Source organism: Pseudophryne corroboree, chromosome 6, assembly GCF_028390025.1.
Source record: "Pseudophryne corroboree isolate aPseCor3 chromosome 6, aPseCor3.hap2, whole genome shotgun sequence".
In the NCBI taxonomy this organism is placed as follows: domain Eukaryota; kingdom Metazoa; phylum Chordata; class Amphibia; order Anura; family Myobatrachidae; genus Pseudophryne; species Pseudophryne corroboree.
The window spans coordinates 579,498,019-579,642,197 of record NC_086449.1 but is presented as its reverse complement, the minus strand read 5'-3'; the positions used below and the strand labels follow the sequence as shown (position 1 = coordinate 579,642,197).

Below are 144,179 nucleotides of genomic sequence, written 5' to 3'. Positions count from 1 at the left end.
TGTGTGTGTGTGTGTGTATATATATATATATATATATATATATATATATATATATATATATATATATATATAAGATTTTAAACCTACCGGTAAATCTTTTTCTCGTAGGCCGTAGAGGATGCTGGGACTCCGTAAGGACCATGGGGATAGACGGGCTCCGCAGGAGACATGGGCACTTTAAGAAAGACTTTGGATCTGGGTGTGCACTGGCTCCTCCCTCTATGCCCCTCCTCCAGCCCTCAGTTAGAGAAACTGTGCCCAGAGGAGACGGACAGTACGAGGAAAGGATTTTTGTTAATCCAAGGGCAAGATTCATACCAGCCACACCAATCACACCGTATAAAACTTGTGATATACTATCCAGTTAACAGTATGAAAACAACATAGCATCAGTCCAAGACCGATGAAAACTATAACATAACCCTTATGTAAGCAAAACTATATACAAGTCTTGCAGAAGAAGTTCGCACTTGGGACGGGCGCCCAGCATCATCTACGGACTACGAGAAAAAGATTTACCGGTAGGTTTAAAATCTTATTTTCTCTAACGTCCTAGAGGATGCTGGGACTCCGTAAGGACCATGGGGATTATACCAAAGCTCCCAAACGGGCGGGAGAGTGCGGATGACTCTGCAGCACCGATTGAGCAAACAGGAGGTCCTCCTCAGCCAGGGTATCAAACTTATAGAACTTTGCAAAGGTGTTTGACTCCGACCAAGTAGCAGCTCGGCACAGCCGTAGTGCCGAGACCCCTCGGGCAGCCGCCCAAGATGAGTCAACCTTCCTAGTGGAATGGGCCTTAACCGATTTTGGTAACGGCAATCCTGCCGTAGAATGCGCCTGCTGAATCGTGTTACAGATCCAGCGAGCAATAGTCTGCTTTGAAGCAGGGCCGCCAACCTTGTTGGCTGCATACAGGACAAACAGTGCTTCTGTTTTTCTGATCCTAGCCGTTCTGGCCATGTCAATTTTCAAAGTCCTGACCACATCAAGGGACTCGGAATCCTCCAAGTCACGTGTAGCCACAGGCACGACAATAGGTTGGTTCATACGAAAGGATGAGACCACCTTAGGCAGGAATTGAGGACGGGTCCGCAATTCCGCTCTATCCATATGGAAAACCAGATAGGGGCTTTTATGTGATAAAGCCGCTAATTCCGAAACTCGCCTAGCCGAAGCCAAGGTTAACAACATGACCACCATCCAAGTGAGATATTTTAACTCCACTGTTCTAAGTGGTTCAAACCAATGTGACTTAAGGAAACTTAACACCACGTTAAGGTCTACAGAGGGAAAAGGTAGCAGGTGCACTATCTCACACTAGCTCAACCTGTAGTAATCAGAGGCACTTAGCATATTCCTGGCCAGGGCTATGAGCTTACCCACCGCATCAAGGTAGCCTCTCATTGGGTAAGTCCCTAACACTAACTATAGGGGTTCAGGTCCGGGGGACCTGTTAGTGTTAGGGACTTTATGGAACAAAAAGTGAGTGAAATCAATATGTGGCACTCCTTAAGGTATCTATGCCAGTGCAACAAACTATAGCATGTATCAAATAATAACAGGATTGTTATCAGCAGTATACATTCCTGAATTCCACTTGTGTTTTCAGCATATCTGAGATAGATTCCTCTGTATTTTCAAGCAGACTCCTTCTCCTAATCGATTTCCTCTCCAAACGACTATAGAATAGAGGAAATGAAGGCAGGATAGTGCAAAAACGTTTTTGTTTTTTTTAATGCAACAAGACAACACATAAAAACTCCATAAAATCCAATCCCATAGAAAATGACACACGGGCAACAAAGAGAACCCCAGCAGGTATGGGTGATGTAATTACCAGACGTTATGGGAACCTTGCGAGTCCCCAAAATCGCATAGATGTCACAATAGTCCAGGAAGTCTCCCGGGTTTAAGGCTCCCTGGATGCGGCAATTCCTTCCTCCAAATACCGTTTGGATGATCTCCCGTGTCCAACCAACGCGTTTCAGGTCTGTTCCAGACCCTTTTTCAAGGTGTTTTAGCTTTACCTGGATGTTCCCAAGGATATTCACTTCTGTTGGATAGGCGACGAGTAGAGGTAATCCTAATTTCAGGCCTTTGGCTCCCTTGAAGGTAGTATCTCTGCCAGGCTCCAGTGAGGCCACTTCTGATAGTGGGCTTAGGACAGGTGAACGGTGTCCGCCGGCAGAACTCCCGTACAAGCCACTACAAGCGCTATGCGGCACTGTACAGGATCAGTGAGATCTGTGATCTACGTGTTCACCTGGGATAGACTTAGTCAGGAATACAGTGTTAGGGACTCCCAATGATAGGCTACCTTGATGCGGTGGGTAAGCTCATAGCCCTAGCCAGGAATATGCTAAGTGCCTCTGGTTACTACAGGTTGAGCTAGTGTGAGATAGTAAAGTGTAGAGGGAAAAGGTAGCAGGTGCACTAAGTCTCAAGCAGAGTTGCACCTCACTACCTAATTAAGGTGTGCAAATTAGGGCCCTTTTCCCACCACGTTAAGGTCCCAATGCACCACCGGAGGTACAAAAGGAGGCTGAATATGCAGTACTCCCTTCACAAAAGTCTGTACTTCAGGTAGAGAGGCCAATTCCTTTTGAAAGAAAATGGATAAGGCCGAAATCTGAACTTTAATGGAGCCTAATTTTAGGCCCAAATTCACTCCAGTTTGTAGGAAATGAAGAAAACGGCCTAGATGGAATTCTTCCGTAGGAGCATTCCTGGCCTCACACCAAGAAACATATTTTCGCCATATCCGGTGATAATGTTTAGATGTCGCGTCCTTCCTAGCCATTATTAGCGTAGAAATGACCTCATCCGGAATACCTTTTTCTGCTAGGATCCGGCGTTCAACCGCCATGCCGTCAAACGCAGCCGCGGTAAGTCTTGGAACAGACAGGGACCCTGTTGCAACAGGTCCTGTCTTAGAGGAAGAGGCCACGGATCTTCTGTGAGCATTTCCTGCAGATCCGGATACCAGGCCCTTCATAGCCAATCCGGAACAATAATTATTGTTCTCACTCCTCTTTTTCTTATTATTCTCAACACCTTGGGTATGAGAGGAAGAGGAGGGAATACATAGAGCGACTGGAACACCCACGGTGTCACTAGGGCATCCACAGCTACCACCTGAGGATCTCTTGACCTGGCGCAATACCTTTGTAGCTTTTTGTTGAGACGGGACGCCATCATGTCTATTTGGGGCAGTCCCCACCGACTTGCAATCTGTGCGAAGACTTCCTGATGAAGTCCCCACTCTCCTGGATGCAGGTTGTGTCTGCTGAGGAAGTCTGCTTCCCAGTTGTCCACTCCCGGAATGAACACTGCTGACAGTGCGCTTACATGATTCTCCGCCCAGCGAAGAATTCTGGTGGCTTCCGCCATCGCCACTCAGCTCCTTGTGCCGCCCTGGCAGTTTACATGAGCTACTGCGGTGACGTTGTCTGACTGGATCAGAACTGGTCGGTCGCGAAGTAAGGTCTCCGCTTGACGTAGGGCGTTATATATGGCCCTTAGTTCCAGGATGTTGATGTGAAGACAAGTCTCTTGACTTGACCACAGACCTTGGAAATTTCTTCCCTGTGTGACTGCTCCCCAACCTCGGAGGCTCGCGTCCGTGGTCACCAGGATCCGATCCCGAATGCCGAACCTGCGGCCCTCTAGAAGGTGAGCACTCTGCAGCCACCACAGGAGAGATACCCTGGCCCTGGGGGACAGGGTGATACACTGATGCATTTGCAGATGTGACACGGACCATTTGTCCATTAGGTCCCATTGGAAAGTCCTTGCATGGAACCTGCCGAAGGGAATGGCTTCGTACGTCGCCACCATATTTCCCAGGACTTGAATGAAATGATGCACTGACACTTGTTTTGGCTTCAACAGGTTCTTGACTAGAGTCATGAGTTCCTGAGCTTTTTCTATCGGAAGAAAAACCCTTTTCTGGTCTGTATCCAGAATCATGCCCAAGAAGGTCAGACGAGTCGTAGGAACCAACTGTGACTTCGGGATATTGAGAATCCAGCCGTGTTTCTGTAACACCTTCAGTGAAAGTGACACGTTGTTCAACAACTGCTCTTTTGATCTCGCCCTTATTAGGAGATCGTCCAAGTATGGGATAATTGTGACTCTTTGCTTGCGTAGGAGCACCATCATTTCCGCCAATTACCCTGAAATTGGTAATGACAATACTGTACCGTAATTCTCAGGTACGCCTGATGGGGTGGATAAATGGGAACATGAAGGTATGCAGCCTTTATGTCTAGATACACCATAAAATCCTCCCCTTCCAGGCTGGCGATGATCGCTCTGAGCGATTCCACCTTGAATTTGAACCTTTTCAAGTATAGGTTCAGAGATTTTAATTTTAAAATAGGTCTGACCGAACCGTCCGGTTTCGAGATTACAGCCAAGGTTGAGTAATATCCCCTTCCTTGTTGAAGGAGGGGAACCTTGAGCACCACCTGTTGGAGATACAATGTGTGAATTGTATTTAATATTATCTTACTTTCTGGGGGAGAAGCCGGTAGGGCCGATAAGGAAAACCGGCGAGGAGGCACCTCTTCGAATTCCAGCTTGTAACCCTGAGAAACAATTTCTATTTCCCAGGGATCCACCTGTGAGTGAACTCAGATGTGGCTGAAGAGTCGAAGACGTGCTCCCACTGGGGCGGACTCCCTTAGCGGAGCCCCAGCGTCATGCGGTGGATTTAGTAGAGGCCGGGGAAGACTTCTGTTCCTGGGAACTAGCTGTGCCCTGCGCCTTTACCTCTGGTAAGAAAGGACGCACCTCGTACTTTCTTGTTTTTCTGCGACCGAAAGGACTGCATTTGATAATGTCGTGCTTTCTTAGGCTGTGAGGGAATATAAGGCAAAAGATCAGATTTACCAGCTATAGCTGTGGAGACCAGGTCCGAGAGCCCTTCTCCACCCAATTCCTCACCCTTGTAAGGTAAAACCGCCATATGCCTCTTTTAGTCGGCATCACCTGTCCATTGCATGTTCCAAAGGACACGTCTAGCAGAAATCGACATAGCGTTGACTCTAGAACCCAGTAGACCAATGTCTCTTTGAGCATGTCTTATATATAAGACAGCATCTTTTATATATCCTAGGGTCAATATCATGGTATCCTTATCTAGGGTTTCAATCTCCGCTGATAAGGTATCTGTCCACGCTGCTACAGCGCTATAAACCCCTGCCGACACAATCGCCGGTCTGAGTAGTGTACCAGAATGTGTGTAAATGGACTTCAAAGTACTTTTCTGCATGCTATCTGCAGGATCCCCGAGCAGTGGCGTGCGGTGAGGTCAGTGGCTGGTGAGGCACTGCAGCCATAATGTCCGCCGATGCCCGCTACCGCCGCTGTCCCTGCATGCGCTGAAGGTACGCATGCTCCCGGAAAAGTGGATATGGTCTTGCAATGAGGGTGTGGCCTCACAACAAGGGACATGGTCGTATGAGGAGGAGAGGGTGATGCCTTGGAAAGGCAGAGGGTGACAGGAGAGAGATGGTGAAGAGGAGATTGTGATGCAAGGGAGATGCAGTGGGTGACAGGGAGAGGGTGACACCAGGGAGAGGATGACAGCAGTGGGTGAGAGGAAGAGGGTAACACCAGGGAGAGGGTGATAGCAGTGGGTGATATCAGTGAGAAGGTGGTACTAGGGGAGAGGGTGACGGAGAGAGGCAGTGGAGTGATAGGTAAAGGGTGACGAAGAGGGGTAGGGGTAGTGGGTGGAGAGCCACAGGTTGGCCAGGCCAGCTACAGGGGCTTATCGTGTGCCTATCTATATAAACAATAATGCAACTTCCTGGCTGCACGGTGCCCGCCTCACCTTGTAGGTATTCTCTGTGATCTTGGCCACGGCTTCAGGGTCCCAGGACATGGCTCTGGCTGTCTCCTGGTCACCACACGCAGTCACACGGGCAGATTACAGGGGCAAACGCAGGATTTCTGGAGGGGGGTTTCCAAATATTTGATTTTAGTGCAATTGTTGCCAGCCCAAACACATTGCCGTGAGTCCCACCCCCTTCCAGACAGGTCAGGCACCAAGAACACACACACACACACACACACACACACACCAACAGCACCCCCAACCCTCCATGGAAAGCAAAGATACCAAGAACACCCCCACCCCCTCCAGAAATTTCAAACACTAAGATCACCAGCAGCACCCCCCCCCCTTCCCTTCCAGACAGTGCTGGCACCAACATCATACCCCCCCATAGGCTGAGAGCACAGCTCCACCACGGTCGTCCCTCACCTTCCCATCCCTCCTCCTCCACTCGGTCCCTGCACTCATGTGGCATGCTTTACTAAATACCGGTGCCGCATCCACCAGCAGCCTGTCCCCCTGGCCGGGAGCGACTGAGCACATCAGTGACAGCGCCGCTGAAATGTGCCTCGCTCTCACCTCTCAGCCTGAGAGGAGCTGCAGCTCTCCCTACTTGCCCCACACACACGCTCCCCGCGTGCGCTAGGACTCACCAGGGCTAGAAGCCAGGATCCCGGCAGCAGCTCTCCCTCTTCTCAGCACTCCTGGCTCTGCCGTGCGCCCTGCCTCAACTGTCACAAGGTGCGGGGACCGGCGGCAGCAAAGAGGATGCAAGGTAGGGAAAGCGAGGTCAGCGGCATCAACCGAGGAGGAGCTTAGCTGCGTGGGGAGAGGGGTGCAGACACGGAGAGGAGGAGAGGGTGAGCTGGCTCCTGACTTCTGGAGCTTGTAGGCAGGGAGCAGTGTCTTAGTGACAGGGGTGTGCTTTCATATGAGCACGCCCCTGTCAGTCAAAGCGGCACTTCTAGTAAGTGCCGCTTTTGCTGTATTTTTTAATGGGCTTTCACTGCCCAGAGCTTGGCCCCGCCCGCCCGCCCCGCCCCCCCCGCTTCCGGACCTTTAACATAGACAGCGGGAGGCACCGAGAACGGTGCCTCCAAAGCACATTTACAACTGTTTTTATAAAGGTAAAAATGATTAAAATAATATCAGTGCTAAAGGAGATACTTATGACACAGAATGTGTGTCATAAGTATCTTCTTTGTATTATTTTAATCGTTAATGGCACTGCCTCCCCTGACTGCACGTCCCTGTCCCCGAGGGTAGCTGTATCTTGGTATGTCAGCGCTACCTTTTGGGGAAACGTGTCAACGCCTTGTCCACCCTAGGGGAGGATTCCCATCGTATCCTGGCCCTAGCAGGGAAAGGATACGCCATGAGAATTCTTTTGGGAAACTGCAGTTTCTTGTCTGGAGATTCCTGCTCTTTTCCACACAATTAATTTGGTTCATGAGAGGGGGGATATGTTATCTCAGCTTTCTTCTCCTTAAACATCTGTACCCTCGTGTCAGGGACAGATGGGTCATCAGTGATATGCAAAACATCTTTTATTACAATAATCATATATTGAATACTTTTCTGCCAGTTTTGGCTGTAACTTTGCATCATCGTAGTCGACACTGGAGTCAGACTCCGTGTCGGTATCAGTGTCTATTATTTTGGATAGTGGGCGTTTTGAGACTCTGAAGGTCCCTGCGACATAGGGACAGACATGGGTAGATTCCCTGTCTGTTCTCTAATCTTTTGTGCAATAAATTTACCTCAGCACTTAATTCCACATATCCAGTCAGGTGTCGGCGTTGTCGACGGAGACACCACACACACATTTGCTCCATCTCCTCCTTAGAAGAGCACATGTCGACACACACGTACCGACACCACACACTCAGAGAATCCTCTTATCTGAAGACCGTTCCCCCACAAGGCCCTTTGGAGAGACAGAGAGAGAGTATGCCAGCACACACCCAGCGCTAATACCCCAGGAAAAACACACAATGTACACCTGTACTACGACTCCTGTATCCAGGAGGGTCTGTACCACCGAATGCAGAGTGTTTGCCTTTGTCTGGTCCAACGGGACGTCTGTCTGGCAAAATCGATGAGGTGGTCGGTTTTTGAAGGCTATGGCGTAACCTCGAGTGACGACTTCCCGTACCCAGGCATCTGAAGTGGTCTTCAACCATTCCTGGGTATACCCCAGAAGCCGATCCCCCAGGGGTAGGCCCACCCAGTCATGCGGCAGGCTTATCAGCCTTGGAAGCTGGCTGACGGGTCGCCCAGGCTCTTTTGGGCTTTGGCTTACCAGGTAGTGCGGGCCTGCTTGTTGTACGCCTGACCTTTTGCTTTACCTGAAGGACGAAAGGGGCGAAAGGAAGTACCTGTAGCCTTCGACACAGAAGGAGCTGTACTTGGCAGACAGGCAGTTTAGGCAGTAGCCAAGTCAGCCACTATTTTATTTAAGTCTTCCCCAAACAGAATATCTCCCTTGAAAGGGAGTACCTCCAGGGTTTTTTTAGAGTCCAGATCCACAGACCAGGATCTCAGCCACAATATCCAGCGAGCCAGGACTGATGTAGTAGAGGCCCTGGCTGCTAGGATACCGGCATCAGAAGCCGCCTCTTTAATATAGCGAGAAGCTGTGACAATATATGACAAGCATTGTCTAGCATGGTCAGAAGAGATTTCAGCTTCTAACTGCAAGGCCCATGCTTCAATAGCCTCTGCAGCCCATGTTGCTGCAATAGTGGGCCTTGTGCAGCACCCGTGAGGATGTAAATCGCTTTCAGACAACCCTCCACACGTTTATCCGTAGGCTCCTTTAGAGACGTGACGGTAGTGACAGGTAGAGCTGAGGAAACCACCATACTAGCCACATGTGAGTCTACTGGAGGAGGGGTTTCCCAATTCTTAGACAGCTCTGGTGCGAGGGGATAGCAAGCCAGCATCTTCTTTTGATGCATGAACTTCGTACCCGGGTTTTCCCAGGGTTCCTGACGTATATCCACTAGGTGGTCAGAGTGAGGTAAAACTTGTTTAACCACCTTCTGACGCTTGAACCTATCTCGTTTCTTAGGAGGAACGGATGGCTCGGGATCATCTGTAATCTGTAGAATCAACTTAATAGCCTCCAAAAGATCAGGAACATCCACATGTGAACTACCCTCCCCATCAGCTGTATCTGAGTCAGAACCTGTGGGGTCAGTGTAAGTGCCGTCTTCATCAGACGAGGTGTCAGTGACAGCAGTGGATTGTGAGGAGACAAGCGCTCGCTTAGAGGACCCCTTGGACTTAGGCAAGCGATGGTCAGACTTTTTAGTAGTCAGAGACTGGTTCAACTTCTTCAAATTGGGCAGATAAATCGTCCGCCCACGGCGGGTTAGCTGCAGGGACCACATACGGTTGTACCGGCATAGGGGGTCCCATAGGGGGTGTTACTTTATTAACTAGCGTATGTAGAAGCGTGGAAAAAGCGGCCCACGGTGGGTCATTATGTACCTCCGTTGCCACAGTCCCACTGGGGGGCAAGGAGCCCCCAGAACCAGAGCCCACAGCTGGCATATTCTCCTCATAGGGATCTGTGGCTTCAGCAACACTGGCAGTGTGTTCAGCCCCAGAACCGTTACTGCAAGTTATATCATGTCTGCTTCTGAGGGTATCAGGTAACACAGTACAATTGGCAGCAGCACAATACCTCTTACCCAAACCCCTGTGCAGTGTAGTCAGCACTAGCAGAAATAAAGGAGAGATATGGTGACTAAAATCACAGAGAAAAATACGTATTAAAGTATATCTTTGTGAAAATCCTATATCAATATAAAACCTGACGCACCAAGCCCCCTCAGGTTATAGAATCTAGGGATAGCAGGTTGAGTGAAAGACACGAAATGGACACCACTCAGCTATCTAATGCACACACAAATAGTCACAGTTTGTACAATGCAGAGGTTATTACAGACAATAATACTGCACTGGACTAGCTTATATATATAGCTATATAGTCAATAGATATAACACTACACAGTAAGAACTGGATGTATATCACAGGGTAATTGTACTAGAAAACCCTGACTAAATGCACTCTTTCTTAACTAGCACTGTCTAAAAAGGCAGGTAGAATACTTAAGTGTCATGTAAAGTCACAGCACTGACAACCAGGCGGCTTTACACAGGATGATTTGCCCAAGCAGTCCCAGGAACAGTGAAGCTGAGAGATAATGGTGCCCAGACACTGACAGGGAGTGAGGGAGAGACAGATATGCAGCTCCAGGGAGGGAACATTTGCAGGAAATGGCGCCCTGGGGCTGGGGGAGGGGCTTCAGGTCTAAGCCTTATCCCCCTGCTGGCAAAACCACTGGGTACTGTGGGCTACTGAAAATGGTTTAGAGAGAAAACCTGACCTGCACCCATGCCCTGGTGATCTAGTGGGATCACCTGTACTGCCACAGTGTCCACCGCCAGCGCGCGCGGCCAGCCTCCCACTGACCGCGCCGGATCGCGATAAAGACCGGGTCCCGCAAGCGGGACCCACTTACCACCTCCCGAAGCGCAGCCACGCGATCCCGGAGAGCCCCCGTCGTGTGCCTGACGTGAAGAAAACCGGAGCCTCCTGCTGTAGTTACCCGGCAACCAGGGCTCGGGAGTGTACAGCGCCGCTGGGGAGAGCTGGAGCTGCAGCAGTGAATGTCTCTGACATTTACCACCGCTGCTGCCCTTGAAGTCTTCACTTTTTTCTTCAAAAAAAGCTCTTCTTAGGGCTGCCTGGAGTAGCCCCTCTGTTATGTGCCTGCTTACTGCAGCACCAACTACAAAACTGAGCTCCCGTGCAGGGAGGCGGGGTTATAGAGGAGTCGGCGCTGTGCATTCTGGGAACAGTCAAAGCTTTGAGCCTGTTGGTGCCTCGGATCAAGATCCTACTCTATACCCCAATGTCTATCCTTGTGGAGTCTGTAGAGGATGCTGGGGTCCATATTAGTACCATGGGGTATAGACGGGTCCACCAGGAGCCATTGGCACTTTAAGAGTTTAACAGTGTGGACTGGCTCCTCCCTCTATGCCCCTCTTAGCAGACTCAGTCTAGAAACTGTGCCCGAGGAGACGACATACTTCGAGAGAAGGAATTAACAGATAGTGGCGAGATTCATACCAGCTCACACAAACAAGGCAAACTCGGCAAACAAGCCGGAAAACTCAGCAACAGCTGAAACAGTAAAGAAACGCAGAACTTACCTAGGAACAAGGCAGTACTGAGCGAAAGAACCACTGCAGGATAACAAAGCGCTGGGCGGGCGCCCAGCATCCTCTACGGACTACAAGAAAAGTATTTACCGGTAGGTAATTAAAATCCTATTTTCTCTTACGTCCTAGCGGATGCTGGGGTCCATATTAGTACCATGGGGATGTACCAAAGCTGCCAGAACAGGAGGGAGAGCGCAGAGGCTCCTGCAGAACTGCTTGACCAAACTTGAGGTCCTCAGAGGCCAAAGTATCGAACTTGTAAAACTTAGCAAACGTGTTCGACCCAGACCAAGTAGCCGCTCTGCAAAGCTGAAAGCCGAGACACCCCGGGCAGCCGCCCAGGAACAACCCACCTTATGAGTAGAGTGGGCCTTAACAAATTTCGGACACAGCAATCCTGCCGGAGAATAAGCATGCTGGATAGTGAACCTGATTCAGCAAGAAATAGTCTGCTTAGAAGCAGGACACCCAATTTTCTTGGGATCATACAGGACAAACAGAGTCCGATTTCCTGTGATGAGCAGTCCTCCTCACATAGATCTTCAAAGCCCTCACAACAGCCAAGGCCTTTGAAGCAATTTAGTCAGTAGCCACTGGCACCACAATAGGTTGGTTGATATGATAAACCGACAACCTTTGGAAAAAACGGTTGACGTGTCCTGAGTTCCGCCCTATCTTCATGGAAGACCAAATAGGGACTTTTACAGGACAAAGCCCCCAATTCCGACACACGTCGCGCAGAAGCTAAGGCCAACAAAGTGACAGCCTTCCACGTGAGAAACTTGACCTCGGACTCCTGTAAAGGCTCAAACCAATCCGACTGCAGGAAATGCAACACCCCATCAAGATCCCAGGGAGCCATCGGCGCCACAAAGGGAGGCTGGATGTGCAGAACACCTTTCAAAAAGGTCTGCACCTCAGGGAGGGCAGCCAATTGTTTCTGGGGAAAAAATGGATAAAGCCAAAATTTGGACCTTTAGTGACCCCAATCTCAGGCCCATATCCACACTTGCTTGCAGTAACAGGAGAAACCATCCAAGTTGAAACTCCACCGCAGGAAACTTCTTGGATTCACACCAAGACACATTTTTTCCAAATTCGATGGTAATGTTTAGACCTTACTCCCTTCCTAGCATGTATCAGGGTAGGAATAACCGCGCTCGGAATACCCTTACGAGCTAAGATCTGGCACTCAACCGCCATGCCGTCATACGTAGCCGTGATAAGTCTTGATAAGCGAACGGCCCAGTTGTAGAAGATCCTCCCGAAGAGGTAGAGGCCGTGGATCTTCCAGTAGTAGATCCGCATACCAAGCCCTCCTTGGCTAGTCCGGAGCAATGAGGATTGTCTGAACCCTTGTTCTTTTTACAAGCTGTAGAACTCTTGAAATGAGAGGAAGTGGAGGGAACACATACACTGACTTGAACACCCACGGTGTCACCAATGTGTCCACCGCCACTGCTTGTGGGTCTCTCGACCTGGAACAGTACCTCCGCAGCTTCTTGTTGAGGAGGGAGGCCATCATGTCTGTCTATGTGAGGTACACTCAACCAACCGGTTACCTCCTCGAACACCTCCGGGTGGAGGCCCCACTCTCCTGGATGGAGATCATGTCTGCTGAGAAAGTCCGCTTCCCAATTGTCTGCTCCCGGAATGAAGATTGCAGACATCGCCACTGCGTGCCTTTCTGCCCAGAGGAGGATTCTTGCCACCTCTGGCATTGCAACTCTGCTCTTCGTTCTGCCTTGTCTGTTTATGTAGGCCACCGTGGTCACATTGTCCGACTGCACGGTGTGTTGCTTGAAGAAGACCGTTGTACACGGCTCTTAGCTCCAGGATGTTTATAGGAAGAAGAGATTCCTGACTTGACTCTCCCCAACCTCTGAGACTTGCATCCGTGGTTATAAGGATCCAGTCATGAACCCCGAACCTGCGGCCCTCCAGAAGGTGTGGCAGTTGTAGCCACCAGAGGATTGAAATCCTTGCTTTCGGCGACAGATGTATCCTCTGGTGCATGTGTGAGATCCCGACCACTGGTCCAGGAGATCCAGCTGAAAGGACAGTGCATGGAACCTTCTGTACTGCAGAGCCTCCATCGCAACCATCTTCCCCAAAAGGCGGATGCACTGATGAACAGATACCCGGGCAGGCTTCAAGACATCCCGGACCACTGACTGTATCACCAACGCTTTCTCCACCGGGAGAAACACCCTCTGCACCTCCATGTCGAGGATCATCCCCAGGAAAGACAGCCTCCTTGTCGGCTCGAGATGAGTCTTTGGAAGGTTCAGGATCCAACCGTGCTCCCTGAGCAGATGCGTCGTAAGAGCAATTGATCTTACCAACTTCTCCATGGACGATGCCTTGATCAGCAGGTCATCCAGATATGGAATTATGTTCACCCGCTGCTTGCGGAGTAGAAGCATCATCCCTGCCATCACCTTGGTGAAGATCCTTGGTGCCGTGGAGAGACCGAATGGCAGTGCTTGAAACGTGATAGTGATCGTCTACCAGTGCAAACCTGAGATAACACTATAAATTGGAGGGTTCTGCGCACTGAGTGTCTTTATTCTATAGCTAGCCGGGGTGTGCTGCTCGTTCTGATGGGTGTTCCAACCCACCTATATGTAAATGGAGAAGCTTAGTGGATATACCACAATAGAACTGCGCTCAACCCCTAAGGTGTGTGTGTTTAGCTAACGAATGCACATCAGATGTAATAAAGGATAATGTATGAACAGACCCAAATTTGAGTTTGCACTTGGATATAGAAATCACAAAAATAACAATATGATGCAAATTAATTGTTGTGAGCCACTGTATTTATTGTATCTAAAGGTATCTAAAGCCAATCTAAAGGTGTGCGGTTAATGCCCAGGGTAGGCGATATTGTCTCTTATAAAGTTCATGCAGGTGGGCGATATTGTCTCTTATAAAGTTCATGCAGGTTATAATACAGACTGCGGCGTCCCACACATCTGCTGTTGAAAAGTCTTTAGGAAAAAATAATAATAATAATAATAATAACAAATGCTGGTGTTGGTAAAAAATCTTTAAAACCTTTACGATGCCCTGAGCTAAGCCTGATGCGGCGACCAAATGGGAATATGGAGGTACGCGTCCTTGATGTTCAGGGACACCAGAAACTCCCCCTCCTCCAGACCTGAGATCACCGCCCTCAGAGACTACATTTTGAATCTGAACTCCCTTAGATAAGGGATTAACGATTTCAAGTTCAAAATTGGCCTGACCAAACCATCCGGCTTCGGTACCACAAAAAGGTTCGAATAATAACCCTTGTTTTGCGGATAAGGTGGAACTGGAACAATGACTTCTGACAGTTACAATTTTCGGACAGCTTCCTGTAGGATAGCTATGTCTGTCTGCAAAGCTGGCAAGCCTGATTTGAAGAATGGTGAGGTGGAAGAGTTTGAAACTCCAACCTGTACCCCCGGGACACAATATCCTGCACCCAGGGATACAGGCCGGACAACACCCAGACATGGCTGAAATGCCGGAGTCTTGCTCCCACCTGACCGACCTCCAGGTTGTGCAGTCCACCGTCATGCTGAGGATTTTGAGGCACCACAAGCAGGCTTCTGGTCCTAGGAACCTGCAGGTGCAGGTTTTTGGATGTAGCATGACCTCCTCTAAAGAAGGTGTTAAAGGGCTTGTTCTTTCTAGTCCTAGTGGGCCGAAAGGACTGTGACGCATTGGGAGAAAAAAAGTTTCTTCATAGCCAGTGCAGATGAGGGAAGAAAAGGAGACTTACACGTGGTTGCCGTGGAAATCCACGAATCCAGCGCCTCCCCAAAAAGAACTTGACCTGTGTAGGGTAGGGTTCTCCACACTTCTCCTGGATTCCGCGTCCGCAGACCATTGGCGCAGATAGAGAACCCTGCGAGCAGAAACGGACATGGAGGAGATCCCCACAGCCATGGAACCCAGGTCCTTCATGGATTCTACCATAAATCCCGCAGAATCCTGTATGTTACGTAAAAACAATTCAACGTCACCCTTATTCATCGTAGCCAAGTCTTCCAGTAGTGTGCCTGACCACTTTGCTATAGCTTTAGAAATCCATGCACAGGCAATAGTAGGCTGCAGTTTCGCCCCTGAAGCCGTGTGTATGGACTTGAGCGTAGTGTCAACCTTGCGATCTGCCGGTTCTATCAACGCAATAGATCCTGGGACAGGTAAGACCACCTTCGACAGGCTGGAGACAGATGCGTCAACTATAGGTGGGGTTTCCAATTTTTTTCCTATCTTCCTCAGGGAAGGGAAAAGCAACCAGAACCCTTTTTCGGATCTGGAATTTTTTCTCCGGGTTCTTCCAGGATTTTTCAAAAATAGCATTTAATTCTTTAGATGCAGGGAAGGTTAGCGAGGCTCTCTTATTATCAGTGAAGTAAGCCTCCTCAACCTGCTCAGGAGTTGCATCAGCAATATTCAACACATCTCTCATGGCCTCAATCAACTGCACCCCCTTAGCAAGTGATTCCACCCCCCTCAATACATCCCCATCACCGTCTGCTGTGTCAGAATCGGTATCCGTGTCATCCTGCGTAATTCGGGCAAGAGCACGTTTTTGAGGGTGTACCGCAGGGGGGTCCGAGGGAACAGAACCGGACCATACTGCCATAGTGGACTGTAAAGCCTGAGTAACATTCTCAGTCTGTGCAAACCTCTCAGAAATCTAAGAAATAACCCCCTTAAGAGAGGAGAACCACTCCGGTTCCCTAGCCGGGATATGCGCTACAACAGTGCAATCCTGATTACATGGAATGGGATCTTCCTGAGAAGATATATCCTCTGCAGCATATGATAGAGTCTCTAGACATGGCTGCTTGCAATCTCCACCCACCCCACATACACACAGGGTAATGGCAGACAGAGTTACCCCCCAAGAATGGCAGAGAGACAGAGATTGGAGCAAACCCACACACAGCGCTTCTGAGGAACAGTGAATACCCCACCCCACGCTGACTGTGCTCCTTAATAGGAAGACACCGTATACACACTGCCTCCACCCCCTTCTACAACCCCCTGGTACCGTGCAGATAGCTGGAGTTGATGTGGAGGGACAGCGCTGAAGAGAAAATGGCGCTGAACGCTGCTGGGTCCCCCTCTGAGAAGCTACGCCCCCTGAAGATGGCGTCTTCCTGCTCTTCACAAGGATTATACTGGCCCGAGGTATATGCTGGCTTAGATCCGGGGACCCCGACAGGCTTGCTGACCAGTGCAGGGTGTAGGCGCTGTCTCAGGGCGCCCCTTACAGCGCCACACAGTGTGCCTCTGAGGTACGGAGCACGGTTAATACTGCGCTCCCTACCCTGTTGCCTCATCTTCACACCGGCTCCCCGCTTGTCAGGGGGGCTGGTGACTAACTCGCCACGATCTTCTGGCTCTGTAAGGGGCATGCTGCTGTGGTGAGCGATCCCCTGTGGCGGCAATCGTTCTATCCCCTCAGGAGCTCAGTGTCCTGTCAGCGGAGTAAGTGGCTCAGACCCCCTTCCCTTAGTCCCACGAAGCAGGGAGGCTGAGCAGCCTCCCTGTGCCTAAACTCTATAAAAAAAATGAAACTAAAAACTCCTATGGGGCTCCCTGAGCTGTGACCGGCTCCTTCGGCACATTTTTTTAAACAGAGTCTGGTAGGAGAGGCATAAAGGGAGGAGCTAGCCCACACTGTTAAACTCTTAAAGTGCCAATGGCTCCTGGTGGACCCATCTATACCCCATGGTACTAATATGGACCACAGCATCCTCTAGGACGTAAGAGAAACTGAGAAAGGACTTTGCATGACAGTACCCCCAACTCTAAGACCCTCCTTGCTGATGCTAAGGCGAGGAGCAGGACCGCCTTCCAACTCATATTTTACGGCGGGAAGATGTACACCAGATAGAATGTCCAGGGAATCGCCAGCACGTCCACTGCCTCTGCTGCTGAATCCCGCGTCCTGGCCACATATCGTAGCAGCTGATGGTTGTTCCGAGAGGCCATTAGGTCTATCTATGGCAGACCCCACCTTCTTACCACTGTATCGAATACCCTTGGATGTACACACCACTCTCCTGGATGCATATCCTGACAACTGAGGTAGTCTGCTTCCCAACTGTCCACTCCTGGAATTAAGACTGGCGACAGGATTATATTGCGCTTTTCTGTACAAGACAGAATCTTTGTGGCCTCTTTTAGGGGTACATTTACTAAAGCAGTGATAAGAGCAGAGAAGTGAGCCAGTGGAGAAGTGCCCATGGCAACCAATCAGCACTGAAGTAACATATAAAATTTGCATGCTATAAAATTATACAGAGCTGCTGATTGGTTGATGGGGAAACTTCTCCACTGGCTCACTTCTCACTTGTGAAGACTCTCGGGGCTGATGATAGGCCGAACGGGTAGAGCTCTGAACTGGTAATGAGTGTTGTCCACTGTGAACCGTAAACAGGCTTGGTGAGGAGTCCAGATTGGGATATGGAAATACGCATCCTTTATGTCCATCGGCACCATGAACTCACTTTGCTCCAGTCCCCCAATGACTGAATGTATTGATTCCATCTTGAATCTGTAAACCATCAGGAATTGGTTCAACACCTTTAAATTGAGGATTGGCCTGACAGACCCATCCAGTTTTGGCACTACAAAAAGATTTGAATAGTTACTTCCATCTGAAGTAACTTTTGAATAGCAGTGTCTAATGCCCTTGCTATTTGAGGGCTCCGAGGAAGGCCTGTAGTAAAAAAAACTGACTGTAGTCGGTTTTGAAAATCTATCTTGTAACCCCGAGAGATGATATTGTTGATCATGACTTCTGGTGAGGTTTCGGCCCGGGTGTCCTGAAACCTTTTCCAACCGTGCGCGCCCATCATAGCAAACCCAAGGTTTGCTGGGAGACAGTCATGCCACGGTTTAGAAAGCAGGTTTGGGGTCCTGTTTTCGGGTTGTGGACTGGGAACGGTCTCTGCCCGTTTCCACGAGCTTGAACGCCAAAATCTCTTCCTCTACCTCGAAAGGATTGAGACCTAAATGAATTGAACACCAGAATAATTTCTACTGACCGGTGGCGTGGTTCTAGGCTATGTGGTAAGCAAAAAAGTAGAATTTCCCGCTGTTTGTGAAATCCACTTGTCTAATTCCGGTCCAAATAAAGATTCCCCTACAAAAGGGGATCGCCTCCACTGCCTTCTTGGAATCTGAGTCCACTTGCCATTCTCTGAGCCACAGAATCCTTCTGGCCGATATAGCCGAAGCGCGTGATGCTATCCTGCTAGTATCCTTTGTAGCTTGGCAAATGTATGTGGCCGACTCCCGGATATGCTCAGTTAGTCACACTCCAATCCTGACAATTATCTTCAGTCACTGCCTGAACTATTTGACCAGCCCATGCTATAATAGCCTTATTTACCTAAGCACTGATAATCGTAGGTCTTCGTGATGCTCCTGCAGCCACAAAAATAGATTTTAGTGCCGTATCCAACTTACAATCTGACAAATCCTTTAGCGTAGTCACGTTTGGTATTGGCAAGATCGTCGTCTTGGACAGTCTAGCCAGGGAGGCGTCCACAATCGGAGGAACCTCCCATTTAGACATGACCCCCTTGGGCAGTGGGTAATTAGCCGTGAACTTTCTGGGGATTTTACAGGGTCTATCTGGCTGCTTCCATGCTTCTCCCATTCTGGAAAGTGTGAGAAATCGGGAAAACTGTTTGTGGTTTCTGAGACTCAAATAGATCAAAGACTTCAGGTTCCTTAACCTCTTCTTCCTTGAAGTTAAGGACCTGTTTTACGGCTTCAATAAGGGCTTCTAATCCCTTAACCTCAGCATCCTCCTCCTGAAGACTGACATCAATTATAGCCTCTACAGACTCTCCCTCCTCTTCATCTTCTATGAGACCCTCCTCCACCGACTCTTCCTGTAGGGGTCTCTTTACCGCTTTAAGCACATTCTTTTCTACCTGTGTGGGCGGAGTAATTCTAATTAGGAACTCCTCCATAGTTTTGGAAAATCCTACAGCCCAATCTAAATGTTGCTTGCAGGATTCCGCCATTTCCTTAGAAATATCTGCCAGGGCATTTTCCCATGACCCGGACAGACCACTGCTCCCAGGTTGAGCATCCATTCCCAAATATGCATCGCACACCCCAGAGCTGCCAACATTAGTGTACTTTTTACCTCATTTTGAACATACATAGCAAGTTTTTGTGGTCTTGGTTGGTGCTTTAGACATGTTGAAACACACACTAATCAGCAGCACTTTCACCCTATCAGAGTAGGAGGAGAAAGACCGTAGGGATATAGGAAGCAATGAAAATTGGGGACCACACAGCTGGAATATATTAAAAATCAAATTAACCAGCCTGACGTTTACAATCCCCACACCACCAACTGTTGAAACAGCTTGAGTTGTCCAGGTTGTGAAATTCTTTTGCTCCTCCTCCGCAGGACCTGTCAGCAGTGTCCTTTGGAAGAAAAAACAACCCATATAAATCTTCATGTCAGACAGATCCTGAAGTAGAGCACTTATAAATCTCTCTAAACCTAGTATTCTAGCTACTACACATGAGCTTTCACTTCTGTCTTGGCTGCAATCCTCCTTGTGGCCTCAGTCAGAAAGTAATGAGTCCTCCCCCTTCAGAGAGGACTGCCCGCTCTAAATGCGAGCCTGCCTGGAAAAACACTATGGCTGCTACTGAAAAATGTTATTCACATCGTAGCCCTTGCAGTGCAGGGATTAACTGACCCCCACTGTGTCCTCAGCCCCTACCTCAGCGCACCTGCGGCGAGTCCTCCTCCTCTGCCTGCGGTACAATATAATTAATTATATATATATATATATATATATATATATATATATATATATATATATATATATATACACATACACACACACATATACATATATATATATACATATATATATATATATATATATATATATATATATAAGAATTTACTCACCGGTAATTCTATTTCTCGTAGTCCGTAGTGGATGCTGGGGACTCCGTAAGGACCATGGGGAATAGACGGGCTCCGCAGGAGACTGGGCACACTATAAGAAAGATTTGGTACTACCTGGTGTGCACTGGCTCCTCCCTCTATGCCCCTCCTCCAGACCTCAGTTAAGGAAACTGTGCCCGGAAGAGCTGACATTACAAGGAAAGGATTTTGGAATCCAGGGTAAGACTCATACCAGCCACACCAATCACCCTGTACAACTTGTGATAAACTTACCCAGTTAACAGTATGAACAACAACTGAGCATCACTCAACCGATGCTACATAACCATAACCCTTTGTTAAGCAATAACTATATACACGTATTGCAGAAAGTCCGCACTTGGGACGGGCGCCCAGCATGCACTACGGACTACGAGAAATAGAATTACCGGTGAGTAAATTCTTATTTTCTCTAACGTCCTAGTGGATGCTGGGGACTCCGTAAGGACCATGGGGATTACACCAAAGCTCCCAAACGGGCGGGAGAGTGCGGATGACTCTGCAGCACCGAATGGGCAAACACCAGGTCCTCCTCAGCCAGGGTATCAAACTTGTAGAACTTTGCAAATGTGTTTGAACCCAACCAAGTAGCAGCTCGGCAAAGCTGTAATGCCGAGATCCCTCGGGCAGCCGCCCAAGAAGAGCCCACCTTCCTTGCGGAATGGGCTTTCACTGATTTTGGATACGGCAATCCAGCCGCAGAATGAGCTTGCTGAATCGTGTTACAGATCCAGCGAGCAGTGGTTTGCTTTGAAGCAGGAGCACCCAGCTTGTTGGATGCATACAGGATAAACAGCGAGTCAGTCTTCCTGACTCCAGCCGTCCTGGCAACATAGATCTTCAAAGCCCTGACTACATCAAGCAACTTGGAATCCTCCAAGTCACGAGTAGCCGCAGGCACCACAATGGGTTGGTTCAGATGAAAAGATGACACCACCTTTGGCAGAAACTGCGGACGAGTTCGCAATTCTGCCCTGTCCATATGGAAAACCAACTAGAGGCTTTTACATGACAAAGCCGCCAATTCTGACACACGCCTAGCTGAGGCTAGGGCCAACAGCATGACCACTTTCCACGTGAGATACTTTAGCTCCACCGTCTTAAGTGGCTCAAACCAGTGGGATTTCAGGAAAGCCAAGACCACGTTAAGATCCCAAGGTGCCACTGGTGGCACAAAAGGAGGCTGAATATGCAGCACTCCCTTAACAAACGTCTGAACCTCAGGCAGTGAAGCCAGTTCCTTTTGAAAGAAAATGGATAGGGCCGAAATCTGGACCTTTATGGACCCTAATTTTAGGCCCATAGTCACACCTGACTGTAGGAAGTGCAGGAATCGACCCAGCTGGAATTCCTCTGTAGGGGCCTTCCTGGCCTCACACCAAGCAACATATTTTCGCCATATACGGTGATAATGTTTTGCTGTCACGTCCTTCCTAGCCTTTATCAGCGTAGGAATAACTGCTTCCGGAATGCCCTTTTCTGCTAGGATCCGGTGTTCAACCGCCATGCCGTCAAACGCAACCGCGGTAAGTCTTGGAACACACAGGGCCCTTGTTGTAACAGGTCCTGTCTGAGAGGCAAAGGCCATGGGTCCTCTGTGAGCATTTCTTGCAATTCCGGGTATAAAGTCCTTCTTGGCCAATCCGGAACAATGAGTATTGTTCTCACTCCTCTTTTTCTTACAATTCTCAGCACCTTTGGTATGAGAGGAAGAGGAGGAAACTAGTAGACCAACTGGAACACCCACGGTGTTACTAGTGCGTCCACAGCTATCGCCTGAGGGTCCCTTGACCTGCCGCAATATCTTTTTAGCTTTTTGTTGAGACGGGACGCCATCATGTCCACCTGTGGCAGTTCCCATCGATTTGCAATCTGCGTGAAGACTTCTTGATGAAGTCCCCACTCCCCCGGGTGGAGGTCGTGTCTGCTGAGGAAGTCTGCTTCCCAGTTGCCCACCCCCGGAATGAACACTGCTGACAGTGCTAGTACGTGATTCTCCGCCCACCGAAGAATCCTGGTGGCTTCTGCCATTGCCACCCTGCTTCTTGTGCCGCCCTGGCGGTTTACATGGGCCACTGCCGTGATGTTGTCTGACTGAATCAGCACTGGTTGGTTTCGAAGCAGAGGCTCCGCTTGACTCAGGGCGTTGTATATGGCCCTAAGTTCCAGGATATTGATGTGCAGACAAGTCTCCTGACTTGACCACAACCCTTGGAAGTTCCTTCCTTGTGTAGCCACCACAGAAGAGACACCCTGGCCCTGGGGGACAGGGTGATCATCCGATGCATCTGAAGATGCAATCCGGACCACTTGTCCAGCAGATCCCACTGAAAGATCCTCGCATGGAACCTGCCGAAGGGAATGGCTTCGTATGACGCCACCATCTTTCCCAGGACTCGCGTGCAGTGATGCACCGACACCTGTTTTGGCTTTAGGAGGTCTCTGACCAGAGTCACGAGCTCCTGAGCCTTCTCCTCCGGGAGAAACACCTTCTTCTGGTCTGTGTCCAGAATCCAGCCGTGCTGACGCAACACTTCCTGAGAGTGTGCTACGCTGATCAGCAACTGCTCCCTGGACCTCGCCTTTATGAGGAGATCGTCCAAGTATGGGATAATTGTAACCCCTTGCTTCCGAAGGAGCACCATCATTTCCGCCATCACTTTGGTAAAAACTCTCGGTGCCGTGGACAGGCCAAACGGCAACGTCTGGAATTGGTAATGACAGTCCCGTACCACAAACCTGAGATACTCCTGATGAGGCGGATAAATGGGGACATGCAAGTAAGCATCCTTGATGTCCAGAGACACCATAAAATCCCGTTCCTCCAGGCTTGCAGTGACCGCTCTGAACGATTCCATTTTGAACTTGAATTTCTTCAGATAAATGTTCAGGGATTTTAAATTTAAAATGGGTCTGACCGAACCGTCCGGTTTCGGTACCACAAACATAGTGGAATAGTAGCCCCTTCCCCGTTGAAGGGGGGGGGGGGGGACCTCAACCACCACCCGCTGGAGAAAAAGTTTGTGAATTGCCTCCAACACTATCTCCCTTTCCATGGGGGAAGTTGGTAAGGCCGAGGGGGCATCACCTCGAATTCCAGCTTGTATCCCTGAGACACAATTTGTATAGCCCAAGGATTCACCTGTGAGCGAACCCACTGGTGGCTGAAAAGTCGGACACGCGCCCCCACGGCTCCTGGCTCCGCCTGTGGAGCCCCAGCGTCATGCGGTGGATTTAGTGGAAGCCGGGGAAGACTTTTGTTCCTGGGAACTAAGTGCATGGTGCAGTTTTTTCCCTCTACCCCTGCCTCTGGCAAGAAAGGACACACCTCTGACCTTCTTGCTCCTCTGAGAACGAAAGGACTGCATTTGGTAATACGGTGCTTTCTCAGGTTGTGGAGGGACATAAGGCAAGAAATTTGACTTCCCAGCCGTAGCTGTGGAAACTAGGTCCGAGAGACCGTCCCCAAACAATTCCTCACCCGTATAAGGTAAAACCTCCATGTGTTTTTTAGAGTCGGTATCCCCTGTCTATTGCAGAGTCCATAAGACCCTTCTGGCAGAAATGGACATTGCGTTAACTCTAGAGCCCAGCAGGCAAATGTCCCTCTGGGCATCCCGCATATATAGGACCGCGTCCTTGATATGTGCCAGGGTCAGTAGAACAGTGTCCCTGTCCAGGGTATCTAACTCCTCAGACAGAGAATCCGTCCATGCAGCTACCGCACTACACATCCAGGCCGAAGCAATCGCTGGCCTCAGCAGTGTGCCAGAATGTGTATAAACAGACTTCAGGATAGCTTCCTGCTTTCTATCCGCAGGATCCTTTAGGGCGGCCGTATCCGGAGACGGCAGGGCCACCTTCTTGGACAAGCGTGTCAACGCCTTGTCTACCCTAGGGAAGGATTCCCAGCGTAACCTGTCCGTTGGCGGGAAAGGATACGCCATAAGTAATCTCTTGGAAACGATCACCTTCCTGTCAGGGGAATCCCACACTTTTTCACATAATTCATTTAATTCATGTGAACGGGGAAAAGTCACTTCATGCTTTTTCTCCCCATACATATAAATCCTCTTGTCAGGGATAGGATTTTCCTCAGAAATGTGTAATACATCCTTCATTGCTACAATCATGTAGCGGATGATTTTAGGCTGCAACTTTGCCTCATCGTTATCGACACTGGAGTCAGGCTCCGTGTCGACATCTGTGTCAACTATCTGGGATAGTGTGCGCTTTTGGGACCCTGACGGCCTCTGCGCTGTAGGATCAAGCACGGGTTGAGACCCTGACTGTCCCCCGGTTACAGTTTTATCCAATCTGTTATGCAAGGAGTTTACATTATCATTTAACACCTTCCACATATCCATCCAATCAGGTGTCGGCACCGTCGGCGGCGACACCACACTCAGCTGCACTTGTTCTGCCTCCACGTATCCTTCCTCATCAAACATGTCGACACAGGCGTACCGACACACAGCACACACACAGGGAATGCTCTGACTGAGGACAGGACCCCACAAAGGCTTTTGGGGAGACAGAGAGAGAGTATGCCAGCACACACCCCAGCGCTATATAACCCAGGGATTACACTGTACCTTAGTGTTTACCCTGTAGCTGCTGTTAATATATATACTGTGCCAAAATTTGTGCCCCCCCTCTCTTTTTTACCCTTTAATGCACCTGTATACTGCAGGGGAGAGCCTGGGGAGCGTCCTTCCAGCGGAGCTGTGAAGAGAAAATGGCGCTGGTGTGCTGAGGAAGAAGGCCCCGCCCCCTCAGCGGCGGGCTTCTGTCCCGCTTTAATGTGTAAAAAATGGCGGGGGCTCGGGCATATATACAGTCCCAGACTGTATATATGCCTCTTTTTGCCAAAAAGGTACTTAATTGCTGCCCAGGGCGCCCCCCCCTGCGCCCTGCACCCTACAGTGACCGGAATGTGCGGTGTGCTGTGGGAGCAATGACGCACAGCTGCAGTGCTGTGCGCTACCATAAGTGAAGACAGGAGTCTTCAGCCACCGATTTCGATGTCTTCTTGCTTCTGCTGCTGCTGTTCTTCTGGCTCTGCGAGGGGGACGGCGGCGCGGCTCCGGGAACGGACGATCAAGGTTAGGTACCTGTGTTCAATCCCTCTGGAGCTAATGGTGTCCAGTAGCCTAAGAAGCGCTACCTAGCTGCCGTGAGTAGGTTTGCTTCTCTCCCCTCAGTCCCTCGTAGCAGAGAGTCTGTTGCCAGCAGAAGCTCTCTGAAAATAAAAAACCTAACAAAATACTTTCTTTTCTAGCAAGCTCAGGAGAGCCCACTAGGAGCACCCAGCTCGGCCGGGCACAGATTCTAACTGGAGGAGGGGCATAGAGGGAGGAGCCAGTGCACACCAGATAGTACTAAATCTTTCTTTAGAGTGCCCAGTCTCCTGCGGAGCCCGCTATTCCCCATGGTCCTTACGGAGTCCCCAGCATCCACTAGGACGTTAGAGAAAAATAAAAAAAATTAGCCTTTTCAATGATGAATATTTCTTTTGAGTGTAAAAAAAAATTTCTGCATGATCAGATTCTTTCGTTTAGCTCTGATTGTTTCACACATTGCTCACTGTCATCACAATAAAAAAAGGGGGCAAAACTGAATGTGCTTCCAGACGTGTAGTAAAAAATTAGACCATAGTTTATTTGAAGAGATTATTGTACCTTCATAACATTAACAAAAAGCAATGCAACTTTGTACTTTGAGAACTAATTCCCAGTGAAGACACTCACTTAATATTTTCTAGGTAGCACTGCAGACGCTTTGAGAAGTGTCAGGAGTAGCAGACTGAGGGGTGCATGTTTCAAGCGATGAAAAAAAAAAGTTGCCCATAGCAACCAACCAACCTTCTTTTACTTATTTTACAGACTGTACTTGATAAATGCTACCTCAAAGCTGATTGGTTACCATGGGCAACTTCTCTACTCTTTCACTGCTTGATAACATCAACCCCACAGCTCCTTATTGGCTTCATCTCCATGTATGAAATATGGGAATACTGTGACAAAACGGAAGGGAAAAAAAATTAAATAAAAAAATAAATAAAAATCTATAAATTTACACTTAAAGTATTAAAGAAAAGAAATGCAAATCACAGTAGAGATGGTACATGCTTAGAAATGATGTAACCTCACAAGCTGGATGTCATCCCCCAATAATCTTCAATGTACACATTTAACACACAGGAAAACTCTAAAATGTTTTTAATATCTGGAATAAATTATAATCTGGAATATAGTCCAGTCGGGACATACAGTATACTAGTGACATGAAGGCATCTAAGCAGGGAGACCAGTCACTATATATTGCCTTTATTACACTACAGGGGGGAAGGGTCGGCAATTACCATGACCCCTTCAATCCTGAAGTGACATCCTTCACACACACTCTTCAAAACTGGATCCGCTGAAAATCCATTAATGATGGAGACAGCTGCCGATCTTTCTCCTTTGGTCTATTTAGAAAGTAACAAGGAAAAAATGGTAAATTTAAAAACAAAAAATGCTTTATACAGAGTCAGGAAAGGTGTTTCATTTTGTCTCTCAAACAAAAATGACAACAGTTCTACCCCCTCACAAAACCTGTTTGAGGGGTAGATGTGGGTGTAAACTCCGTAGAGGTGGTTCTTCCTTTGCCAAGGTGGAGAGGCATGCAAGGCAATGCTCTGCAAATGCCTCCTGAAAGTGGACAGATTATTTGTCACTCTGAAAATACCAAATGGGACCCTGCACATCTCTCTGCATTCTAATGTTCGTGGTCATCTGGCCTTCATCCCCTTCCAATAGGGAGAGACGATTCACTGCTACATGCTTGCCTGGATACAGTCAGTAGCAGCAGTCATTAAGGAAAAAAAAATGTGTTTCAATGAGAATTGGTATCTCTCATTCCTCCCTACCTGGCTTATTATCTCTCTTCCTTCCCCAAATTTCCTTGGGGAAATAAAAATAGATATTTGTCATTCGTCTGTGAGATCCTGTACAAAGAGAAGCTGTGAACGGCTGAGTCCAGCTTCCTGGAGGGTGGGAGGCACAGGGACTTCCTCAGTAGGAAAGCATGGCAGCACCCTTCTAGGAAAATTTGCCACTATCTGGAACTGCTCAGGTGTCTCTTTCAAAGAAAAAAGAAAATCATGAATCACCTGAAGGGAAAAAAAAAAAAAAAAAAAGAGAGAGAATTAGGTAATTTGCTTTTTCTATAATAGTAAATTGCATTGTAATCTATATATTAAAAGCAGGATGACCCTTTTAGTTGTGACATTTCTAGGATGCCACATCATATACCAAATAAAGATCTCAGTTCATTGATTCATTGTAATTAGTTGCTTCACTTCAGAGTTATGGCAAAAGTCCGCCTGCCATTTACAATGCATCATTGTGCTCTGGAAAATGTGACAGTTGGTGAACTCTCCCTGTGCCCCTGCCAGGTGACCTGGAACATGTGACAGTTATTTGCAGCCACCCACTAAGCAGGGATTTTTCTAAATTTGACTACTAATAGGACGAAAAGGGGTAAAATGTCCCGCCAAACAAACCTTTACCAAGTTAAAACTGGGAATATCAGCTAGTTACATTTGATTACACAAATTAAAGATTATTAAATCTAAAATTGTGCACATTTCTATGATATTACACTTGGGGGCAGATGTATTAAGCCTGGAGAAGGGATAAAGAAGTGATAAAACAGTGAAAAGTGCAAGGTGACAGCGCATCAGCCGGTCAGCTCCTGTCAATTTACATATTGGAGCTGACTGGCTGGTGCGTTATCACCTTGCACTTATCCCTTCTTTATCCCTTCTCCATGCTTAATACAACTGCCCCTTTGTCTCTATGGTTCGCTGTGTCCATTAAAAAAGGGTAGAAGTGTGGCAGATAAGAGCACAGCCTATGGGGAACTTACCGATAGCGATTGTGTGAAGAGGAATCTTCGCTCCACTCTGGTGTCATTTGGCATCTTGAAAATTATTTTCACACTATTAGGATGGTCCAGTAGCGGTTCTGCTGGGAGACCCTCTGACCTGCGCTCCTTCTCTTCCTGCAAGTTCTGTTGAGGAATATATAGTGTAACTAGACAGTAACAACACACATTTATAGTAGCGTCACACTGCATCGACTGAACGCTGCACTTTTTAGACAGACAACAAAAGAGTTTATAAGAGCTGATATTGTAATACCTCCCAACCAAACACTTCAAATCAGAAGACACTGCATGTAGCATTTTTACAGCAAAATCACTTGTTAGCACCTGGGCAAACTGGCCTTTATCAATGTTAAACAAGAGTCACTTCCTACCATGTTTCACTGCTATAAAATGCAGACACAAGCACATGATGAATGTGTGTTATAATGGGAATCTCTTACAAATTGAAGTAAAATAGAAAGCAGTGACAGTGTGAGCTTGCTGAAAGAAGGCCTGTATCCAACCATTGAAAATGTGGTAGCATCATGAAATGTAGCGAGTAAAGTGCATCTGCACCCTGGTACAGCTCTGAAGTTATAGCCAATATCCACAATGCTTATAGAAGACTCAATTTTGTTCACAGACCGTAGAATAAGCTTTTCTGGATGGGATGATGAATGGGATCTGAATGTATATATTACACTACTGTATATTGCTGATGTTATAGGTAGTGGACATTAAATTTCCCTTAAACTTCTCCCTGCTTAGCCTGTAGCTTTTATTACTACTGTTAGGTTTGTTCTGTTCCCTTCAATAAAATAAACTGCCACTTGAAATACACATTAGAATTAGTTCCACATTATACACAACACCTTCTTTCCACAAGTACCGCCAAAGACAATGTGTATTACATTACCCTTTTCTTCCTTTCTTCTGCCTGCTGTCTAAGCTGTGCCTCCTCCTCCTCTCTTCTTTTCTGTTCTTGCTTCTCTCTCTTCTTACGTTCCTTCTCCTGGTCCGCACGCAGGGATGCCAAATACGCCTCATCCTGCTGTTGTCTCAGTACTTGAGTTTGGTTCCGTTCCTCCCTGAAAATGCCACAGATCTTAGTCTGGTACGTGGAACTTGCCTCCCAACACAAGATGTGCTAAAACACAGTTATGGTTTAACGTTTTTGCTTGATACAGTTGGAAAATTTGTGGTGCGCTTGGGACCATGTGTTTTTGTTTTTTAAACACATAAAATGTAGCTTTTTGAAACCTTTCCAAAGGTATAATAAAATAACCTAAACAAAAAAAAATTATCACCAGCATTAACAGACTGGTATACATTAACAAACAGGTGTTGTGGCTAACCAATCAAGTGTCCCGTTCACTGCATACCTCCCTACACAACAAACCTTTCAGCTGTACTTTTCAAGTTTGTAAAGGATACAACCTGGAGCACAAATCTAAAGAGCTCAGAGTTTGTATTTCCGATTCTCACCATTAAAATTTTAATGAGCAAAAGCGAATTATCTTTCCATTGTTCACTTACAAATTATAATAAATTAACAGTAACTAAATATCTGTCGTGAAGTAGAACTTATTATTTATTTATTATCAGTTTCTTATATAGCGCAGCAAATTCCGTTGCGCTTTACAATTTGAAATAACAAAATGGGTGATAAACAGTCAGAGGTAGGAAGGCCCTGCTCGCAAGCTTACAATCTATAGAGAAATAGGCATGTATGCACAAGGAAAGGTGCTATCTATTGCATAGAATGAGAAGACATGTGAGGATATGTGTGGACTGTACAGAGTGGATGCAATTTGATAAACTTATGTTTGTTCTCAGACAGCTTCACCTTTTATAATCTCCCATACCTTACGAGCATAAAGACGCTTTAAGAGAAAGCTAGCATTGCCCCTTGAACCAAATCTGTCCCAAAGATATTGCTTAAAAGACGTGTTACTTATTTCTAGCTTTATTTGCATAATCTAAAGCTAGTGATTTGCTTTCAGTGACCTATGCAACTACATATATATTTGGACCGAAAATAAAAGGCTTTTTGCATCTTTAAACGAGTCTGCTGAGTGCCGCCATTATCAAGCATTGTTACAGGAGTGTTTATTCCCTGGATGGCACCGCAGCAAGTAACTGCTTCCCACAAATGAGTGCCGAGCCTCTCCAAGTGTTATATATATATATATATATATATATATATATATATTTTTTCAATTTTCTAACAACGCTTCATCTCTCTATGTGCAAATGCATTCTTTTATGAATGTTACTGGTGAGACACATATGTAAACATACCTATATAGAATCTATGCACAATATTAGTCTTCATTTCATGGGTGTTCTTGAGAAAACCAGCTGCAAAAATTCCCTGTTAATACTAATGTACAAAATAATGTCCTGAAGTAGGAGTATGGACTCTCTAGTAGAGATGAGCGCCGGAAATTTTTCGGGTTTTGTGTTTTGGTTTTGGGTTCGGTTCCGCGGCCGTGTTTTGGGTTCGACCGCGTTTTGGCAAAACCTAACCGAATTTTTTTTGTCGGATTCGGGTGTGTTTTGGATTCGGGTGTTTTTTTCCAAAAAACCTAAAAAACAGCTTAAATCAGTGGTTCCCAAACTTTTTTGAATCATGGCGCCCTAGAGTATCAGAATTTTTTTCACGGCACCCCATGGCCAATAATTTCTTATTGAGAAATTTAGAAAGAAATATTAAATTAAGTAGATTGTGTTTGTGTCCTCCTTAGGGTCAGTTGTGTGGTGAGGGACAAGATTTGCTTCTGTTTGGCCACATATTTTATTACTGGCAGCCACCAGCACTGGTTTTGCCTATTATATTGACCATAAATAATTTGAATTGGTCCTGGACCACCAACCCAGGGCACCCCTGCAAGTGTCCCGAGGCACCCCAGGGAGCCACGGCACACAGTTTGGGAACCACTGGCTTAAATCATAGAATTTGGGGGTCATTTTGATCCCAAAGTATTATTAACCTCAAAAACCATCATTTCCACTCATTTTCAGTCTATTCTGAATACCTCACACCTCACAATATTATTTTTAGTCCTAAAATTTGCACCGAGGTCGCTGGATGACTAAGCTAAGCGACCCTAGTGGCCGACACAAACACCTGGCCCATCTAGGAGTGGCACTGCAGTGTCACGCAGGATGTCCCTTCCAAAAAACCCTCCCCAAACAGCACATGACGCAAAGAAAAAAAGAGGCGCAATGAGGTAGCTGTGTGAGTAAGATAAGCGACCCTAGTGGCCGACACAAACACCGGGCCCATCTAGGAGTGGCACTGCAGTGTCACGCAGGATGTCCCTTCCAAAAAACCCTCCCCAAACAGCACATGACGCAAAGAAAAAAAGAGGCGCAATGAGGTAGCTGTGTGAGTAAGATAAGCGAACCTAGTGGCCGACACAAACACCGGGCCCATCTAGGAGTGGCACTGCAGTGTCACGCAGGATGTCCCTTCCAAAAAACCCTCCCCAAACAGCACATGACGCAAAGAAAAAAAGAGGCGCAATGAGGTAGCTGTGTGAGTAAGATAAGCGACCCTAGTGGCCGACACAAACACCGGGCCCATCTAGGAGTGGCACTGCAGTGTCACGCAGGATGGCCCTTCCAAAAAACCCTCCCCAAACAGCACGACGCAAAGAAAAAAAGAGGCGCAATGAGGTAGCTGTGTGAGTAAGATAAGCGACCCTAGTGGCCGACACAAACACCGGGCCCATCTAGGAGTGGCACTGCAGTGTCACGCAGGATGTCCCTTCCAAAAAACCCTCCCCAAACAGCACATGACGCAAAGAAAAAAAAGAGGCGCAATGAGGTAGCTGTGTGAGTAAGATAAGCGACCCTAGTGGCCGACACAAACACCGGGCCCATCTAGGAGTGTCACTGCAGTGTCACGCAGGATGTCCCTTCCAAAAAACCCTCCCCAAACAGCACATGACGCAAAGAAAAAAAGAGGCGCAATGAGGTAGCTGTGTGAGTAAGATAAGCGACCCTAGTGGCCGACACAAACACCGGGCCCATCTAGGAGTGGCACTGCAGTGTCACGCAGGATGGCCCTTCCAAAAAACCCTCCCCAAACAGCACATGACGCAAAGAAAAATTAAAGAAAAAAAGAGGTGCAAGATGGAATTGTCCTTGGGCCCTCCCACCCACCCTTATGTTGTATAAACAGGACATGCACACTTTAACCAAACCCATCATTTCAGTGACAGGGTCTGCCACACGACTGTGACTGATATGACGGGTTGGTTTGGACCCCCACCAAAAAAGAAGCAATTAATCTCTCATTGCACAAACTGGCTCTACAGAGGCAAGATGTCCACCTCATCATCATCCTCCGATATATCACCGTGTACATCCCCCTCCTCACAGATTATCAATTCGTCCCCACTGGAATCCACCATCTCAGCTCCCTGTGTACTTTGTGGAGGCAATTGCTGCTGGTCAATGTCTCCGCGGAGGAATTGATTATAATTCATTTTAATGAACATCATCTTCTCCACATTTTCTGGATGTAACCTCGTACGCCGATTGCCGACAAGGTGAGCGGCGGCACTAAACACTCTTTCGGAGTACACACTTGTGGGAGGGCAACTTAGGTAGAATAAAGCCAGTTTGTGCAAGGGCCTCCAAATTGCCTCTTTTTCCTGCCAGTATAAGTACGGACTGTGTGACGTGCCTACTTGGATGCGGTCACTCATATAATCCTCCACCATTCTTTCAATGTTGAGAGAATCATATGCAGTGACAGTAGACGACATGTCCGTAATCGTTGTCAGGTCCTTCAGTCCGGACCAGATGTCAGCATCAGCAGTCGCTCCAGACTGCCCTGCATCACCGCCAGCGGGTGGGCTCGGAATTCTGAGCCTTTTCCTCGCACCCCCAGTTGCGGGAGAATGTGAAGGAGGAGATGTTGACAGGTCGCGTTCCGCTTGACTTGACAATTTTCTCACCAGCAGGTCTTTCAACCCCAGCAGACTTGTGTCTGCCGGAAAGAGAGATCCAAGGTAGGCTTTAAATCTAGGATCGAGCACGGTGGCCAAAATGTAGTGCTCTGATTTCAACAGATTGACCACCCGTGAATCCTTGTTAAGCGAATTAAGGGCTCCATCCACAAGTCCCACATGCCTAGCGGAATCGCTCCGTGTTAGCTCCTCCTTCAATGTCTCCAGCTTCTTCTGCAAAAGCCTGATGAGGGGAATGACCTGACTCAGGCTGGGAGTGTCTGAACTGACTTCACGTGTGGCAAGTTCAAAGGGCATCAGAACCTTGCACAACGTTGAAATCATTCTCCACTGCGCTTGAGACAGGTGCATTCCACCTCCTATATCGTGCTCAATTGTATAGGCTTGAATGGCCTTTTGCTGCTCCTCCAACCTCTGAAGCATATAGAGGGTTGAATTCCACCTCGTTACCACTTCTTGCTTCAGATGATGGCAGGGCAGGTTCAGTAGTTTTTGGTGGTGCTCCAGTCTTCTGTACGTGGTGCCTGTACGCCGAAAGTGTTCCGCAATTCTTCTGGCCACCGACAGCATCTCTTGCACGCCCCTGTCGTTTTTTAAAAAATTCTGCACCACCAAATTCAAGGTATGTGCAAAACATGGGACGTGCTGGAATTTGCCCATATTTAATGCACACACAATATTGCTGGCGTTGTCCGATGCCACAAATCCACAGGAGAGTCCAATTGGGGTAAGCCATTCCGCGATGATCTTCCTCAGTTGCCGTAAGAGGTTTTCAGCTGTGTGCGTATTCTGGAAACCGGTGATACAAAGCGTAGCCTGCCTAGTAAAGAGTTGGCGTTTGCGAGATGCTGCTACTGGTGCCGCCGCTGCTGTTCTTGCGGCGGGAGTCCATACATCTACCCAGTGGGCTGTCACAGTCATATAGTCCTGACCCTGCCCTGCTCCACTTGTCCACATGTCCGTGGTTAAGTGGACATTGGGTACAACTGCATTTTTTAGGACACTGGTGAGTCTTTTTCTGACGTCCGTGTACATTCTCGGTATCGCCTGCCTAGAGAAGTGGAACCTAGATGGTATTTGGTAACGGGGGCACACTGCCTCAATAAATTGTCTAGTTCCCTGTGAACTAACGGCGGATACCGGACGCACGTCTAACACCAACATAGTTGTCAAGGCCTCAGTTATCCGCTTTGCAGCAGGATGACTGCTGTGATATTTCATCTTCCTCGCAAAGGACTGTTGGACAGTCAATTGCTTACTGGAAGTAGTACAAGTGGGCTTACGACTTCCCCTCTGGGATGACGATCAACTCCCAGCAGCAACAACAGCAGCGCCAGCAGCAGTAGGCATTACACTCAAGGATGCATCGGAGGAATCCCAGGCAGGAGAGGACTCGTCAGAATTGCCAGTGACATGGCCTGCAGGACTATTGGCATTCCTGGGGAAGGAGGAAATTGACACTGAGGGAGTTGGTGGGGTGGTTTGCGTGAGCTTGGTTACAAGAGGAAGGGATTTACTGGTCAGTGGACTGCTTCCGCTGTCACCCAAAGTTTTTGAACTTGTCACTGACTTATTATGAATGCGCTGCAGGTGACGTATAAGGGAGGATGTTCCGAGGTGGTTAACGTCCTTACCCCTACTTATTACAGCTTGACAAAGGCAACACACGGCTTGACAAATGTTGTCCGCATTTCTGGTGAAATACTTCCACACCGAAGAGCTGATTTTTTTTGTATTTTGACCAGGCATGTCAATGGCCCTATTCCTCCCACGGACAACAGGTGTCTCCCCGGGTGCCTGACTTAAACAAACCACCTCACCATCAGAATCCTCCTGGTCAATTTCCTCCCCAGCGCCAGCAACACCCATATCCTCCTCATCCTGGTGTACTTCAACACTGACATCTTCAATCTATCAGGAACTGGACTGCGGGTGCTCCTTCCAGCACTTGCAGGGGGCGTGCAAATGGTGGAAGGCGCATGCTCTTCACGTCCAGTGTTGGGAAGGTCAGGCATCGCAACCGACACAATTGGACTCTCCTTGTGGATTTGGGATTTCGAAGAACGCACAGTTCTTTGCGGTGCTTTTGCCAGCTTGAGTCTTTTCAGTTTTCTAGCGAGAGGCTGAGTGCTTCCATCCTCATGTGAAGCTGAACCACTAGCCATGAACATAGGCCAGGGCCTCAGCCGTTCCTTGCCACTCCGTGTGGTAAATGGCATATTGGCAAGTTTACGCTTCTCCTCCGACAATTTTATTTTAGGTTTTGGAGTCCTTTTTTTACTGATATTTGGTGTTTTGGATTTGACATGCTCTGTACTATGACATTGGGCATCGGCCTTGGCAGACGACGTTGCTGGCATTTCATCGTCTCGGCCATGACTAGTGGCAGCAGCTTCAGCACGAGGTGGAAGTGGATCTTGATCTTTCCCTAATTTTGGAACCTCAACATTTTTGTTCTCCATATTTTAATAGGCACAACTAAAAGGCACCTCAGGTAAACAATGGAGATGGATGAATACTAGTATACTTATGGATGGACTGCCGAGTGCCGACACAGAGGTAGCTACAGCCGTGGACTACCGTACTGTACTGTGTCTGCTGCTAATATAGACTGGATGATAATGAGATGTAGTATGTAATGTATAAAGAAGAAAGAAAAAAAAAACCACGGGTAGGTGGTATACAATTATGGATGGACTGCCGAGTGCCGACACAGAGGTAGCTACAGCCGTGGACTACCGTACTGTACTGTGTCTGCTGCTAATATAGACTGGATGATAATGAGATGTAGTATGTAATGTATAAAGAAGAAAGAAAAAAAAAAACCACGGGTAGGTGGTATACAATTATGGATGGACTGCCGAGTGCCGACACAGAGGTAGCTACAGCCGTGGACTACCGTACTGTACTGTGTCTGCTGCTAATATAGACTGGATGATAATGAGATGTAGTATGTATAAAGAAGAAAAAAAAAAACCACGGGTAGGTGGTATACAATTATGGATGGACTGCCGAGTGCCGACACAGAGGTAGCTACAGCCGTGGACTACCGTACTGTACTGTGTCTGCTGCTAATATAGACTGGATGATAATGAGATGTAGTATGTATGAAGAAGAAAAAAAAAACCACGGGTAGGTGGTATACAATTATGGATGGACTGCCGAGTGCCGACACAGAGGTAGCTACAGCCGTGGACTACCGTACTGTACTGTGTCTGCTGCTAATATAGACTGGATGATAATGAGATGTAGTATGTATAAAGAAGAAAGAAAAAAACCACGGGTAGGTGGTATACAATTATGGATGGACTGCCGAGTGCCGACACAGAGGTAGCTACAGCCGTGAACTACCGTACTGTGTCTGCTGCTAGTATAGACTGGATGATAAATAATGATATAAAAAATATATATATATCACTACTGCAGCCGGACAGGTATATATTATATAATGACGGACCTGCTGGACACTGTCTGTCAGCAGAATGAGTTTTTTAATTTTTATAGAATAAAAAAACACCACACAAGTCACACGACGAGTGTACTTTTTCAGGCAGACAATCACAATATACTATACTGGTGGTCAGTGTGGTCAGGTCACTGGTCACAGTGGTCAGTGGTCAGTCACACTGGCAGTGGCACTCTGGCAGCAAAAGTGTGCACTGTTTAATATGTACTCCTGGCTCCTGCTATAACCTATAACTGCTCCCCAGTCTCCCCCACAATTAAGCTGTGTGAGCACAGTCAGATATTATACATAGATGATGCAGCACACTGGGCTGAGCACAGATATGGTATGTGAGTGTGACTGAGTCACTGTGTATCGTTTTTTTCAGGCAGAGAACAAGAACAGAACGGATTATTAAATAATAATAAATTATAAAACTGCACTGGTGGTCAGGTCACTGGGTCATCAGTCACTAGTATAACTCCTCCTAAGCTCCAGTAAGTAAATGAAGTGTCTCACTCTCACATTTATTTTAATTTCTAAACGGAGAGGACGCCAGCCACGTCCTCTCCCTATCAATCTCAATGCACGTGTGAAAATGGCCGCGACGCGCGGCTCCTTATATAGAATCCGAGTCTCGCGATAGAATCCGAGCCTCGCGAGAATCCGACAGCGTGATGATGACGTTCGGGCGCGCTCGGGTTAACCGAGCAAGGCGGGAAGATCCGAGTCGCTCGGACCCGTGTAAAAAAACATGAAGTTCGGGCGGGTTCGGATTCAGAGAAACCGAACCCGCTCATCTCTACTCTCTAGGTTGCATAATTTAAAAAAAAATGTGTATTTTGTGGTTTTGGGGCAGCTGTGAACTGTAACGAGCTCATATTTTCTTCTGTGCTTATTTTTTTTTTTTTTAAGAAGGATTCACATAATCCTTACTGTTTTCTGAGGGCTGCGCATGCTATATCAGGCTATTGTCTATGGGGGGGAACTAGCGGTACTGGTTTTGTTTCAATAGCAGGACCACATGAAATGTTACTGTTTGATATAGAACCAGTGTTGTCAACAGAATTAAACACCACCTGCTCCTGTGTTTAGGCTTTTTTCAGCCATGGCTTCTGATGGACACGAGTTCCGTTCACTGTACCTAAATATTATACCTTTTTAAAAAAAAAAGCAAACAACTTTCGTCTGTTACCTATTTAATGATCTTTAGGTTGGGAGACTAGCAGCAAGCTTACATATATAGGAAATTAATGGTTATTGATATGTTAAACCAAAGTAAGTATTTCCTAATATTAGAAACCATTATAAACTGCTTCATACCTATTAAGCTCTTTAGCTTCGGTTAATCACTGTGGCAGTCTGATTAATTTGGTCGAACAGTAAGGTTTGTGAGCCCAAACTATACTATGAAAATCAGTTTGACTGAGAACCACAGTGAAATGCATGACCTTTGGAGAGCAGGTCAGGAAGTGCTAAGGACAAGTCACCCATTTCTGTTAAGATCTGATTGGATAACCTTTTGCCTAAAAATCTGCTTTTTATTTAGCTCGCCAGGTGGGTAGCCAAATTGCACAGAGCTGACCATTTCCCAATCGCACCTTATAATGTGCATCTTAAATGCTGAGGCATAGCATGTCCATATTTGCAGTACCACATTGTGCATTTGTACAGAAATATATGAGAGAGAGAGAGAGAGAGAGAGAGAGAGAGAGAGAGTCTGTTTTATTGATTTACCGTTCCAGTCGCTCTGACACTAAGTATGTCTGGTTAGCCTCCATGATAAATGTCAGCTGGTTAATTAAGTCCTGCGGCTGAATTAAACCTTCCAGCCTACCAACAACAGTCATCCTACGGTCCTTCAGCATGATCATGGCAAGGAAGGGGTAGGTATTCTCACGCAGGGCCTGGGAAACTGTTTTATATGAAATTCAAGATTTTAGTTATTCCTACATTAAACAATTTCCTAACATCCACATATACATAGAAAAATGGTACGGTAATAAACTCACCTCTGAATCCCTCTGGCTTGTTGGTGGAACATGCCCAAAATAACATTCTGCTATTGACAAAATGAGTGACCTCTGACGTGCAAAGGGTGTTCCTGTAAGAAGAGTCAGTAGTTGACCACACTAGCCCCAAGTAAGTTAACATTTAAAATACTAAAAAATAAAAAAAACACCCAAGAGACAGACCCACCTGCAAAATTCATCAGAATCTTGATGATCTTCCCCATGTAGATATACTAACAAGAAGCGCAGCTCCTGTTTGGCATCATTTAGGCCCTAAATGAAGACACAATGCATTAAAGTGCCAATAAAAGACAACAAACTGTCTACTAATTGAATAAAAGTATGTGTATGCTTAAAATAAATCTCATGGGCTATAGATGTGCAGTACAGGATCTAGTGTACATTAAAGCATACACCAATGTATATGTAATAGGGTCCGATTTCTGGAAACCGTTGTGATTTTCAAAACTTCAGATTTAAAGAGGCAGCCTTTTACATTAATGCAGACTGGCATAATGGCCAAAATCACACCCTATTACATATATATCTAAAAGCTCATGTTCCTCTCCCTCTATTCCTCAGTGAACACCTGGGGTTCAGTATTTTTCTTATAATGCCCCAAAAGACAAAACCAATGGTACAAAGAAAAGGGAGAGATGAGAGCAACATTCTCTAAACAAAAGCACCAAAACACTAACAAATATAGCAGAGAAAAAAAAAAAAAAGTGCGTAATAGTAGGATGTAAAGCGCAACAGAACACGCTGGAGTTATATGTAAGTAACTGATAATAAAAGGATAGGGTATCCAGAGTCCCCCAATGGTCTGAGGAAAAAAAAATAAGAATTTACTTACCGATAATTCTATTTCTCATAGTCCGTAGTGGATGCTGGGGACTCCGTAAGGACAATGGGGAATAGCGGCTCCGCAGGAGACTGGGCACATCTAAAGAAAGCTTTAGGACTATCTGGTGTGCACTGGCTCCTCCCCCTATGACCCTCCTCCAAGCCTCAGTTAGGATACTGTGCCCGGACGAGCGTACACAATAAGGAAGGATTTTGAATCCCGGGTAAGACTCATACCAGCCACACCAATCACACCGTACAACTTGTGATCTGAACCCAGTTAACAGCATGATAACAGAGGAGCCTCTGAAAGATGGCTCACAACAATAATAACCCGATTTTTGTAACAATAACTATGTACAAGTATTGCAGACAATCCGCACTTGGGATGGGCGCCCAGCATCCACTACGGACTATGAGAAATAGAATTATCGGTAAGTAAATTCTTATTTTCTCTAACGTCCTAAGTGGATGCTGGGGACTCCGTAAGGACCATGGGGATTATACCAAAGCTCCCAAACGGGAGGGAGAGTGCGGATGACTCTGCAGCACCAATGAGAGAACTCCAGGTCCTCCTCAGCCAGGATATCAATTTTGTAGAATTTTACAAACGTATTTGCTCCTGACCAAGTAGCTGCTCGGCAAAGTTGTAAAGCCGAGACTCCTCGGGCAGCCGCCCAAGATGAGCCCACCTTCCTTGTGGAGTGGGCATTTACAGATTTTTGGCTGTGGCAGGCCTGCCACAGAATGTGCAAGCTGAATTGTACTACAAATCCAACGAGCAATAGTCTGCTTAGAAGCAGGAGCACCCAGCTTGTTGGGTGCATACAGGATAAACAGCGAGTCAGATTTTCTGACTCCAGCCATCCTGGAACATATATTTTCAGGGCCCTGGCTACGTCCAGCAACTTGGAATCCTCCAAGTCCCTAGTAGCCGCAGGCACCACAAATAGGTTGGTTCAGGTGAAACGCTGAAACCACCTTGGGGAGAAACTGAGGACGAGTCCTCAATTCCGCCCTGTCCGAATGGAAAATCAGATAAGGGCTTTTTCAGGATAAAGCCGCCAATACTGACACGCGCCTGGCCCAGGCCAGGGCCAACAGCATGACCACTTTTCATGTGAGATATTTTAACTCCACAGATTTAAGTGGTTCCAACCAATGTGACTTTTGGAACCCAAAACTACATTGAGATCCCAAAGTGCCACTGGAGGCACAAAAGGAGGCTGTATATGCAGTACCCCTTTTACAACGTCTGAACTTCAGGGACTGAAGCTAGTTCTTTTTGGAAGAAAATTGACAGGGCCGAAATTTGAACCTTAATGGACCCCAATTTCAGGCCCATAGACACTCCTGTTTGCAGGAAATGTAGGAATCGACCCAGTTGAATTTCCTCCGTCGGGCCTTACTGGCCTCGCACCACGCAACATATTTTCGCCAATTGCGGTGATAATGTTTTTGCGGTTACATCCTTCCTGGCTTTGATCAGGATAGGGATGACTTCATCCGGAATGCCTTTTTTCCTTCAGGATCCGGCGTTCAACCGCCATGCCGTCAAACGCAGCCGCGGTAAGTCTTGGAACAGACAGGGTCCTTGCTGGAGCAGGTCCCTTCTTAGAGGTAGAGGCCACGGATCCTCCGTGAGCATCTCTTGGAGTTCCGGTTACCAAGTCCTTCTTGGCCAATTCGGAACCACGAATATAGTGCTTACTCCTCTCCATTTTATCAATCTCAGTACCTTGGGTATGAGAGGCAGAGGAGGGAACACATACCCTGACTGGTACACCCACGGTGTTACCAGAGCGTCTACAGCTTATTGCCTGAGGGTCCCTGGACCTGGCGCAATACCTGTCGAGTTTTTAATCATGTGGAAGACTTCTGGGTGAAGTCCCCACTCTCCCGGGTGGAGGTCGTGCTGAGGAAGTCTGCTTCCCAGTTGTCCACTCCCGGAATGAATACTGCTGACAGTGCTATCACCTGATTTTCCGCCCAGCGAAGAATCCTTGCAGCTTCTGCCATTGCCCTCCTGCTTCTTGTGCCACCCTGTCTGTTTACGTGGGTGACTGCCGTGATGTTGTCCGACTGGATCAACACCGGCTGACCTTGAAGCAGAGGTCTTGCTAAGCTTAGAGCATTGTAAATGTCCCTTAGCTTCAGGATATTTATGTGAAGTGATGTCTCCAGGCTTGACCATAAGCCCTGGATATTCCTTCCTTGTGTGACTGCTCCCCAGCCTCGCAGGCTGGCATTCGTGGTCACCAGGACCCAGTCCTGAATGCCTAATCTGCGGCCCTCTAGAAGATGAGCACTCTGCAACCACCACAGGAGGGACACCCTTGTCCTTGGTGACAGGGTTATCCGCTGATGCATCTGAAGATGCTACCCGGACCATTTGTCCAGCAGGTCCCACTGGAAAGTTCTTGCGTGGAATCTGCCGAATGGGATTGCTTCGTAGGAAGCCACCATTTTACCCAGAACCCTTGTGCATTGATGCACTGAGATTTGGCTCGGTTTTAGGAGGTTCCTGACTAGCTCGGATAACTCCCTGGCTTTCTCCTCCGGGAGAAACACCTTTTTCTGGACTGTGTCCAGGATCATCCCTAGGAACAGAAGACACGTCGTCGGAACCAGGTGCGATTTTGGAATATTGAGAATCCAATCGTGCTGCCGCAACACTACCTGAGATAGTGCTACACCGACCTCCAACTGTTCCCTGGATCTTACCCTTATCAGGGAATTGTCCAAGTAAGGGATAACTAAAATTCCCTTCCTTCGAAGGAATATCATCATTTCGGCCATTACCTTGGTAAAGACCCGGGGTGCCGTGGACCATCCATACGGCAGCGTCTGAACTGATAGTGACCGTTCTGTACCATAAACCTGAGGTACCCTTGGTGAGAAGGGTAAATTTTTACATTAAGGTAAGCATCCTTGATGTCCCGAGACATCATGTAGTCCCCTTCTTCCAGGTTCGCAATCACTGCTCTGAGTGACTCAATCTTGAATTTGAACCTCTGTATGTAAGTGTTCAAAGAATTTAGATTTAGAATCGGTCTCACCGAGCCGTCCGGCTTCGGTACCACAACAGTGTGGAATAATACCCCGTTTCCTGTTGCAGGAGGGGTATCTTGATTATCACCTGCTGGGAATACAGCTTGTGAATGGCTTCCAAAACTGTCTCCCTGTCAGAAGGAGACATCGGTAAAGCCGACTTTAGGAAACGGCGAGGGGGAGACGTCTCGAATTCTAATTTGTACCCCTGAGATATCACCTGAAGGATCCAGGGGTCTACTTGCGAGTGAGCCCACTGCGCACTGAAATTCATTGAGACGGGCCCCCTACCGTGCCTGATTCTGCTTGTAAAGCCCCAGCGTATACTGAGGGCTTGGCAGAGGCGGGAGAGGGTTTCTGTTCCTGGGAACTGGCCGATTTCTGCAGCCTTTTTCCTCTCCCTCTGTCACGGGGCAGAAATGAGGAACCTTTTGCCCGCTTGTCCACGAAAAGACTGCGCCTGATAATACGGCGTCTTCTCATGTTGAGAGGCGACCTGGGGTACAAACGTGGAATTCCCAGCTGTTGCCGTGGCCACCAGGTCTGAAAGACCGACCCCAAATAACTCCTTAATAAAGCAATACTTCCAAATGCCGTTTGGAATACGCATCACCTGACCACTGACTTGTCCATAACCCTCTACTGGTAGAAATGGACAACGCACTTAGACTTGATGCCAGTCGGCAAATATTCCGCTGTGCATCACGCATATATAGAAATGCATCTTTCAAATGCTCTATAGGCAAAAATATACTGTCCCTATCTAGGGTATCAATATTTTCAGTCAGGGAATCCGACCACGCCAACCCAGCACTGCACATCCAGGCTGAGGCGATTGCTGGTCGCAGTATAACACCAGTATGTGTGTAAATACCTTTTAGGATACCCTCCTGCTTTCTATCAGCAGGATCCTTAAGGGCGGCCATCTCAGGCGAAGGTAGAGCCCTTACAAGCGTGTGAGCGCTTTATCCACCCTAGGGGGTGTTTCCCAACGCACTCTAACCTCTGGCGGGAAAGGATATACTGCCAATAACATTTTAGAAATTATCAGTTGTTATCGGGGGAAACCCACGCATCATCACACACCTCATTTAATTTCTCAGATTCAGGAAAACTACAGGTAGTTTTTCCTCACCGAACATAATACCCCCTTTTGGTGGTACTCGTATTATCAGAAATGTGTAAAACATTTTTCATTGCCTCAATCATGTAACGTGTGGCCCTACTGGAAGTCACATTTGTCTCTTCACCGTCGACACTGGAGTCAGTATCCGTGTCGGCGTCTATCTCTGCCATCTGAGGTAACGGGCGCTTTAGAGCCCCTGACGGCCTATGAGACGTCTGGACAGGCACAAGCTGAGTAGCCGGCTGTCTCATGTCAACCACTGTCTTTTATACAGAGCTGACACGGTCACGTAATTCCTTCCAACAGTTCATCCACCCAGGTGTCAACCCCCTATGGGGTGACATCACTATTACAGGCAATCTGCTCCGTCTCCACATCATTTTTCTCCTCATACATGTCGACACAAAAGTACCGACATACAGCACACACACAGGGAATGCTCTGATAGAGGACAGGACCCCACTAGCCCTTTGGGGAGACAGAGGGAGAGTTTGCCAGCACACACCAGAGCGCTATATATATATAGGGATAACCTTATATAAGTGTTTTTCCCCTTATAGCTGCTGTATAGTTAATACTGCGCCTAATTAGTGCCCCCCTCTCTTTTTTAACCCTTTCTGTAGTGTAGTGACTGCAGGGGAGAGCCAGGGAGCTTCCCTCCAACGGAGCTGTGAGGGAAAATGGCGCTTGTGTGCTGAGGAGATAGGCTCCGCCCCCTTCACGGCGGCCTTTTCTCCCGCTTTTTTTAGGAAAACTGGCAGGGGTTAAATGCATCCATATAGCCCAGGAGCTATATGTGATGCATTTCTTTAGCCATATAAGGTTTAAAACGTGTTTTATTGCGTCTCAGGGCGCTCCCCCCCAGCGCCCTGCACCCTCAGTGACCGGAATGTGAAGTGTGCTGAGAGCAATGGCGCACAGCTGCGGTGCTGTGCGCTACCTTATTTGAAGACAGGAACGTCTTCTGCCGCCGATTTTTCCGGACCTCTTCGCTCTTCTGGCTCTGTAAGGGGGCCGGCGGCGCGGCTCCGGGACCCATCCAGGCTGAACCTGTGATCGTCCCTCTGGAGCTAATGTCCAGTAGCCTAAGAAGCCCAATCCACTCTGCACGCAGGTGAGTTCGCTTCTTCTCCCCTTAGTCCCTCGATGCAGTGAGCCTGTTGCCAGCAGGTCTCACTGAAAATAAAAAAACCTATTTAAACTTTTACTCTAAGCAGCTCAGGAGAGCCACCTAGATTGCACCCTTCTCGTTCGGGCACAAAATCTTAACTGAGGCTTGGAGGAGGGTCATAGGGGGAGGAGCCAGTGCACACCAGCTAGTCCTAAAGCTTTTACTTTGTGCCCAGTCTAATGCGGAGCCGCTATTCCCCATGGTCCTTACGGAGTCCCCAGCATCCACTTAGGACGTTAGAGAAATTACACTTAAATACAAAAATCATACTTCCCTGTCATCCAATTGGAGGACATTGGAATACCATGGGGATGTCCCAGATCTATCCCTAAGAGAGTTGCATAATACTGTGGACGCTAAAGCATGAGATCCGGAGAAGACTGAAGATGTGCATCAAAAACCACCGAGCAGAGCTGCATGCCCACTACTTATCTCGGTATGGTAAAAGAACAACATATAACTTGGGCATGACTAAAGTACCAGCCAATCAGCTACAAAATGCCATGTTACAGGATGTGTTTGAGAAGTTAAGGGCCCCAATCACTACAGCGACATGTCGGACCCTCATGTCGCATAACATTTCCCTTGAACCGCCCAGCAGCCTCCCGGGTGGCAGGATCGCATAGGATACATCGTATGCGGCCTTTTGCTTATGATGTATCTTATACGATCCCAGCCATGCCTGCGGGATCCGAGAAATCATGAGTGCAGCACTAAAAACCTAGGGGCTCCGATCCGATGCTCACAGGACCGCACATCGGATCGGATGTAAAAACACATCTGATTTGCCACTTTCCATCCGGTTTATCGAAATCGGATGAAATCGGGCACTATCGTTGTAGCTTATGGGGCACTTTACAGTAAGAGCTGGTTGGTTGGTACACTCTCTACAAAGCTTACATAGACCCCTTTAACTCGGTCCACTTTATCACTTTACAAGGCTTAGTACATCTGCTCCTCAATACCTTACAAGGAGGTGTGGAAAAGCTGGGATTGATTGTCTCAAGTTTTGGGACTTGCTACATGCCCCATTTTCATTCAAACTCCAGTATGAGTACAATTAGGAAATATGAGTGTGAGAACTGTTATATACAATTTTTAATTTTAAAGTAGTGAAAGGTGTGAAGTGAGCCATGGAGAAGATGCTCATGGCAAACAACCTGCATTGAAGTAACATTTATAATTTGAATACTATACAATTGTACAGAGCAGCTGATTGGTTGTAATGGGCAACTTCTCCACAGGCTCACTTCTCCACTCTTTTCACTGCTTCATGAATAGAACCCTTAGAGTGTGAGTAGACCGATTTAATATTTATCCTGTTTTTGAATATAATGGCAATTATATTTTATTACATCTTCGGAACAGTGATTACTACCTCCTGTAGAAAAAAAGTAATGGATTAAAAGGCTTGTGTTAAATGGCTTCTTACCCATATCACATCAAGTAACGGTAGATTAACCAACTGGTGGTTGGATACTTGTTATTTAATTTCCCTTGTAAAAATAAGATTTTACTAACCGCTAAATCTATGTCTCGTAATCCGTAGTGGATGCTGGGGACTCCGTAAGGATCATGGGTATAGACGGGCTCCGCAGGAGAAATGGGCACTTTAAGAAAGAATTTAGGTTCTGGTGTGCACTGGCTCCTCCCTCTATGCCCCTCCTCCAGACCTCAGTTAGAGAAACTGTGCCCAGAAGAGCTGACAGTACAAGGAAAGGATTTTGGTAATCCAGGGCAAGATTCATACCAGCCACACCAATCACACCGTATAACATGTGAAAACAACCAGTTAACAGCATGACAAACGACAGAGCATCAGGTCAAACCCTGATGCAACCATAACATAACCCTTATTGAAGCAATAACTATATACAAGTATTGCAGAAGAAGTCCGCACTTGGGACGGGCACCCAGCATCCACTACGGACTACGAGAAATAGATTTACCGGTAAGTAAAATCTTATTTTCTCTAACGTCCTAGTGGATGCTGGGGACTCTGTAAGGACCATGGAGATTATACCAAAGCTCCCAAACGGGCGGTAGAGTGCGGATGACTCTGCAGCACCGATTGAGCAAACAAGAGGTCCTCCTCAGCCACGGTATCAAACTTGTAGAACTTTGCAAAAGTGTTTGAACCTGACCAAGTAGCCGCTCGGCCAAGTTGTAATGCCGAGACCCCTCGGGCAGCCGCCCAAGAGCCGTCCACCTTCCTAGTGGAATGGGCCTTAACTGATTTTGGCAGCAGCAATCCAGCCGCAGAATGAGCCTGCTGAATCGTGTTACAGATCCAGTGAGCAATAGTTTACTTTGAAGCAGGAGAACCAAGCTTGTTGGATGCATACAGGATAAACAACGACTCTGTTTTCCTGACCCTAGCCGTTCTGGCTACATAAACCTTCAAAGCCCTGACCACATCAAGCAACTCGGAATCCTCCAAGTCAAGGTTTATATGAAAAGATGAAACCACTTTCGGCAGAAATTGTGGACGGGTCCGCAATTCTGCTCTATCCACATGGAAAACCAGATAGGGGCTTTTATGTGACAAAGCCGCCAACTCTGACACACGCCTAGCCGAAGCCAAGGCTAATAGCATGACCACCTTCCACGTGAGATATTTCAACTCCATCGTTTTAAGTGGTTCAAACCAGTGGGAGTTCAGGAAACTTAACACCACGTTAAGATCCCAAGGTGCCACTGGAGGCACAAAAGGAGGCTGAATATGCAGCACTCCCTTTACAAACGTCTGAACTTCAGGTAGAGAAGCCAACTCCTTTTGAAAGAAAATGGATAGGGCCGAAATCTGGACCTTAATGGAACCAAATTTTAGGCCCAAATTCACTCCGGACTGTAGGAAGTGAAGGAAACGGCCCAGCTGGAATTCCACCAAGCAACATATTTTCGCCATATACGGTGATAATGTTGAGCTGTAACATCCTTAATAGCCTTTATCAGCGTAGGAATGACCTCATCCGGAATGCCTTTCTCTGCTAGGATCCGGCGTTCAACCGACATGCCGTCAAACGCAGCAAGTCTTGGAACAGACAGGGCCCCTGTTGCAACAAGTCCTGTCTTACAGGAAGAGGCCACGGGTCCTCTGTGAGCATTTCTTGCAGATCTGGATACCAAGTCCTTCGTGGCCAATCTGGAACAATGAGGATTGTTCTCACTCCTCTTTTTCTTATTATCCTCGGCACCTTGGGTATGAGAGGAAGAGGAGGAAATACATAGACCGACTGGAACACCCACGGTGTGACCAGGGCGTCCACAGCTATCGCCTGAGGGTCTCTTGACCTGGCGCAATACCTCTGTAGCTTTTTGTTGAGGCGGGATGTCATCATGTCCACCTGTGGCAGTTCCCACCGACTTGTAATCTGTGCGAAGACTTCCTGATGAAGTCCCCACTCTCCCGGGTGGAGGTCGTGTCTGCTGAGGAAGTCTGCTTCCCAGTTGTCCACTCCCGGGATGAACACTGCTGACAGTGCGCTTACGTGATTCTCCGCCCAGCGAAGAATTCTGGTGGCTTCCGCCATCGCCACCCTGCTCCTTGTGCCGCCTTGTCGGTTTACATGAGCCACTGCGGTGATGTTGTCTGACTGAATCAGAACCGGTTGGTCGTGAAGCAGATTCTCCGCTTGACGTAGGGCGTTGTATATGGCCCTTAGTTCCAGAATGTTGATGTGAAGGCAAGTCTCTTGACTTGACCACAGACCTTGGAAATTTCTTCCCTGTGTGACTGCTCCCCAACCTCGGAGGCTTGCGTCCGTGGTCACCAGGACCCAGTCCTGAATGCCGAATCTGCGGCCCTCGAGAAGGTGAGCGCTCTGCAGCCACCACAGGAGTGACACCCTGGCCCTGGGGGATAGGGTGATTAACTGATGCATCTGAAGATGTGATCCGGTCCACTTGTCCAGTAAGTCCCATTGAAAGGTCCTCGCATGGAACCTGCCGAAGGGAATGGCCTCGTATGATGCGACCATCTTTCCCAGGACTCGAGTGCAGTGATGTACTGACACCTGTTTTGGTTTTAATAGGTTCCTGACCAGTGTCATGAGTTCCTGAGCTTTCTCTATCGGGAGATAAACCCTTTTCTGGTCTGTGTCTAGAATCATGCCCAGGAAAGGCAGACGAGTCGTAGGAACCAACTGCGACTTTGGAATATTCAGAATCCAGCCGTGTTGCCGTAACACTTGCAGAGAAAGTGCGACGCTGTTCAGCAACTGCTCTCTTGATCTCGCTTTTATGAGGAGATCGTCCAAGTACAGGATAATGGTGACCCCTTGCTTCCACAGGAGTACCATCATTTCCGCCATTACCTTGGTAAATATTCTCGGTGCCGTGGAGAGACCAAACGGCAACGTCTGAAATTGGTAATGACAATCCTGTAGCACAAATCTGAGGTACGCCTGATGAGGTGGATAAATGGGGACATGAAGGTATGCATCCTTTATGTCCATTGACACCATAAAATCCCCCCCCCCCCCTCCAGGCTTGTGATGACCGCTCTCAGCGATTCCATCTTGAACTTGAACCTTTTCAGGTATATGTTCAGGGATTTTAAATTCAATATGGGTCTGACCGAACCGTCCGGTTTCGGGACTACAAACATGGTCGAATAATAACCCCTTCCCTGTTGAAGGAGGGGAACCTTGACCACCACCTGTTGAAGATACAATTTGTGAATTGCAGTTAACACTATTTCCCTCTCGTGGGAGGAAGCTGGTAGGGCCGATTTGAGGTATCGGTGAGGGGGCATCTCTTCGAATTCCAGCTTGTATCCCTGAGACACAATTTCTATCGCCCAGGGATCCACCTGGGAGTGAACCCACTTGTGGCAGAAATTTCGAAGACGTGCCCACACCGGGCCTAACTCCGCCTGTGGAGCCCCAGCGTCATGCGGTGGATTTTGTAGAGGCCGGGGAGGACTTCTGTTCCTGGGAACTAGCTGTGTTGTGCAGCTTCTTACCTCTGCCCCTGCCTCTGGCAAGAAAGAAGGCACCTCGGACTTTCTTGTTTCTTTGTGATCGAAAGGACTGCATTTGATAATACGGTGCTCTCTTAGGCTGTGAGGGAATAAAAGGCAAAAAAATTGACTTTCCAGCTGTAGCTGTGGAGACCAGGTCCGAGAGACCCTCCCCAAACAATTCCTCACCCTTGTAAGGTAAAACCTCCATATGCCTTTTTGAGTCAGCATCACCTGTCCATTGCCGAGTCCACAGGACCCTTCTGGCAGAAATCGACATAGCATTTATTCTAGAACCCAGTAGACTAATGTCTCTTTGAGCATCTCTCATACATAGGACAGCGTCTTTAATATGCCCCAGGGTCAACAATACATTATCCTTGTCTAAGGTATCAATTTCCTCAGCTAAAGTATCCATCCATGCTGCTACAGCACTACACACCCAGGCCGACGCGATTGCCGGCCTCAGTAAGGTACCTGAATGTGTATAAATTGACTTCAGGGTAACCTCCTGTTTGCGATCCGCAGCATCTTTGAGGGTAGCCGTATCCTGTGACGGCAGGGCTACCTTCTTGGATAAGCGTGTTAAAGCTGTCCACCCTAGGGGAGGATTCCCAGCGTAACCTGTCCGTTGGCGGGAAAGGATACGCCATAAGAATCCTTTTGGAAATCTGCAGTTTTTTATCTGGAGATTCCCAAGCCTTTTCACATAACTCATTTAGCTCGTGTGAGGGGGGAAAGGTTACCTCCGGCTTCTTTTCCCCATACATATGCACCCTCTTGTCAGGGACTGGGGTTTCCTCTGTGATGTGCAACACATCCTTAATTGCTATAATTATATAACGGATGGATTTAGCCAAATTTGGCTGTAACTTTGCATCATCGTAATCGACAGTGGAGTCAGAATCCATGTCGGTATCTGTGTCAACAGTTTGGGATAGTGGGCGCTTCTGAGACCCTGACAGCCTCTGCGACATAGGATCAGGCACGGGTTGGGACCCTGACTGTCCCGAGGCTTCAGCTTTTTCTAACTTTTTATGCAAGGAATTAACATTATCATTTAAAAACCTTCCACATATCCATCCAATCAGGTGTCAGCGCCGTCGGCAGAGACACCACATTCATTTGCTCCCGCTCTGCTTCCACATAGCCTTCCTCATCAGACATGTCGACACAAGCGTACCGACACACCACACACACAGGGAATGCCCTCTCTGAAGACAGTTCCCCCACAAGGCCCTTTGGAGAGACAGAGAGAGAGTATGCCAGCACACACCCCAGCGCTATAAACCCAGGAATAACACAGTAACTTAATGTTAACCCAGTAGCTGCTGTGTATATTGCTTTTTGCGCCTAATTATGTGCCCCCCCCCCCCCCCCCCCTCTCTTTTTACCCTCTTCTACCGTGCATCTGCAGGGGAGAGCCTGGGGAGCTTCCTCTCAGCGGAGCTGTGGAGAAAAAATGGCGCTGGTGAATGCTGAGGAAGAAGCCCCACCCCCTCGGCGGCGGGCTTCTGTCCCGCTTAAATGTGCAATTTTTTGGTGGGGCTCATACATACATACAGTGCCCAGCTGTATATATGCTTAACTTTGCCAAAAGAGGTCCCAAATGCTGCCCAGGGCACCCCGCCCCCCCCCCCCCGCGCCCTGCACCCTTACAGTGACCGGAGTATGTGTAGGTGTGTGGAGCAATGGCGCACAGCTGCAGTGCTGTGCGTTACCTCAGTGAAGAACACGGAGTCTTCTGCCGCCTGTGAAGTCTTCTTTGCTTCTCATACTCACCCGGCTTCTGTCTTCCGGCTCTGCGAGGGGGACGGCGGCGCGGCATTAGGACCGGACGGCGAAGGTGAAATCCTGCGTACCGATCCCTCTGGAGCTAATGGTGTCCAGTAGCCTAAGAAGCAGGACCTAGCTTCAGAGAGTAGGGCTGCTTCTCTCCCCTCAGTCCCACGATGCAGGGAGTCTGTTGCCAGCAGTGCTCTCTGAAAATAAAAAACCTAACAAAATACTTTCTCTCAGCAAACTCAGGAGAGCTCACTGAAAAGCACCCAGCTCGTCTGGGCACAGTATCAAACTGAGGTCTGGAGGAGGGGCATAGAGGGAGGAGCCAGTGCACATCAGAACCTAAATTCTTTCTTAAAGTGCCCATGTCTCCTGCGGAGACCGTCTATCCCCATGGTCCTTATGGAGTCCCAAGCATCCACTAGGACAGGGGTGGCCAGACTTTTGGAGTCGGCGATCTACTTTGAAAGCTAAAAATCTTTTGTGATCTACCTAGGAGGAATAATAGCGCGCGCCGCAGGCGTGCGTGCAAAAATAGGGGCGTGGCATAACAAAAAGTGGGTGTGGTATAACAAGTGGGCGTGGTATAACAAAAAAAGGGACGTGGCCTTGCTGCACAGAGTGTAATGACTGCCTCACACGAAATAACACATTGGCCCCCACAGGTAAAAACCTCACACACATATGCCCCCACAGTGCCAGATACACATATGCCCCCACAGTGCCATGTGCCCACAGTGCCAGATATGCCCCCACAGTGCCAGATTACAGATATGCCCCCACAGTGCCATGTGCCCCCAATGCCAGATATGCCCCCACAGTGCCAGATACAGATATGCCCCCACAGTGCCAGATATGCCCCCACAGTGCCAGATATGCCCCCACAGTGCCAGATATGCCCCCACAGTGCCAGATATGCCCCCACAGTGCCAGATACAGATATGCCCCCACAGTGCCATGTGCCCACAGTGCTAGATATGCCCCCATAGTGCCAGATTACAGATATGCCCGCCCCCCCAGTGCCATGTGCCCACAGTGCCAGATATGCCCCCACAGTGCCAGATACAGATATGCCCCCACAGTGCCATGTGCCCACAGTGCCAGATATGCCCCCAGAGTGCCAGATATGCCCCCACAGTCCCATGTGCCCACAGTGCCAGATATGCCCCCACAGTGCCATGTGCCCACAGTGCCAGATATGCCCCCACAGTGCCATGTGCCCACAGTGCCAGATATGACCCCACAGTGCCAGATATGACCCCACAGTGCCAGATATAGATATGCCCCACATTGCCAGATATGCCCCCATAGTAGAGCTCACCGGAGTGGAGAGCGCAGCGCGCGCTTCTCCTGTCTGCCGCCCTGTTTCTCAGTGTGATCTCCGGTGGTGACTGCAGCGTGTATATCTCAAATCAGGCGCCGGTCCGCGAGCTCTCATTGGCTAACGAACCGGCACCTGATTTGAGATATACACTCCGCCGTCACTGCCGCAGACCAGACTGAGGAGGCAGGGCGGCAGGCAGGAGAGGCACGGCTTCGGGTGGCTGGACGGCGGATCGCGATCGACTGTTTGGCCACCCCTACACTAGGACGTTAGAAAAAGGAAATTGTAACATCTCTTTCTATTTGATTCACAGAAGGATGGACTTATTTAACATTGTATATATATTTTATGTTTCTGTATATTGTATGTTCAACACTGTATACAAATCTAACCTGTACTTAATCACAAGGTATGGCGTATCACCTGCTAGTTTTTACCTGAGCTGCAGTAATCAGGTGAGCTGTTTTTTTCCAGCCATTTCAGTTTTGAAACCTGAACCTTTAAAAGATCAGTCAACCTACTGCCCCCTCTATACTTTCCTACTGGAATAGCAGAAATGGGATCAACAGAAATAATTAAAACTGCTTTGTCATGATTCGACCAAGTGGATGTTAACTACACATGGGGGGTAATTCCAAGTTGATCGCAGCAGGAAATTTTTTAGCAGTTGGGCAAAACCATGTGCACTGCAGGGGGGGCAGATATAACATTTGCAGAGAGAGTTAGATTTGGGTGGGTTATTTTGTTTCTGTGCAGGGTAAATACTGGCTGCTTTATTTTTACACTGCAATTTAGATTGCAGATTGAACTCACCACACCCAAATCTATATCTCTCTGCACATGTTATATCTGCCCCCCCTGTAGTGCACATGGTTTTGCCCAACTGCTAAAAAATGTCCTGCTGCGATCAACTTAGAATTACCCCCATCCTCCCCACAATGGCATTCTGAGACGAAAGCAATGAGACACATTGAAAAACACCTTCTTCAGCTCAAGAGCCATGCGGAAACACAAATGATGTGATGAGACAACCAATGTGAAAAAACAACGGTGTCTTCCACATAATGGAACCTACAAAAGAGCAACCTCCGGCCTCAAAGGGATGAATCCTGTTCCTAGATAAGAACAATAACAACGGCTGGTGAATGACAAACAAAACCCCAGGATGATCATCTGTTGGGAAAGAGTCAGGTGGAGATGATGAGCCAGCCATGAGACTCCAAAGATTTGACTCCTGACCCAGAGACTGCAGCATGGCTTGGAGCTCAATTTAATTGCAGTAAACAACCTCGGCACTGAAACCACACGGAAATGGTGTGGCAACAACTATTTAGAGACATTGATGTAATTCACATAGTGAAACACTCCATAACACATCCACAGGCATCTTGAACTAGTCTAGCTCCAAGGAGATGATCAGAAAGACACAATCCAGAACCTGACCCACATTTAAGGGTTTTAGGTCCAGCATTGGTCAACAAAATATGGATTTAAGATAGGAACACATCTGAGTAACAATGTAATCTCTACTAAACTTCCAAGCCTTGAATTACCACTCCTGTGAGAACAAAATATGGAATGGCTTTTGTAAGGCAAAGATTGTCAATCCAGGAAGACCAGATGAATAGTCTGGCCAAGGACTTTACAACCCATACATGTGCTCTTACCTAAGCCTCACTGGTAGAAATTAATTACCAGTCTAAGAGGAGATAAACACGGAAACTCATGTGGGCAGTCCTATCAACATGCCCAATGCGGTTCTGAAAGCATAAGAGATTGACATAACTGCCAAATCCTTTCAGACACCCATAAGGAATATAAAACTAATATGGAATTTGTGAAAACTAAGGCCCTTTGACTTATGTGTATTGACTGGGAGAAACAATATCCTTGCTTAGGTCCAGCGCCAAAGCTTATTACTGCCAGATATAATAAAGGACTGCATGTATTATTTGGCCCTACATAACAAAACCTTCTGCTAGTGCCCTTACCATCTCATCACTGACTCCTTGACCGAAACCAAGATGAAGCACAAAAGCGGTCTCAAGCTTCCTATCCATGCCATCCCTCAGGACTACAGCATGCAGAATAAGAATGTAAATGGTCTGAGACAGCACTACATAAGCCTCCACCTTACACAGTGATTCCTACCGCAGTAGCTACACACCTTCCTTCCTGCTGCAGGCCGATGAGTCACCTACAGTACATCAGGGTCCAAAGCTCCATGGAAGGAGTCCCCTAGATCACTGGGACTCCTTCCAACACCACCCCTGCTGCTAGCTGCATTACCCGTTATGCTATATTTTAATTACTGTATGCCTGACAACTACTCTCTCTTTGTCTACCATTATTTTATGTCCTAGCTACTGCTGTACATCTGCCCCACGGTATGCTATGCCTGTACACTATATCCCCACAGTCTGTACACCCTGCCAGCAACAAACTATGCAGTGCCCCCAGATACTGCCTCGGATGGTTTCTGTGTGGGCGGGATATACTACACGTGGATCTATTCATACACAGTATATAATACTACTACACACGTCAGTTTTCCCATATATACCTTGAACCTTGCTTGGATCACCTCCCACAGTGTAACTTTTGTAGTGCGCCCAACATGGCTGCCTTATCTGGTACGCTCGTGGACGAGTTGAAAAATACAGGGACCTGATAGTTATGGTGGGTGCCCACTCCTAGCGTTATAACTCTCCAACCACTGATTTTGTGTAATTCCTTCTAGGGATAACCTATCCCACCCAGGGTAATCCTATGTGGTGCGCACAAGATGGATGCCTTGTCTGGTACCTTTTGTGGGTGGAATATGAAACCCCTGGAAGTTATTACCCAAAATATCTGCAACTACCCAGTAGTTTGCTGATTTATGTGCTCTTTAGGTTCCGTTGTTTTTAATTATTTTTGTGTGATTCTTTTAAATGCTGTAATAGTAAATCCTTATGTACTATTTTTGATGTCTGTAAAGTCCTATGGGAGAAAAGCGCTATATAAATAAAATTATTATTATTAATCATACAAGCTCATGGAGGAAAGGATAAAGAGCAAGCTATTTTATTAACAATTGAGTTATTTTCACCACTCATTTACCTGGCACTCACCTTCATTTTATTCTGAACACACACTGTCTCCTTTGCCTGGTAGGTAATTAGGATGATCCCACATCAAGAAAGCTTATGCAATATTTTCTTAGCTTATGGCTCATCCAGCACTTTTTACACAGCCGTATTTCATATATCATGGTTATATAATGTTTGCTTGCGTTTTGATAGTAATTTGACAAATTTAACTTTATTCTATACCTAATTATGAGAATGTTTCATTGTATATATTAATGCTTGTGTCAATCTATTATGACAGATCTATGGTATGAACAACTCAGCTCAGTCATATGGTTTTAGGAGTCCTAATGATATTTATGGCATAAACTGGGAAGCAATTTATAAGTAAATATTTGATATGTTGATTCACAAGGGAAACAGCTTTAAATAACTCCATACGGCAATATTACCTGGCTATAGGTCCCCTGGTAAAACACAGGATGTGTCCTGCCATACTTCTCTTCAAACATCTGTATAAAGGAGACTATGTCCCCAACTGGGTCAGTGACTCTGCTTCGTGGATCTGGTCGAATAAAGCGAAGTGCAACCCTAAAAATGAGAAAACAGAGGTTGCGCAAACATTCACAGATCAACTGGAAACAAACCAATGCAAGCAACTTACCTAAAAATATCAAGCAGAGTGTAATACGTGATACGGAATGGAAGCATTATTAGGTAGTAACCCCACCCTAGGAGCCCCTAAAACAAGAAAGAGGCATGTTACATGGCTGTACATACAAGGGGCACACTTGTCAAGCAGCAGCCAGACGAAAGTCTCAGAAACTCACCCTTGGTTGTGGCCTGGATACCACATAACTATATACTCTGTGGTCCGCGGTATTCACCTGCAGCGGCCGGTTAGGTGTGGTGTTAAACACACTGGGAACTCCCTCCTGTTCATTCAATCTGTCCTGGACAGCTGCCTAAATGTTAAGAAAAATGAGATTTATGGTAAAAACTTACCGTTGTTAAATCTCTTTCTGCGAGGTACACTGGGCTCCACAGGGAATGACATTGGGGTGTAGAGTAGAATCTTGATCCGTGGCACCAACAGGCTCAAAGCTTTGACCTTCTTCCCAGAATGCATAGCGCCGCTGCCTCTATAACCCCCTTCTTCTCAGGGCTGCTGGAGTAGCCCCCCTGTTGTATGCCTGCTTACTGCATGGCACCAACTACAAAACTGAGTTCCTTTGCACGGAGGCGGGGTTATAGAGGCAGCGGCGCTATGCATTCTGGGAAGATGGTCAAAGCTTTGAGCCTGTTGGTGCCACGGATCAAGATCCTACTCTACACCCCAATGTCATTCCCTGTAGAGCCCAGTGTACCTCGCAGCAGGGTAAGATGATAGATGGGGTATGACAAGCCTTTGTACAAGATGTGACCACATAAATCGAAGAACTTGTGCATACAGCATAGCACTATCTTTCAGATACATTGGTAAATACCTCTATATTCCAGTTGTGTTGTTGCAGAGTTTGGCGACATTGGTCCATTGACTCTATTCCTGTCAAATCCTGCAAGTGGAGATATGAGAAATATTGAGCTACTAAGGTTTTACAGACAGTCTGCATAACAAATATTACAGAAACAAAGTGATGCATAGAAGTATATAGGATATAAGTTGTCAGAGGTGCATCAACATATACCAGATCCATTTGCTAATGAATATAGAATGATCTATATGCATTCCTGAGCTTGGTAATATACATGCACTAACTGAAGTGTTTATATGTAATTTTCCATCCTGGATGCTTTCATTCACCCATCTGTTACTAAACAGGTAAATCAGTAGGTGGCTGTTAGACTTCCTTGCAAGAAAATGCACAGTATGGACTGTAGATTCATACACATGGGCCAGGATCAGTGATGTCTCAGCAACTGTAATGTCAGGTTACAATGTGTTTTTATATTACTCATATGTGAAACTTTCAATTTTGAGATTTAGTGATCATTAATTTCCTTTGTGTTCTCCTATACAGAAGGACACCTTGTCGCTCATTTAATAAAAGTGGTAAACAGCATATAAGTTTAAAAGGGTCCTTAACCCTAAAACAAGATTTATGGTAAGTACTTAACGTTGTTGAATCTCTTTCTGCGAGGTACACTGGGCTCCACAAGGAATAACATTGGGGTGTAGAGTAGGATCTTGAGCCGAAGCACCAACAGGCTCAAAGCTTTGACCTTCTTCCCAAGATGCATAGCGTCGCCCCCTATATCACCCCGCCTCCGTGCACAGGAGCTCAGTTTTGTTAACCAGCCCAATGCAGTAGCAGGTACAAGAGAAAACAACCGTTAGTAGCCACATACACCACACTCTCCCGACAGGAGAGGGTGTCAGCGGCTAATGCCATACCAACCCAAAGAAGCTAAGTGCGTCAGGGTGGGCGCCTTGTGGAGCCCAGTGTACCTTGCAGAAAGATTCAACAACGGTAAGTTCTTACCATAAATCTTGTTTTCTGCTGCGGGGTACACTGGGCTCCACAAGGAATAACATCGGGGATGTCCTAAAGCAGTTACTTATGGGAGGGGACACACTGTAGCGGGCACAAGTACCCGGCGTCCACAGGAAGCATCCTGGGAGGCGGAAGCATCGAAGGCATAGAACCTAATGAACGTGTTCACTGAGGACCAGGTGGTCGCCTTGCACAATTGTTCAAGGGTCGCACCACGGCGGGCGGCCCAAGAAGGTCCAACAGACCAATTAGAATGAGCTTTGATGGCAGCAGGAGCTGGAAGACCAACCTGTACATAAGCATGTGCAATCACCATTCTAATCCATCTGGACAAGGTCTGCTTGTTAGCAGGCCAGCCACGTTTGTGAAAACCAAACAGTACAAAGAGAGAATCAGACTTCCTAATGGAGGCAGTTCTCTTCACATAGATACGGAGAGCCCGTACCACATCCAAAGACCGCTCTTTGGAGGACAACTCAGGAGTACTAAAGGCCGGAACCACAATCTCCTGGGTAAGGTGGAAGGAAGACACCACCTTAAGCAAATAACCAGGGCGCATTGTAAGAACTGCCCAGTCACGGTGGAAAAAAAAAAGGATAGGAGGACCAACAGGATAAGGGCACCTAAGTCCGGGACCCTTCTAGCAGAGGCAATAGCCAGCAAAAACAAAACTTTAAGGGAAAGCCACTTAAGGTCTGCAGACGCAAGAGGTTCAAACGGATACTCTTGCAAGGCCTCCAGAACCACTGACAAATCCCAAGGGGCCACTGGTGGTACAGGAGGTTGAATCCGTAACACACCCTGAGTGAAAGTATGATCATCAGGCAGGGTAGTAATCTTTCTCTGAAACCATACCGACAAGGCAGAAATGTGAACCTTGAGGGATGTCAGACGAAGGCCTAAATCCAGGCCCTGTTGTAGGAAGGCCAAAAGTTTGGCCGTACTAAACTTGTAAACGTCATGGTTATTAGACGCGCACCAAGCAAAGTAAGAATTCCAGACCCTATGGCAAATCCGATCAGAAGCTGGCTTACAGGCCTTCAACATAGTATGAATGACCGCCTCAGAAAAACCCTTGGCCCTCAAGATGGAAGCTTCAAGAGCCACACCGTCAAAGCCAGTTGGGCCAAATCCTGGTAAACACAAGGGCCCTGAACGAGGAGGTCTGGTCGTTGTGGAAGCAGAAGGGGACGCTCTATCGAGAGACCCTCTAGATCTGAGAACCAGTGCCGTCTGGGCCACGCTGGAGCGATCAGAAGCAGGGTTCCTCCTTCTTGTTTGAACTTATTACTCTGGAAAGGAGTGACACTGGAGGGAACACATATGTCAGCTGAAAGCTCCATGGGATTGCCAGTGCGTCTACGAACGCCGCTTGAGGATCTCTTGCCCTTGCTCCGAAGACCGGAACCTTGTGATTGTGTCGAGACGCCATCAAGTCCACATCTGGAAGGACCCACTTGTCCACGAGGAGTTTAAATACTTCTGGATGGAGGCTCCACTCTCCGGCGTGTACGTCCTGACAACTGAGAAAGCCCGCTTCCCAGTTGAGGCCCCCCGGAATGAACACTGCCAATATGGCTGGCAGATGGCGTTCCGCCCATTGAAGAATCCTTGATACTTCCCTCATCGCCATGCGGCTTCGAGTGCCGCACTGATGATTTATGTACGCCACCGTGGTGGCATTGTCCAATTGTACATGAACAGGTCTGTTCTGTATCAAATTCTGGGCCAAGTTCAGTGCATTGAACACCGCCCTCCCGCAGTTCCAGAATGTTCCTTGGTCCACCGGCCCTGAAGGGAGTGTTGCTCCAACACCGCGCACCATCCCCTCAGACTGGCATCCGTCGTCAGAAGGACCCAGTTGGAGATTTAGAAGGGTCGACTGCCGCTTAAATCGGTGGTCCTGAAGCAACCTGCTCAATGACAGACGGACTTCCGGAGACATGGAGATCATTTGAGACCTGATCCAGTGAGGCAGGGCGTCCCACTTGGCAAGAATTAGCTTCTGCAGAGGGCGGGAATGGAATTGAGCGTACACCATGTCGAAAGCAGACACCATGAGACCTAGCACTTGCATTGCCGAATATATCGACACATGCGGAAGAGGTAGGAAGCATCAAATCCTGTCCTGAAGTTTCAGGACCTTCTCCTGAGATAAGAACAACTGCTGGTTGTGAGTGTCCAACGACGCCCCCAGGTGCACCATGCTCTGAGCAGGGACCAGGGAAGATTTCTTCCAGTTGATGAGCCACCCGTGGGCTTGCAGAAACTGGATAGTCAGACCCAGATGGCGTAGGAATTTCTGGGGAATTTGCCAGGATCAACTAGTCGTCCAGGTACGGTAGGATCCTGACCCCTTGACGGCGGAGTACAGCCGTCATTACCGCCATGACCTTGGTGAAAACTTGTGGAGCCGTGGTCAAACCAAAAGTAACGCCCGAAATTGGTAATGGAGGTTGCCAACCGCAAACCTCAGATATTGCTGATGCGACACTGCAATGGGAATATGCAGGCAAGCGTCCTGTATGTCCAGGGAGACCATATAAATCCCCAGGTACCAATGCCAGAACAATAGAGCGAAGAGTTACCATACGAAACTTGGAGACCCTCACAAATTTTTTCAAGGACTTGAGATTGAGAATGGGCCGGGAGGACCCATTCGGTTTCGGTTCCAGGAACAGCGGTGAATAGTACCCCTTGCCTCTCTGAGCCAGAGGCACCTGTACTACCACTCCTGTGTTCAGGAGGAACTGTACCACCGAATTAAGAGTTTTTGCCTTCACCTGATCCAAAGGGACATCCGTCAGGCAAAATCAATGAGGGGGACGATTCTTGAAGGATAGGGCGTAAACTCAAGTGACGACTTCCCGTACCCAGGCATCGGAAGTGGTCTTCAACCATTCCCGGGTAAACCCTAGAAGTCGTCCCCCCACCCTGGGATCCCCCAGAGGGAGGCCCGCTCCGTCATGCTGCAGGCTTGTCCGTTTTGGAAGCAAGCTGACGGGCAGCCGAGGCCCGTTTGGTTTGGGCTTATTGGGTTTGGAAGTGCGAACCTGTGTGTTGGGTACGCCTGACCTTTTGCTTTCCCTGAAGGACGAAAGGGAGTACTTTTAGCCTTCAGCACCGAAGGAGCAGTACTAGGTGGACCTGCTGTTTTGTTTTAGCAGAAGCTAAGTCCGCCACTATCTTGTTGAGTTCTTCTCCGAAAGAATGTCTCCCTTAAAAGGGAGTACCTCCAGAGTTTTCTTAGAGTCCAGATCCACAGACCAGGACCATAACCAGAGAATCCGGCGAGCCAAAATGGACGTAATAGAAGCCTTGGCCGCAAGAACACCGGCATCAGAAGCCGCCTCATTAATGTAATGAGACGCTGTGACAATATAGGACATTGTCTAGCATGAACAGAAGCGTTGGAAGGCAACTCCGCCTCCAGCTCCTGAGCCCATGATTCCCCAGCCTCTGCAGCCCATGTCGCTGCAATGGTGGGCCCATGCGCAGCACCGGATAGGGTGTAAAATGCCTTTAAACAACCCTCCACATGCTTATCCATCAGTACTTTCAGAGACGCGACTGTAGTTACAGGCAGAGCTCAGGATACTACCAGCCACGCCACCTGTGAATCCACTGGCGGGGGTGTTTCCCAATTTTTACTTTGCTCAGCTGCGAGGGGGTAGCGAGCCAGCATCTTCTTATTAGGCGTGAATTCTTTCCTGGAGTTTTCCAGGACTCCCGACGTATGTCAACTAAATGGTCAGTGAGGTAAAAATAAGAATTTACTTACCGATAATTCTATTTCTCGTAGTCCGTAGTGGATGCTGGGAACTCCGTAAGGACCATGGGGAATAGTGGCTCCGCAGGAGACTGGGCACAAAAGAAAAGCTTTAGGACTACCTGGTGTGCACTGGCTCCTCCCCCTATGACCCTCCTCCAAGCCTTAGTTAGGATACTGTGCCCGGACGAGCGTACACAATAAGGAAGGATTTATGAATCCCGGGTAAGACTCATACCAGCCACACCAATCACACCGTACAACTTGTGATCTGAACCCAGTTAACAGCATGATAACAGAGGAGCCTCTGGATAGATGGCTTACAACAACAATAACCCGATTAGTTAACAATAACTACATACAAGTATTGCAGATAATCCGCACTTGGGATGGGCGCCCAGCATCCACTACGGACTACGAGAAATAGAATTATCGGTAAGTAAATTCTTAAATTCTCTGACGTCCTAGTGGATGCTGGGAACTCCGTAAGGACCATGGGGATTATACCAAAGCTCCCAAACGGGCGGGAGAGTGCGGATGACTCTGCAGCACCGAGTGAGAAAACTCCAGGTCCTCCTCAGCCAGAGTGTCAAATTTGTAAAATTTCACAAAAGTATTTGACCCTGACCAAGTAGCAGCTCGGCAAAGTTGTAAAGCCGAGACCCCTCGGGCAGCCGCCCAAGATGAGCCCACCTTCCTTGTGGAGTGGGCTTTTACAGATTTTGGCTGTGGCAGGCCTGCCACAGAATGTGCAAGCTGAATTGTACTACAAATCCAGCGAGCAATAGTCTGCTTAGAAGCAGGAGCACCCAGCTTGTTGGGTGCGTACAGGATAAATAGCGAGTCAGATTTTCTGACTCCAGCCGCCCTGGAAACATATTTTCAGGGCCCTGACAACGTCCAGCAACTTGGAGTCCTCCAAGTCCCTAGTAGCCGCAGGTACCACAATAGGCTGGTTCAGGTGAAACGCTGAAACCACCTTAGGGAGAAATTGAGGACGAGTCCTCAATTCTGCCCTGTCCGTATGAAAAATCAGGTAAGGGCTTTTACAGGATAAAGCCGCCAATTCTGACACACGCCTGGCCGAAGCCAGGGCCAACAGCATGACCACTTTCCATGTGAGATATTTTAAGTCCACAGTGTTGAGTGGTTCAAACCAATGTGATTTTAGGAAACCCAAAACAACATTCAGATCCCAGGGTGCCACTGGAGGCACAAAAGGAGGCTGTATATGTAGCACTCCCTTAACAAACGTCTGGACTTCAGGCACTGAAGCCAGTTCCCTTTGAAAGAAAATCGACAGAGCCGAAATCTGGACCTTAATGGATCCTAATTTTAGGCCCATAGACACTCCTGCTTGCAGGAAATGCAGGAATCGACCCAGTTGAAATTCCTCCATCGGGGCCTTTTTGGCCTCGCACCACGCAACATATTTCCGCCAGATGCAGTGATAATGCTTTGCGGTTACATCCTTTCTGGCTTTTATCAAAGTAGGGATGACTTCGTCTGGAATGCCTTTTTCCTTTAGGATCCGGCGTTCAACCGCCATGCCGTCAAACGCAGCCGCGGTAAGTCTTGGAACAGACAGGGTCCCTGCTGTAGCAGGTCCCTTCTCAGAGGTAGAGGCCACGGGTCCTCTGTGAGCATTTCTTGAAGTTCCGGGTACCAAGTCCTTCTTGGCCAATCCGGAGCCACGAGAATGGTTCTTACTCCTCCCCGCCGTATAATTCTCAGCACCTTGGGTATGAGAGGCAGAGGAGGGAACACATACACTGACTGGTACACCCACGGTGTTACCAGAGCGTCCACAGCTATTGCTTGAGGGTCCCTTGACCTGGCGCAATACCTGTCCAGTTTTTTGTTGAGGCGGGACGCCATCATGTCCACCTTTGGTTTTTCCCAACGGTTCACAATCATGTGGAAGACTTCTGGGTGAAGTCCCCACTCTCCCGGGTGGAGGTCATGCCTGCTGAGGAAGTCTGCTTCCCAGTTGTCCACTCCCGGAATGAACACTGCTGACAGTGCTATCACATTATTTTCCGCCCAGCGAAGAATCCTTGCAGCTTCTGCCATTGCCCTCCTGCTTCTTGTGCCGCCCTGTCTGTTTACGTGGGCGACTGCCGTGATGTTATCCGACTGGATCAGCACCGGCTGACCTTGAAGCAGAGGTCTTGCTTGGCTTAGAGCATTGTAAATGGCCCTTAGCTCCAGGATATTTATGTGAAGTGATGTCTCCAGGCTTGACCACAAGCCCTGGAAATTTCTTCCCTGTGTGACTGCTCCCCAGCCTCGCAGGCTGGCATCTGTGGTCACCAGGACCCAGTCCTGAATGCCGAATCTGCGGCCCTCTAAAAGATGAGCACTCTGCAACCACCACAGGAGAGACACCCTTGTCCTTGGGGACAGGGTTATCCGCTGATGCATCTGAAGATGCGATCCGGACCATTTGTCCAGCAGGTCCCACTGGAATGTTCTTGCGTGGAATCTGCCGAATGGGATTGCTTCGTAGGAATCCATCATTTTTCCCAGGACCCTTGTGCATTGATGCACTGATACTTGGCCTGGTTTTAGGAGGTTCCTGACTAGCTCGGATAACTCCCTGGCTTTCTCTTCCGGGAGAAACACCTTTTTCTGGACTGTGTCCAGGATCATCCCTAGGAATAGTAGACGTGTCGTCGGGATCAGCTGCGATTTTGGGATATTGAGAATCCAACCGTGCTGCCGCAGCACTACTTGAGATAGTGCTACTCCGACTACCAACTGTTCCCTGGATCTCGCCCTTATCAGGAGATCGTCCAAGTAAGGGATAACTAAAACTCCTTTCCTTCGAAGGAGTATCATCATTTCGGCCATTACTTTGGTAAAGACCCGGGGTGCCGTGGACAATCCAAACGGCAGCGTCTGAAACTGATAGTGGCAGTTCTGTACCACAAACCTGAGGTACCCTTGGTGAGAAGGGTAAATTGGGACATGGAGGTAAGCATCCTTGATGTCCAGAGACACCATATAATCCCCTTCTTCCAGGTTCGCGATCACCGCTCTGAGTGACTCCATCTTGAATTTGAACCTCTGTATGTAAGTGTTCAAAGATTTTAGATTTAAAATGGGTCTCACCGAGCCGTCCGGCTTCGGTACCACAAACAGCGTGGAATAATACCCCTTTCCCTGTTGCAGGAGGGGTACCTTGATTATCACCTGCTGGGAATACAGCTTGTGAATGGCTTCCAATACCGCCTCCCTGTCGGAGGGAGACGTCGGCAAGGCAGACTTTAGGAAACGGCGAGGGGGGAGACGTCTCGAATTCCAATTTGTACCCCTGAGATACTATCTGAAGGATCCAGGGGTCCACTTGTGAGTGAGCCTACTGTGCGCTGAAATTCTTGAGACGGGCCCCCACCGTGCCTGAGTCCGCTTGTATAGCCCCCGCGTCATGCTGAGGACTTGGCAGAAGCGGGAGAGGACTTCTGTTCCTGGGAACTGGCTGTTTGCTGCAGCCTTTTTCCTCTCCCTCTGCCACGGGGCAGAAATGAGGAGCCTTTTGTCCTCTTGCCCTTATGGGGCCGAAAGGACTGCGCCTGATAATACGGCGTCTTCTTATGTTGAGAGGCTACCTGGGGTAAAAATGTGGATTTCCCAGCAGTTGCCGTGGACACCAGGTCTGATAGACCTACCCCAAATAACTCCTCCCCTTTATAAGGCAATACTTCCATATGCCTTTTGGAATCAGCATCACCAGACCACTGCCGCGTCCATAACCCTCTTCTGGCGGATATGGACAGCACACTCACTCTTGATGCCAGTCGGCAAATATCCCTCTGTGCATCACGCATATATAAAAATGCATCTTTTAAATGCTCTATAGTCAGCAATATACTGTCCCTATCCAGGGTATCAATATTTTCAGTCAGGGAATCCGACCACGCCACCCCAGCACTGCACATCCAGGCTGAGGCGATTGCTGGTCGCAGTAGAACACCCGTGTGAGTGTATATACATTTTAGGATATTCTCCTGCTTTCTGTCAGCAGGTTCCTTAAGGGCGGCCGTATCAGGAGACGGCAGTGCCACCTGTTTAGACAAGCGTGTGAGCGCTTTATCCACCCTAGGGGGTGTTTCCCAACGTGCCCTATCCTCTGGCGGGAAAGGGTATGTTGCCAATAACCTTTTAGGAATTATCAGTTTTTTATCGGGAGAAACCCACGCTTCATCACACACTTCATTTAATTCCTCAGATGCAGGAAAAACTACGGGTAGTTTTTTCTCACCAAACATAATACCCTTTTTTTTTTTTTTTAATATTAAATTTTTATTGAGTTTTCAAACAGATTACATGTACCTTATACAATGAAATCGGTAAATAAAAAAACAGGAGGAGGGAGGGGAGATACATACAAAACAGAACTAATAAAGACATGGGGGGGGGGAAAGGTACGTATCAGGAATATCGTAATACATCAATGGAATGTTAGTATAGTGAAAAGTAGGAGGTCTGCATCACTTAGTAAATCGGTGTCAGGTGTGTACTGGGGAACAAAGTACAGAGAGGTCTGGAATGTCTGCTGGAGCTCTGTCTGCACCCTTCTGGCCTAAACTCTCTTTATATAGGGACCATTTAATCCATTTCTTACTAATAGAGGAACTTCCTGGAGCATAGTTGCCCTCCGCTGTCTCAAACACATAATGTTGATGGACGCTATTTTCTATCATTAAAATATTAGGGATGACCGCAGACTTCCATTTGGAGGCAATGGCGGCTTTAGAAGCTATAAGGATATGTCCTAGAATATATCTGTCACTGCTGGACATCTCCTTCCCACAATAGTGAAAGAGTGCCAAGAGGGGGTCAGGGACAAGGACCATTCCCAATATATGGGAAATGAAAAGGAACACTTCACTCCACAGTGCCCGGATTACCGGGCATAACCAAAAAATGTGTAAAATATCGCCCACCATCCCACAGTTTCTCCAACAACTAGCGGAGACATCAGGCCAGATTTTGTGTAAACGGTCCGGTGTTAAATATACCCTATGGATCAGTTTATAATACATTTCACAGTGATTTACACATTGAGAAATTCTAAAACAAGATTTAAAGATATATTTCCAGATATCCTCCGTAAAGACTGCTTTCCCATTTAGTCTGTGCAGGGAAGACCCCATGATGAAACTCGGTTACAAGATGCTGATACCATCTGGAAATGCCTCCCCTGTTGCCTCTGGGCATTAGGAGTGACATCAGTATTTTAGGGGGATCAGTATGTGGGGCCCGACTTGGAGAGCAACTTTGAAGCCAATGCCTTAATTGTAGATATTTATGAAAGTCTTGTTTGGGTACCTGAAATTGATCTTGGAGTAGGGAGAAGGGGACTAAGGCACCATCTCGGAGGACATCCTTCAGAGTGTTGAGACCCAAGGTTCGCCAGTGGTGTAATTGCAAATCTGGGATCAATAGGGCTATAGTGTGGAGGGATAGCTTGGGGGAGGGCAAAGCATCAGGAGGGAGAGACTTTAATACTTCCTTCCATGCCAGTAAAGTTGCGTGAACTGCTGGGCACTCGGCAACTCTGGCTGGGATTGATTTAAAGGGCAGCCATAACAGATCCGATAGTGTGTAGGGGGATATTGCGTCTTGTTCCAGGGATACCCACGGTTTAACATTGCCCTGGGTGAACCAATCTTTAATTTGGGTGAGCAGACAGGCGATGTGGTATCTTTCCAAGTCTGGATATGCTACTCCCCCGGAACCTTTTGACGCAGTCAACGTGGATTTCGCTACTTTCGGCTTTAAGCCCCCCCATATATATTTAGTCAATAGACGATTGAATCTATTACAAACGTCTTTAGGGAAAACCCTAGGGATGGTACGAAAGAGGTACATCAATTTTGGTAAAAGGACCATCTTTGCTGCCGCCACCCGTCCGACCCAGGAGACCTCCTGCATCATCCAATCTTTAATTAACAATTCAAATGCGCGAAAAAGCGGGTCATAGTTGCACCCCATTAAGTCTCGCCCTCTAGAAAGATGAACACCCAGATATTTAAGCGATCTAAGTTGCCACGCATATTTATAGTCATTCTTTAGACGGCTGAGAGCGCTGTCAGAAATATTTAAGGGTAGGGCCTCAGTCTTAGTAGCGTTCAGTTTGTAGTAAGAGACCGCTGCATAAGAGTTTAAAAGGGAATGTAAGTGGGGTAGGGACGTTTCGGGCTCTCTAAGACACACCAGAATATCATCTGCAAAAAGACATATTTTATGTGGTGTCCCTCCCACCTCTGGACCTACAATTGAGTCTGACACCCTGATTCGTTCTGCCAGCGGTTCCACAGCTAGTACAAAGATAAGGGGTGATAGTGGGCATCCCTGTCGGGTCCCATTAGTAATATTAAATATAGAGGAGCTGCACCCATTGGTGAAAACCGAAGCCGACGGGGAGGAGTACAAGGCAAAGATAGAGTCTAGCATCCTACCCGCAAATCCAAAATGACCTAGGGTAACCCTCAAATAATCCCAATGGAGCCTATCGAATGCTTTTTCTGCATCCAGGGAAAGAAGCAAGAGAGGTTCGCTCCGGGCCTGGCAGCGGTCAATCAGGTTAATAACCCTACGTGTGTTATCTGACGCTTGCCTGCCCAGAACAAAGCCCACCTGGTCCGGGTTAATTAAACTAGGCAAGAGAGGGGAAATCCTATTTGCAACCATTTTGGCGAACAGTTTAAGGTCGGTGTTCAGCAATGCTATTGGGCGGTAATTCTGAACCACCGTAGGAGGTTTTCCTGGCTTAGGGATGGTAACTATTCGAGCCTCTAACATCTCTTTCGGGAAACATGTGGAGTCAGTGGCTTCATTATAGACTGACTGTAAGAGTGGGGCAAGGGTAGATTTAAATGTTTTGTAGAAGCTGGAGGGGTACCCATCCGGGCCGGGGGCTTTATTTACTGGGCAGGAGTCAATGGCTGCTTCGACTTCGTCAAGTGACCAAGGAATATTAAGGGATTCGCGGGTCTGGGAGTCTATGTTGGGGAGCGACAACCCATCCAAGAATCCGGTAATGTCTGCCAGGGTGGGTTGAGGGGTACCAGAGTCATCTCTTAGGTTATACAGCTGCGAGTAATATTCAGCAAACGCATTTGCTATCTCAACCGGATCAGTTACTTTGACTCCAGAAGATGTATGAATCGCATGTATGCGTTCCTTGGCTCTACGCCCTCTCAATTTACGCGCCAGTAACCGTCCCGCCCTATTACCCAGCCTATAATATTTTGGTTTAGCCGCTGCAGGTTGCGGTGAACTTCGGTTAGGGCAAAGGAGTTTACTTTGTCACGGGCACTGAGAAGTTGTTTATAAAGAGATTTATTTTCGGGGCTAATTTTATGTGCAGCTTCTAACCGGGCGGCCTCTCTTTCGGCCGAGGCTTGTCTCTTCCTATAATCGCGTTTAAGTCTAGCCGCACTTTGAATTGCAGAACCTCTAATCACGGCTTTCAGAGAACACCAATGGGTGAAGACAGATGTGTCCTTGGGGCGGTTAGTGGACAGATACAAATTCAGAGATTGCTGGATGGCCTGAAGAGCCTCAGGGTGGGTCAGCAAGTATTGGCCCATTCGCCAGGGGGCATGAGGGACCACCCTTTTACTGGTATCCCAAACAACCATAAGCGGTGAGTGATCCGACCAGGACATGGGTAGTATGTCTATTTTGCTAACAGCCGCTAGCGTCCATTTATCAGCTAGCGCTAAGTCTATTCGTGAGTACGAACTGTGTACGTGAGAATAGAAAGTGTAATCCCGTTCTGTCGGGTGTTTAGCCCTCCAAACGTCATACAGTGCGTACTCAGCTAGCAGTTGACTAAATTTGCCTGTGGGTTCTTGGGGTGGACTGCTACGGAGGGTCCGGGTCGGACGGGAGCGGTCAACAGTAGGGTCCAGTACCATATTAAAGTCACCTAAAATCAAAAGGGCTCCCTTAATATGTTCCTTAAGAGTTCTACAGAAGGTTCTAAGAAACGGAATTTGTTTGGCATTAGGTGCATAGCACGAGACCAAGGTGGTTTCTACATTATCCAGTTTGCCCACTAAGATTAAATATCTCCCGTCTGGGTCCTCATATTTATCGGACAGAACAAACGAGCAGTGTTGTGCTATAAGAAGAGCCACGCCAGCTTTCTTGGCGGGTCCGTTTGCCATATAACAGTGGGGATAGCGTGAATTAGTGAAGGAGGGGGGGTTTTGACTCTGAAAGTGGGTCTCTTGTACTGCTACCACCTGTGCCTTGAGTTTATGAAAAAAGTTCAGGGCTACTCTTCGTTTATGGGGAGAATTGAGCCCTTTGGCATTAATAGAGATTATATTAACCATAATCTATTGCCACTAAGACTGATAATTCCTTTGAGCAATTTCTGTGTTTAAACTGATGTACCTGAAAGGGGGGGGGAAACATATCTGGGAACAGGAAGGAAGACAGAAAAAAAATTAGAAAAACAAAACTGAATTGATCTCTCGTGAGATCATAACCAGTCGCCATAATAAGGCGGCTGTGTAGTCTAGAGGGGGGGTTAGTGGCATAGCACCTACCCATTGCCATACTTTTATACTGTAAACTATGCAGAACACATGAACATCTCGATACTATTAGGGCATGTAAATACCCATGTTAGTAAATAGAACATAAAGAACATAAAATGCATAACAAAAACAGTCCAACCTGGAATTAGGGCATAGAAACCAAGAATGAAATCAATAGAATCATTAGGGTCTCTCCAGTGGCTCGCCCTTCATATCGAGTACCTGGGTTATATCAACAGATTAATTTTGGTAGGGGTCCGCCCTGTCCAGGGAAGCTCCATGCACCTTGCTTATAAGTAAAAGAAAAGAACAAACTAGGCAGCCAGTAAAATACAGTATACAAATCTATGAATACTTCTGAAACACGGACTGATCGCCCGCTACATTCAATGCCTCTCCCGGCACATAACGTTCTCCCGGATAAGGGTAGAGGTACAGCAGTCAATATCATCATCATAACCGGAGAGCCATCAGAGAAAAGTAGAGAGGTAGCGTATTTGGGAGCTTTCCGATCCCGCGCAGGCCGCCTCACTTCACCGAAGACCAGTCCTGCTGTAGTCGACGGGGTGAGGAGTCCGCAGAGGGTTCTACAATGTTCCAGGATTTGAGCAGCTTTGCTCCTTCATCTGAGGTAGAAATAGAGACAGTGGAGCCATCTCGGTGAATCAGCAGCTTGGTGGGGAAACCCCAGCGATAAGGGATATCCGCCTTCCTGAGAGCTGTCGTGATAGAGTGAAAGGACCGCCGTTTATAGAGGGTGGCTGCTGACAAGTCTCCGAAAAGTTGAAGGCCTTTAAGGGCTGAAGATGTGTCTGACGTTGGTCTTGATGCTTTTAGCAAGGCCTCCTTCACGTGGAAGTAGTGCATTTTCATCAGGACATCTCTAGGCGCATCTCCAGGTGCTGCTCTAGCCTTTGGTAGTCGATGTATTCGGTCGATGAGGAGATCTGTCGAAGGGGACTGGGGTAATAGAGCTTTAAATAGGGCCACGGCATAGTCGTGTAAACTGCTATGTGACACAGACTCGGGGACTCCTCGCAATTTAAGATTGCTTCGACGCGATCTGTCCTCCAGATCTGTGACTTTGTCCCGCAAAAGCTTTACCTCTGCTTCCAAAGCGTCATGGGCGTCTAGCAGGTTGTTATGGGATCCCACGACCTCCTCCATTTTAATTTCCAGATGGTCAGTGCGGCCACCTAGGTCATCTATGGATTGTTGACACGCCGTTAGTGTGGTGCGAAATTCCGCTGCCACGTCTTCCTTGAAGCGAGACAGAAGTAGTTTCATCGTGCCCACTGTTAGAGCATCTCCATCTTTGACATTGTCCAGGCTTGTGGCAGCTTTGGGTGTGGAAGGGGGCACCTCCAGGGAGGGGGGAGTTTGCGGGATCGTATCTGTCGTGGAGGGTCCGGTGGTTTTAGAGCCCGACATCCTTGTAGATGATTTGAAAAATGAAAGCTGCTGTGCGGGCTTTGATGGCTTGTTGCGTCTGGCAGGCATACTAATGCCTAAGAGAAATAGGTCGACGGTTCCGGTCACTTAAATAAGAAAATTCAGAGGCTCCGCTGTCTCCTAGATCATCGAGATGTTACGTAGATATTGGCATGGGTAGAAGAAACTGCTTGTTTTACATTGGCATGGGCAGGGCCAGCATGGCTAAGCGACTAGACATCCTCTTCTGTGTGCTCACGAAGCATTGGGGGGGATCTCCAGTCCCGCACTTCAGGCCCCTTAGGTACCATCGGGGTCGGGCCACCAGTTGTAGAGGGTTTAGATCCAGCCCAGGGAACTCCGGAGGAAAATTATAACTTGGAGATAGAAGGTACTGGGTGTTTCAATGTGCAGTTGAATGGCCCTGTCAATCGTGTTCGCCTCCACCGCTGCGCCTGTCTGGGCCTCTTTCCCACGGCTTCCAGGTCTAACGTGGGGCACCCGCAGATCGTAGGACTCCCCCGGCGACCACCCGTACTATCCAATGAGCCACCTACAGCCGTACGTGAACTCGCAGAGGGGCCAGGGCGCTCAGGTCTCTCAGATATCTGCAGAGAAGCTGGTGTGGTAGGGTGAATCAGGGGGGTCTGTATCTCCTGGAGCCGCCCAGCTAATCCCAGACCTCAGAGGGGCAGGGGGGGACGTCTGGTATGTTTGCTTCTTACTACCTCTCTAGCCAGCGGGGGGGGGGGGGGGGGGCGGGGAGGGAGCCCCGGCCAGGCCCGCAGTCCTCCGCAGCAGTGCGCCGCTGGTGGCAGACAGAGGCACACGAGGGGGAGAGATATATTCACCTCCTTGAGGCCAATGCTGCAGTCTCTTACCCCCTAGGGCCGCCCGACGTCTCCTTCAGGTCACCGCCGCCTCGCCTCCGCCCGCTCGTCCTCCGCAAGATGGCCGCCGCCCGCGCTCCGATGTGCGCTGCACGGCTTCGATCCGGTCCCGGATTTCCCCCGCCAGCCAGCAAGGACTGCCGGACCGATGCAGAGGTGTCAGTGGTGATGTCCCAGCTAGGGGCAGGGTGCAGGCAGGTCCGGCTGCGGGCGCCCGGTGAGGGTCTACGGGGAGGGGAGAGAGGAGTGCTGTTGGCTCGTCCGAGCCGTGCCCGCAAGTCTCACTCACCCGGGGGCCGCCGATGTCTCCTCCTCGCTGCGGCTGTACTTTCTCTCCGTGTGCGGCTCTCAAGATGGCCGCCGCTCGTGTCACGGAGCGCGCGGCTTGTCCCCGATCCGGGCCCGGAGCACCCCCGCAGTTCGGCAAGGGGCACTGGGCAGGCTGCAGTGGGGGCTCCAGCAGGAGCGGGGTCCAGGCGGGCCTCTCGAACGTCCCGGGAGGGCAACCGCACGGCCCGTGGGTATATGTTGAAATTGAGGCCCCGGCTTCTGAGCAAGGAGTAGGCCGCAATCCGCAGGAGCCCGAATAACGGCTCCCCGACTCCGCAGCTCTACTTCCCTGCTTTTATGCTAGTCCAGTGTAGTAGCCAGAGGGTCTAGGATATGAAATATTATATGGGAAGGCTCTTTTTATATAGTTAAACTCTCAGATCCCTGAGAGCTCATGTAAAGTGCTGCCTTCTCCTTCAGCCTCCAGGCCACGCCCCCCCCATAATACCCTTTTTAACGGTACTTGTACTATCAGAAATGTGTAAAACATTTTTCATTGCCTCAATCATGTAACGTGTGGCCCTACTGGAAGTCACATTCGTCTCTTCATCGTCGACACTGGAGTCAGTATCCGTGTCGGCGTCTGTATCTGCCATCTGTGATAGCGGGCGTTTAAGAGCCCCCGATGGTCTTTGAGACGCCTGGACAGGCACAAGCTGAGTAGCCGGCTGTCCCATGTCATCAAACTTCTTTTGTAAAGAGCTGACACTTTCACGTAATTCCTTCCATAAGCCCATCCACTCAGGTGTCGACCCCCTAGGGCAGGCATGTCAAACTCATGGCCCTCCAGCTGTTGTGAAACTACAAGTCCCATCAGGCTTTGTCAGCATATCTTCCACTGATCAGCTGGTAAAGCATGCTGGGACTTGTAGTTTCACAACAGCTGGATGACCATGAGTTTGACATGCCTGCCCTAGGGGGTGACATCTCCACTACAGGCAATTGTCGACACAGCCGTACCGACACACAGCACACACACAGGAAATGTTCTGATAGAGGACAGGACCCCACTAGCCCTTTGGGGAGACAGAGGGAGAGTATGCCAGCACACACCAGAGCGCTATATATATACCGGGATAACACTATACAGAGTGTTTTTCCCTTTATAGCTGCTGTTTATATTATACTGCGCCTAATTAGTGCCCCCCCCCCCCCCCCCCCCTCTTGTTTTACCCTTTTCTGTAGTGCAGGACTGCAGGGGAGAGTCAGGGAGACGTCCTTCCAGCGGAGCTGTGAGGGAAAATGGCGCCAGTGTGCTGAGGAGATAGGCTCCGCCCCCTTCTCGGCTGACTTTTCTCCCACTTTTTTCTGGAATCTGGCAGGGGTTAATATACATCCATATAGACCTGGGGGTTATATGTGATGTATTTTTGCCAGCCAAGGTGTTTATATTGCTGCTCAGGGCGCCCCCCCCCCCCAGCGCCCTGCACCCTCAGTGACCGGAGTGTGTGGTGTGCATGAGGAGCAATGGCGCACAGCTGCAGTGCTGTGCGCTACCTTGGTGAAGACTGATGTCTTCTGCCGCCGATTTTCCGGACCTCTTCTTGCTTCTGGCTCTGTAATGGGGCCGGCGGCGCAGCTCTGGGACCGGACTCCGAGGCTGGGCCTGTGTTCAGTCCCTCTGGAGCTAATGGTGTCCAGTAGCCTAAGAAGCCCAAGCTGGCTGCAAGCAGGCAGGTTCGCTTCTTCTCCCCTTAGTCCCTCGATGCAGTGAGCCTGTTGCCAGCAGGTCTCACTGAAAATAAAAAACCTAAAACTAACTTTTTCTAAGAAGCTCAGGAGAGCCTCCTAGATTGCACCCTGCTCGGTCGGGCACAAAAATCTAACCGAGGCTTGGAGGAGGGTCATAGGGGGAGGAGCCAGTGCACACCAGGTAGTCCTAAAGCTTTTCTTTTGTGCCCAGTCTCCTGCGGAGCCGCTATTCCCCATGGTCCTTACGGAGTTCCCAGCATCCACTAGGACGTCAGAGAAACTTGTTTATCCACTCTCTGATGTTTAAACCTGTCCAGTTTCTTAGGGACAGCATCAGGCTCCGGTCATCATCAACTTGGAGAACAAGCCTGATAGCTTCCAACAAGTCAGGAACATCCACCTGTGAAACAGTATCCCCACCAGAAGCGTTGGGATCGAAATCTGTGGGGTCAGTATAAACGCCATCCTCATCAGACAAGGTGTCTGGGACGTTGGTGGATTGTGAGGAAGTAATTGCCCGCTTAGGGGACCCCTTGGTCTTTGGCGGGCGAGAGTTAGACTTCTGAGTAGTCAGTGATTGGTTCAATTGCTGTAACTAATAGGACAGTTGATCTGCCCATGGTGGGTTAACCGCAGGGACCATAAGCGGTTGTACCGGCACAAAAGGTCCCATAGGGGTCTAATTACCAGCGTATTCAATAGCGTGGAGAAGGTAGCTCAAGGTGGGTCATTTTGAACCCCCGTTGCTACAGTCCCACTGAGGGGTAAGGAACCCCCAGAATCTGAACCCTCAGCTGCTATGTTATCCTCAAATGTGTCTGCAGCGTCATCACCACGCAATGTGGGTTCAGCCCCAGCACCGTTGCCCTCCGTAGCAGACAATCAAAAGCTCAATGAAAGGCAACACAGTACTCACCAGCTGCACAATACCGCAAGAACCCCCTGTGCAGTGTATTTCAGTACAAACAGGGAATGCCAGAGGCATATGGTGACTTGAAATCAGAGAAAAATACACAGTAGGTATACTTTGTGAAACACCTATATAGTCTAATAAACCTGACGCACTGAGCCCACTCAGGTTACAGAATATAGGGGTAGCAAGCTGAGTGAAATACATGACATGGCAGCAACGCCGCAGCTACATGCACACGCATACATATAGTCACAATGTAGAAATTATTTCATACGACAAGACTGCACTGGACTAGCAATACTCAGTATGGAGATATAGATATATATATATATATATATATATATATATATATAGATAGATATATATATATATATATATATATATATATATATATATTTTTTTTTTTTTTTTTTTTTCTATATATACATATACACACATTAGATATATCAAAACACAGTAAATACAGGATGTATATCACAGGGTGTTTGTATTATCAAAACCCTGACTGGATGCACTTTTTCTTAACTAACACTGTCCACTGACAGGTAGAATACTTCAATGTCTTGTAAAATGCACAGCGCTGACGTGCAGGCGGCTTTACAGAGGAGGATTTTGCCCAAACAGTCCCAGGAACAGCGCAGCTCCATGTAATGGCGGCTGACAGGGAGTGAGGGAGAGAGATGCAGCTCCTGTGCAGAAACATTTTACGCCTAAATAGCACCCTGGGGCAGGGGCTACAGGTCAGGCCTTATCCCCCATGCTGGCTTCCCCACCAGGCGCTGTGGGCTGTTAAACCGTTTTATGAAGAAAACCGACCTGTGCCCAGTGCCCTGGTGGCTAGTGGAGCCCCTTCCCCTTAAAGTGTCCACGCCAGTGCGCCTGGCCCACCTCCCACGCCGGATCGCGGTTACAACGGGCCAAAGAGACCCCATACCTCCCCCTGTATGCGGCCACGCGATCCGGGAGAACAGCAGCGAGTGTGAGACTAACCAGAAGAACACCAAAGCCTCCGCTGTAATTACCCGGCAACCAGAGCGCGGGAGGATACAGCGCTGCTGGGGGAGTGATGGAGCTGCAGCAGGGGATGTCTGACTGACATCCAGACACTGCTGCAGCCCTTGAAGTCTTCCGAATCACCTTTCTTCTGAAATAGCTTTTTCTTAGGGCTGCGGGAGCAGCCCCCCTGTTGACTGCCTGCTTACTGCAAGGCACCAACTACAAAACTGAGCTCCTGTGCACGGAGGCGGGGTGATATAGGAGGCGGTGCTATGCATCTTGGGAAGAAGATCAAAGCTTGAGCCTGTTGGTGTCTCGGATCAAGATCCTACTCTACACCCCAATGTTATTCCTTGTGGAGCCCAGTGTACCACGCAGCAGAAAAATAAATAAAAATGTCCTGAAGTCTAAGGATCCAGCTATGCTTCGCCACAGTAAGTGTGTGTCAAAGTCGAAAAATATCATAATGCATATGTCTTGTACTAACCCCATGCACATGCCCGCTGCTCGTGCACTCAGTCCGCCGTACGTGCACATATCCGCAAGTTGCGTAAGATCGCTCCGGCGATTGTGCGCATGATATGGGTATTTACGGCGGAGCTTGTGAGCGTGTAGCGTGTTATTAGCACATAGCATATTTAACCCAAATAGTGCATTTTGTAGATATAGTTCCCCTACACCATGACAGCGAGTATTATTAGTTTAAACAGTTCCTGGACAGAGAGATTCGCCTTTGTATGATAGGAAGGGTCAGATAAAGGTTGGAAGGTGATGTATAGTATCCAGCTGTAGGGTATTTTGAGGGTAACATTCCGGTGTTAGAGTAAAGATCGCTTGCTCCTGCGTATAGTTATGTACAAAAGTAGATTATGAACATTAACTGTATTTACTGTAAATTACATATGCGGCGGGAATCCAAAGGATACCACCCACAAGAGCAGTTGAGAATGACATCGCCCACCTTTTCAAATCCACCTATGACCTTTGCTGTAATGTGGAGACATATCTCTGTGTCCAATGAACAATGAGATTACAGTGACCATTGTATTGTGTATGCATGTTGTGTATATAAGGACCATAGTTGCCTGGCCGGTCAGATGACTCTAAACGCTATCTGCATGACGAGCGGAGGACCGAGTTCGGGTTGCGCTTGCGAATATTCTCACGTACGTACATTCTCTGTAGCCATTGTTTCTGTTTAGATTTACTTGTTAGCCTGTAGTGTATAAACTGTACTGTTTTACCCTTTTTGGAATCAATCCACGGTGGCCTTAGAACCCTGTGGTTTAAACTGCAAACAGTGTTGTGTTTTCACTTTCCTGCCAGGGCTTTAAAGTAGATTTATCTGTTTAAAGTGTATAAGCATTGTTAAGGTGTACGCACTGCGGATACTTTGTATCGCCAGCGCTACTTAAGGTTTAAAGGTATTAACATCGTTACAGTACATTGTTGCCAAAGGTTTAAAGTATAAGCATATCATTACATTGAATCATTAACAAGGTTTAAAGGTTATTAACTGTGTGCGCCCGCTGTGTGTACTCCATACACTCAGCGCAGCGTGTGTACGCCAAGTGCGTACCACGTGCAGGACTCTGTACGCAAATAGCGTACAAAGTGCGTAGCACGTGGTCTAGCAGCCATAGCGGCTCAACAGTAATAGTGTACAAAGGGGTATAGCTTTGCGGTCTAAGATAATATCGACATTATCAATTGAGTGCTCGTCCGGTTCTCTCTCATACCCGCAGCCTAGCAGAGTTTACGCAGACTGTATCTATTAGCAAAGGGCGGAGTATCCCCTGTAGCCTTTTCATGGTCGGGGATATAATAAGTGCTGATTAGATAAGCGTCTGCCCTGCATGGTTTGAAGGGATGCTGGAGGGATCCCTAAGGTAAGAACGCAAAAGCTATTTTTCTATTTAAAATCTGTAAATTTCTGTTTTGGCGCCAAATGCGCACGCATCACACGCACACACCTGTATTTTGTACTTTGCATATCTGCTCACACTGTTGCCGTAATTAGTGATTACTAGGTTTATTTTGACCTGTACTGGAAAATTTGTTGCTATTTAGTTAACATATAGATTTAATATTTAAGGGAGTAAGTGTAAAACGCACACGCAGCCTGGCCTAGTTGTAAAGGTTGATACAGTGGAAACTGTGTAGCGTTAAGTAAGTGATTATAGTTAAATATCGCTTACATTTATAGAAGTGTGGGATTTGTAGTACTGCGGACGTACGAACTGTGTACACGTGTCTCGGACAGCGTTCGGGACTGCGTACGCAACGTAAAGGCCTACACACGTGGCGTGTTTACGCAACGTGCGTACAGATACGCCCACTTAATACAAATCACACAATAGCATTGTTTCAGTTTAGGAGAGACGGTAGCCACGCGATAATAGCACAAATTTGTTCAGTTTCCAATATTTAGTTTAAAAGAACCTTCTCTTATTGTGTCACCTCTGGGACTAGTGCTGTTTTACCTGAATGAAAGTTAATTTTCTGTACAGAAAAACCAAAGTGTATATAAGTGAACGAGCGTGTGTATGCAAATAAAGGTTTTGTGAACCCAGAATTCGGGATCCCGTAGGAGACCACATCAGGTGAGTGGACACTTGGTGGCGTGGGAGTGGCTTTCTCACGTTAACATTGTTTAAGGTATAAAGGAGCAATTAGTATAACAGCAGACCAAGAGGTCAGCGAAGTCAGAAATCCGCTGACTAAGTCAAGCGAAGCTCTGAAAACCGTGGCCTGAGAAAGGTCAGCGGTGAGAGCGCAGCCCCGGGGGTTTGCGTAGTACCCATATAGGCCCGTTCAGATACGCTCTGGCTGAGGTTTCGCAGCCTGAAAAACGATTCCATTGGTCGTATAGCGGATAAGTAACAGTTACTTATACGCCGTGCGATTGTACCGCGCGTTAGTGTGTGCATTAGTTAGTTCAACTTGATACCCATTACGCCATTTGCGTAAAATCGCGGGATCATAGACGCTAATTGTACACACAACGTGATTTGTGTAACAGTTTTTTTATTTTAAGGGAGTTTCGCTGGTCACTCAGGAAATCTCCAACGACTGATATTTACTGGGAAGGGTAAGTCACTCCCACACACTCTCAGTAAATAGAGGTTACGCAGGGCCCTAGGTTGGGTACGACCAGCGCTGAGGACAGTGTGTAGGTGTATTGGCCAACGTGGGCGTGAGTGGGTGAGAGCGCTCGGAGAACTTTCACCGTCGCCTTAACCTCTGAGTAATTTGGTTTTTGTAGGAATTAGCTGAGAAGGCAATACCTGCAAAGAATGGGGGCCAGTTGCTCAAGTAAGGGATGATCAACCAGGGTTCAGGTTGATATTCCGCGGCCCAAAGGGGCGAGGTACATAATGTGTGAGAAATATGGATCACACACAGAGGTCTTATGCAATGAATGGGAACGTATGACTGTGGAAGATAGGGAACCGTTCCCTAAGGTAGGCAGTTTTAGTCTTGAGGTGTTGCAAAATTTAAGGAGAAGGATAGGTCTGATAAAATCCGGAAAACAAAGGATTAGACATTATGATTGTTTACAGTTATGGCAACAGGAGGGTGATATACAACGGGGATTAGCTCAAGCAGCTCGTTCCAACCCTAGCAGGAAACTGATAGCAACTGCACCACCACCACCGTACATTACAGGAGAGAAAGTGGCTACAGAGAATGGCATACTAATATATGATAAGAGTGAACTTAATAAATGTATTAATACTAACCCGTGCAAGTTGTATCCCATCTTAAACTTCCCTCAGGACTGCGACCAAGAAGATGAGCCCACCACGATATCGGCACTCTCTCTAGCAGCCACCATACAAGACACACAAGTGGGCACGGCCCAACCAGTAAGAGCAGTAGCAAAGGCCTATAGCGGAGGGACAGGTGAGGTCGTGTCCACAGGTAAGTACGGTACAGTACATTATGCAGAGTCAATTGCACCTCACATTGTAGAAGCAACCCAGAATGATGTAATTGAACTGAATCCCGTCAGGGTGATCGCAGTCCCCAATGGGAAGTATGACGCTCTGGGAATCACTCCCGTCAGGAACATTGCTATGCATTGCCCCTGGTCCCGGACAGAATTGAGGACAATTATGTCTGAATTTCCCGATCCCAGGAAAGATCTAGCCGCATGTCAGAGGTTTATTAGAGAACTAGGTAACGCCACCGAACCCAATAACAAAGATTGGCGGACAGTGCTACGGGCATGTTTGACCTCTAATATTGACCCTGTGAAATTCATTGCCGACTGTAAATTAGATGCAGAGGTACCTCTCACTGATAAATACAATCAGGAGAACGTAAAACAGATCAATCTGCAATTAGGAGTATATTTCCCAACTGTTGTCAAGTGGAATAAAATCTTCTCCATTAGACAAAAAGAAAGTGAAACTGCTTCTGACTATTTCCATCGAGCACTGCAGGAAATGGCTAGATATACTGGGGTTGCGGACATTAAGGAAAATGTGCATTATAGGGAGGTAGCGGTGTCCGTATTAATGGACGGTTTAAAGGAAACGTTGAGAACAAGGGTACAAACCACTCAACCAAGTTGGAGAGGTATCTCGGTGGCTGAATTAAGAGAGTCCGCTATTGAGCATGATCGGAACATCATTAGGCACAGGGAGTCACAGGGGGATAAGCTGATGACAGTAAGTATAAAAGCCCTGACAACGAAGCCACATCAGCCTAAACACCAGACCCCTGAGGGTAAGTCGTATGTGGTAAAATGTTTTAAATGTCAGAGGGAAGGACATTACGCACCCACATAAGGTATATCGACCCCCTAGACCAGAACATGACTCACAATATGACACACGTAATTGGGATCAGGGACCGCAGAGGAGGAATTATGAGCCACATGCAGGGGAAACAAGGAGGTATCCACCTAGGAAGGACTGGCAGACCTCTGGAAATTTTCAGCTACCCCCCCTCACATATTGTAGCTGCCACTGCGCTGCAGGAGGGTCACAACTTACAATAGAGGTCAGGCCACACCTGTAGTTTGCAGCCAGTGAAGTTGATTGCTAGCCTTGGAAATGAACCCGAGGTTACAGTTGATGTAGCTGGTAGATCACTACCTTTCCTTGTAGATACAGGGGCGGCCAGGTCAGTGTTAAATTCAACGGTAGGTATGAAGATCACGGGTAAAACAATTTCAGCAATGGGGGTAACAGGAGTAGTGCAGCACTATCCTTTAAGTAAACCAGCAGAGATTACGATAGGGCCTTTGCAGACTAAGCACTCCTTTTTGCTGGCTGCATTGGCTCCAACTAATCTACTTGGGAGAGATTTATTGTGCAAGATGGGGTGTGTCATATATTGTACTCCTGAGGGTGTCTTCTTAGATATACCCGAGAATCACGTTCAGGAAGTGCAGGATATGTTAGACACTCCACAAAGGTTAATGTCACACTCTGCTGTTATAGACAAGTGTCCATCCAAGGTAGACGCAATGATCTCCCAGATACCGGAATCCCTCTGGAACAAAGATGGACAAGATACTGGATTGATGGCAAATGTAGCTCCTGTAATGGTGCAAGTAAAAGATGGTAGGATAGCTCCAAAAATCCCACAGTATCCTTTGAAGCCAGAGGTGGAATTAGGAGTGTACCCAGTCATAGAGCGCTTGCTACAACAGGGCATCCTAGTTAGGACGTCAAGCACTGCCAATAGTCCCATCTTCCCTGTGAAAAAGAGTGGGGGGAGGGGTTACAGGCTAGTGCAGGATCTAAGGGGGATAAACAAGATAGTTGAGAGCCAATTCCCCGTAGTGCCAAATCCAGCTGTCATCCTCATGCAAATTCCTCCTACTGCAAAGTTTTTCACTGTCATTGACCTCTGCTCCGCTTTCTTTTCGGTCCCTCTGCACCCTGACAGCCAATACTTGTTTGCATTTACATACAGAGGAGTACAGTACACCTGGACTCGCTTACCCCAAGGTTTCATTGACAGCCCAAGTATTTTCTCCCAGGCTTTGCATGACTGTTTACAATCCTTTCAACCTGAGAGCGGATCAGTATTAATACAGTATGTAGATGACTTACTGCTGTGTTCTGATTCACTCGAATCGTCCTTGAAAGACACGAAACAGCTTCTGTTTCACCTTTCTAATACGGGACACAAGGTTTCAAGGGATAAGTTGCAGTTGTGCCAGACCAAAGTGAAATATTTGGGACATTGCTTAACACAAGGACTGAGACACCTCACCGCTGATAGAATACAGGCGATTCGCGACATGACTGCCACAAACCCAGCAACAGATCCGCACCTTCCTAGGAATGTGTGGGTACTGCCGAAACTGGATCCCAGGGTTCGCCATACTAGCCTTACCTTTGCAAGAGATGGTCTCGTCAAACAAACCAGATCGGATTTCGCACACAGATGAGTCCGAACTGGCATTTGAGAGACTCAAACAGTGCCTATCACAGGCACCTGCATTAGGTATGCCAGATTATGGGAAACCCTTTGAATTATACGGTACGGAGAGTGCTGGGTGTGCGGCAGGTGTTCTAACCCAGAGACATGGTGATGCCAGCAGGCCGGTAGCTTACTACAGTGCACAATTGGACACCGTAGCACGGTCTCTCCCCACATGCTTGCGAAGTGTTGCAGCGATAGCATTGCTAGTGAGTAAAAGCGAAGATGTAGTGTTAGGACACAACCTGACCATCCATACACCTCATGCAGTGTCAGCCTTACTGAATTCTGCCCAAACCAGACACGTCTCATCAGCACGGTTTACAAGGTGGGAATTAGCACTAATGGCCCCTGTAAACATCACCATAAGGAGATGCAGCGCACTAAATCCTGCAACGTATCTCCCAGGTGTGCCTGGACAGGCACAAAGGGTGGGGGATGAGAGTGATGGTGAGTGAGGATTTAGTACAGACACTGACACACATGATTGTATGGAATATTTGAACCAAACTTTCACTGCAAGGCCCGACATTAGTGACAACCCACTGGAAGGCGTAGATTTTACTTTTTACACTGACGGTAGTTGCCACAGACAGACTGACTCAGGAGACTTGTGTACTGGATACACAGTCGTAGATGACGAAGGTACCATAGAAGCGGAACCCCTGGGCCCACCTCACTCAGCACAAGTTGCTGAGCTGGTCGCCCTAACCAGAGCGTGTGAATTGGCTAAGGGTAAGTCAGCCAATATCTACACGGATTCTAGGTATGCCTTTGGAGTAGTGCATGATTTCGGGGCCCTATGGCGCCTCAGAAATTTCATGACGGCAGCTGGCACACCCGTGGCGCATGCGACCCACATCAAAAGACTTCTAGCAGCGATACAGGAACCTGACAGAGTGGCTGTTATCAAGTGCAAAGCCCACACTTACAGCCAAGACCCAGTGTCACTTGGTAACAGCCGGGCAGACGAAGCTGCTAAATCAGCAGCCAGCACCCCCATACAGACAGACATCACACAACTGATGGTATTCAATACCGTCAACACACAAAAATTGAGTGAAATGCAAAATCTGTGTTCTCCACAGGAAAAGGCAGTCTGGAGGTCAAAAGGGTATGGCCAGGAGTCCTCAGGACTCTGGACAGATGGACAGGGTAAGCCAGTAGCTCCCAGATCATACCTTCCAAGTTTAGCTGAGGCGGCACATGGTCTGACTCATCTAGGCAAAGAAGGTATGTGTAAGTTGGTAAGAGCCTACTGGTGTGCGCCAGGATTCTCTTCTCATGCGGGTAAAAGAGCAATGACATGCCTTACCTGCTTGAGGAAGAATATTGGAAAGTCAATACCAACAGAACCATCCCATATCCCGCCAACAGACGGCCCTTTTCAGGTAATACAAATTGATTTCATACAATTGCCACCCTGTAGAAATTTAAAGTATGTGTTGGTTTGTATTGATGTGTTTTCAAATTGGGTAGAAGCATTCCCCGCTGCCACAAATACTGCTACAATTACTGCAAAGAAAATTGTGCAAGAATTTGTGTGCAGATATGGTATCCCTAGGATAACTGAAAGTGATAGGGGTACCCACTTTACAGGTGAAGTATTTCAGGTTATGTGCAAATTAACGGGAATTAATAGTATGCTGCATACTCCGTACCGCCCACAGGCGAGTGCGAAAGTGGAAAGAGTAAACAGCACTATTAAGAACAAGTTGAGCAAAGTGATGGCTGAAACTGGATTGTTGTGGCCAGAAGCTTTGCCACTTGTACTGTACAGCATCAGAACCACTCCCAGGTCCCCTCTTAACCTATCACCCTTTGAGATTCTTTTTGGTCGACAACACCATGTAATGATTGACCCCCAGGATGATTTGAAATGCAATAATGAAGTGACTGTGAAATATCTGGTTAAGATGAGCAAGCAGTTGAGGAATCAAAACAGCAATCTAAAGCTGGTGATTCCTGACCTGCCAGACAGTAATTGTCATGACATTGAACCTGGGGATTATGTAATGATTCGAATTTTCTACGCTCAGGTTGCCTTATTGACCGGTGGGAAGGACCGTACCAAGTCTTACTGACCAGCACGACAGCATTGAAGGTTGCCGAAAGAGAGACTTGGGTCCACTCGTCCCACTGAAAGAAGGTCGCTGACCCAGAGAAAGCCCGTGACAAAGAGCAGAGTGTGGAGGAAAACGTATCACTAGAGTGCCTGTTCCAGGAAGGTTGAGAGGCAGGACTGTTATCACGGCACCTGAGCACAGAGAACTACAAGACCAGAGGCGGTTGTCGCACCAAATTTCTTTTTCCTTTTTATTATTTTCTCCATCTCCCATAACCCTCCTTTCCCCCTTCCTTGCTCCTTTTTCTCCCCCCTTAGCAAGATGGACTTACCCCAAGAGACTGCATTCCGGGTTTTCCTGTTGACCCTGTTATTGACCAGAGCAGTCTGTTTCGGTGAGAGTACCAGAGAGGTCGAGAAAGGATCTGGAATGGGTTCTGATGGCAAGGACGGATTGATACAATTCCAAGAGCAACACATTCACAGAGCAAAGGCGAGTATCAGAAAACGATCTGATAATCATGAAACTAGGAGACACTGTGAAGGGTTATTGGCTGAAGAGAATTGTATTTTTAGAAACTGTGAAAACATAGTTGAGGACGGGTGCATCCAGAGATGTCAGTCCAGCCTTAATATCAACATGGACCGTCATCCATTGAGTGACTATCACTCATTAGTGGGTAAGGTTTTAAACCAAACAGAATGCTGGGTGTGCTGACAAGTACCTCAAGGTCAGAGCAAGTCAGGACTAGTACCGTATCCCTTAACAATAGATGAGGTACTTGAATTAAGGGGTGGGAGACCGGTGGACAAGAAATTTAATATTTCTAGGCCCCCTAGTTTGAAGCTCCACCAATATCATGTGGATAGGTCCTTCGTATGTTCCAACATTTCCAATCCCCGAAAGCCGGGAAATTGGGAAGTGACATGGAATAACCAAACCATGGCATTTTCACACAGAGCCGATAGAATGCCCGTAAACCCAGAACTTATACGCCAAATAGCAGACGGTGGGAGGTATTTTCGGTACAGGTATACGCTAGGAAGTAGGACCATGCGGGTTGGAGAAGTATCTCCAGGGTACTGTGCGCATATCATACAGCCTGATAAGTGTACTGAACAGATGAGAGAGTTAGGGATAGGATTTTTCACCTGGAAGGTTTGCAATATGGTAATGTCATATTCTGTCCCATATGTTCTCCCCGATGATGCATATTTCATATGCGGGAGGAAGGCGTATAAGTGGCTTGCCCCAAACTCAGAGGGATTGTGTTACATTGGAAGAGTGTTGCCAGAAGTAATGACCATAACCCATAATAAGATGAGACGTTCACCGCAATGCTCAAGCTCCTTACACTCACACTCATTATGAACACATCGTTAATAGACACCTTATAGATAGGACAGAGCACGCAGCCTCTGATTTGATCCACGAATCCACCGGGATTCAATTCCTACTCGCGTTAGATATCACCCATACCGCCAGAGGAATTATAATTTTTAGGTATATTCATGCGCTAGCGAACCTGATAGACAATATCACCGAGATGTATGATGACACCTTCAGGTATACTGGGAGGGAATTGCAAGCTTACAAAACGGAACTGATCCAGCACAGGATGGTTCTCAATTACATCACAGCGGTGACAGGCGGGTATTGTGTCACCCTAGCAACTCAGTATGGTGTGAAGTGCTGCACGTATATTACAAACAGCACTGATGACCCCACCGAGGTCATAGCCGAGGTCATAGATCAAAAGATGGACGATATCTTGCAGTTGAAATGGGAGTTCCGAAGGAGACACAACCTTACCCTTACTGCTGTGAGTAATGAACTGACCGGCTGGGTCTCATGGTTGAACCCACGCAATTGGTTCTCAGGTTTAGGAGAATGGGCTCAAAATGTTATCGTGAATGTAGGAAAGTTTCTCCTTTGTATCCTGGGAGTTGTCATAATGATTGGTTTGATATTTAGATGTGTTCGGATTTTATTGCAGTGCAAGCACAGTACCAAAGTGATGAGTTTGAGGAGCGGGGGCATTGTTACACAAACTGGTTTAATTTATGACCCGTCAATTGAGACAATGTTGTGATAAAACGTGATTCCACGGTCCGTTTCTTACACCCGTTTCTCCTTTGTTTTTCTCCCAAGCAAAAATACATCCATTCGGAAGAAGACTACAGACTTTGATGGACATTTCTAAAGACTTTGATCGACACTTTAAAGACTTTTTATGGACACTTGAAAGACTTTGATTACCACCCACAGCAAGGATACACCCATCCGGACAAGACTACAACCAACACCCAAGGATGATTGCACACATTATTATGTTAATGTATTTGTGATATGTTTCTTATCTTCATCTCTACAACCTTCAGGTAGTGACACACAGTCGACAGGTGATATAGATACATATATTAGCACTCACATGTTTTTCCCCCCGCATGTATCATCAACTAAATGTGCACCCCATTTGTTGGAACAAGAAGCCGAAAAAAAGCTCGGTAGTGTTTGTTGGCCCACTTATAGACCCTTAATACGGGATAAGAAGGATTTAATGTATACTTCGCAATACCTCGAAGCTTATCTAGAACATGTACGGCACGATGATACATGCCCCTCAGACATGAATTTCATACATACATGCTTTTACTATCCCACTAGGTCATACATTTCCCGCCTACTCCTCTCCTCCTACCACCCAATCATTTATAGATATTGTAGTGTATATTTTTCTGTTTAAATGTTCAGATAGTGGCAGTTATTGTTGACTGCCAAAGGGTGGACTGTCAAAGTCGAAAAATATCATAATGCATATGTCTTGTACTAACCCCATGCACATGCCCGCTGCTCGTGCACTCAGTCCGCCGTACGTGCACATATCCGCAAGTTGCGTAAGATCGCTCCGGCAATCGTGCGCATATGGGTATTTACGGCGCAGTTTGTGAGCGTGTAGCGTGTTATTAGCACATAGCATATTTAACCCAAATAGTGCATTTTGTAGATATCGTTCCCCTAGACCATGACAGCGAGTATTATTAGTTTAAACAGTTCCTGGACAGAGGGATTCGCCTTTGCATGATAGGAAGGGTCAGATAAAGGTTGGAAGGTGATGTCTAGTATCCAGCTGTAGGGTATTTTGAGGGTAACATTCCGGTGTTAGAGAAAGATCGCTTGCTCCTGCGTATAGTTATGTACAAAAGTAGATTATGAACATTAACTGTATTTACTGTAAATTACATATGCGGCGGGAATCCAAAGGATACCACCCACAAGAGCAGTTGAGAATGACATCGCCCACCTTTTCAAATCCACCTATGACCTTTGCTGTAATGTGGAGACATATCTCTGTGTCCAATGAACAATGAGATTACAGTGACCATTGTATTGTGTATGCATGTTGTGTATATAAGGACCATTGTTGCCTGGCCGGTCAGATGACTCTAAACGCTATCTGCATGACGAGCGGAGGACAGAGTTCGGGTTGCGCTTGCGAATATTCTCACGTACGTACATTCAACAGTGTTGTGTTTTCACTTTCCTGCCAGGGCTTTAAAGTAGATTTATCTGTTTAAGGTGTATAAGCATTGTTAAGGTGTACGCACTGCGGATACTTTGTATCGCCAGCGCTACTTAAGGTTTAAAGGTATTAACATCGTTACAGTACATTGTTGCCAAAGGTTTAAAGTATAAGCATATCATTACATTGAATCATTAACAAGGTTTAAAGCTTATCAACTGTGTGTGCGCCCGCTGTGTGTACTCCGTACACTCAGCGCAGCGTGTGTACGCCAAGTGCGTACCACGTGCAGGACTCTGTACGCAAATAGCGTACAAAGTGCGTAGCACGTGGTCTAGCAGCCATAGCGGCTCAACAGTAATAGTGTACAAAGGGGTATATAGCTTTGCGGTCTAAGATAATATCCACCTTATCATGTGTCATAGATCACAGATGTTGCTGGAGGAAAACTGCTTGAATGATATCCAGACGTCAGGTTCGCCTGCACCAAGTGCAGCATTCTGCAAGGGTAATTCAATTCTAAGCAATGGACACAAAAGGGGGTGGGGGGTGGGGGGGGGGGGGGGGGGGGGGGGGAGTTCAATTTTCGGGGGCATTTAAAAATCCCACATAAAACGGGCAAACCCGTCTAAAGTCCTGCCTCGGGCATCCAAACTCCCGCTGACACCTAAAGTGCCCACTTTGCACACATTTTTCCGCACACCTCAGGAAGCTGCGAGAAGAAAGGTCATCCCTGCAGCTACCCAGAGTCTAAACAAAGCAACAACTGAATTGCTCAGTTTTACACCTACAAGTGCTAGCCTTGTGCTAAAAACCATTGAATTCCCCCCAAAGTACCTGTGGGAGTAGTCAGATGAATGCCCTTCATTACCAGTAACATTGCTGATTTACCCCTGCACCCTGCAGATGTGCGAACATAAAATACCAATGTTGGGCTACTGAATTCTACTGTGTCACGCCCAACTGAACAATGCATTGGCACATCCTGGTGAATTAAATCACCCACTATATACAACTGGTGATTTCGATTTTCTGTCATCCTACAGCATCTGTGAACCATGACGGACTCAACAAAGTGAAAAAGAAACATGATGCTGTAGGATGTAGGGGACTGGCTGGAGTTTTATTTACAAAGCTGTTCCCCACACCCTATATCAGACATTCCCAACCTCGGTTCTCAAGGCACACTAACAGTCCAGGTTTTAGCGATATCCTTGTTTGAGCACAGGTGACCAAGGGGGTAATTCAGTAGCAAATTTGTTAGCAGTCGGGCAAAACCATGTGCACTGCAGGTATGGCAGAAATAACATGTGCAGAGAGATTTAGATTTGGGTGGGTTATTTTATTTCTGTGCAGGGTAAATACTGGCTGCTTTATTTTTACACTGCAATTTAGATTTCAGATTGAACACACCCCACCCAAATCTAACTCTCTCTACACGTTATATCTGCACCACCTACAGTGCACATGGTTTTGCCCAACTGCTAACAAATTTGCTGCTGCAATCAGATCTGAATTAGGCCCTTAGTTAGTGCCCCAGTTATACTGATTTAACCATTTATGCTGAACCCTGAACCTGCACATTATTAGTGTGCCTTGAGGACGGAAGTTGGGAATGCTTGCCCTAGATTGTAAAATATACGTTGTGGATATAGATGCACTTAGGATCATCACAAAGCTAAAGGCCCACAAAACAAATAAAATGTACATTTTCATGTAAGAACCATGAAGATAAAATGCATTGTTCATATTTAAACTGACTTTTTACTGCATCTGTTAGTAAGTCACACTTAAGAAACAGAAAGAAACCGTAGCTATATATCAAGGAAAATAAGTTACTCAAACTGCTAATAAATATTTGTAACATTTATATTTGCTAAGAAAATATTTATAACAAAACTTGTTAAAGTCCCGTTGCAACTATAAGCAAAATGTTTCTAAAAAGAGTAGGTCCCTGGTAATTGCCTAGAATGGATCCAGCGTATATTATGGGGTAAGTGTCTTTTTGAAACAAATCAGATTATATTAAATTTCAGATAACCATTTAACAGACTACACTTAAGGGAAATGGGAATTGGCAAATGAGTAAATTACTAGTAGGAGCATAATTCCAGTGGTTGATATGTCATACTTGCAAGTGGCAAATTAAGGGGAATGATGACTTGAATTTCCATCAACATGTCCTGCTGCTGCACAATGGTGAGATTCAGTACAGTGTGATTGTGTTGTGTTACTGCACAGCAGAGAGAGGATGGGGGGGGCGGGGGGAGACTATGATGCTATTAGTCAGAATCGCCTTAACAGGACACTGTCCACTTCTTAACAAAGAGGTGGGAGAGACTACGGTCTGGGAGACAAATATGAGCAAATTCCATATATTCCAGGAGCACAAGCAGGTTCAAAGTCTCCCCAATCCAATACAGAGAGCTGAAACTCCTCCTACATCTTCATTGCAACACCTTAATGAGATCCGATTCGGGTCAAGAAGCTTAAGCTGGGTACACACTAGACGGCATGCACTGTGAACGATATCGGCTGACGACTTCCCTTCAACTTCCCAAACAAACGATATTGTGCATACACACTAAGCGATTTTTGCAAACAACCAACGATATACAGGATGGAGGAGGACATCCAATATTACCAAATTATCGTGTTTCAATACTAGTTTTTAGTTATGCGTAGCGTACACACTGAACGATATGCAGCTAATTATCAGCGACCGTCAAAATGAAGCTGCATGTACAGACGACTGAAAATCTCAACGACCCGCGGGAGCGCACATCGTTGATCAAATAGTGAGTACACACTGGACGATATTACAAACGATATCGCCCAGTAGAGTAAAAGTTAGCAATAGCGTTAAAAATATCTCCTAGTGTGTATGGGGCTTTAGACATTAATATTTTCAGCTGTAATTATAGCCCAGGCTCTGTGGGGAAAATTCAATTGTTTATAACTCCCGATCTCCCATCCTAAAGTGACGGGAGATTGTGGCGCAGATATTCAATTGTGCTTATATATCGCGACTGTTGCACCCAGGGAGGTTGGGTTTAGCCGTGTAAAGTAGCTAAACGCAACCAATGTGCTGGGCTCCGTTGGGCGCTACCTAGTGGCAGCCGGCACGCATAACAATTGAATTTCCCCTAGTGAAGGGTGAGAAGATTCCTGAAAAATTGTGTGCTTTGTGAGATCCACTTGAAGTAAACTAGCCCAGATGAGCATATACAATGTATTTGCGGTGTGTAGCCTAAAACGGAGAGGGATTGTGACTTTGGGCAATACGGGCGAGAGGATAGCTTGTGTTTGAGTGACGTGTCTATGGGGAGAAAACACACTGATCTTTGCTATACAATTTTTCATTGCTTTATTGTATTGATGCATTTACTGGTTCCAGTAGTTGGTAAATTCTAACGTTTTGTAAGATTCAACCAAGCTCATGAAACGTTAAATAGCTGGACTTGTTACAGTTCTAAGTTTTAATCAAACTGGACGTTACTATAAAAAAATATATATATATTAATGTTCTCAGCTGTCAGTATTAAGTTAGTATAGGATTATAGCTGCATTGTGAGATTCCCTACACAAACAGTGACGTTTGCTTCCTGAAAACCATAGCATTCATGAGATTATATTGAAAGCTTTTGGCAATTGGTATTGCTAGTTTGATAGCATTTTGTATTTGCATATCTTGCTAGACCATACTCTGGAAAAGGAGCAGGCAATGCCCAGCACGCTAGCTGCTGTGGAACCATATATCCCAGCATGGCCTGACACAGTTTTGCTGTTTGGTTATGTCAAAACTGTGGCAGGGCATGCTGGAATATTGTAGTTCCACAGGACCTGGAGAGCCAGACGTTGCCCAACCCTGATATGGAGTTAGATTTAGTCCTGGAGGCGCTACCGCTGTGAAGATTATATAAGAAATGCAGGCTGCAAAAGGATTGAAATAACAGCTTCTGAAATGTACATGGTCTGAAGAACAAATTTTGGCAAAGTAAATGAAATGTACACAGCAACTTGGGCACTTGTTATATGGATGGAGCACAGGTAAGTGATATTTGATACTTTTTAATCTCACTTAAAGGGAATGTTCACTTTTGAAAAACCCTACTTACACACTTAACTAGCTAAAATTTCCCCCAAAAAAGTAATATTTTTGTAACATTTTTAATTACATTAAGAAAACCTTTTTTAATGTATTTAAATATTTTATTGAATATATCTAGAGACTCCTACTGTAACAATACCTCCCACCCCACCAGTGGCAATATATTCCCAAGCAACAACAGAACCCCAGTGCCTTACAAACCATTAAGGGGCTTTTCAATATTTTTTTTGCATCTCCTATCTAAAGTGATGGGAGCTTGTAGGGCAATATTTACATGTTTTTTTTCACTCATGTCATGCGCATTAGACCGGGTCTCAACCCATCTAAACTAATGGGTGCAATATGAAAAGTGCTGTTTGGGTGACGAAACAGCCGATATTTGCACATTTCAGCTCGCTACCTCAGGTGGCTGCGAGCTGAAATGTGTGCGCCCGCGGCTGTTCATGTATGAATGGAGCCACAACTGAATTGTTCTGTTTAGTACCCCTTAATTATCATGACCAAATAATAGCACATCCCTTATAGATAAACTGAGGGGTTCAATACCCTGTGTAGGAAGGAGTGGAATCCCCACCGTAATGGCGCCAGAGTTACATAGTTCTATTTATACTGGCCCTGTCTCCTAACTATGCTGTAGCCTTACATGAATGTTGGGTACAGCCATCGCTAGCCAGTCTCACGCAGGGGCTATAGCGGGTCCCCCCCAGGAGGGATCCGTATGCCTCACCCACGCTTCTGCCGCACCAAGAACCGGGGGAACCCCCTAGCGGTTCTTTAACCTACAGGTAATTAATAGCCACTGTCATAGCCGCCCCCCTCCCCAACCAGTGTCCATTGGTCGCCACTATGGCACTACCCTTATCTCCCACCCACACGTGACAAAAGGAAGGGGGGGAATTTCACTGTGGGCAAAGATGTCCCCCCACCTGAATCAGCGCAGCAACAGCCACACTTTATGGCAGCCCAAACTCTCAAAAAAAAAAAACTGCTCATAGGGTAGCGAGCACTTTTGCGCAAATTCGGGAATTGAAATCTCCTCTATACATGTATAATACCACCATTCAACCCTCCCCACGGCTAATAAACCTTTTATAGGGCCGCCTATACTTTAAGTATTAACTTAATCATGGTTCAAATGCTTGCCATTAGATATCAAATATGTGAAAAAAAAATATAATATATATATATATATATATATATATATATATATATATATATATATATATACATACATACACACATACATACACACATACATACACACACAGGCTGAGTATCCCATATCAAAAATGCTTGGGACCAGAGGTATTTTGGATATCGGATTTTTCCGTATTTTGGAATAATTGCACACCATAATGAGATGATATGGCGATGGAACCAAGTCGAAGCACAGAATGCATGTTTTATATACACCTTATACACACGGGTGTGGTATGGAAGGTAGACAGTAACTAGGTCGACCACTATTGGTCGACAGTAACTAGGTTGACGGGGTCTTTAGGGCGACAGGTCAAAAGGTCGACATGAGTTATTTAAAAAAAAAAATATCTAAGATTTAAATCTAGTTCTCGTAGTCCGTAGTGGATGCTGGGGACTCCGTAAGGACCATGAGGACCATGAGGAATAGACGGGCTCCGCAGGAAACTGTGCCCGGAAGAGCTGACATTACAAGGAAAGGATTTTGGAATCCAGGGTAAGACTCATACCAGCCACACCGTATAACTTGTGATATACTTACCCAGTTAACAGTATGAACAACAACAAAGCATCATCACCCACGGATGCCAACATAACATAACCCTTTATTAAGCAATAACTATATACACGTATTGCAGAAAGTCCGCACTTGGGACGGGCGCCCAGCATCCACTACGGACTACGAGAAATAGATTTACCGGTGAGTAAAATCTTATTTTCTCTAACGTCCTAGTGGATGCTGGGGACTCCGTAAGGACCATGGGGATTATACCAAAGCTCCCAAACGGGCGGGAGAGTGCGGATGACTCTGCAGCACCGAATGGGCAAACACAAGGTCCTTCTCAGCCAGGGTATCAAACTTGTAGAATTTTGCAAAAGTGTTTGAACCCGACCAAGTAGCTGCTCGGCAAAGCTGTAATGCCGAGACCCCTCGGGCAGCCGCCCAAGAAGAGCCCACCGTCCTCGTGGAATGGGCTTTTATCGATTTTGGATGCGGAAATCCAGCCGCAGAATAAGCCTGCTGAATCGTGTTACAGATCCAGCGAGCAATAGTTTGCTTTGAAGCAGGAGCACCCAGCTTGTTGGATGCATGCAGGATAAACAGCGAGTCAGTTTTCCTGACTCCAGCGGTTCTGGCCACATAAATCTTCAAAGCCCAGACTACATCAAGCAACTTGGAATCCTCCAAGTCACGAGTAGCCGTAGGCACCACAATAGGTTGGTTCAAATGAAAAGATGACACCACCTTCGGCAGAAATTGTGGACAAGTCCGCAATTCTGCCCTGTCAACATGGAAAACCAGATAGGGGCTTTTACATGACAAAGCCGCCAATTCTGACACACGCCTAGCCGAAGCTAAGGCCAATAGCATGACCACCTTCCATGTGAGATACTTTAGCTCCACGGTCTTAAGTGGCTCAAACCAGTGGGATTTCAGGAAACCCAACACCACGTTGAGATCCCAAGGTGCCACTGGTGGCACAAAAGGGGCCTGAATATGCAGCATTCCCTTAACAAACGTCTGAACCTCAGGAAGAGAATCCAGTTCTTTTTGAAAGAAAATGGATAGGGCCGAAATCTGGACCTTTATGAACCCCAACTTCAAGCCCATAGTCACTCCAGACTGTAGGAAGTGCAGGAACCGGCCCAGCTGGAATTCCTCTGTAGGGGCCTTCCTGGCCTCACACCAGGCAACATATTTTCGCCATATACGGTGATAGTGTTTAGCTGTCACGTCCTTCCTAGCCTTTATCAGCGTAGGAATAACTTCATCCGGAATGCCTTTCTCCGCTGGGATCCGGCGTTCAACCGCCATGCCATCAAACGCAGCCGCGGTAAGTCTTGGAACAGACAGGGCCCCTGTTGCAACAGGTCCTGTCTGAGAGGCAGAGGCCATGGGTCCTCTGTGAGCATTTCTTGCAGTTCCGGGTACCAAGTCCTTCTTGGCCAATCCAGAACAATGAGTATTGTTCTCACTCCTCTTTTTCTTACGATTCTCAGCACCTTGGGTATGAGAGGAAGAGGAGAAAATACATAGACCGACTGGAACACCCATGGTGTCACTAGTGCGTCCACAGCTATCGCCTGAGGGTCCCTTGACCTGGCGCAATATCTTTTTAGCTTTTTGTTGAGGCGGGATGCCATCATGTCCACCTGTGGCAGTTCCCATCGATTTGTAATCTGCGTGAAGACTTCTGGATGAAGTCCCCACTCTCCCGGGTGGAGGTCGTGCCTGATGAGGAAGTCTGCTTCCCAGTTGTCCACTTCCGGAATGAACACTGCTGATAGTGCTTGCACATGATTCTCCGCCCAACGAAGAATCCTGGTGGCTTCTGCCATCGCCACCCTGCTTCTTGTGCCGCCCTGGCGGTTTACATGAGCCACTGCGGTGATGTTGTCTGACTGAATCAGCACCGGTTGGTTGCGAAGCAGAGGCTCCGCTTGACTCAGGGCGTTGTATATGGCCCTTAGTTCCAGGATATTTATGTGCAGACAAGCCTCCTGACTTGACCACAACCCTTGGAAGTTTCTTCCCTGAGTGACTGCCCCCCATCCTCGGAGGCTCGCATCCGTGGTCACCAGGACCCAGTCCTGTATGCCGAACCTGCGGCCCTCGAGAAGGTGAGCACTCTGCAGCCACCACAGAAGAGACACCCTGGCCCTGGGGGATAGGGTGATCAGCCAATGCATCTGAAGATGCGATCCGGACCACTTGTCCAACAGATCCCACTGAAAGATCCTTACATGGAACCTGCCGAAGGGAATGGCTTCGTATGATGCCACCATCTTTCCCAGGACTCGCGTGCAGTGATGCACCGACACCTGTTTTGGTTTTAAGAGTCACGAGTTCCTGAGCCTTCTCCGCCAGGAGAAACACCTTCTTCTGGTCTGTGTCCAGAATCATGCCCAGAAAGGGCAGAAGCGTCGTAGGAATCAGCTGCGACTTTGGGATATTCAGAATCCAGCCGTGCTGTTGCAACACTTCCTGAGTGTGCTACGCTGATCAGCAACTGCTCTCTGGACCTCGCCTTTATGAGGAGATCGTCCAAGTATGGGATAATTGTGACTCCTTGCTTTCTCAGGAGCACCATCATTTCCGCCATTACCTTGGTAAATATTCTCGGTGCAGTGGAGAGCCCAAACGGCAACGTCTGGAATTAGTAATGACAGTCCTGTACCACAAATCTGAGGTACTCCTGATGAGGAGGATAAATGGGGACATGCAAGTAAGCATCCTTGATGTCCAGAGACACCATAAAATCCCCCTCTTCCAGGCTTGCAATGACCGCTCTGAGCGATTCCATTTTGAACTTGAATCTTTTCAGATAAATGTTCAGGGACTTTAAATTCAATATGGGCCTGACCGAACCGTCCGGTTTCGGTACCACAAACATTGTGGAATAGTATCCCCTTCCCTGTTGACGGAGGGGAACCTTTACCACCACCTGCTGGAGATATAACTTGTGAATTGCCGCTAACACTACTTCCCTTTCCATCGGGGAAGCTGGCAGGGACGATTTGAGGTAACGGTGAGGGGGCATCACTTCGAATTCCAGCTTGTATCCCTGAGACACAACCTGTATAGCCCAGGGATCCACCCGTGAGCGAACCCACTGGTGGCTGAAATTTCAGAGACGCGCCCCCACCGCTCCTGGCTCCACCTGTGGAGCCCCAGCGTCATGTGGTGGATTTAGTGGAAGCCGGGGAGTACTTCTGTTCCTGGGAACTAGCTGTATGGTGCAGCTTCTTTCCTCTACCCCTGCCTCTGGCGAGAAAGGATGCACCTCTGACTTTCTTGCTTCTTTGTGATCGAAAGGACTGCATTTGGTAATACGGTGCTTTCTTAGGCTGTGAGGGAATATATGGCAAAACATTTGACTTCCCAGCCGTAGCTGTGGAAACTAGGTCCGAGAGACCGTCCCCAAACAATTCCTCACCCTTGTAAGGTAACACCTCCATGTGCTTTTTGGAGTCGGCATCACCTGTCCATTGCCGAGTCCACAGGACCCTTCTGCAGAAAATAAGAATTTACTCACCGGTAATTCTATTTCTCGTAGTCCGTAGTGGATGCTGGGAACTCCGAAAAGGACCATGGGGAATAGCGGCTCTGCAGGAGTCTGGGCACAACTAAAAGAAAGCTTTTAGACTACCTGGTGTGCGCTGGCTCCTCCCACTATGACCCTCCTCCAAGCCTCAGTTAGGATACTGTGCCCGGAAGAGCTGACACAATAAGGAAGGATTTTGAATCCCGGGTAAGACTCATACCAGCCACACCAATCACACCGTATAACTCGTGATATCATATCCAGTTAACAGTATGAAATTTAACTGAGCCTCTCAACAGATGGCTCATAACAATAACCCTTTGTGAACAACAACTATGTACAAGTATTGCAGACAATCCGCACTTGGGACGGGCGCCCAGCATCCACTACGGACTACGAGAAATAGAATTACCAGTGAGTAAATTCTTATTTTCTCTGACGTCCTAGTGGATGCTGGGAACTCCGAAAGGACCATGGGGATTATACCAAAGCTCCCAAACGGGCGGGAGAGTGCGGATGACTCTGCAGCACCGAATGAGAGAACTCAAGGTCCTCCTCAGCCAGGGAATCAAATTTGTAGAATTTTGCAAACGTGTTTGCCCCTGACCAAGTAGCAGCTCAGCAAAGTTGTAAAGCCGATACCCCTCGGGCAGCCGCCCAAGATGAGCCCACCTTCCTTGTAGAATGGGCTTTTACTGATTTAGGATGCGGCAGTCCAGCCGCAGAATGCGCCAGCTGAATTGTGCTACAAATCCAGCGAGCAATAGTCTGCTTAGAAGCAGGAGCACCCAGTTTGTTGGGTGCATACAGGATAAATAGCGAGTCAGTTTTCCTGACTCCAGCCGTCCTGGAAACATAAATTTTCAAGGCCCTGACTACGTCCAGTAACTTGGAATCCTCCAAGTCGCTAGTAGCCGCAGGCACTATAATAGGTCGGTTCAAGTGAAAAGCAGATACACCTTAGGGAGAAACTGGGGACGAGTCCTCAATTCTGCCCTATCCATATGGAAAATCAGATAAGGACTTTTAAATGACAAAGCCGCCAATTCTGATACACGCCTGGCCGAAGCCAAGGCCAATAACATGACCACTTTCCACGTGAGATATTTTAGATCCACGGTCTTTAGTGGCTCAAACCAATGTGATTTTAGGAAATTCAACACCACGTTGAGATCCCAGGGTGCCACTGGAGGCACAAAGGGGGGCTGAATATGCAGCACTCCTTTTACAAAATGTCTGAACTTCAGGTAGTGAAGCTAGTTCTTTTTGGAAAAAAAATCGACAGAGCCGATATCTGTACCTTAATGGAGCCTAATTTTAGGCCCATAGTCACTCCTGCCTGTAGGAAGTGCAGAAATCGACCCAGCTGAAATTCCTCTGTTGGGGCCTTATTGGCCTCACACCAAGCAACATATTTCCGCCATATGCGGTGATAATGTTTTACCGTTACATCTTTCCTGGCTTTAATCAGCGTAGGAATGACATCCTCCGGAATGCCCTTTTCCTTTAGGATCCGGCGTTCAACCGCCATGCCGTCAAACGCAGCCGCGGTAAGTCTTGGAACAGACAGGGCCCCTGCTGCAACAGGTCCTGTCTGAGCGGCAGAGGCCATGGGTCCTCTGAGATCATCTCTTGAAGTTCCGGGTACCAAGCTCTTCTTGGCCAATCCGGAACCACGAGTATTGTCCTTACTCCTCGTTTTCTTATTATTCTCAGTACCTTTGGTATGAGAGGCAGAGGAGGGAACACATAAACTGACTGGTACACCCACGGTGTCACTAGAGCGTCCACCGCTATCGCCTGAGGGTCCCTTGACCTGGCGCAATATCTCTCCAGTTTTTTGTTTAGGCGGGACGCCATCATGTCCACCTGTGGCCGTTCCCAACGATTTACAATCAGTGTGAAGACTTCTGGATGAAGTCCCCACTCTACCGGGTGGAGGTCGTGCCTGCTGAGGAAGTCTGCTTCCCAGTTGTCCACTCCCGGAATGAACACTGCTGACAGTGCTAGCACGTGATTTTCCGCCCATCGGAGAATCCTTGTGGCTTCTGCCATTGCCGTCCTGCTTCTTGTGCCGCCCTGTCGGTTTACATGGGCGACCGCCGTGATGTTGTCTGACTGGATCAGTACCGGCTGGTGTAGAAGCAGGGGTTTTGCCTGACTTAGGGCATTGTAAATGGCCCTTAGTTCTAGAATATTTATGTGCAAGGAAGTCTCCTGACTCGACCATAGTCCTTGGAAGTTTCTTCCCTGTGTGACTGCCCCCCAGCCTCGAAGGCTGGCATCCGTGGTCACCAGGACCCAGTCCTGTATGCCGAATCTGCGGCCCTCTAGGAGATGAGCACTCTGCAGCCACCACAGCAGAGACACCCTGGTTCTTGGAGACAGGGTTATTAGCCGATGCATCTGAAGATGCGATCCGGACCATTGGTCCAACAGGTCCCACTGAAAGATTCTGGCATGGAACCTGCCGAAAGGAATTGCTTCGTAAGAAGCCACCATCTTTCCCAGGACTCGCGTGCAGTGATGCACCGACACCTGTTTTGGTTTTAGGAGGTCTCTGACTAGAGATGACAGCTCCTGGGCTTTCTCCTCCGGGAGAAACACTTTTTTCTGGACTGTGTCCAAAATCATTCCCAGGAACAGTAGACGTGTCGTCGGAACCAGCTGTGACTTTGGAATATTCAGAATCCAACCGTGCTGGTGTAGCACCTCCTGAGATAGTGCTACTCCTACCAACAACTGCTCCCTGGATCTTGCCTTTATTAGGAGATCGTCCAAGTACGGGATAATCAAAACTCCCTTTTTTCGAAGGAGTATCATCATTTCCGCCATTACCTTGGTAAACACCCTCGGTGCCGTGGACAGTCCAAACGGCAGCGTCTGGAATTGGTAATGGCAATTTTGTACCGCAAATCTGAGGTACTCCTGGTGAGGATGATAAATGGGGACATGCAGGTAAGCATCCTTGATGTCCAGGGATACCATGTAATCCCCCTCGTCCAGGCTTGCAATAACCGCCCTGAGCGATTCCATCTTGAACTTGAACTTTTTTATGTATGTGTTCAAGGATTTCAAATTTAAAATGGGTCTCACCGAACCGTCCGGTTTCGGTACCACAAACAGTGTGGAATAGTAACCCCGTCCTTGTTGAAGTAGGGGCACCTTGACTATCACCTGCTGGTAATACAGCTTGTGAATTGCCTCTAGCACAGCCTCCCTGCTTGAGGGAGTCGTTGGCAAGGCAGATTTGAGGAAACGGCGGGGGGGAGACGCCTCGAATTCCAGTTTGTACCCCTGAGATACTACTTGCAAGATCCAGGGATCCACCTGTGAGCGAGCCCACTGATCGCTGACATTTGAGGCGGCCCCCCACCGTACCTGGCTCCGCCTGTGGAGCCCCACCGTCATGCGGCGGACTTGGAAGAAGCGGGGGAGGACTTTTGCTCCTGGGAACCTGCTGTTTGTTGCAGCCTTTTTCCCCTACCTCTGCCTATGGACAGAAAGGACCCGCCTTTTCCTCGCCTGTTTCTCTGGGTCCGAAAGGACTGTACTTGATAAAACAGCGCTTTTTTAGGCTGTGAGGGAACCTGGGGTAAAAATGCTGATTTCCCAGCTGTCGCTGTGGAAACTAGGTCTGAGAGACCATCCCCGAATAACTCCTCACCCTTATAAGGCAAAACTTCCATGTGCCTTTTGGAATCTGCATCCCCTGTCCACTGCCGAGTCCATAAGCCTCTCCTAGCAGAAATGGACAATGCACTTATTTTAGATGCCAGCCGGCAGATCTCCCTCTGTGCATCTCTCATGTATAAGACTGAGTCTTTTATATGCTCTATGGTTAGGAGAATAGTGTCCCTGTCTAGGGTGTCAATATTTTCTGACAGGGAATCTGACCATGCAGCGGCAGCACTGCACATCCATGCTGACGCAATAGCTGGTCTAAGTATAATGCCTGAGTGTGTATATACAGACTTCAGGATCGCCTCCTGCTTTCTATCCGCAGGCTCCTTTAGGGCGGCCGTATCCGGAGACGGAAGTGCCACCGTTTTAGACAAACGTGTGAGCGCTTTATCCACCCTAGGAGGTGTTTCCCAACGTGCCCTATCCTCTGGCATAATTTTTTAGGGATTACCAATCTTTTATCGGGGAAAGCCCACGCTTCTTCACACACTTTATTTAATTCTTCAGATGGGGGAAAAACTACGGGTAGTTTTTTCTCCCCAACATAATACCCTTTTTAGTGGTACCTGGGATTATATCCGAAATGTGTAATACCTCCTTCATTGCCTCAATCATGCAACGAATGGCCCTAGTAGACATTAGATTTGACTCGTCGTTGTCGACACTGGTATCAGTATCCGTGTCGACATCTGCGTCTGCCATCTGAGGTAGCGGGCGTTTTAGAGCCCCTGATGGCCTTTGAGACACCTGGGCAGGCACGAGCTGAGAAGCCGGCTGTCCCGCATTTGGCATGTCGTCAAATTTTTTGTGTAAGGAGTCGACACTTGCACGTAATTCCTTCCATAAAACCATCCACCCAGGTGTCTGCCCCGCAGGGGGTGACATCACTTCTATGGGCATCTGCTCCGCCTCCACATAATTTTCCTCATCAAACATGTCGACACAGCCGTACCGACCCACCGCACACACACTGGGAATGCTCTAATAGAGGACAGGACACCACAGAAGCCCTTTGGGGAGACAGAGAGAGAGTATGCCAGCACACACCAGAGCGCTATATAATGCAGGGACTAACTGAATTATGTCCCCTATAGCTGCTATAATATTTACTGCGCCTAAATTTAGTGCCCCCCCCTCTCTTTTTTACCCTTTTCTGTAGTGTAGACTGCAGGGGAGAGCCAGGGAGCTTCCTTCCAGCGGAACTGTGAGGGAGAAATGGCGCCAGTGTGCTGAGAGAGATAGCTCCGCCCCTTTTTCGCGGACTTTTCTCCCGCTTTTTTAAGGATTCTGGCAGGGGTAATTATCACATATGTAGCCTCTGGGGCTATATATTGTGATTGTTTTGCCAGCCAAGGTGTTTTTATTGCTGCTCAGGGCGCCCCCCCCCCCTCCCCCAGCGCCCTGCACCCTCAGTGACCGGAGTGTGAAGTGTGTATGAGGAGCAATGGCGCACAGCTGCAGTGCTGTGCGCTACCTTGGTGAAGACAGAAGTCTTCATGCCGCCGATTTTCCGGAGTTCTTCTTGCTTCTGGCTCTGTAAAGGGGACGGCGGCGCGGCTCCGGGACCGAACACCAAGGCCAGTTCCATGCGGTCGATCCCTCTGGAGCTAATGGTGTCCAGTAGCCTAAGATGCCCAAGCTAGCTGCAAGCAGGTAGGTTCGCTTCTTCTCCCCTTAGTCCCTCGTTGCAGTGAGCCTGTTGCCAGCAGGTCTCACTGTAAAATAAAAAACCTAAATTATACTTTCTTTCTAAGAGCTCAGGAGAGCCCCTAGTGTGCATCCAGCTCGGCCGGGCACAAAAATCTAACTGAGGCTTGGAGGAGGGTCATAGTGGGAGGAGCCAGTGCACACCAGGTAGTCAAAGCTTTCTTTTAGTTGTGCCCAGACTCCTGCGGAGCCGCTATTCCCCATGGTCCTTTCGGAGTTCCCAGCATCCACTAGGACGTCAGAGAAATTGACATTGCATTTATTCTAGAGCCCAGTAGGCAAATGTCCCTCTGGGCATCCCTCATATATAGGACAGCGTCTTTTATATGCCCCAGGGTCAGCAAAATAGTATCCTTGTCTAAGGTATCCAGTTCCTCAGACAGATTATCTGTCCATGCTGCTACAGCACTACACATCCAGGACAACGCAATTGCCGGCCTCAGTAGAGTACCTGAATGTGTATAGACAGACTTCAGGATACTTTCCTGCTTCCTATCCGCAGGATCCTTTAGGGAGGCCGTATCCTGTGACGGCAGGGCCACCTTCTTAGAGAGCTTTATCTACCCTAGGGGAGGATTCCCAGCGCATCCTGTCCGTTGGCGGGAAAGGGTACACCATAAGTAACCTTTTGGAAATCAGTACTTTCCTATCGGGGGAATCCCACGCTTTTTCACATAACTCATTTAACTCATGTGAAGGGGGAAAAGTCACCTCTTGCTTTTTCTCCCCATACATATAAACCCTCTGGTCAGGGACAGGGTTTACCTCTGATATGTGCAATACATCCTTCATTGCTATAATCATGTAGCGGACGGCTTTAGCCATTTTAGGCTGCAATTTTGCATCATCGTCATCGACACTGGAGTCAGAATCCGTGTCGATATATGTGTCAACAATTTTGGATAGTGGGCGCTTCTGAGACCCTGACGGCCTCTGCGCTGTAGGATCAGGCATGGGCTGAGACCCCGACTGTCCCAAGGTGTCAGCTTTATCCAACCTTTTATGCAAGGAGTTTACATTATCATTTAACACCTTCCACATATCCATCCAATCAGGTGTCGGCGGAGACACGTCATTCATCTGCACCTGCTCTGCCTCCACATAGCCTTCCTCGTCAAACATGTCGACACAAGCGTACCGACACACCACACACACAGGGGATGCTCTATATGAGGACAGGACCCCCACAAGGCCTTTTGGAGAGACAGAGAGAGAGTATGCCAGCACACACCCCAGCGCTATATGACCCAGGAATCACACAGTAACTTAGTGTTTACCCAGTAGCTGCTGTATATATGATTAATGTGCTAAATTTATGTGCCCCCCCTCTCTTTTTACCCTCTTTCTACCGTGAGTCTGCAGGGGAGAGCCTGGGGAGCTTCCTCTCAGCGGAGCTGTGGAGAGAAAATGGCGCTGGTGAGTGCCGAGGAAGAAGGCCCCGCCCCCTCAGCGGTGGGCTTCTGTCCCGCGATTTTGTGTAAAATTAATGGCGGGGGCTCATGCATATAACAGTGCCCAGCTGTATATATGCTGCTTTTTTGCCAGGAGGTACTCAATTGCTGCCCAGGGCGCCCCCCCCTGCGCCCTGCACCCTACAGTGACCGGAGTGTGTGGGTTAGTGTGGGCGCAATGGCGCACAGCTGCAGTGCTGTGCGCTACCTCATATGAAGACAGGAGTCTTCTGCCACCGATTTTGACGTCTTCTTGCTTCAACCCGCCGGCTTCGGTCTTCTGGCTCTGCGGCGCGGCTCCGGGAACGGACGACCAAGGTTAAGTTCCTGTGTTCGATCCCTCTGGAGCTAATGGTGTCCAGTAGCCTAAGAAGCGCAACCTAGCCGCAGTTAGTAGGTTTGCTTCTCTCCCCTCAGTCCCACGTAGCAGAGAGTCTGTTGCCAGCAGAAGCTCTCTGAAAATAAAAAAACCTAACTAAAATACTTTCTTAATAGCAAGCTCAGGAGAGCTCACTAAAATGCACCCAGCTCCTTCCGGGCACAGATTCTAACTGAGGTCTGGAGGAGGGGCATAGAGGGAGGAGCCAGTGCACACCAGTAGTACTAATTCTTTCTTAGAGTGCCCAGTCTCCTGCGGAGCCCGTCTATTCCCCATGGTCCTTACGGAGTCCCCAGCATCCACTAGGACGTTAGAGAAATTGTGTCGTTCTCTTCGTACAGTGACCAGGAACCCCAATTAGTGCACCGTGTCCCCTCGCATGGCTCGCTTCGCTCGACATGCTTCGGGCAAGGTGCCTCACTCCGCTACCGCTTTGCCCGGCACAGATTACCAATCCAATCGTAGTCCATGTGGATCGTTAAGTATGAAAAGGTTAAAAAAAGAAAGAAAAAAAAATCGTGAAAAATTTGTCGACCTTTTGACCTAGAACATGTCGACCTAGAGACCCTGCCGACCAATAGTGGTCAACCTAGACACTGCTGACCTAGAGACTGGATCCCATACACAGCCTGAAGGTCATTTTAGCCAATATTTTTAATAACTTTGTGCATTAAACAAAGTGCGTGTTCATACACACAATTCATTTGTTTCATATACACCTTATACACACAGCCTGAAGGTCATTTAATACAATAATTTTAATTCTTTTGCGTATTAAACAAAGTTTGTGTACATTGAGCCATCAGAAAACAAAGGTTTCACTATCTCAGTCTCACTCGAAAAATTCCGTATTTCAGATTTGGAGATATAGATATATATATATATATATATTGTGATGGGGGAAGGCTTGTCGGCGCTTAACCGCGATACCAAACTGTACTAGAGTGCAGACCAGGGTATTGTGAATAAAAAGTGGTCTCCTTATTTCAGACACTCCCTTAAATATATTTGGGCGTCAGCTCCACCTTAAAGAGAGAAGCATTGGTAAGGTGCTTCATGTAAAGTGTAAAAGAAAAGGAGAATAAGGTGATTTTAAGCGACCAATGGTGTCTTAAGATTTAAAGGAGACTCGGATAAAAATTATAAAAATTTAATAAAATGTAATTAACACCAATACAAAAGCGAATAAAAATATGGCCCTAAAAAAGGAGCCAAAAATTAGTAAGAAATCACTAGGACTACAAAAAATATATATATATATATACACATACAAAAATTCATATAAAAATCCAAGTTAATATAAAATTAGTATAGCAAATTAATAAAAGACAAGGGAGAAAAAAATTCCTAACAGTAAAAAGTTGGAAATAAGATCAACATAAAATTGTATAAATAAGGTTTCTTAGCTTTTTTGAGAAGGTATTCGCTTTTGTATTGGTGTTAATTACATTTTATTAAATTTTTATAATTTTTATCCGAGTCTCCTTTAAATCTTAAGACACCATTGGTCGCTTAAAATCACCTTATTCTCCTTTTCTTTTACTATATATATATATATATATATATATATATATATATACATACACACACACATATACATACACACATATACATACACACACATATACACAGTGCACCCGGAAAGAGTTGACAGTGCATCATTTTTTCCACATTTTGTTATGAAAATGGAATAAGGTAAATTCATTTTTTCCCTCAAAATTCTACACACAAAACCCCATAATGACAATATAAAAAAAGTTTTTTTTTTTAGATTTGTGCAAACTAAAAATAAAAAAACTAAGAAATCACATGTACAGAAGTATTCACAGCCTTTGCCATGAAGCTCAAAATTGAGCTCAGGTGCATCCTGTTTCCACTGATCATCCTTGAGATGTTCCTACAGCTTAATTGGAGTCCATCTGTGGTAAATTCAGTTGACTGGACATGATTTGGAAAGGCACACACCTGTCTATGGGGGTAATTCTGAGTTGATCGCAGCAGGAAGTTTGTTAGCAATTGGGCAAAACATGTGCACTGCAGGGGGGGGGGGGGGGGCGCAGATATAACATTATAATAGGCCCTACACACTGGCCGATTTTTGGAAAGATATGAACGATCTCGTTCATAAATGAACGAGAACTCGTTCATATCTTTCAGTGTGGAGGCTCCAGCGATGAACGATGCGCGTCCCCGCGCTCGTTCATCGCTGGTCTCCCGTCGGCTGTGCATGCAGGCCAATATGGACGATCTCGTCCATATTTGCCTGCACTTCAATGCAGCCGCATGACGGGGGGAGTGAAGAAACTTCACTCCCCCCGTCACTGCCCCCCCGCCGCCGGGTCGCTCGTCGGCCGTATCCGCCGTCGGGCAGCTCGGCGGCGGATCGGCTAGTGTATAGGGCCCCTAAGAGTTAGGGTGTGTACACACGGTGAGATTTTTTCTTAAGATTTTGACTATATAGTCAAAATCGTAAGAAAAGTTAGTGCAGATCGCAAGGTGAAAGTCACCTTGCGATCCCGATGCGCGGTCCCGCCAGGTCGGCATCGCAAGAAAAGATAGGCTGTGCAGGCAAGTCAATCCTTGCTAGATCGGTGTCCTATCTAGTTCATCTCACATGTCAATGACATCTCACATAAGCCAAAATCTCACATAAGCCAAAATCGTAAGCACACAGTCCAGATCTCAAGAAAAGTTAGTCAAAATCTGTGCTATCTGGGCTCCGGGGAGTTCAAGGGAAATCGCAAGTAAAAATAGGACATAGCAAGGATCTCACCGTGTGTACACACCCTTAGATTTGGGTGGGTTATTTTGTTTCTGTGCAGGGTAAATACTGGCTGCTTTGTTTTTACACTGCAATTTAAATTTCAGTTTGAACACAACCCACCCAAATCTAACTCTCTCTGCACATGTTATATTTGTCCCCCCTGCAATGCACATGACTTTGCCCAACTGCTAACAAATTTGCTGCTGCGATCAACTCAGAATTAGGCCCTATACAAGGTCCCACACTTGACAATGCATGTCTGAGCACAAACGAAGCATAAAGTCAAAGGAATTGTCTGTAGACCTCAGAGACAGGATTGTCTCGAGGCACAAATCTGGGGGAGGGTACAGAAAAAATAAGAATTCACTTACCGATAATTCTATTTCTCGTAGTCCGTAGTGGATGCTGGGGACTCCGTCAGGACCATGGGGATTAGCGGCTCCGCAGGAGACAGGGCACAAAAGTAAAAGCTTTAGGATCAGGTGGTGTGCACTGGCTCCTCCCCCTATGACCCTCCTCCAAGCCTCAGTTAGGATACTGTGCCCGGACGAGCGTACACAATAAGGAAGGATTTTGAATCCCAGGTAAGACTCATACCAGCCACACCAATCACACTGTACAACCTGTGATCTGAACCCAGTTAACAGCATGATAACAGCGGAGCCTCTGAAAAGATGGCTCACAACAATAATAACCCGATTTTTGTAACAATAACTATGTACAAGTATTGCAGACAATCCGCACTTGGGATGGGCGCCCAGCATCCACTACGGACTACGAGAAATAGAATTATCGGTAAGTAAATTCTTATTTTCTCTGACGTCCTAAGTGGATGCTGGGGACTCCGTCAGGACCATGGGGATTATACCAAAGCTCCCAAACGGGCGGGAGAGTGCGGATGACTCTGCAGCACCGAATGAGAGAACTCCAGGTCCTCCTCAGTCAGGGTGTGCCCCTGACCAAGTATCAGCTCGGCAAAGTTGTAAAGCCGAGACCCCTCGGGCAGCCGCCCAAGATGAGCCCACCTTCCTTGTGGAATGGGCATTTACATATTTTGGCTGTGGCAGGCCTGCCACAGAATGTGCAAGCTGAATTGTACTACACATCCAACTAGCAATCGTCTGCTTAGAAGCAAGAGCACCCAGTTTGTTGGGTGCATACAGGATAACAGCAAGTCAGTTTTCCTGACTCCAGCCGTCCTGGAAACTATATTTTCAGGGCCCTGACAACATCTAGCAACTTGGAGTCCTCCAAGTCCCTAGTAGCTGCAGGTACCACAAGAAGCTGGTTCGGGTGAAACATTGACACCACCTTAGGGAGAAACTGGGGATGAGTCCGCAGCTCTGCCCCGTCCGAATGGACAATCAGATATGGGCTTTTTTGAGACAAACGCCGCCAATTCTGACACTCGCCTGGCCGAGGCCAGGGCCAACAGCATGGTCACTTTCCCTGTGAGATATTTCAAATCCACAGATTTGAGCGGTTTAAACCAATGTGATTTTAGGAATCCCAGAACTACGTTGAGATCCCACAGTGCCACTGGAGGCACAAAAGGGGGTTGTATATGCAGTACTCCCTTGACAAACTTCTGGACTTCAGGAACTGAAGCCAATTCTTTCTGGAAGAAAATCGACAGGGCCGAAATTTGAACCTTAATGGACCCCAATTTGAGGCCCATAGACACTCCTGTTTGCAGGAAATGCAGGAAACGACCGAGTTGAAATTTCTTCATGGGGCCTTCCTGGCCTCACACCACGCAACATATTTTCGCCACATGTGGTGATAATGTTGTGCGGTCACCTCCTTCCTGGCTTTGACCAGGGTAGGAATGACCTCTTCCGGAATGCCTTTTTCCCTTAGGATCCGGCGTTCAACCGCCATGCCGTCAAACGCAGCCGCGGTAAGTCTTGGAACAGACATGGTACTTGCTGAAGCAAGTCCCTTCTTAGCGGCAGAGGCCATGAGTCCTCTGTGAGCATCTCTTGAAGTTCCGGGTACCAAGTCCTTCTTGGCCAATCCGGAGCCACGAGTATAGTTCTTACTCCTCTACGTCTTATAATTCTCAATACCTTGGGTATGAGAAGCAGAGGAGGGAAGACATACACCGACTGGTACACCCACGGTGTTACCAGAACGTCCACAGCTATTGCCTGAGGGTCTTTTGACCTGGCGCAATACTTGTCCAGTTTTTTGTTCAGGCGGGACGCCATCATGTCCACCTTTGGTCTTTTCCAACGGTTCACAATCATGTGGAAGACTTCCCGATGAAGTCCCCACTCTCCCGGGTGGAGGTTGTGCCTGCTGAGGAAGTCTGCTTCCCAGTTGTCCACTTCCGGAATGAACACTGCTGACAGTGCTATCACATGATTTTCCGCCCAGCGAAAAATCCTTGCAGTTTCTGCCATTGCCCTCCTGCTTCTTGTGCCGCCCTGTCTGTTTACGTGGGCGACTGCCGTGATGTTGTCCCACTGGATCAATACCGGCTGACCTTGAAGCAGAGGTCTTGCTAAGCTTAGAGCATTGTAAATTGCCCTTAGCTCCAGTATATTTATGTGGAGAAAAATCTCCAGACTTGATCACACTCCCTGGAAATTTTTTCCCTGTGTGACTGCTCCCCAGCCTCTCAGGCTGGCCTCCGTGGTCACCAGCATCCAATCCTGAATGCCGAATCTGCGGCCCTCTAGAAGATGAGCACTCTGTAACCACCACAGGAGAGACACCCTTGTCCTTGGAGATAGGGTTATCCGCTGATGCATCTGAAAATGCGATCCGGACCATTTGTCCAGCAGATCCCACTGAAAAGTTCTTGCGTGGAATCTGCCGAATGGAATCGCTTCGTAATAAGCCACCATTTTTCCCAGGACTCTTGTGCAATGATGCACTGACACTTTTCCTGGTTTTAGGAGGTTCCTGACTAGCTCGGATAACTCCCTGGCTTTCTCCTCCGGGAGAAACACCTTTTTCTGGACTGTGTCCAGAACCATCCCTAGGAACAGCAGACGTGTCGTCGGAAACGGCTGCGATTTTGGATATTTAGAATCCACCCGTGCTGTCGTAGAACTACTTGAGATAGTGCTACTCCGACTTCCAACTGTTCTCTGGACCTTGCCCTTATCAGGAGATCGTCCAAGTAAGGGATAATTAAGACGCCTTTTCTTTGAAGAAGAATCATCATTTCGGCCATTACTTTGGTAAAGACCCGGGGTGCCGTGGACAATCCAAACGGCAGCGTCTGAAACTGATAGTGACAGTTCCGTACCACGAACCTGAGGTACCCTTGGTGAGAAGGGCAATTTGGGACATGGAGGTAAGCATCCTTGATGTCCAGGGACACCATATAGTCCCCTTCTTCCTGGTTCGCTATCACTGCTCTGAGTGACTCCATCTTGATTTGAACCTTTGTATGTAAGTGTTCAAAGATTTCCCATTTAGAATAGGTCTCACCGAGCCGTCTGGCTTCAGTACCACAATATAGTGTGGAATAATACCCCTTTCCTTGTTGTAGGAGGGGTACTTTGATTATCACCTGCTGGGAATACAGCTTGTGAATTGTTTCCAATACTGCCTCCCTGTCGGAGGAAGACGTTGGTAAAGCAGACATCAGGAGCCTGCGAGGGGGAGACGTCTCGAATTTCCAGTCTGTACCCCTGGGATACTACTTGTAGGATCCAGGGGTCCACTTGCGAGTGAGCCCACTACGCGCTGAAACTCTTGAGACGACCCCCCACCGCACTTGAGTCCGCTTGTACGGCCCCAGCGTCATGCTGAGGACTTGGCAGAAGCTGTGGAGGGCTTCTGTTCCTGGGAATGGGCTGCCTGCTGCAGTCTTCTTCCCTTTTCTCTGTCCCTGGGCAGATATGACTGGCCTTTTGCCCGCTTGCCCTTATGGGGACGAAAGGACTGAGGCTGAAAAGACGGTGTCTTTTTCTGCTGAGATGTGATTTGGGGTAAAAAAGGTGGATTTTCCAGCTGTTGCCGAGGCCACCAGGTCCGATGGACCGACCCCAAATAACTCCTCCCCTTGATACGGCAATACTTCCATGTGCCGTTTGGAATCTGCATCACCTGACCACTGTCGTGTCCATAAACATCTTCTGGCAGATATGGACATCGCACTTACTCTTGATGCCAGAGTGCAAATATCCCTCTGTGCATCTCGCATATATAGAAATGCATCCTTTATAGTCAATAAAATACTGTCCCTGTCAAGGGTATCAATATTTTCAGTCAGGGAATCCGACCAAGCCACCCCAGCGCTGCACATCCAGGCTGAGGCGATCGCTGGTCGCAGTATAACACCAGTATGTGTGTATATACCTTTTTAGGATATTTTCCAGCCTCTCAGCTGGCTCCTTAAGGGCGGCCCTATCTATAGACGGTACCGCCACTTGTTTTGATAAGCGTGTGAGCGCCTTATCCACCCTAAAGGGTGTTTCCCAATGCGCCCTAACTTCTGGCAAGAAAGGGTATACCGCCAATAATTTTCTATCGGGGGAAACCCACGCATCATCACACACTTCATTTAATTTATCTGATTCAGGAAAAAATAAGAATTTACTTACCGATAATTCTATTTCTCGGAGTCCGTAGTGGATGCTGGAGTTCCTGAAAGGACCATGGGGAATAGCGGCTCCGCAGGAGACAGGGCACAAAAAAGTAAAGCTTTTACCAGATCAGGTGGTGTGCACTGGCTCCTCCCCCTATGACCCTCCTCCAGACTCCAGTTAGGTACTGTGCCCGGACGAGCGTACACAATAAGGGAGGCAATTTGAATCCCGGGTAAGACTCATACCAGCCACACCAATCACACCGTACAACTTGTGATCTAAACCCAGTTAACAGTATGATAACAGAAAGAGCCTCTTAAAGATGGCTCCTTAACAATATAACCCGAATTTGTTAACAATAACTATGTACAGTATTGCAGATAATCCGCACTTGGGTTGGGCGCCCAGCATCCACTACGGACTCCGAGAAATAGAATTATCGGTAAGTAAATTCTTATTTTCTCTATCGTCCTAAGTGGATGCTGGGGTTCCTGAAAGGACCATGGGGATTATACCAAAGCTCCCAAACGGGCGGGAGAGTGCGGATGACTCTGCAGCACCGAATGAGAGAATTCCAAGTCCTCTTTTGCCAGGGTATCAAATTTGTAGAATTTTACAAACGTGTTTTCCCCCGACCACGTAGCTGCTCGACAGAATTGTAATGCCGAGACCCCTCGGGCAGCCGCCCAAGATGAGCCCACCTTCCTTGTGGAATGGGCCTTAACAGATTTAGGCTGTGGCAGGCCTGCCACAGAATGAGCAAGTTGAATTGTGTTACAAATCCAACGAGCAATCGTCTGCTTAGAAGCAAGGGCACCCAACTTGTTGGGTGCATATAGTATCAACAGCGAGTCAGATTTTCTGACTTCAGCCGTCCTTGAAATGTATATTTTTAAGGCTCTGACAACGTCCAACAACTTGGAGTCCTCCAAGTCGCCAGTGGCCGCAGGCACCACAATAGGTTGGTTCAGGTGAAACGCTGATACCACCTTAGGGAGAAAATGCGGACGAGTCCTCAGTTCTGCCCTATCCGAATGGAAGATTAGATAAGGGCTTTTATAAGATAAAGCCGCCAATTTAGATACTCTCCTGGCGGAAGCCAGGGCCAGTAACATAGTCACTTTCCATGTGAGATATTTAAAATCCACCTTTTTCAATGGTTCAAACCAATGGGATTTGAGGAAATCTAAAACTACATTTAGATCCCACGGTGCCACCGGAGGCACCACAGGAGGCTGTATATGCAGTACTCCTTTAACAAAAGTCTGTACCTCAGGAACTGAGGCCAATTCTTTTTGGAAGAATATTGACAGGGCCGAAATTTGAACCTTAATAGATCTCAATTTGAGACCCATAGACAATCCTGATTGTAGGAAATGTAGGAAACGACCCAGTTGAAATTCCTCCGTCGGAACACTCCGATCCTCGCACCACGCGACATATTTTCGCCAAATGCGGTGATAATGTTTCGCGGTGACTTCCTTCCTTGCCTTAATCAAGGTAGGAATGACTTCTTCTGGAATGCCTTTCCCTTTTAGGATCTGGCGTTCAACCGCCATGCCGTCAAACGCAGCCGCGGTAAGTCTTGAAAGAGACAGGGACCCTGTTGTAGCAGGTCCCTTCTCAGAAGTAGAGGGCACGGGTCGTCCGTGACCAACTCTTGAAGTTCCGGGTACCAAGTCCTTCTTGGCCAATCCGGAGCCACTAGTATTGTTCTTACTCCTCCTCACCGTATAATCTTCAATACCTTTGGTATGAGAGGCAGAGGAGGAAACACATATACTGATTTGTACACCCAAGGTGTTACCAGTGCGTCCACAGCTATTGCCTGTGGATCTCTTGACCTGGCGCAATACTTGTCCAGTTTCTTGTTGAGGCGAGACGCCATCATGTCTACCATTGGTCTTTCCCAACAGTTTATTAGCATGTGGAAGACTTCTGGATGAAGACCCCCCTCTCCCGGGTGAATATCGTGTCTGCTGAGGAAGTCTGCTTCCCAGTTGTCCACGCCCGGGAAGAACACTGCTGACAGTGCTATTACGTGATTCTCCGCCCAGCGAAGAATCTTGGCAGCTTCTGCCATTGCACTCCTGCTTCTTGTGCCGCCCTGTCTGTTTACATGGGCGACCGCCGTGATGTTGTCCGACTGAATCAACACCGGTTTTCCTTGCAGGAGTGGTTCCGCCTGGCTTAGAGCATTTTAGATTGCTCTTAGTACCAGAATGTTTATGTGAAGAGACTTTTCCAGGTTCGTCCATACCCCCTGGAAGTTTCTTCCTTGTGTGACTGCTCCCCAACCTCTCAGGCTGGCGTCCGTGGTCACCAGGATCAAATCCTGTATGCCGAATCTGCGGCCCTCCAATAGATGAGCCTTTTGCAACCACCACAGAAGATATACCCTTGTCCTTGGCGACAGGGTTATTCGCAGGTGCATCTGAGGATGCGACCCTGACCATTTGTCCAACAGATCCCTTTGGAAAATTCTTGCATGGAATCTGCCGAATGGAATTGCTTCGTAAAAAGCCACCATTTTTCCCAGGACTCTTGTGCATTGATGTATAGACACCTTTCCTGGTTTTAGGAGGTTCCTGACAGGTCGGATAACTCCTTGGCTTTTTCCTCGGGAAGAAAAACCTTTTTCTGAACCGTGTCCAGAATCATCCCTAGGAACAGCAGACGTATCGTCGGAAAACAGCTGCGATTCTTGGAATATTTAGAATCCAGTCGTGCCGTCGAAGAACTACTTTAGATAGTGCTCTTCCGACCTCCAACTGTTCTCTGGAACTTGCCCTTTTTAGGTCGTGCAAGTAAGGGATAATTTAGATGCCTTTTTTCTTTGAAGAAACATCTTTTCGGCCATTACCTTGGTAAAAAGGCCCGGGGTGCCGTGGATAATTCAAACGGCATCGTCTGAAACTGATATTGACAGTTCTGTACCACGAACCAGAGGTACCCTTGATGAGAAGGACAAAATTTGGACATGGAGGTAATCCTTGATGTCCAGGGACACCATATAGTCCCCTTTTTTCCGGTTCGCTATCACTGCTCTGAGTGACTTTATCTCGATTTGAACCTTTTATGTAAGTGTTCAAAACATTTTAGATTTAGACTATGTGTCACCAAGCCGTCTGGCTTCAGTACCACAATATAGTGTGGAAAAATAATACCCTTTTCCTTGTCGTAGGAGGGGTACTTTGATTATCACCTGCTGGATATACCGCTTGTGAATTGTTTCCAATGCTGCCTCCCTGTCGGAGGGAGCCGTTGGTAAAGCAGACTTCAGGAACCTGCGAGGAGAAGATGTCTCGACTCTCCAATCTTTACCCCTGGGATAATACTCGTACGATCTAGGGGTCAACTTGCGAGTGATCCCACTGCGCCCTGAGACTCTTGAGACTACCCCCCCACCTTGAGTCCGCTTGCACGGCCCCAGCGTCATGCTGAGGACTTGGCAGACGCGGTGGAGGGCTTCTTTTCCTGGGAAAGGGCTGCCTGCTGCAGTCTACTTCCCTTACCTCTATGTCTGGGCAGATATGACTGGCCTTTTGCCTGCATGCCCTCATGGGAAAGGAAAGATTGAGGCTGAAAAGACGGTGTCTTTTTTAGCTGAGATGTAACTTGGGGTAAAAAAGGTTGGATTTCCCAGCTGTTGCTGTGGTCCCCAGGTCCGATGGACCGACCCCCAAATAACTCCTTCCCTTTATACAGCAATACTTCCATCTGCCGTATGGGATCTGTATCACCTGACCACTGTCGTGTCCCTGACATCTTCTGGGAGATATGGACAACGCACTTATCTTGATGCCAGAGAGCAAATATCCCTCTGTGCATCTCACATACATATATATAGAATGCATCCTATTAAATGCTCTACATGAATAAAATATTTTCAGTCAGGGAATCCGACCAAGCCAACCCAGCACTGCATCTCCAGGCTGATGGCGATCGCTGGTCGCAGTATAACCACCGTATGTGTGTATATACTTTTTAGGATATTTTTCCAGCTTCCTATCAGCTGGCTCCTTGAGGGCGGCCGTATCTGGAGACGGTAACGCCACTTGATAAGCGTGTGAGCGCCTTATCACCCTAAGGGGTGTTTCCCAACGTACCCTAATTTCTGGCGGGAAAGGGTATAACGCCAATATTTGCTATCGGGGTAACCCTACGCATCATCACACACTTCATTTTATTTTATCTGATTCAGGAAAAACTACAGGTAGTTTTTTCCACTCCCACATAATACCCTTTCTTGTGGTACTTGTAGTATCAGAAACACGTAACACCTCCTTCATTGCCCTTAACGTGTGGCCCTAATGAGAAATACGTTTGTTTATTCACCGTCGACACTGTATTCAGTGTCCGTGTCTGTGTCTGTGTCGACCGACTGAGGTAAATGGGCGTTTTTAAAACCCCTGACGGTGTTTCTGAGCCGCCTGGACCGGTCCTAATAGATTGTCGGCCGTCTCATGTCGTCAACCGACCTTGCAGCGTGTTGACATTCTCACGTAATTCTCTAAATAAGCCATCCATTCCGGTGTCGACTCCCTAGAGAGTGACATCACCATTACAGGCAATTTCTCCGCCTCCTCACCAACATCGTCCTCATACATGTCGACACACACGTGCCGACACACAGCACACACACCGGGAATGCTCTGACAGAGGACAGGACCCACTAGCCCTTTGGGGAGACAGAGGGAGAGTCTGCCAGCACACACCAAAAACGCTATAATTATATAGGGACAACCTTATATAAGTGTTTCTCCCTTATAGCATCTTTTATATATATACAATATCGCCAAAATCAGTGCCCCCCCTCTCTGTTTTAACCCTGTTTCTGTAGTGCAGTGCAGGGGAGAGCCTGGGAGCCTTCTCTCCAGCTTTTCTGTGAGAGAAAATGGCGCTGTGTGCTGAGGAGATAGGCCCCGCCCCTTTTACGGCGGGCTCGTCTCCCGCTATTTTTGAAGTTAGGCAGGGGTTAAATATCTCCATATAGCCTCTGTGGGCTATATGTGAGGTATTTTTTGCCTCTAATAAGGTTTTTATTTGCCTCTCAGAGCGCCCCCCCCAGCGCTCTGCACCCTCAGTGACTGTTGTGTGAAGTGTGCTGAGAGGAAAATGGCGCACAGCTGCAGTGCTGTGCGCTACCTTTATGAAGACTCAGGAGTCTTCAGCCGCCGATTTTGGACCTCTTCTCTCTTCAGCGTCTGCAAGGGGGCCGGCGGCGCGGCTCCGGTGACCATCCAGGCTGTACCTGTGATCGTCCCTCTGGAGCTAGTGTCCAGTAGCCAAGCAGCAAATCCACTCTGCACGCAGGTGAGTTCACTACTTCTCCCCTAAGTCCCTCGTTGCAGTGATCCTGTTGCCAGCAGGACTCACTGTAAAGTAAAAAACCTAAGCTAAACTTTCTCTAAGCAGCTCTTTAGGAGAGCCACCTAGATTGCACCCTTCTCGTTCGGGCACAAAATCTAACTGGAGTCTGGAGGAGGGTCATAGGGGGAGGAGCCAGTGCACACCACCTGATCTGGTAAAAGCTTTACTTTTTTGTGCCCTGTCTCCTGCGGAGCCGCTATTCCCCATGGTCCTTTCAGGAACCCCAGCATCCACTTAGGACGATAGAGAAACTACAGGTAGTTTTTTCACACCCCACATAATACCCTTCTTGTGGTACTTGTAGTATCAGAAATATGTAACACCTCCTTCATTGCCCTTAACATGTAACGTGTGGCCCTAAAGGAAAATACGTTTGTTTCTTCACCGTCGACACTGGAGTCAGTGTCCGTGTCTGTGTCGACCGACTGAGGTAAATGAGCGTTTTACAGCCCCTGACGGTGTTTGAGACGCCTGGACAGGTACTAATTTGTTTGCCGGCCGTCTCATGTCGTCAACCGACCTTGCAGCGTGTTGACATTATCACGTAATTCCTTAAATAAGCCATCCATTCCGGTGTCGACTCCCTAGAGAGTGACATCACCATTTCAGGCAATTGCTCCGCCTCCTCACCAACATCGTCCTCATACATGTCGACACACACGTACCGACACACAGCACACACACAGGGAATGCTCTGATAGAGGACAGGACCCCACTAGCCCTTTGGGGAGACAGAGGGAGAGTTTGCCAGCACACACCAAAAACGCTATAATTATACAGGGACAACCTTTATATAAGTGTTTTTCCCTTATAGCATTTTAATATATATATATACATATCGCCAAATAAGTGCCCCCCCCTCTCTGTTTTAACCCTGTTTCTGTAGTGCAGTGCAGGGGAGAGCCTGGGAGCCTTCCCACCAGCATTTCTGTGAGGGAAAATGGCGCTGTGTGCTGAGGAGAATAGGCCCCGCCCCCTTTTCGGCGGGCTTCTTCTCCCGTTTTTCTGAGACCTGGCAGGGGTTAAATACATCCATATAGCCCCCAGGGGCTATATGTGATGTATTTCTAGCCAGAATAAGGTACTATCATTGCTGCCCAGGGCGCCCCCCCCCAGCGCCCTGCACCCTCAGTGACCGCTGCTATGAAGTGTGCTGACAACAATGGCGCACAGCTGCAGTGCTGTGCGCTACCTTATGAAGACTGAAGAGTCTTCTGCCGCCGTTTCTGGACCTCTTCACTTTTCGGCATCTGCAAGGGGGGTCGGCGGCGCGGCTCCGGGACGAACCCCAGGGTGAGACCTGTGTTCCGACTCCCTCTGGAGCTAATGGTGTCCAGTAGCCTAAGAAGCCAATCCATCCTGCACGCAGGTGAGTTCACTTCTCTCCCCTAAGTCCCTCGTAGCAGTGAGCCTGTTGCCAGCAGGACTCACTGAAAATAAAAAACCTAACAAACTTTTACTCTAAGCAGCTCTTTAGGAGAGCCACCTAGATTGCACCCTTCTCGGCGGGGCACAAAAATCTAACTGGGGCTTGGAGGAGGGTCATAGGGGGAGGAGCCAGTGCACACCACCTGATCCTAAAGCTTTTACTTTTGTGCCCTGTCTCCTGCGGAGCCGCTAATCCCCATGGTCCTGACGGAGTCCCCAGCATCCACTTAGGACGTCAGAGAAATATCTGCTACTTTGACGGTCCCAATGAGCACAGTGGCCTCCATTATCCATAAATGGAAGAAGTTCGGAACCACTAACTCTTCCTAGAGCTGGCCGGCCGTCTAAACTGAGCGATCGGGGAAGAAGGGCCCTAGTCAGGGAGGTGACCAAGAACCTGATGGTCAACCTGTCAGAGCTACAGCATTTCTCTGTGGAGAGAGGTGGAGAGGAGAACCTTCCAGAAGGACAACCATCTCTGCAGCAAGCCTGTATTGTAAATCCTTTTCTCGTAGTCCGTAGAGGATGCTGGGGTCCCAATTAGTACCATGGGGTAAAGAGGGGTCAGCTAGGAGCCATTTGCACTTTAAAAGTTTGAGTGTATGGGCTGGCTCCTCCCTCTATGCCCCTCCTACCAGACCTAGTCTAGAAACTGTGCCCGAGGAGACGGACATCTTCGAGAGAAGGATTACACAGCTAGTGGCGAGATTCACACCAGCTCACACACAAGGCAACCCAAGCTAACTAGCTTGAAACATCAGCAACAGCTAAACAGGTTTACTTACCAAGTAACAAAACAGTACTTACCCAGAACTAAGCAGTACTGAACTAAATAACCACTGCAGGACAACGAAGCGCTGGGCGGGTGCCCAGCGTCCTCTACAGACTACGAGAAAAGGATTTACCGGTAGGTAACCAAAATCCTATTTTCTCTTACGTCCTAGAGGATGCTGGGGTCCACATAAGTACCATGGGGATGTACCAAAGCTCCCAGAACGGGAGGGAGAGCGTGGAGGCTCCAGCAGAACCAATTGACCAAACTTAAGGTCCTCAGAGACCAAAGTATCGAACTTGTAGAACTTTGCGAATGTGTTCGACCCAGTCCAAGTAGCTGCTCGGCCGAGTTGCAAAGCAGCCGCCCAGGAAGACCCCACCTTACGAGTAGAGTGGGCCTTAACAGACGTAGGACACAGCAAGCCTGCCGTATAATATGCATGCTGGATAGTGAACCTGATCCAGCGAGAGATCGTCTGCTTAGAAGCAGGACACCCAATTTTCTTGGGATCATACAGGACAAACAGAGTACAATTTTCTGTGTTGAGCAGTCCTCCTCACATAGATTTTTAGAGCCCTTACAACATCCAAGGACTTTGATGAAATTGAGGAGTCAGTCGCAACTGGCACCACAATAGATCGGTTGATATGAAATGCCGACACAACCTTCGGAAGAAACTGCGTCCGAAGCTCAGCTCTGTCTTCATGACAGACCAAGTATGGGCTTTTACACGACAAAGCCCCCAGCTGCGACAGATGTCTAGCAGAAGTTAAGGCCAACAAAGTGACAGCCTTCCAGAAACTTGACCTCAACCTCCTGTAGAGGTTCAAATCAATCCAACTGGAGGAACTGCAACACCACGTTAAGATCCCAGGGAGCCGTAGGCGGAACAAAGGGAGGTTGGATGTGCAGAACTCCCTTCAAAAAAGTCTGAACCTCAGGGAGGGCAGCCAACTGTTTCTGGAAGAAAATGGATAGGGACGAAATCTGGACCTTTACGGATTCCAACCTCAGGCCCATAGCCACACCTGCTTGCAGGAAGAGGAGAAAACGTCCCAGTTGAATCTATACCGTAGGAAACTTCTTGGACTCACACAAAGGGGTACATTTACTAAGATGGGGTTTTTTTTAGAACTGGTGATGTTGCCTATAGCAACCAGATTCTATTATCTTCTAGAAGCAGCTTGATCAATGTTAAGTAGAATCTGATTGGTTGCTATGGGCAACATCACTAATTCAAAAAAAAACTCCCACCTTAGTAAATTTACCCCCAAGATACATATTTTTTCCAAATACGATGGTAATGTTTAGACGTTACTCCTTTTCTAGCCTGTATCAGGGTAGGAATAACCTTGTTCGGAATGCGCTTCCGAGCTAGTATCTGGCGTTCAACCTCCATGCCTCGCTGCAGCAGGTCCTCCCGAAGAGGAAGAGGCATCGGCTCTTCTAGCAGTAGATCCAGAAGATCCGCGTACCAAGCCCTTCTTGGCCAGTCCGCAGCAATGAGGACTGCCTGAACTCCTGTTCTCTTTATGATTGAGAACTCTTGGAATGAGTGGAAGTGGAAGAAACACGTACACTGACTGGAACACCCACGGAGTCACTAGGGCGTTGGGTCACTTGACCTGGAACAATACCGCTGAAGCTTCTTGTTGAGACGAGAGGCCATCATGTCGAATTGGGGTATGCCCCAAAGATCTGTTACCTCCGTGAACACCTCCGGATGGAGACCCCACTCCCCTGGATGGAGATTGTGTCTGCTGAGGAAGTCTGCTTCCCAGTTGTCTACTCCCGGAATGAAGATTGCTGACAGCGCCAATGCGTGTTTTTCTGCCCAGAGGATGATTCTTGTTACCTCTGACATTGCAGCCCTGCTCTTCATTCCACCTTTTCGGTTTATGTAAGCCACTGTCGTTATGTTGTCCGACTGTACTTGAATGGCCCGATTTCTCAGAAGATGGGCCGCTTGGAGAAGAACGTTGTAGACGGCTCTTAGTTCCAGAATGTTTATCGGCAGGCCGGCATCCAGACTTGACCACCTTCCTTGGAAGGTTTCCCCTTGAGTGACTGCACCCCAGACCCGGAGACTTGCATCCGTGGTCAGAAGGATCCAGTCCTAAATCTCGAACCTGCGGCCCTCTAGAAGGTGAGGTAATTGCAACCACCAGAGGAGTGAAATCCTGGCCTTTGGCGACAGACGTATTCTCTGGTGCATGTGTAGATGGGATCCCTACCACTTGTCCAGGAGATCCAGTTGGAAGGACCGAGCATGAAACCTCCCATACTGCAGAGCCTCGTGAGAGGCCACCATCTTCCCCAGAAGGCGAATGCACTGATGAACCGACACTCGGGCTGGTTTCAGGACATCCCAGACCAATGTTTGTATCACCGCTTTTTCCTCTGGAAGAAAGATCGAACCATGTTCCTCGAGAAGCTGGGTCGTGAGAGCTATTGACCGAAACAGCTTCTCCTTGGACGATGCCTTTATCAGCAGAAGGTCCAGATATGGAATTATGTTCACCCCCTGTCTGCGGAGGAGAACCATCATTTCCGCCATCACCTTGGTGAAAACCCTTGGTGCTGTGGAGAAGCCGAATGGTAGGGCCTGGAACTGAAAATGACAGTCCAACAGAGCAAATTGGAGATGAGCCTAATGCGGCGGCCAAATCTGAATGTGGAGGTACGCATCCTTAATATCCAGGGATACCAGGAATTCCCCCTCTTCCTCCAGACCTGATATCACCAACCTTAGAGACTCCATTTTGAACTTGAACTCCATCAGAAAGGGGTTTAGTGATTTTAAGTTCAGAATGGGCCTGACCGAACCATCCAGTTTCGGTACCACGAAAAGGTTCGAATAGTAACTGTGTTTTGCATTTGAGGAGGGACTGGTACAATGACCTTGTGCCTCCACCAACTTCTGGATGGCTCCCTGTAGGGTAGCCCTGTCTGCCGGCAAAGCTGGCAACCCCGATGTGAAGAACCGATGAGGGGGGAGATCTTGAAATTCCAGCCGGTACCCCTGGGACACAATATCTAGTACCCAGGGGCCCAGGACGAACGACACCCAGACGTGACTGAAATGTCTGAGTCTCGGCCCCACCTCCAGGCTGCGCTGTCCACAGTCATGCGGAGGACTTTGGCGCACCTGAAGCAGGCTTCTGTTCTTGGGAACCTGCCGCAGCAGGTTTCTTGGATTTTGGTCGACCCCTCTAAAGGTGTTGGCCAGTTTGGTCTTTCTTGGTTTAGAAACCCGAAAGGACGGAGATGCAGGTGAAGAAAAAGGTTTCTTCATAGCAGGAGCTTCTGAGGGAAGAAAAGGGGACTTACCCGCTGTAGCCGTGGAGATCCAAACATCCAATGCTTCCCCAAAGAGAGCCTGACTCTCCTGGATTCCGCATCGGCAGACCACTGGCGCAGCCACAGTCCTCGACGAGCTGAGACTGACATGGATGAAATTCCTGCAGCCATTGAACCCAGGTCTTTCATGGATTCCTCCATAAAACCGGCCGAATCCTGAATGTTACAGAGAAACAATTCAATGCCACTCTTAGCTAACGTATCCAAATCCTCAAGTAACTTGCCTGACCACTTTACTATAGCTTTGGAAATCCATGCACAAGCAATAGTGGGCCGTATTATCGCCTCTGAAGCCGTGTATATGGATTTGAGCGTAGTATCAATCTTGCGATCAGCCAGCTCCTTTAAGGCGGTTGATCCTGGGACAGATAAAACCACCTTTTTTGAGAGTCTGGATACAGACGCGTCCACTATGGGTGGGTTTTCCCATTTCTTTCTATCCTCCTCAGGGAAGGGGAAGCAATCAGAACCCTCCTAGGGATCTGGAATTTTTTCTCTGGATTTTCCCATGCTTTTTCAAAAATAGCATTTAATTCTTTGGATGCAGGGAAGGTTAGCGAGGCTTTCTTATTGTCAGTGAAGTAAGCCTCCTCAACCTGTTCAGCTGTTGCATCAGCAATATTCAACACATCTCTAATAGCCTCTATCATCAACTGCACCCCTTTAGCAAGAGATGCCGCCCCCCTGAGCACGTCCCCATCACCGTCTGCCGTGTCAGAGTCGGTATCAGTGTCGTCTTGCATGATCTGGGCAAGAGCACATTTGTGGGAACCCACAGATGGGGGGCCTGAGGTAACAGAACCGGACCAAACTGTCATAGAATTCTGTAAAACCTGAGTTGCAGATTCATTCTGAGCAACCCTAGCAGAAATCTTAGAAATCATAGTTTTGATAGAGGATAACCACTCCGCCTTCCTTGCTGGTATCTGCGCTACAACAGTGCAATCCTGATTACATGGAATGAGATCATCTTGAGAGGACATGTCCTCAGCTGCATATGACACAGAGTCCCTGGACTAACTGGAGACCCCAAACACTCCACACACACACACACAGGGTAGGTTAGACAGAGGTTCCCCCCTGAGAATGGCAAGAGAGACACAGATCAGAGCCAACCCACTCACAGCGCTGTTATATATAAAGGACACCCCGTATCAGCGCCCACTGTGTACTGTAATAGTTGCACAGATCTAATTCACCGCCGCCGCCCCCCCCCCCCCCCCCACTTCTACAACCGCCTGGTAACGCACAGTATAGATGGAGTTGCTTGGAGGGACAGCTCTGTCAGCGTCTGTGTACAGTAACTGCAGGCAGGAAAATGGCGCTGAACGCTGCTGGGTCCGCTCTGAGGAGAAGCGCCGCCCCTTGAAAATGGCGCGTCTTCCCGCACAAATTCTTTATACTGGCCTGAGGACTCCGTCGCAAGGCGGGGGGTTCCGTCCCCTGTTGAGCGTCTGAGTACGGAGGATTGTGACGCTAGCCTGGGGATTCAGTCTCCGGTTAGCGTCTGTGACCAGTGTAGGGTATTAAGATGCTGGCTCAGGACACCCCTCAAAGCGCCAACACTGTGTGCCGCTGAGCCTTCCCGGAGCGCAGCCGCTCAGAGCTGCGCTCCTACCTTTGTGCCGCCATACCTCGCCTCTTCTGATCTTCTGGCTCTGTAAGGGGGTGGCGGCATGCTGCCAGGGTGAGCGATCCCCTGTGGCGGGAAACGTTCGATCCACTCAAGAGCTCAGTGTCCTGTCAGCAGAGATAGTGGCTCAGACACGGCAGGGCGGGCACTACTCCCCCCCCCCCCCCCCCCTTAGTCCCTCGAAGTAGGGCGGCTGTTGGCAGCAGCCTCCCTGTGAAATATTAAACTCTAAAATAAACTTTTACTAAAGAAGCACTATAGATCTCACCTAGCTGTGACCGGCTCCATGGGCACTTTTCTAAGCTGGGTCTGGTAGGAGGGGCATAGAGGGAGGAGCCAGCCCAAACTGTTAAACTCAAAGTGCCAATTGCTCCTAGTGGACCCGTCTAAACCCCATGGTACTGAGGACCCCAGCATCCTCTAGGACATAAGAGAAAACCACACGGCAGCCCGCCTGGAGTTTGACAAAATGCAACCTGAAGGACTCTTAGACCATGAGAAACAAAATTCTCTAGTCTGATGAGACAAAGATTGAACTATTTGGCGTGAATGCCAGGTGTCATGTTTGGAGGAAACCAGGCACCGCTCATCACCAGGCCAATACGATTCATACAGTGAAGCATGATGGTAACAGTATCAAGCTGTGGGGATGCTTTTGAGTGGCAGGAACTGGGAGACTAGTCAGGATAGAGGGAAAGATGAATGCAGCAATGTACAGACACATCCTGGATGAAAACCTGCTTCAGAACGCTTTTGACTTCAGATTTGTGGCGACAGTTCATCTTTTGGCAAGACAATGACCCTAAGCACACAGCCAAGATATCATAGGAGTGGCTTCAGGACAACTCTGTGAATGTCCTTGAGTGGCCCAGCCAGAGCCCAGACTTAAATCCGATTGAACATCTCTGGAGAGATCTGAAAATGGCTGTGCACCGACGCTTCCCATCCAACCTGATGGAGCTTGAGAGGTGCTGCAAAGAGGAATGGGCGAAATTGGCCAAAGATAGGGGTGCCAAGCTTGTGGCATCATATTCAAAAAGACTTGAGGCTGTAATTTCTGCCAAAGGTGCATCAACAAAGTATTGAGCAAAGGCTGTGATTACTTATGTACACGTGATTTCTTAGTTTTTTTATTTTTAATAAATTTGCAAAAATCTAAAAAAAAAACTAAACTTTTTTTCATGTTGTCATTATGACGTATTGTGTGTAGAATTTTGAGGGAAAGAATGTATTTATTCCATTTTTGAATAAGGCTGTAACATAAGAAAAAGTGAAGCGCTGTGAATACTTTCCGGATGCAGTGTGTGTGTGTAAAATAAACGTTATGGTAAGAACTTACCGTTGATAACGTGATTTCTCTTATGTCCACAGGTATCCACAGGATAACATTGGGATATTGTCGAGCGACAGCGAAAATGGCACCAACACGGTCACGAGCTTTCTGGCCTCCCAGGATGCATTGGGGCCTCCACTATATAGTCCCGCCCACTGACTCAGTCAGATCAGTTCTTTCCACAGCGATTATAGGCAGGAACATTAGGTAGAGACCTGTACAGGCGATAAGAACACACATGCACACCCTTCCATACAAGAAGGAAGAGGTTTTTAGTGTTTGTCTAGATCCTCAAATCAGATGCGTCCGGGTGGGATCCCTGTGGATACCTGTGGACATAAGAGAAATCACGTTATCAACGGTAAGTTCTTACCATAACGTTTATTTCTCTGGCTGGGTCCACAGGATTATCCACAGGATAACATTGGGATTCCCAAAGCCATTTTAGTGGTGGGGACGCTCCTGATTGCACAGGAGGACCTTTCGCCCGAAGTCTGCGTCATGAGGCAAAAGTATCCAAGGCATAATGTCTGATGAATGTGTTTATGGAAGACCATGTGGCTGCCTTACATATCTGTTCTGCTGATGCACCCTGTTGTGCTGCCCAAGAAGGACCTACCTTACGTGTAGAGTGTGCAGAGACATTAGCCGGAATAGGGAGATCTGCATGAGAATAAGCTTCAGATATTACCACTCGGAGCCATCTCGCCAGCGTCTGTTTACTAGCAGGCCAACCTCTCCTATGGAATCCGTAGAGGATGAAGAGGGAATCTGTTTTCCTGATGGCACTAGTACGATCTATATAGATTTTTAAAGACCGGACCACGTCCAGTGACGCTTCTCCCGCAGATAGTCCCGATACCTGAAAAGCTGGGACTACAATCTCTTCATTCAGGTGAAACTTTGACACCACCTTTGGAAGATAACTAGATCTCGTTCTGAGAACTGCTCTGTCTGGAAAAAAACTTAGGAAAGGAGACTTACATGATAATGCTCCTAAATCTGACACTCTTCTGGCTGACGCCATTGCCAGTAAAAAAAGAACTTTAATCGTTAACCACTTAAGATCCGCTCTCTCAAGTGGTTCAAACAAAGGACCCTGGAGAAATTTAAGAACTAAATTCAAATCCCAGGGAGCTGCAGGAGGAACAAATGGAGGTTGAATATGTACTACTCCTTGGAAAAACGTACGTACATCCTGTAGGTCAGCAATCTTCTGCTGAAACCATACAGTCAACGCTGAGACTTGCACCCTCAAGGAAGCAACCTTCAACCCCTTATCCAATCCTGCCTGCAGAAAATCCAAAATTCTAGCTACTTTAAAGGCTCTTGTATTGTAATTTTTTCCAGACCACCAATGAATATAGGCTTGCCATATTCTATGATATACACGGGCCGAAGAAGGCTTTCTTGCTCTAAGCATGGTTTGGATTACTTGCTTTGAAAATCCTTTAGCCTCTAAGATAGAGGTTTCAACAGCCACGCCGTCAAAGACAGGCGATCCAGATGACTGTGACAACAAGGACCCTGCATTAACAGATCTGGACGTTGAAGGAGCAGTATCGGTGCTTCCACAGACATTCTCCACAGATCTGTGTACCAATGCCTTCTTGGCCAAGCTGGAGCTATTAGAATGATTGCTCCTTTTGCCCGTTTTATCTTTCTCACTACTCTGGGTAACAGAGATATTGGAGGGAACAGATATGCCAGCTGAAACCTCCATTCTACTGACAGTGCGTCTACCAGTACTGCTCCTGGGTCCCTTGTTCTTGATCCATACCTCGGAACTTTGTTGTTTAGACGAGACGCCATAAGGTCTATCTCCGGTAGACCCCATCTGTTCACCAGTGTCTGAAACACTTCTGGGTGTAGTGCCCATTCGGTTTCCTGAATGGTGTGCCGACTGAGAAAATCCGCTTCCCAATTTAGTACACCCGGGACAAATACTGCTGACAATGCTGGGAGATGGAGTTCTGCCCACTTTAGAATGGGAGTTACTTCCTCCATCAGACTCTTGCTGTGAGTCCCTCCTTGATGATTTAGGTATGCTACTGCCGTCGCATTGTCTGAGCGGATCTGGACTGGTCTTCCTTGTAGATTGTCCTTTGCCTGAACAAGGGCCAAGTAAATGGCTCTTATTTCTAACAGATTTATCGGCAGGCGACTTTCCCTTGCGGTCCATTTTCCCTGGAACCATAGGCTTCCGAGTACCGCCCCCCAACCTTGCAGGCTGGCATCTGTCGTCAGGACTTGCCACTCTTTTATCCAAAAGGGTCTCCCCTTGTTTGAATGGTCTGTCTGTAGCCACCATGCTAGAGACCTTTTTACATTTACTGGAATCTTTATCATCTGCTTCTTTATTGTTTGATGATTTCCGTTCCATTTTGTCAAAATGAGATGCTGCAATGGTCTGGAGTGGAATTGCGCATACTCCACCATGTCGAACGTTGATACCATCAGACCCAACAGTCGCATTGCTGCATGGACTGACATTGTCTGGGCTTGCAACGCTTCCTGAGCCATGACCTGCACCTTGACTATTTTCTTCTCTGGTAAGAGAACTCTCTGTAGGTCTGAATCCAATATGGCTCCCAAATGAACCATCCGCTGTGATGGATTCAGGGACGACTTCGCCCAATTTATGAGCCACCCGTGTCTCTGTAAACAAACTATCGTCTGTTGGAGATGGCTCAACAGTAAATCTTGCGACTGTGCTAAGATTAATAGGTTGTCTAGGTATGGGAATATCCTTATCCCTTGTTTGCGCAGACAAGCTGCCATAACCACCATGATCTTGGTAAACACCCTGGGTGCTGTAGCTAGCCCGAAGGGCAGAGCTTGGAACTGGAAGTGTTCCTTGAGGATGGCAAACCTGAGGTAACACTGATGTGATAGTGCTATAGGCACATGTAGGTAAGCATCCCGCACATCCAGAGATACCATATAGTCTCCCGGTTCCATAGCCAACATTATGGAGCGTAACGTCTCCATGTGGAACTTAGGGATCCATATGTAATTGTTCAACATCTTCAGATTTAGAATTGGTCAATATGACCCATTTGGTTTCTGGATTAGAAACAGATTGGAGTAATACCCCTGTCCCTGTTGTGATGGAGGTACTGGGACAATCACACCTGACTGCAGTAATTTTTGGACTGCTTCTTGCAGGGCATTGGCCTTCGACTCTATACGAGACGGGCTGGTGCAAAAAAATCTTTGAGGAGGCTGCCTCCTGAATGGGAACCCATACCCCTGAGATACTACCTTCTGCACCCAGGTATCTGTTGTTGACTGTTGCCATGTGGGTGCAAATTGCAGGAGTCGGCCCCCAACCCTGGAATCCTCCAGGCGGAGGCCCGTCTCTTCAGGCTGAGGGCTTTTGTTCAGGTTTGGAAGCGGGCTTTTTGCTAGCCCACTGCTTCCTACCCCTGGATTTAAACTGGGGTTGTTTAGGCTCCTCTTTACCTTTCGCTTTGCTTTGCCAGCGAAATGAGCGAAATTTTAAACCCTTGGACTTAGGGTTGTAGGTAGCCGGAAATCTGACCTTCTTCGATTCAGCCTCTGACTCTAGGATATCCGATAAAGGTTTTCCAAATAATATATTACCCACGAAAGGCAATGCTTCCAATTCCTTCTTGGACTCCGCATCTGCCTTCCAGGTCCGTAGCCAGACTGCTCTGCGAGCGACTACTGCCAGGGCTGAAGCTTTAGAAGCAACAGTGCCTACATCAATGGCTGCTTCTTCTAAATACTGGGCAGATTGTCTTAAACGGCAAAGACGATCCTCTTGCTCCCTAGTAGGAGAGGGGATGTCATTCTCTAGTTCCTCTATCCATTCGCCCATTGCCTTTGCTACCCAGGCCGAAGCCATAGCAGGTCTTACCACTGCACCCACAAGAGAAAAAATATTTTTCAATAGGCTCTCTACCCTCCTGTCTGTGACATCATTCAAAGAGGTAGATGACAGTGGCAAAGTAGATTTGTGCACTAGTCGCAGAACATGTGCATCTACTTTTGGAGGAACTGCTCTCTTCGAACAATCTCCAGCAGGAAATGGATAATAAGAATCCCATCTCCTAGGAATCTTATACTTTTTACCGGGCGCTGCCCAAGACTCATCCATCATTTCCGTCAACTCCTCTGACGCTGGAAATTCAGCTTTCACTGACTTTGTTCGTTTGAATACAGGTGCTTTGGCTTTTAACGCTGTCTTGGCTGGTTCTTCCAGAGAAAGCACAGCCTTTACTGCATTAATGAGTTCAGCTACATCATCTGAACTAAAGCTCTGCGACTGATCATCATACGGAGTTGAATCTATTGTTTCCGCATCATCATCCGATGTATCCTCTTGTGTAGTCTGCCATACAGACGTATCTGTCTTAGTCTTACCTACCCCTTGGTTGCTTGTAGAGGCTACTGGAACCAAACCATAGGAAGGGAGCTGCATGTATGGGTTCATAGTGTAACCTAACCCTTGAGGTGGTGCTACTGGAGCTAACCTGTCCGCTATTGAAGACAGAGTCTTTGCGAACATATTCCATGGTGGCTCTACTGGAGGTTGAACTAACTCCTGTTTTTTACTTCGCTGAAAAGCGAAACAGTTTGCATACAAACCCTCATAAGTGACCAATTGAATCATATCAATTACCCTTGACTTACAAGATAAGCATGTTAGGGCTGTAGGAGTGTTTGACAAATTCTCCTCATCACTTTTGCCGCTCACAGACATTTTTTCTGATATTGACTACACAATTTTGTGACTGAACCACACCCTATAATCAGTATATAGAGGTGAAATCAATCTGACCACAGTTGCACCTGATTTGAGGGTCAGAACAGGACTGACATTACACAGAAAAGTCAGCACACATACTAGCAGTCAGTCACATGTTAAAGCATTAGACATTGTCATATGAGAATACAACCTCCATAATAACTTATACATAAGTAGGAAAATTGTACTTCTGTTTAACTGGTTCTTTTTCAACATAACATGCAGAAAACACAGTAATATACAGGTCTCATATGCAATAGGTACTAAAAATTAACAGTGCACACTAAGAAGTAGAAGGAATTTTTAGTACTGTATACCCTGCCTCCAAGGAGCGGGATACAGGGAGACTCACCACACTTCCATATCCAAGCAAAGACGCTCGAAAGACGCTGAGTGGATTCAGACGCTACTGGTGTACACTGCCGCTCTTGGTAACTGATAACGGACACGGACGCTCACCAACGGACACGGACGCTGAGCGACTCCACGTGCATGCAGACACTAAAGGCCTGCGACTCGGTCTGGGCGGGTTTATATCCAGTGTACACAACCGCAGCGTCTAAGCTGCGACCGAGTACCCTCGTGGTAGCGTCTGAGCCGGAAGTGAGGTCATTCAGTTCATGAAACGAGAGACCCGCGGGAACTGGCCATGAACTCGGAGGAGGGACGGCCAGGAGAGCGTCTGAAACCCCCTGTTGACTTAAACTCCCAGGATCGCGGCCTCACCTAGTCCTGGCGCCTATGATCCCCGGAGCGTAGCGCTGTCACACTCGAGATGTTCGGCGCATCAACACGCTGTTTGTAGTCTCCACCAAATCAGCGTAGCTGTGTCCTGACCCCTCTAGTAAGAGGAAGTCCATATACTCACTGTCTCCCCATGCTCCGGCCACAGCCTGGTAACGTCTGCTGGACCTGCTAGAACATCCGACACAGACGCCCGTCGAGACAGCACTGTACCGCGAAGGTAAGCGTTGTTGCGACCCGGTGGGGAGTTGTTGGAGCGACTCTTTCTTATACACGTTTAAGACGCTGTTAAGAGAAGTCGCTCAAACCAAAACAGTAAGTCTATAAAAATAAAGTAATGAAAACTTGAGGCTGCTTTCACAGCAGCCCTGTGACCATGCGGCTTCCTGCCGCACCAAGCAAAAAACTGATCTGACTGAGTCAGTGGGCGGGACTATATAGTGGAGGCCCCAATGCATCCTGGGAGGCCAGAAAGCTCGTGACCGTGTTGGTGCCATTTTCGCTGTCGCTCGACAATATCCCAATGTTATCCTGTGGATAATCCTGTGGACCCAGCCAGAGAAATATTATAACATACACACACACCTACGATTTACATTACACTGACATTATGGGGGAGATGTATGAGACAGTGAAAAGAGTAGAGAAGTTGCCCACGGTAAGACAACATCTATTGAGTGCATCTATAAAATGATACGTAGCAGCTAACTGGTTGCCATGGGCGACTTCATTCTGTTCACTACTCCATACATCTACCTCTGTCTCTTTCTAAAATTAGATTAAGGTGCAGCACACTTACTTTCATTGTCTAAAAACAAGACAGATTATTGTTTATATAGCACCACAAAATGATACACAGCTTTGTATCACTTATTATATCATTCAAATCAGTCCCTGGAAATTAGACCTCACAGTCTAAATTGCCTACCGCACACTGTAGAGCCCATTTTTGTCAAAGGCCAAGGAACCTATCTGATATTTTTAGACTGTAGAACGAAGCCTGTTTCAACATGGAGAACAGAAAAACTCAACATATACCCTTATTAGAAACAAACTCATGATCTCAATGCTAACCAATGTGCCATGAAGATAAAACCTAGGGTCTAATTCAGACCTGATTGCTGTTGTGCGAATTTGCAAGGTGGACGTTTATCGATTGAATGCGCATGCATACAGATCGTAGAGCGCGTGCCAAACTGCGAAAGAAGCCAGCTTTTTTGATCGCTAGGCATACGCAAGTTGATTGACAGAAAGCGGGCATTTGGGGTTGGTAACTGCCCATTTTCTAGTAGTGTCAATAAAACCCAGGCGTTCCCAAGAGTTTTCAGGGAGGGTGTGTGATGTCAGCTCCGGCCCCGAACAGCCTGTTTCTATCGCCTTGTAGGAGCAGGTACTGGAATACGGACAGAATGCACAGACTGGAAAAAAAAAATGTGATTGCAAGTGAGTAGCACGAGGCGGGTGGGTATTCACTCTGTCTGCGCGGCGACTATCTCACCGCAAATCTGCAAACTCGTATAGGAGCAATCAGGTCTGAATTAGGCCCCTAATTGCTTGCTTTTCGATACAAACACACCTAATTGTATTGTTATTAAACAAACTATATCTTTTTAAATCTCTCTTCTGTAGCATTATGTGATATTTTATAGCATCTGACTCATCTATTTAAGTCTAAATGTACACTGTATTGAAATAGTAAAACAGATGTTCTCAAACTCGGTCCTCGGGAGCACACACAGTGCATGTTTTGCAGGTAACCCAGCAGGTGCACAGGTGTATTAATTACTCACTGACACATTTTAAAAGGTCCACAGGTGGAGCTAATTATTTCACTTGTGATTCTGTGAGGAGACCTGCAAAACATGCACTGTGTGGGCCCCCGAGGACCGAGTTTGAGAACCTCTGTAGTAAAACATTCAAATTAAGCAACACTTCCAAATAATAAAATCAAGTGCTGATCTAAAGAAAAAAAAAATGATTACATCAAATTGGTGCACTTTGACTTCAGCCCTAACATGCACAGTGCACAACTTTTGCAGAGTTTTATTTCTAAAATGAAAAAGCCCTTCCCTACACTTTTAAGGACAGAGAAGAGCAGGAGAGAATATGAGACAGACAGAAGTGAAGGACAGTGAGGGTTAAATAGGCAAGGCAGAGGAGGGGAGAGAGGAGGCAACAGAGATACATGGATGTAGGCAAGAAATAGAGAGTAATAAAAATGAAAAAAGATAGACGGTACAAGATGGGTCAGAGGGAGAAAACGGAAATAGACAGGTGAGAGAGAGAGGAGAAAAAGAGGGGAGGGGCATAGAGACAGGTGTAGAGAAAGCCCATACAGCACTGGGGACAGCAGCTATCATAATACACTGCCTACAGAGTTAAGGCAAGTCTGTCTGGTGGCCGTTTATGGGACAATTCCTTTAGGAAAAGTTCAACAAGCAGCGGTGAGCCGCACGCCGCGTATATGTGGTGCCCATGGCCAGGAGCGCTGCTGGGTACACACACAGGTGCATTCTCCGTTCCAGAACAAACTAACAAACTTCCACGCGCAATACCCACGCTGGGAGCGGCGGCTCAGTTTGCGGTCCCCAGCCTGCATGTGGGCATGTGGCTATGGTGCGGGAGCTATAGTCCTGACTCTCCCCGGCGGCAGCACACTCAGGCCGGCAGCATGACCCTGCACTTCCTGGCTCTGATACAGATTCAGTCACCTGCGAGGCCCCAGGACCACCCCCAGCACAGCTGCAGCCCTAAGGCCGCCGGTGTGCAGTCTGCTCCTACGCCGCACAGCCCTGACCTCATCCTCCGAATCACCCCCCTACCCTGCACCCAGGACTCCATGCAAACCAGGCCTTGCCCCGAGCGCCGACCCCCACCCTGCACATGGTACGTCCCAGCCGCAGCTGCAGCTGCCCCTGTCCCCGTGCGCTCCCTCACCCCTCTACCTGGAATTGCAGCAGTTTTTCGGTCTGCTCCTGGCTCAGCTCCCGCTCCTCCGGCGCCGCCATCTTCCTTCTCCGCCTTCTGACCCGTCACTCCCATCAACCGGAAATGACGCCAGGGATTCGTGTACATGAGGGGGGGGCGGAAGTTCTTCCACGTGACGCCGGCCATCATCTCCCCAGCCGGTGCCTAGCAACCGTAGCATCACCGGCACGGCGACCACAACTGCCTGCTAAGGGGCACATGATACTGCTTATATTAGATACGTGTTATACACTTGTTTATTTTAACAGCTGTATATAGAAAACACATACTACTGCGGTGAGCTGGATGCAATACATGTGCTGAGCATACCAGAGCTGGCCCTAGCCAATTTGATGCCCTAGGCAAAATTTTGTCTGGTGCCCCCTAGCTCCGCCGCTAGTTCTGCATCTGTACTTGCAACGCTCAGGTAGTGGGGCCCACCGGGGGGTTACCCTGTGGGCCAGTTCAACTCTGCACAATGCCACACAGTAATGACCATAATACATATAATTCCACACAGTAAAGGAACCTTACACATATGCCCCACATTAGTAATGCCCATAATACACATATACTGCCACACTTGCTGGTTATACAAAAAGACCAGTATCAAACATGTAGAAACTGTCCATTCTCTTCACTATTCAGTGTGTTTGCTGGTGTCTGTTACTGCATACCCTTTACTTTATACTGTGGGAGTGATATGCTCTGCCCTCCAGTCTGATGTGTCCGAAAGTCACGCTGCACTGATGTTTCATATAGAAAAGCACAACGCAACTTACTGACCACGTTACAGTGCTGGGTGGCAGGGGAATTTTACGGCATGGACTGACTAGGAAATAAAGTGTGGGGAGAACATTGCCCATGTTATGTCCCTGCAGACACCTGGGAATTGCACAGGGATAAGGGACACAGGATAACAGGGTCCCCCTTCCCTATGTGCACAAGCAGTATAGGTGATGTCAGGTTTCTGTGAAGCAGTCTTCCAAAATACACATGTGTTATTATAGAAGCCATCCAGTAATAACCTTATATAGTCAGTGAAAATGTCACAGGTCCAGGAATTGCATTTACTTGGCTTCTGCTGTCTGTCTGAGGTCTCACAAGTCAGGGGCATTCAAGCATGTCAGAGGAAGTTTAAGGCACAGTGCATTTTTTTTTACAAATGTAAACAGCAGTGTATACAAGTACTGATTGAATACATTTGGAAAGTAACAGTTTGCGGACTGTCCCTCCCAGCATGAGATACTGCAGGGACATGCTTGGATGCCCTAGGCAAATGCCTAGCCTGCCTATAGCTAAGGCCGGCTCTGGAGCATACTCATAAAATTCCTGTCAGACGTTTTATCTATCGGCCTGACATTCCCTCTTTCTTTCGATGTGTGTGTTGTATACACATGCTGGATGATTTGGAATGTCCAACCAATCTATATTTCTCATACGTCCTAGACGATGCTGGGGATGCTTCAAGAACCATGGGGTATAGACGGGATCCGCAGGAGACATAGGCACTTTAAGAATTTAAAAGGGGTGTGAACTGGCTCCTCCCTCTATGCCCCTCCTCCAGACTCCAGTTAGATTCTGTGCCCAGAGAGACTGGTCACACACTGAGTAGCTCTACTGAGTTTCTTGGAACAGACTTTATGTTAGGTTTATTATTTTCAGGTAGCACTGCTGGCAACAGGCTCCCTGCATCGTGGGTGAAAGGGTTAAAGCTCGTCTCTGCTTCAACATGTCATAGAATTGTTTGTGTTACAGAACTGTTTGTTCCAGCACATTTTTGCTACTGTCTTTGTCTGTTATCTTTTTATACCGTGTGCATAACTTTTCTTTTTGAGTACAAACTTGCCCATATATGTATATCCTTCCGCTGCGGCAGTTTCTAACCAATCATGTTATGTTCACCCTCTTTTGTGTTCTGTCCAATTAGTTATTGACTTGGGACATACACGCCCTAAATCCTTTCTTTTATATACTTTTGTTAAACAAACAATAAACAGTGTGAATCTTTACTGCTTGTGTTTTGCATGTTACTTGTAGCATAAGGTTTACACTCACGGACGTCTAAGGGACTATCACATCGAGGGTTAAAGAATAGAGGAGCAATCCTTACAAGTGGGAGCTCGCCCGGGATTCAGTTGATCGTCCCCGGACCGGCAAGATAGAGAATTTATTGTCTGTCTTTGCCATACGGGATTGCGGTCATACACTGAAGCTGAATCCGTGTCAGTGTTCTGGGAACACGTGACCTAACATCTTTAATGTCTGGGACTTAAAGATACGTCTGAGAAGTGACCAGGGGTCCAAGCGCAATTCTCCAAAGACGTTAGTATCTGGGATACTTAAAATAGACCTGGGAGTCTATACATAACGTAGATTTTACCTCGATTTGATTGTCTACTTATTATGTTATGGCCATAACAGATATTAGAGTATAAGTTTCATGTATTCAGCTTGACGGGTGGTAAGTGCACGTCTGTTGAATACCCTTATAACTTTCTTGCTTCCTATCACAATACGCTGCATTTCCAAGTCCCTGTACGAGTGGTGAGTAAACGTACAGATTATTACTATCGATTGTTTTGTTAAAGTACTATGCAGATGATATTGTGATATTGTCTATAACTAATTAACTGGTTAGCTGATGCATGCATAGAAAGTTGTTGGAAATTGTGTTTTTACTATGGGCTCTGGTCAGAGTAAGAAAACTGTATACCCCCCTCCCCTACCCGGGGAGACATGTAAAGAATACGTGGCCCGTAATTCTACCTCTGATTATTATTTGATTGATCCCTGGGTGGATAATTTAGCAGGGTGGACAGAGAAAGCAGGATAGGACCCATTCCCACGGGAAGGCAGTAATTACCCTTTCTATATGGATATGGTTAAAGGTCTTTGTTTAGGGGACAGGGAAGCCTGGCCGTGGTATGATCATGATCCACAATGGGATATGACATATATGCGGGCCGGGGGTGAGCAGTGGCTGACCATAGCGCCCTATTGGTATGATAAATCCATCAATAAGAAACAAAGGAGGATTAAGAATATCAGTTCCCAACAGCACAGAAAGGAGGAAGTGAGAACCTGTAAATCTTTGAAAACCCTCTCGCCTCCCCCTTACAGCCCAATATATCCTGCTCTTAAAGACACAGATCTCTTAGCAGCAGTAACCCTTTCACAACAGATGGGATCGCCTCCACCTCCACTGCTAGAAAATGCGTCCACTAGCTCTATCCCTAACGCACCAGTAACCCAGAGTTTAGATAATAGTGTAATAACCTCCCAGCCCACATCCCTTAAACAACCAGCCACCCGCCGCACAGCCGATTCCACTATCGCTGCCGAGGGCTCCTTCTCCCCCCATGTCACTCGAGGAGGAACTGAATTCTCTGACGGCGGTGAAGCTTCTTCCACCACCGTTGCCCTCCACTTACCCTTTATGACAGTGGGAGACCAAATGTTAATAAAACCCATTGAAATAGAAGAGTTAGACAGGATAGTAAAACACTGTCCCAAGCCCACCATTACCCCCGATGGCTGTATATCTTATTTGCGCAAAGCTTGCAAAGGACGCAGCTATACACAAGAAGACATGAGGCTGATTATAGATGGTGTAACCGACCACTATAATGGATGGGATTGGACAAAGGTCCCTGCCATCCACACACCTGCTGCACAAAATAGTGCCGCTAACTACACCCTCAACACACAGACAGGTATCGAGAATATGTGGAAGGAAATTGATGCACATATGAAGGAAGTCTTTAAAACCCGTGCTTCTTTGCCTGTCGCTGTAGCTTGTAAACAGAAGCCTTCAGAGTCTGTTACTGAGTTTTGGAAAAGGTTTAAGGACTGCTGGATAGATGACGCTGGCTTACCTTTGCTTAACTCGGAAAGCTTACTCATTTCCACCTTCTTTAACAACCTTCTACCTTCTGTCATAGTTTCTGTTAAGCAAAGCGTCTCTTCCTGGACTTCTGATAGTACGAAAGATTTTGAGAAACATCTATATGAGAAAGAGGCTGCAGGGTGTTTTGATGTAAAGAAACCTGCACCCACTCATAACTATCGGAACTCCAGACGCTTTGACAGACAGAACCAACCCCGCAGTCAGGGAAGATTCCAAAGACCCCAACATAAATCACCTACAGGAGACATGGCCGGCAAACGGCACACCTCCTGTTACAACTGTGGCCAGGATGGTCACTGGGCAAGAGATTGCCCCCAGCCCCCTCAGACACCTCGACAGCCTGCTCTGAATCCTGCCCCCCAACAACACCCCCGCCCACGCCATGACAACCCTCTCTCTGATCATGTACGTTTCAGAGTTGACTGGCAAGACCCCGCGCACTGACGGGGCCCGGAGGAGGGTATCCCAGCCTTTATTCAACTCACCCGTCATTGGAAAGATTCACCTCTGCTGCCACTTATTATAAATGGAAGTAAAATTCCCTTTTTAGTGGACAGCGGTGCAACAACCAGTGTTTTGTGTTCTGACCTATATGATGGTGATTTGGAAAAGACTGCTCCTTCAATGGGAATCAATGGGATACCCACCAATGCCTACCTAACCAAGGCCCTCTCTGTCTCCACAACAAAGGGGTTGCGCATGGGCAAACATAGGTTCACAGTCATACCTGAGTGCCCCATTAACCTACTAGGTAGGGACCTGCTTAGCAAACTTTCCATCTCTATTCTGCCCTCACCTACTGGTACTGGGTTGGATATTGAATCCCCTCATTTTCCAATTTGGGGAATGACTACCAACATGCCTGACCTCGCCCAAGTAAACCCCACTCTTTGGTCAGAAGGTCCATATGACACTGGCCTAATCTCATGCACACCATATAAGGCCAATCTCAAACCCAACTCACAACCTGTTTATCAAAAGCAGTATCCCCTCTCACCAGAAAAGATAGAAGGTCTCCGCCCCATGATACAGCAATTCTTACAACAGGGTATTCTCAGACATATTGTATCACCATACTGTACTCCTGTGAACCCTGTTGCCAAAGCTGATGGCAGTATAAGATTTGTACAGGATCTCAGAGCGATTAATCAGTTAATTGTCCCAATTGCACCAATTGTTCCAGATGTAAACTCACTCATTTCTGCAATCCCTGCAGATGCTGCGTTCTTCTCTGTAATTGATTTGAAGAATGCCTTTTTCAGCATACCTGTAGATTCACAGACACAATTACTTTTTGCCTTTTCTTTTGAGGGTAAACAACTTACCTGGTGCAGATTACCCATGGGCTATATTGACTCACCCGTTGTCTATAGCATTGTACTCCAGGCCACATTGAGGCCCTGGCAACCTCACCATGGTTCAGTCCTGCTACAGTATGCAGATGATCTGCTGCTCTGTAGTCAAACTGAGGAGGCCTGCCGAGAGGATGGTGTTTCATTACTAAACTGGCTTTGTGAATGTGGACACAAGGTGTCCAAAACAAAAATGCAATGGTGTAAAAAGCATGTTGATTACTTAGGTTTTGTGCTCACTCAGGGAGAGAGGAAAATCAGTCCACAACGCATACAGTCTGTATTGGGCCTGGTCACCCCAACTACCCAGAAGGAACTACTGTCCTTCCTGGGTATGGTAAATTACTGCAGACAGTGGATATCTGATTGCTCCTATTATGATAACATTTTGAGACAAGCCACACTGAAGGACAAACCTAAAACTGTACAATGGTCACAAGAAATGTTAACTGCATATGAAAGTTTAAAATGTATGTTGATGAAAAGTCCGGCACTTGGCCTCCCCAATTATGTACTACCTTTCCATCTATATGCAAGGGACAATTGTAAAACCATGGCGGGGGTGCTCACACAGTTTCATGGAGGGAAGTTGCGCCCTGTGGCATTTTTTTTCCAAAGTCATGCCAGTGTCTGTGCAAGGTATGCCTGCCTGCCTTAGGGCTCTGGCAGCCTGTGCTATGGTTGCAGAAATGGCCACTACCCTCACTTTAGGCCACACCACAGTACTCCACACCACACATGATGTCCTGGCAATACTTAAAGGCTTACACACAGCACATGTCAGCACAACGCCTTAGTGGATATGAAGTACTTCTTTTGGGCAACCCTACCCTTACCATCAAGTACACTGCTAGTTCTTCTGGCCCTGCACCCATTCTCAATGCCCTTTTAGGCTTGAAAGGTCCCGAGGATGGACCACCCGACCTACATGACTGTGCTGCTTCCATTGAAGCTGAAACTTCTCCCAGACTTGACATGTCTCCCGTTCCCATACCAGGCGCAGATATAATTTTTGTTGACGGCTCCTGCAGTAGGCCCAATGACAATACATACCAAGCTGGTTATGCCATTGTCACCCTCCCTGACACTGTATTGGAAGCCCTGCCAATACCTTATCAGTCCGCACAAGCTGCAGAACTCATTGCACTCACTAGAGCATGTCAGCTCTACCAGAACAAGCCTGTTACCATCTACACTGACTCCAGATTCGCCCACGGCGTTGTTCATGACCATGGGGTCATTTGGCAACGCCGTGGCTTTCTCGGGGCAGATGGTAAGGGTATCTCGCATGCGCAGCTCATCTCTGATCTGTTACATGCCATTACCCTCCCTTCTGACATTGCCATTATCCACTGCAAGGCACATACTGGCGGCAAGGATAATATCTCCCTTGGCAACGCCCTTGCAGACACTACTGCTAAACAAGCGGCCCTACAGCCTACTGCCCATTCTCACATGGCAGTCATGGCCCCTCCCTCCCTTGACAACGTCCATCTGCTCACTCAACTTCAAGCTGCTGCGACTAATACTGATCTCTCCGACTGGACTTACCCAATTCTGCAGAAAAATCCTAAATCAGGATTAATCTGCAAAGAGGGGAAACCCTGTATACCCCAGTCCAGTGCCCCTTTGCTCATTGCCCATTACCATGGTGTTGGTCACCATAGTAAAGCCACAACACTCCTCCTACTAACCAAGGATTTTTATGTTACTGAGGCCAAAACACTTGTGGACCAATATGTTAGCAGATGCATCACTTGCCTCAGGAACAACCCTAACAACCCTAATAAAGCGAAACACCAGCATCTTGAATACCCCACTACCCCTTTTACACACTTACAAATTGATTTTACCCATATCCCTGGTACAGGTAAACAAGAATATGCCCTGGTCATTGTAGATATGTTCTCTCGCTGGCCAGAAGTATTCCCAACTAAGTCAGAGTTCAGGGGTCGTAGAAAGAATGAATAGGACCCTCAAAGACAAACTAAGGAAGGCCACAGGAGGTACCTTCCACAAATGGAAGCAGGTCCTTCCCATTATCCTAGCAGAAATCAGAATGACCCCACAGAAAACTCTAGGATACTCACCCTTTGAAATACTAATGGGTAGACCCTTCCCCACACCCTGGGCTAAGAAACCGTTGATAATACAGGAAGGAGATCTAGAACTTATAAGGGAAGAGTATGTCAGGGCCCTTATAACCAGACTTGAGGAAATAGAACATAAAGTTGTTTGTAAAAATCCTTTGAATCCACAGGAACCAACACACCCTTTCAAGGTTGGAGACAGAGTCGTGGTAAAGGTGCTCCCCAGGAACAAGAGCCCAGGAGACTTCACCTATGGTCCCGAGACAGAAGTCGTAGCAGTGACCAGAACAGCAGTCCTGACTGACGAGGGGCCCACTTGGATTCATGCATCCCGAGTAAAGAAAGTTCCCAGACCAGACCTTGAAGAAGAAGCAAGTGATTCCCGCGAGGTACTAACGGGGGCAGACAGCCCTGACCTCCAACAAGGAGAAGATGGAGGTCTAGAAGGAAACAATTAAATGAGAATCATATTATATAGATTAATGATTCTAAGAGGGGAATGAAAGGGTTAAAGCTCGTCTCTGCTTCAACATGTCATAGAATTGTTTGTGTTACAGAACTGTTTGTTCCAGCACATTTTTGCTACTGTCTTTGTCTGTTATCTTTTTATACCGTGTGCATAACTTTTCTTTTTGAGTACAAACTTGCCCATATATGTATATCCTTCCGCTGCGGCAGTTTCTAACCAATCATGTTATGTTCACCCCCTTTTGTGTTCTGTCCAATTAGTTATTGACTTGGGACATACACGCCCTAAATCCTTTCTTTTATATACTTTTGTTAAACAAACAATAAACAGTGTGAATCTTTACTGCTTGTGTTTTGCATGTTACTTGTAGCATAAGGTTTACACTCACGGACGTCTAAGGGACTATCACATCGAGGGTTAAAGAATAGAGGAGCAATCCTTACAGTGGGACTACGGGGAGAGAAGTCAGACCTACTTCTCTGAGTTCGAAGGCTCTGCTTCTTAGGCTACTGGACACCATTAGCTCCAGAGGGTCCGATCACTTGGTGCGCCTAGCTGCTCGTTCCCGGAGCCGCGCCATCACCCCCCTTGCAGAGCCAGAAGAAAGAAGCCGGGTGAGTAAAAGAAGAACAGAAGACTTCAGTGACGGCAGAAGACTTTGTGGCTCTGAGGTACCGCGCTGCGCGGCATTGCTCCCACACACAAGCGGCACTACAAGGGTGCAGGGGGGGCGCCCTGGGCAGCATGTATACCTCAGAGATAGACTGGCAAGAGAGATATTAAGTGCCTGGGGGGGGGGGGGGGGGGCACAGTTGTTTAGTGCAATATATGTTAGAAATAAAGCACAAGGTATAATGAGTATGGTGAAAATAGAGCTGGTAAACGTCTGCTATGTTTCCCTGACAGAAAGTACTGGGTCTATTCCTTACAGTCGGCATGTCTGAGGCTGAGGACTCTGCCACAAACGGCTATAGGAATGTCTCTGTCGGCACTGCCGACTCCTGAGGGTACTTGGTTCATGTAAATAATGTCAGTAGATGTATGCTTTTCCAATGAGAAAACTATATGGGAGACACAGACGTGTGTGGGTGACCCTGTCGGCACCAACTAACCTGACTGGGTAAAAAAATTGACATGATAATGTGATGCATTTCAGAAAGCTATACCTGTATGTATGTATGTATGTATGTATGTGTGTATATATATATATGGA

General features: G+C 47.6%; 1 protein-coding gene across 1 annotated transcript; it reads right to left on the bottom strand.

Moving 5' to 3' along the window:
- Window positions 1–26,284: 26,284 nt before the first annotated feature.
- On the bottom strand, window positions 26,285–135,272 carry FAF2 (Fas associated factor family member 2). The gene is made up of 11 exons (XM_063927909.1): window positions 135,124–135,272; window positions 57,250–57,318; window positions 56,593–56,727; window positions 56,427–56,503; window positions 56,215–56,353; window positions 38,619–38,704; window positions 38,432–38,523; window positions 38,157–38,334; window positions 28,909–29,080; window positions 27,993–28,136; window positions 26,285–27,234 (listed from the first exon to the last, which is right to left on the bottom strand). Exons 1-11 carry the CDS (start codon window positions 135,184–135,186, stop codon window positions 27,052–27,054), a joined length of 1,338 nt encoding a protein of 445 aa, XP_063783979.1. The 5' UTR covers window positions 135,187–135,272; the 3' UTR covers window positions 26,285–27,051.
- Window positions 135,273–144,179: the final 8,907 nt, after the last annotated feature.

What these genes read in the sequence shown, in the direction of transcription:
- FAF2 (XM_063927909.1), bottom strand. Translation starts at nt 135,186, where the DNA reads ATGGCGGCGCCGGAGGAGCGGGAGCTGAGCCAGGAGCAGACCGAAAAA. An exon ending in TATCCAGGCCACAACCAAGG is followed by an intron (nt 56,504 to 56,592) that starts GTGAGTTTCTGA and finishes TTCTTGTTTTAG; the next exon opens with GGGCTCCTAGGGTGGGGTTA. An exon ending in ACTCTGCTTGATATTTTTAG is followed by an intron (nt 56,354 to 56,426) that starts GTAAGTTGCTTG and finishes TCTCATTTTTAG; the next exon opens with GGTTGCACTTCGCTTTATTC.